This window comes from Thermobia domestica, chromosome 1 (assembly GCF_964235325.1).
Source record: "Thermobia domestica chromosome 1, izTheDome1.hap1.1, whole genome shotgun sequence".
NCBI lineage: Eukaryota > Metazoa > Arthropoda > Insecta > Zygentoma > Lepismatidae > Thermobia > Thermobia domestica.
Window position 1 is genome coordinate 232,503,295 of NC_137454.1, and position 144,179 is coordinate 232,647,473.

At 35.4% G+C, this 144,179-nt stretch overlaps 2 protein-coding genes across 3 annotated transcripts; one reads left to right on the plus strand and one right to left on the minus strand.

Annotated features, from left to right (window-relative positions):
• Positions 1-731: 731 nt before the first annotated feature.
• Pfdn1 (prefoldin subunit 1) lies at positions 732-37,040 on the minus strand. The gene is made up of 4 exons (XM_081771084.1): positions 36,503-37,040; positions 25,325-25,447; positions 16,240-16,368; positions 732-1,571 (listed from the first exon to the last, which is right to left on the minus strand). Exons 1-4 carry the CDS (start codon positions 36,536-36,538, stop codon positions 1,467-1,469), a joined length of 393 nt encoding a protein of 130 aa, XP_081627210.1. The 5' UTR covers positions 36,539-37,040; the 3' UTR covers positions 732-1,466.
• Positions 36,593-63,599, plus strand: LOC145694642 (uncharacterized). 2 transcript variants are annotated; one of them, XM_081771069.1, is made up of 4 exons: positions 36,593-36,726; positions 48,128-48,533; positions 51,082-51,571; positions 63,079-63,599. In XM_081771069.1, the coding sequence occupies exons 2-4, from the start codon at positions 48,239-48,241 to the stop codon at positions 63,503-63,505; spliced, it is 1,212 nt and encodes a 403-aa protein (XP_081627195.1). In that variant the 5' UTR covers positions 36,593-36,726; positions 48,128-48,238; the 3' UTR covers positions 63,506-63,599. The 2 variants fall into 2 exon arrangements, with proteins under 2 accessions (XP_081627195.1, XP_081627186.1); XM_081771060.1 differs by lacking the exon at positions 36,593-36,726 and adding an exon at positions 37,309-37,494.
• The last annotated feature ends 80,580 nt before the right edge of the window (positions 63,600-144,179 follow it).

Sequence of the window (144,179 nt, forward strand, 5' to 3'; positions counted from 1 at the left end):
AAGCCGATGACTATGTTACGCATGTGACAAAAAACGTTCTGGGCGACCTTTCACAGCAACAACTCCTGCCAACTCCCGTATTGTGTTCGAACAATTCACTCACTCTTTATAGAAACAATTACCTTTGAGGAGTACCTAGAGATGCTAAAGACATGCATTTTGCCTACCATCAGAGATCTGTATGGGGGCGAGAGGCTTTATCTCCAACAAGATGGTGTTCTATCGTACTTCCATAATCTTGTCATGGAGTTTCTCAATGAAAATTTACTCGAACGATTGATAGGTCGAAGAGGGTTTGTCAAGTATCCCCCAGGTTCCCCAGACCTCACTCTTCTTAAACTTTTACTTATGGGGGAACGTTATTTATAGACAAAAGTCTCACACATTGTATGATCTGCGAGCAGCCATCGAATGCCCCTGTGCATATATATCGAATTTTGACTTTGCAGTAGTTCGGCGGCATCATGAGTGTGTTGACAATTCCTTATTACGCATTGCAATGTAATAACAGAGCATTAAACAATAATGCTACTAAAAATGAGACGTTTCCGTTAATCCATTTGAGAGTTATTCACAATTAAACAATGTGTACATGTTTTTGAGCCACTCTGAATATAGATTACATACGTAAGTATGTCGTGTTACTACAACTTGAATTAATTATACAAAATCTGCAAGTAATGTTAATCTGTGTAGTATCAAAACAGGAAGAGGAAAAATGAAAAGAAGTATGAAAAGCGTTATAACTTTAATTAAGTTTTCTATATTTTTATTGAATATACAATACAATAAGATATAAATTTCAAAACGTATGCCATAACCTGACTGTGAGAAACTTGTGTGTTCAGCCTAGAGATATATTCACACACTAATAATTATCAAAGAATAATACGCAACAAAGTTACACAACATATGATCTGAATAAATCGCATTATAATAACTACTCAACTTTCTAAATTCTCTGCCTATTTCAGGATGACTTTTACACCAGGAGAGATTCATTATAATGGTTAGTCTATAAAATTTTCATTAATTTATCAGTTTGCAACTTTGCTAAGTTTAATTTATGTTAAAAGCAACATTACGGAAGCAGCAGACAATTGTACGAATCGTCCATACGTTATTAAACACGAAGTATGTAATTAAACAGAAATTGACAAAGATCAATTATAAACGACTCAGACCAAACAAAATGTATTCGTTGAAAAGTGGGTTGCAATTTATTTAATCCTGACGCCTCAAATAACTAAACATGCAAAACTATTAATAAATAAATATGTAATGTACAATACGAAACGTTGAATTTTTACATCACAAAAACAAATTTAGCAATTACTAGTATAAATTGGTAAAATAATTCATATTAAGTGGACGTTATCTCCACAGTAACGATATTTCAATCTCTCATATAACATACAAGTATGCACACAACACGAATTGTACACAAGGTCACTTCAATACATAGATCATGAAGATTCGTTACTAACTGCCATTTCTTTTCTTTGCTGGACCATTTCTCGAAGATTATTTTCACTATCTTTTAGATTTCTCTCCAAATAGTTTTTGTTCGCCTGAAAAAAAATAAATAATAAAATACAAAATAATTATTGATTGGGATAAAATGAACAAGATACATACATACATATTGTAGGTGAGATCGGAAAATATTAGAAACATTAAAAAAAGAGAATAATGTAGTCTGGCAGTGATTATGTTACAGAGGGGTAAGCGCTTCACTTCCCTCATAGCTACACCTGCTCCCAAAACATGGTATATTGTGATGAATGACTAGTAAAATACTGGCATACAAAAAATTAGCTGCTCCTCCGCTTGCCCCCTCCTGCGGAATATTAAAGCTGGCGTCATTCCTAGAAACTGGTAAGTATAGCAAGCATTTTGTCGCCAAATTACATTCAAGTTAGAGAACTATATACAAGTCCTGGATTTTTCAGAAGAGTATTGGTATAGAATTACATTTCTCGTTCTCGTGGTAACGCTTTTTATTTAAATTTTCTTTTTTAAATCGCAGACGGGCGCCTAAGACAACTAATTCACTACCGCTACTTAAATAAATAAAATTTTACAAATACCATTATTACTGAAATAAAGAAAAATCCATTTACAAATTTATCTTCTCTGATAGGATCAAAGAGTTTATCGCAGAGATGCACTAGAGTTCGTTCCTGTTAGAGTTGCCTAGTGACTTTCCAGTACGTCACACGTAATAGGTCATTACGCTACCAGTAACGTTCAAATTAAAGGAAGAAACATTAAAAAAACCTTATTACCAGTTGGTAATGCAGAAGGAATAATCTGACAACGTTTGAAGAAGTGATAGTCACTGTCTTTATGACGGTTTCATTTTATTGGAACGCTCTTGTTTATTGAACATCTGCTTGTGGTAGTCAGGATTCGGTGACTACTGAGCCTAGGTAGGTAGAACTGTGTGTAGAAACTTAGTTTACCAGCTATATGCTATTCCTGCTTTCTTTATACAGTTTATAATGGTAAATATAACCTGAAAAGCTGTCTGGTAATAGAAGCTTAATGTAGTATTGGGAAGAAGTTCCTCTGATCGGACGACGACGAAATTTATTATACACAAGATGTAGAGAAAAGATTGAATCTTCTGTGGAATGATGGTGACGTGTATGGAGAAGAATGTATTGCTTGTTTTGTATTTGAGAGAGATTGATTCAGACAGTAATATTCGATGACTGTAAAACATGAATTTCTTACAAATCTTTTTTAATGAGTTACAATTTGATACCTACTTTCGGGAAGTTCACTGCTGCTACCAATACTTATTTAGAAGAATAGGTAATTCGGTTTTCTCTCTCTCTCTCTCACACACACACCAAAAAGCTCATCCAGTATTTTTAAATATAAAGAAAACCTAGAAACGCAGTACATTACATAAAATTGTAGTTTACAGCTACTGTCAAACGGGTTAACCCATTTGAACCCGTTGTTCCAAAATTGGAACATTTTTTACTTTACTTTTATTTTTCATATTACGTGAATAAAGGTAACAATTTTTGTATGGACCTCTTCATTTGGCACCAATGGTTTAGCCAATGACGTATCTTTGTCTTGAAATGGCGCGAACGATGTGTACTGTCCATATTAGTTGTCTTGAATAAGAACAAATTATGGCGTCTCAAAGGAGGTAAGTAAATTTTATGTTCGCTTATGAATCTTCTACCTATATAATACTATTTGGGTAGGAGAAGTATCAAGTTTCCTGTGCATGTGAAATGCAACAATTAATTATGATTGTTATTAATAAAAACGTTTTATAATTTTGAATGTTCCAATATTGTAACAACGGGCTCGAACGGGTACATGAAGTTTGCATTTTGTTTGTTCCATTATTGGAACAATGGGCGTAAATGTACCCATAAAGCTATGTAATATGACAATTTTATTGCATGAATTAGTAATTGTTTCGTGCATTTTATGAGCGTATTTTTATTTGATGCTATTTGTGCCGCTTTTGAGGGCATTTTCCGCTTGCATTCGGAATTTATTGGTCTTATGGAGGGGAAATTTATACACAAAAAATTGATTTAATTGTTACACCCACGCAGTACGCTTTTCAGTTGAGCTGAGTTGATTGTGAATTTAACGTTTCTTTCAGCAGCGAGGCTATATGAGGATTGGCGTACTCATTAAAGTGGAATCCGAACCACATGAACTCCCGCCGGGATCGAATCCGGTCTCCCATGCCAAAGGCGTGTACGCCAACCGCTTAGCCACGAGGGAGCTCTTTTTCAGTTGAGAGATGACGGCCAAATAGAATTGCAGGTGTTTTGATCGCTCATTCACTGGATCGTACATTTATTTACCTATATGTAGGAGTTGTTAGGAATGCCTGATTACATTTTGTAACATTTATTATTGATTTCACTTTGCTGCAGTGAAATAAAAACAGTAAATTTTGGACATAGATAAAGGCATATTATATAGTTATATGTACTGCAGGGGAATCATTAGGAGCCTACACAATTTTACAGGCCCTGGCCGCCTTCCTTTCACTTCCTTCCCCAATGTTATCATTATGTTGATCACTCCAGTGTAAAATGGCCTTTGAGCTGTATCTGGTAGCTTGTAAATAAATAAATATTTTGTTGTTTTATATTTTAAATGTGTATTTCACAACTTCATATGGATTTTATTTATTTCTAGAAATACTGTTTTATTTCAGATAGAGTGCGAGCGGTCCCGGGTTCGATTCATGTTGCGGGCCCTCGGTCGAAAAAGTGTAAGAAGCTTTTCAGACCAGCCATCCTGAATGAGGTTCTCCTGGGTTTTCCTCGTTCACACCAAGCAAATGCCGGGGTGGTACCTAACATATATGTCCCAGGCCGCTTCCTTCCTTCCCCAACACTTGCTTCTTTTCCTTTCCCTGGAGAGTGTTCTCGCCGAGTGTCAAACGTGACGGGCTAACATGGCCACAGATGCCCAGAAATCTAAATCCTCCCTCCCTATTTCAGATTGACTGTTGACGAAATTATCAATATACTTGCTAACGGAGAAGATAGTCTTGCTGGAGATATTGTCATTACACCACCAGAAAATGAAGAGTTCTCGGAAGAAGAAAAACAGATATAGAGAAGCTATCTAGAAATTAGTTGCCCGCTAAGGGAGAAGCTTCTTTTACAGTAATGCAAAGCGGCCAGCTGAGAAATGAATTTATATTTGAGTTTGTTGGATGATGAAGCTCCGAAAACTAGTACATGTAATGAAAGTCAGCGTTCTGCAAAGTCGCATAACAAAAGTAATCCCAACAACGTGCAATTGTTGGGAGACCTATTGCGACCAGTCAACAAAGAAGCAATAAATGAAGTGGGATATGACAAAGAAGGACATTTCATTGTAAAATCAGAAAGACAATCAAGATGTGGACTGTGAAAGCAACACAACATGGAAGTGCTTCTTTTACCTCCATCAGTAGTAAGAATGTGATGTATTGGAAAATAATTATAATGAAAAAAATCTGTTATTATATGGATATGCATAATATTAACATGTTTCAATATTTGTATACTTTGTATGTAATGAATATTGCAAATTATTGTAAAATCTGTATCCTAAAATCTTAACGAAATAGTACTTTAGCCTGGCTAAATTGAAATATTTTCTTTCAGAAACCTGTACCCTTTCAGGCCCGTTGTTCCAAAAATGGAACATTACCAAATTAGGGGTCCATGACATTTTCGTGAACCATAATGTATTTAAATATATTATTTACCTTTATTTCTACCAATCTGGCAGGAACCAAGATTAAATTCGATAAAAAAAAAATAATTTGGGTTTAAATGGGTTAAAGCAATTACCTTTTCTGAATCTGTCTAATCTTACTTTCATTCAAACTTGCCTGCCCAGACAAATTCTCAATGTCCACTCTAGGCAGTAGACAGTACAAGCGCAAGTCATATGTCTTGGAATATTTCCACAACCAAAATAGCAGGCCCGTATATATGCCGTAATTGATCGTACGTACAAGCTCAAGCTGGCCCAAGAGGTAGCTTGGCAAATGTAATATTTAACATGGACGCTGCTACTTCGTCAGCATCTGCAAATAGTTTTTAGTGGCAGTTATATGGGTGCTCAACAACGTCTGATACGTTAACTGTTACTGTATTAGTTCGAACTCGAACATAACACTGCGGCAGAAACCCAAAACATTTGTCATGTGAAAGGGGACGGTGCAGTGAACTTTTAGAGTTGTCATGATTTATCATTTATGCTAGTCAAGGCAAATTGATACTCAAAGGATCCTGAGTGTATAAAACAGCCACGAAACTGCTTCAAGAAAAGGAGAGTTGTAAAAGGTTTATTCTCGTGTAGCATTACTGCACTTACGGTAACTAGCCATACACTTTTACCTTGACCCAACTCAGCGAACTCTAGTCCAAATCCGGCGGAAACTACGTTACGAGTGCAAGAGCTGTCGCCATACACAGTTTGACAAACAAATTTCTATTACGAATAAACAAGTAACCTCACTACAAAGGTTGTACATAAGTTCATCCAGTAAAGTTCGCAAACTCACCAAATGCTCCCCATTAATTCCAAATAATTACAACTATTTTGTTTGAATATCTGACAATCCCTACCATTCGTAATTTTGGATAATAAAGGACCTCACACTTTTCTTATGGAAAGTGGCTTTCGGCTAATGTTGTTGAAACTTCGCTGGTTGATAGTTCTTAACATGTGGATCAAAAGTCTCAATGGGCACAAAGACCGAAATCCACTCCTTCCCCCCAAAAAACCGCCTCCAAGTAGCTGGGGGGGGGGGGATTGAACTGATTTCAGCATGTAAAACAATTTGTTGTTTTAATCAACTCAACAAGGACCCCAAACAACCACATGTTAGACTATCAAACTACCCCACTTGACACCGCCCTTTGCCCCCCACATATCCCCCCCACCACGAATTACCTTACGGATGTTCCATATTACTGTAGTTTATAGTTGCGCGTATGTGTTGAAATACTTACAGTTTTGGTCTCACCGACGATATAATGGGTTTCACGTATAGCTGATTACGAATCTGAGGTGAGAGTTCTAGAATTCAAGATGGAGGATCAATATGGCGGACCAAAAACACGAAACTTCTGAATGTAGCCACAAATAGCTGTTTACTAGGATATTTTGGGTCGTTGGTTACGAATCTGAGGTCAAAATTCTTGAATTCAAGATTGCAGATCCAATATGGTGGATAAAAACGTCGAAGCCACAAATCGTAGTAGACTAGAGTGTTTTTAGATCGCTGTTTAAGTACGCAACATTCCTTGATACTTCAGCCACCATGTAGAATTATTCTGCACCCTTGCCCTTTACCAAAACCCACCACAGATATCTTAATGCTGAACGGTGTTAAAATAATTCATCAATTATCTGTTCATTATTTTCATCATTTTGGTTTGCAGCATCTAATGTGGTACTTAGCAATGAGTCATCGGGATATCTAATATTCTGTAAATGTCGTGCATGGCCTAAATACCACAAGACACTTGCAACGTGCGCACATGTACCTAATGTACGAGCACCGCTTTGACATGTACAGTAGTAACCTTGAATATTTTGATCATAATCCTGGTCATCTTCATCATTGGCTACATTCACAAAAGTTCGAACTTTCGGGTATTGCGACAGTCATACTCTCTTCATAAACAACGCCATCTATTAAAACCTACTCTTATAGTAGCACCAGATGGTTTTAATCTATTTTTGGGCCATATTTTGCTGACTCGCACAATAATGATGCAGAAATACTTCGCGAAGAATTTCAAAAAGATGCAGGTGCTTTAGCAAACTGGTTCCAAAATGGTGACATTGTGTCAGTAGACAGAGGATACCGCGATGCAATTCCTTTACTGGAATATTTAGGAATTGATCATAGAATGCCCGCACTCTTAGTACCACGTGAAAGACAACTATCAACAGAAGATGCGTATACTTCTCGACTAATACGAGATAACGATGAGCAATCCAGCTTGACGAAAACGTAACTGAACCGGGATTCCTGCGCATACGTCTCTACTCAAGGTTCCGCAATGCAACTAAGCATCAAGTTTCATAGCATATGTAGCCAATGATGAAGATGACCAGGATTATGATCAAAATGTTATTCAAAGTTACTACTGTACATGTCAAAGCGGTGCTCGTACATTAGGTACATGCGCACACGTTGCAAGTGTCTTGTGGTATTTAGGCCATGCACGACATTTACAGAATATTAGATATCCCGATGACTCATTGCTAAGTACCACATTAGATGCTGCAAACCAAAATGATGAAAATAATGAACAGATAATTGATGAATTATTTTAACACCGTTCAGCATTAAGATATCTGTGGTGGGTTTTGGTAAAGGGCAAGGGTGCAGAATAATTCTACATGGTGGCTGAAGTATCAAGGAATGTTGCGTACTTAAACAGCGATCTAAAAACACTCTAGTCTACTACGATTTGTGGCTTCGACGTTTTTATCCACCATATTGGATCTGCAATCTTGAATTCAAGAATTTTGACCTCAGATTCGTAACCAACGACCCAAAATATCCTAGTAAACAGCTATTTGTGGCTACATTCAGAAGTTTCGTGTTTTTGGTCCGCCATATTGATCCTCCATCTTGAATTCTAGAACTCTCACCTCAGATTCGTAATCAGCTATACGTGAAACCCATTATATCGTCGGTGAGACCAAAACTGTAGGTATTTCAACACATACGCGCAACTATAAACTACAGTAATATGGAACATCCGTAAGGTAATTCGTGGTGGGGGGGGTATGTGGGGGGCAAAGGGCGGTGTCAAGTGGGGTAGTTTGATAGTCTAACGTGTGGTTGTTTGGGGTCCTTGTTGAGTTGATTAAAACAACAAATTGTTTTACATGCTGAAATCAGTTCAATCCCTCCCCCCCAGCTACTTGGAGGCGGTTTTTTGGGGGGAAGGAGTGGATTTCGGTCTTTGTGCCCATTGAGACTTTTGATCCACATGTTAAGAACTATCAACCAGCGAAGTTTCAACAACATTAGCCGAAAGCCACTTTCCATAAGAAAAGTGCGAGGTCCTTTACCATATTAAAATATTAATGGGCACCTAGCCTTTAGAGGCAATAAACATACCTCTACCCGAGCTTTGGTGATGTAATTTTATTAGTTTTCGCACTAGAGGTCATTTAAAATTGGTACTAACCTGTTGGCTCTTCAACATTTACTTGTTTCAATAATTTGGGAGACACTATACAAATAGCCAGTTAAATTCAATTCACACCTAATTGTTTCATTATCGCTGTGTATACCAAACAAACCACAAGTCTCACATCAAAACGAATCGTATTAATGACACAAGCCACTATAATAACGAAACTTGTAAGTTTTCAGCTATCCGGTGCTGACTCCCCCTCCCCCGCTTTTTTAATCGAGGACCGCATCATAAATTTTGCCAACAGCGGTAGATGTAACTGTCACAATCCACTCCAGTATTGTGCATTACTTGGGAAAAGTAGTATTGAGTATCACAGTGTCAGTAGCATATGGTACAATAATACCAATGTGCTACTATTTGCATTTTACATTGTAGTTTAAGTTGGTTTTAGTTAAGATGTTGTCAGTCGTTTATGATTACTGGTGCAATTGCGTGCCACTATACACTGTTTGTGTCACTGTAAAATTGATTATTCTCGCTATCTTCTGTTTCTTTGATCACTTGTAATTGTTGTTGTATTTTGAATTTTATTTATTTGCTACGTTTTTGAACATTTTAAATAGCAACAGTAAATGAGTGGTTGCTTAACCTTTGGTTTACTGTAGCAAAGGCCTGCCAATTCCCTATTGTCTTTTCTGTAAGAGACTGTTCTTGATGCCAACTAATATGTCTAAGTTTGCAAATGACAAATTTTGTAACAGTGAAAAAGAAGTAAGTCTGTATTATCACTGTATTCCGTCTACTTTTCGCCTGAAAACTGTTTTGCTGACATCTGCCTTTTTCGAATCCAATTAGCCGCAAAATTAGAAGTGCAAAATCCCCTGACAGTTTCTTAATGTAAATTGCTGCTTGAATGATATTCCCGACACATGCAAAATTTCTGTGACCCAGGTTGGTCCAAAATTGTGGAAACATCCTAAATATGTGGTAAACGCTGCAAAATATAACCAAAGTAGCAATGTAGGTAGGGAATGGGAGAAAATGTTTGAGGACACATCACAATGACGTCCGCCATCTTGAATTTTACGGAATGGTCTTAAATGGAAATCCCAGTATATGTTATTTTATTAGCACGTTTTCGCAGAAATGTACAAAATGTCCATAATTCGATCCTTGAGATGCAGAACATCCCTGATTTTCACCGCATACTCAACTGACTTCATATGGCTCCATAGGTTGTAGTCTAGAGGGACCAGCCCAAGGAAACAAAGGGGGGGGGGATTCCACAATATTTCACTGACCAATCTGACTTCATATGGCTCCATAGGTTGTAGTCTAGAAGGACCAGGCCAGGGAAACAAAAGGGGGGGGGGGATTCCACAATATCTCACTGACCAATCTATGTATTAGGAAACTGCTGATCAAAGTACTCACGGACAGATATTGTGAAGAGCTGAGGCGCCATCGTACTGAAAAAAACATAGGGAATGATCCATCTTACGACAGCAGTGATGAAGAGGTCTTCTAACATGCGTCGATAACCCATCGCAGTTATGGTCCGTCGATGAAGAATGGATCCACAACGCGAGTCCCCCACACGCCACACCACACAGTCGACTTACCGGAAACACTTGCAGATATGTCAAAGCAACAGGGATTACTACTACATGATTAGTATCGCACGTTCTGTTTATTAACCTTGCCGGACACATAAAAGTTTGCTTCATCACTAAACAATAAGTCAAGAGGTGAATATAGAGTTTTGTAGCAGCTATTTTGTGCTCCATTCAGCAAATTCCAGACGACGATCTCGATCATCTTCTGTAAGATGTTGGTGAACTTGTAGCTTATAAGGGTGTTACTTATTTACTGACATAATGTGCATGACTGAGGTGTGACTATCACCACTTTCATGAGCTACACTACTCTTGGAATGATATCAATACTGCCACAGATGTTGCATCGTCTGTAGCGTGCGTGGTCTACCGGTCTTGGGTCGATCTGACAGAGAGACGATTTCTTGGAATTTCTTTAGTACTTTGAACATGGTAACATTGCTGATCAGAGCCCTTTCCGGGTGACGGCGGTTAAAATCATCTGTAAACACTTTGGTGCTTCGTTCTTCAGAGATTAGCACAATCTCAATGCGCTCCGTATGCGTCAAAGCCATGTACAGCCATTAAGTCCCCTGCAATAATATACACAAAGAAACAATCATAATTTCGTAATGATTAGAACTAGAAAAAAGATCGCAATGCCATTAGATTGCTACGAAAAATTGCTATTAAAATGAAACATCACATGCCATAGTTTTCTTTTACGGTAAGACACTTGCGTAAAATTCCAGATGACGGACGTCATTGTGATACGTCTTCAATCATTTTCCTCCATCCATACTCTCTACCTACATTGTTACTTTGGTTATATTTTGCAGTGTTTACTACTTATTATGGTGTTTTCACACTTTTGGACAATTCGTACATCAATTCTGCACTGGTAAATAAATATCTTGAAGATCTTGGCAAGTGATTATGTATGTATATGTATATTAATTCCTCTAAACTATCTACAGAAACATTACTCCATTATACTCCATTGAGATAGCCAATTAAAAACAAATGGGACACAGTGGTAAGCACAGACTTCCTTTCTTCTTTTTGCTTTAGTACTAATAGCTTCTGGAGTATACTGAGCACAGTCCCGGTCCCGGTATTTATGTATAACATATATGGTACGATCTAGGATCGAATTCACGATATTACACTTCAACGAAAACTACTTAAACAAAGAAAAATAATATTTCTTGCTTGAAATTCTGATTTCTTAAAATTAATTGTACTTTCAAGCTTTCGGCTCTCCCGTGGAGCCTTGTTCAGGGAGGATAAAAATAAGAGTAAAATATATAAACTCTAATAGACAGTAAAGGAAATCACGCACTAGAATTTTCTTATTATTTACGGTAGATGCCAACCGCTGGAGGATGTTTGCTGCCATCTGGCTGTGAGAGAAGTAACTTCTACTACCTTTGGTTCAATAGTAGAAAATGGCATATGGATAGGCACTGTTACCCGTGAAAATGTAAGCGGATTAATTCTATTAACTAACTTGGCCGAGATAATCGTTCTAGCTATCTATTGTGAAAAACAGAACTCAAATATTCATTTCCATTCAAGAATTATCGTTTGGAGTAAAGACTTATATCATTACAATGTCGTACATCCCACTTGGGTGATTATAATAAAAACATCAAGTCTATATAAAGAAATGGACTCATCGGTGAAAAGCAATGGAGATGTATTTTGTCAATTGCTGCTTTTTCATTTGTCAAGTGGTAGTGTGATCTTAATGTTACTTTATAAATATGAAAGGAGAATTTGGCTAGTATTAGTAGATTTAAACTATCTGGAATAGTATAGCTTAAGTAATTAGAGCTTCTGTGTTCACTACATACAAATCAACAAATCAAATTCAAACTTGGATTCGTACTTTCATTCTTAATACTTCTTAACATACTTCTCTTTGAAAATTGCATATTCATATAATTAATTATTGTTTCTACTCTTTGTCCTAACGAGATATGATCAGAATCTTCGTTAAATCTTGTTTATCTTGGCAACACCTAGTTTTTCTCTTGATAACCACAGACTACTAACCTTAGGCTATACGGCATGTACGGTTTCTCGTAACACTTTCTGCCAAAACTTTACCCCTTTACATTTTTTTTATATTAAAATTAAACGAGAACTCTTAATGGAACCTTTTGACTGATTCTAATCCTTTCTCCTAGATGTATCTTCTGAGTGCCACTTTCCCAAATGCTTCATAAATCTGGGCATTAATATTCTGTTCTTTAGAGTTATTTTCCCGAACTGACTTACTTAATCTAATCTTCCTCCTAGCAATCTCCGCTTCAACTTTTTCACCGTCCTGCTTAGCTTCCCGTGCTTTCTCCTCCATCTTCTCCGCTTCTTCCATTTGGTCACTTCTCAAATTTGCTGATGACAACATATCACATTAGTAGGTTTTTGTCTAGAGTGTGCTTTGACTACTGAAAGTACAACTTGATTGCTGACTGGATCTCGTTTAGTGATGTCTGCGTTTAACTTGGTTAGATTAGGTCTAAGTTTTTCCTGAGCTTCCTGAGCAACCTTTGAACTTTCGAGTACTTGCTTGTATGTTTCCACTCAAACTTGGGGTTCAACCTCTTTGCCAAACATGCTCTCGCATAATGACCTATAAACAGGCACCTAAAATATTGTTTGGATTTAGCTGGACAATCCTTATTTTTGTGAACTTTTTTTTACATCTTGTACACGACCTACACATTTCACTGGTGCTTGACGATGTACTTAGATGGTCATTATATATCTGTTCAGTCGTTGTATCTGCCAGCTTGCACTTTAGTTGTCATTTGAACATACATATTTCCTTTATTAATAAGTTATTTCCTGATCTCGCTGTTGAAGTCCCTGTGCAATTCACCTTTTAACTTTTATGTCTACCATCTTCTGTATTTACAAAATCGAGAGCATAGAATTCTTTGAAGTCCACTGCGCCACTGTTACTTTATAATAAAGAATAAATAAGGTGTTACTTTTCTAGAGGAATTTAATAGTGTTGATAGCTTGATTATTCTTTATCTTACACTAACCTGAATCGCAATGTACCAGTAATCAAAACACATATGTTCACTATTATGTAAATCTGGAATCTTTATTCTTACTTTAAATCATACTTTTGTTCTTTACTTTAATCTTTTTAACAATATTCACCTTTGGAATCTTACAAATTTATATATTATTATAATCTTTCTAATCTTTGTCTTACGACATATATTCTATCTTCATTACAACGTGTTTATCTTGACAACCTCTTGTTAAGGTTAGCAACCCACAAAGTATCTATCACTAACTTCAGGCTGCATCAGCATGTGCATTCTTTTGTAACATTTCCTGCCAACCTACCAACATTTAACGAATAAAAATCATCAGCAACTGAAAATGTGTCTTCACGGCTTTTCCCTTGAGTCTCTTCCTGACTATTTGCTTGATATATTATTGAAATCACGCTAATGGGGCTTATAAGATTGTAATGTTGGTACGTCCGTCTGTTACTCCATACGATATAACTCGTGAATGAAAGCGATTTTTTTTTTCCTATATATAACTAAAACGATTATCTCAGCTGAGTTTGTTAATGAAGTATATTTGTTAACATCTTCATGGATAAGAGTGGTCATGCATGAAAAAAAGTGCTGAGGTTAACAGATTTTTGGTTGAACTTCACAATAGGTTCAAACCTCATACTTGGGTATGAAAGGGGTGACTAGTGAAAGCAGGGGCGGATCCAGGATGGACTTCTGGGGGTGGGGGGTGGAGAGGGAGCGGTAGGTTGTAATACTGCTACTTAGAGCTACTTTAAGAGCTCCAAACTCTGGGATGAGTTTTATCTATATATAAAATAAAAGTTTCCTCTTCTGGTGTAGGGGTGGGCGATCGCTCCTCCTAGATCCGGCCTTGAGTGAAAGTAAATACTGACCACTTTAACTAAGAGCATTAGATTCATTCATATGTGTAAATTCCACGTGGTCTTCTTTACTGTCTTCACCAGATTTTATTTATTTTACTCCTATCTTTTTCAATCCTCTGTGAACAAAGTTACAGGAGAAAGCCGAAAGTATGGAAGTACAAGTAGTTTGGCTGAATTAGAATTTAAACTGAGATGTCTTAAAATTGCTGACCAAGTTAGCATATTGTAATAATAATAATAATAATTAAATCGTAATAATATAATTCATTCTCGTAGAAATTAGCTCTGCTTGAAGTAACATGAAATTACTGCAAAAGTTAATCTTATGAAAAAAACAAGAAAGAAAAATAAAGAAAAGAACGAAAGAAACAGGAGGGGAATTCTGTAAAAGAAATGTAATCACATTTAGTGTGTATTATGCTAATCTTGCTTCTGCATTATACAACTCACTATAGAAATAATTTCCTGTTTAAGAAACCAAATATATAGCAGGAAAAATTGGAGGTTCCGAAAAACAAAATAAATGATCAGAGAACTAGAGTACGTATTTCAGTCTTCCATACAAAACTTACACCTATACAAATGGGAACTAATTCTGTCCTTTTATAAAGGAGGTGTGATTAAAAAAAAGAATATAGTGAATAATTTTATTAGAAACAAAGTAATAAGCTTACATGGAATTTGATTTTATCTCCTTTAAAGTAATGCCCTTGAATAGAAATGCATTTAACCCAACACTGAATTCATGACTGGAACTATTTCTGGAAGGCTTCTTTTAGAAGGGCGTTCAGTTGCTCTGTGGTGGCCCTCTTAATGTCAGGGATAGTGTTAAAACGTTTTCCTTTAAGCACGGTTTGAATTTTTAGGAAGAACCAGAAGTCGCATGGCCAAGGTTTGAAAAATCTTGAACATGTACTTGCCCACAAAACTAGCTACAGTATTTTGCAGTAACAGTGTTTAGTAAACAAAGTAAACAAAAATCACTTTGCGACACAGTAAACATAGTCTTGCGGTGACTATTAGCCTTTTACTTACATTATTTCTAATCATTATCACTGCTCGCAATATAATGATAATAGCAATAAAATTTTTGTTTTGTTCATTGGCATGTCTTTTACAAATATATATATATATAAACAGAGTAACATCTGTTATTTACGTTTTTGACTGGTCGGACTTTACTCACCAAATGCAAAAAAGTACTTGCCACTGGAAGCAGGCGAGTGGATTTTTCAAGCCCTAAGCATGGTGCTACATCTGGAAAGCAAAGCAAATGTGGACAGACAGGAGTACTTTTCCGGCCCAAAACTCGCGGATCAAAAACAAGGTATGGCACGGCGCGTTTTTGTGGTGAAGAAGGAAGTCATTTACCCATTTAATCGGAGGTTAAAATGCTTTTCACGGATCCATACGAGATGTTCAGTTCTTCGGAAAGCTCTCAAATAGTCATTCGCCTGTTTGAACAAATCATTTGTGCCACTTTTTGCAGGTTTTTATCTGTTTTTGATGTCGAAGGACGTCTCGATTGTTGCTCGTTTTCAACCGACTCTCGCCACCGCTTCATCACCATACCTGATTTTGACATTTCTTTGGCACTTTTTTGCAGCTTAGAACAAAATTTGGCGCGCGACAGACACTCTTAACACGTCCTCACTCTTTTGCATCTGGAAGCCAACTAACATGTCACAACTAATTCAAACTTGACATTGACTATATCAAAGGTTTAGGCTACCGGGCTTACTAGTTGAAATGGATACAACATCGATAGATGGCACTGTGCAACTACATTCACCGTACTTTTTAATCACACCTTTATATATATATACATATAAAACATATAGAAAGACTGAAGAAAATTATAATACAGTATTTGAAGACGAGAATTGGATATAGAAAACTTAGGAAGAGAACTACGATTTACAGGTAGTCCAGTAATAATTACAGTATGGAATCTTGTATTTGGTTAAAATGTCATGAGTAGTACAATAGTAATACATTGACCACAATCTCCAATAAATAAAAAACTTGAATGTGCCTAAAAGCTTACCTCTAGTGTTTTAATCTTTTCTTCGCAAGTTTTTACCCTTTTACTAAGGTTTTTCCTCACTTCTTCACTATCTGTTAATAAGAACATTCGTCCAACACTTTCGTAAGTCTTCGTTTCTGGTGGTAACGCCTGGTATGAATTGAAAGAAACCAACAGTTAACAATTACAATTCTTACAAGTTTACACTACAATTAAAACTAGCATAAAATATCGAACAACATTTATTCGTTCTTCGTACATAAAATGTTCGACGTTTCACTTGATTCGAGACACTTTCAAAACCGAAAACTGATACTAACACTATTAATTGAATGTTCATTATATTACCGAACACTTTGTTTACAATTTTGTAATTCTTATAATAATAGTAATACTGTTTTCTTATGCTCCGATGACGAATCTATTGTCGGAAACAGTATTTTCAGCAGGGGTATAGCCAGAATGTTGCTCAAAGAGGCCCATGATTTGTTTCAGGGCAGCTGGGCTTGTTATATATTGAAAGCAAACCAAAAGTATTCTTTCAGAATATGAAAGTAACACACCAAACATAGTAATACATATTATTACTATAATTTATTTTGCTCTCTTATTGATGCTTGGGATTTTAACCGTATGAAGTTAGAATCACATGTTGTAGAAAATGTACCACTAAACATTTCATAATAAAATAAAATAACGTTCATTTATTGCATTTATATGGATGTAATTAAGAAACTTCGATGATTAAACTCAAACTTAGACACTTAAGCAAAAGATAGTAGCAAAATGGATGATTAATTTCAATTAATTCTTTCAACGTGTTGACATGGTTTGACTTTTTTTAAAAAATAATTTCTGTTATAAACATTCTTCATTTACTATAACCATTAAATAAATTTCATAAACACATAACAGACGAACTCTATTTGGGAACGAGGAGGAGCGACAGGAGATCGTTTAGGGAGCGCGACCCCTTTTGTTCCCTACCTCGTGACTACACTACTGACTGTTAATCAATGTGTATGTATTTTTCGAAATCAGCGACATTTGAAAAGATTTTCCTAAACAGTGTGTCGTATTATCTCAGAATCTGTTACCCTGGGACGGCCGGACCTTGACTAATCATTGACATTTTTACAACTTTTACGAAATTTTTGGAAGCAACAAGCTCCTGTGCTGTGCTTTACTCCGTCATTCCTTTTTCGCATGCCAAATGTTTTGGGTTTCTGCCGCATGTCCATCCGATTTCGAACTCATCCAGTAACAGTTCACGTATCAGCACTCAATCGTCACTGCTATTAAGCACTGACTGAAGATACTGACGGAGTGGCGGCGTCTATGTTAAGTACTCCATTTGTCATACTATCTCTTGAGCTTGTTAGGGTCGATCACGGCGTATACATGCACCTCCTCTTTGGGTTATGGAAATATTGCAGCCCTTACGACTGTTTTGTGTTAATGTACGTTATAAAACTAAATTGTGTGGCCTTCTTATGGGTAAACACCATGGTGTGTGCGTTTTCTCAGGGTTTCCCGCTTTCTCCCACTTTTTCATTCTATCAGTAACGTTATTATCATCGTCTCTCTTAGCCTCGGAGCATAATCCTGTGATGTGCTAAAAACTCTATTTTTATTTTTTCATTTGTATATTTTTAAAATTTATTATTGAAAAGTATTTTCAGTTCGTTTGAATGAAATGAAGGCAATGGTCGTTCCAGATTTTACATTTCAAGAAGAGAAAACTGACAGACCATTTAATCTTGATATGCCCTTATAACTTTCGAACCAATACATACAAAACGCTGAAAGTTTACATCATGCAAATATCGACAGACCAGGTTAACAGTGTTGCTAACTCAAGATAAAGTTGTAGTTTTTCAAATGGCACTATGTCAGATTATTGCTTTTTTCAAATCTACACGTCAAATGAAAACTTACAATTCTACAGTTATTATGCAGTGCTACAAACTAAGGACGCTGAACAACCAAATTTTTGGGTTCTACAATAGTAATTGCACAAGTGAAACGGACGGGTAAAGCACATCCGAAGTACCTTAGTGTTGAATACTATGAACATCGTATTTTGAGCAAGTACAAACAAGGTTGCAAGATTTAAAAATATGACTTTCTTCAAAAGACTTCACTATCAAAAACTGTTTAGACAAGAATCACATCCAATTATGTAGATGGGTTTCAATAAACATAAATATCTGAATGCCGTATTTGTGGAACTTTTTAAAACATTATTTGATTTATGTTCTTTCTATGACGTTACAAAACTACTTTTTCGTAGGTTTGATTACAAGAAGTTCTCGTTGCAAATTTTACCACTTTTTACCATGCCTCCAGAACGGTTTGCGGTATCAAGTTGCTGTAAGCGGCATTATAATCTTCACATCAAAGCCACCGATGAAATTGGATGCGGCACTTACCTAAGCTTTTTTTTTTTTTTTTTTTTTCTTTTTTGGAATAAATGCTTTTGAAAACAAAACAATCAAATTTTCAAACTCTTATATCTTTGTTCACTTTAATTCGAAATCCGTCATACCATTATTATAGCACAAGATACTAAAGACACATGTGAGCTTCTGACCTTTGATCTTTCCAACATTCCAACTTTCTTTACACTTCCATGAAAATATCCCAGTTTACCTGATAAAAAAGATTTTGTAAATCAATTATTACAACATAGGATTCTTTAGTCTTTCGATATGTATTTCATCAACCATTTTAAGTAAATAAATCTCTTGAATCCTCTTCCTTCCTTAAATCGTTTCTCCTAACTTCCTTAATTTTTCGTGAGGTATGTAATAGATAAGATTAGAAATTAGCTGTTGGATTCCCGTCCACTAGCTATATACAACATTCGAGCACACTACTTCAGACGCTGCTATCCGGAAAAATGTAATGTGTTCTTTGATCTTTCTTTCTTCTTGTGTTTCCATTATTTTTTCTCCTTCAAAATATAGTCAAAAGAATACTATCCCCTATCACTGAACAGGCACGTAGCCAGGGGGGGTCCAGACCTTCCCCTTCGAGACCAGAAATGAAAAAATAAAGGAAGATAAAACAAAATGAAATGAGAAAAAGAAGCATCGGCGTTAAAAATAAAAACTACAGGAAGCTTTTGGTTACTCTTTCTTATGAGGAGATTTGTATTATTTGCAATACATGGTGGCGAGGTAAGCGAGATATCCTGGAAAAGTCAGGGAATTTGAAATTTCTAGAAAAGTTGCGGAATTCTCAGAATTGCTGCTACTAGTCATTGAGATTTCAAGTTTCCAAAAGCATTGTGCCTTTGTGTAACACCGTAGACATTTTTTAGCATAATTTTCGTCATCGCATTCTTCCAGTATCAAATATGTTATTTCAAAAACAACTTTCTATTTCTCCTTTAACCTATCATTTGAAACAGACGGTAGTTGATGGAATATTAAAAACAAAAAATTTTATGGAAAGAAAGTTCTGTTAACCTTTGATTCAACAGAGAGAGGAACGCAGATATTGTAAAATATTTTTCATGATATTATTGAGTACCTGTAGTGAATATGTATTTTTTTTTTTAATAGTTGAGATCATAATGAAAGGAAAATTGTTATATTTGAATGAACAGAGGAAGGACGTAAATATTGTAAAATCTTTTTCAATATATTTTAAAATTATTTTACTCGAGATTTCTTCATAGTTTATTATTAAAATACTTACCAACATATCTTCATTTTATTGTCGTAACAAACTAATATATGTTGATAGTAAAGTAGTTTAGGTTGACAGAGCTCTTGCTCCTTCAGAATTTCATGTCACGCCCCCTTCCCTTCCCCCGTTAGGAAATCCTGGTTAAACGAACCAATATATGTTTCAGTACAGTAGATTAGAATGATAGAGCCCCTTGTGTGATGACCACAGTATTTCATGTTTCGGACCCCCCCACCTTCCCTTCACGAAATCCTGACTACGTGCCTGCACTGAACAAGGTACACTTAAGCGCTTTCGCTAAACAAATTTAACAGATAAGAAGATGGAACAAAAGACAATCGAGCTTCGTTTCACAGTGTCAAACAACGGAAGATTTCCATTCTATGTGAATTCAGTACTGAAAATGGAAGTAGTTGTTTCATAACTTCTGGGTGCAATAAAGGATCAAGATCAAAGATAGGACCTGTTATTCGGATGCTTTTTTAAAAAAAAACCTCGCTCTTTCTTGCTGTTCTCGCCCTATGGGGCTTAATATTAAGATCACAAATGGTAGTTGATGTCTTCACTTCCGGTTTTAGTACAGAGATGCAGGTAACGATAATATCTTTTCGTCAGACGATGAATTGATTGAAAAAAAAAAAAAACTGTTTGTTATTATCTATTACTGCTTTTGTTCTTTGGCAATCAACGTTGAAACCGGAAATGATTGATTTCTACTAACTCCGGTTTGACTACAGCATTAACGAAGCCGACGAATCCTGCTTTTGGAACGCTGAATAGTCCTAAAATAAGCTTTTTGATATCTCTCACCGCTTATTGCTCTGGCAACTGTCAACAAGCGAGCATAGTCGTTCTGTAAGACTTATGAATAGCATAGTTTGGAAGTCTAAAAAATGTATAAAGTAGGCTACCTATGTAATTCTGGAAAATGTCCTTTCATTTGAACGTCATACTTTACCGAATTCGTCTTTTGCATTCTAGTTCTTTTCTATTATTTTACGTGATTATACATAGATAAAATTCTCTTCATTCATTACTCCTTCCCACTCCTGTATTCTTACCAACTCATCTGTTCCTATTACAATTTTATCTTCCTCCACTATTCTCTCAAGTTTAAACCTGGAAACACTATGGTGACCACGCTTTCCAACATGGCACTCAACTAAAAGTTATTCAGTTTTTCCTTTGTTCTTTCGTTTTGTCCCTACCATTCTCTTTCCTACCTGATAACGCGATGTTGTACTTTTCAGTGTTGTGATTATATTTCAGTCACTTCTCGCTATAAATTCATTACATACACTCTAAAGCCAGTCGAGGTTGACGCATTTATTTATTTATATATATATATATTTCTGGATATTACCGGCATCTATGGCGTTAAGCCCATCCCGTATGAGGGATGATGTTCCCTCAGCGAGCACATTATACGGAAAAGAGGGAAGAAAGTAATCGATCTGGGACCTGTATGTGTTACGAGGGTCGGCTGATAAGTTTTCGGCCCGACCCCCTTCCGAATGTACTACCCTGATGTAATTGATGTCATGTGAAATGTTGATCTTTTATATGTTTAAGTACCAAATTTCACAATTCTACTACGAACGGTTTTTATTTTACAGGTAATTGAATGAACCATGGCGGAGCCAGATGTCAAATTCACCAAAGAGAAGTTGCGAGGTGTAATGAAGTTCTTCTTCCTGCAACAGAAGTCGATCAAGGAAATACATAGTTGCATGCTAGACACATTGGGTAGACAGTGCCCTTCATACTTCACTGTGAAGAAATGGTGTGCGAACTTCAAGCGTGGTGAATTTTCAACAGAAGATTGTGACAGGTGTGGCAGGCCAGTGTCAGTGTCAGTCCGGAAAAAGTGGACCAGATTCATGACCTGATTTTGAGCAACAGACGGATTTCGCTTCAGGAGATAGCTGACAAAGTGCACATATCCAAAGAATATGTCATGTTGGGTCAATAATCCATGATCGGCTGGACATGCGCAAGCTTTCTGCGAAATGGATTCCGAAATGTTTGAACGCGGATCAAAAACGCGAAAGTGTGAGATCATCGCAGGTGATTTTACGGCATTTCTAACTCCATTGACGATTTTTTGAATCGGCTTGTTACCCAGGATGAAACGTGGTTGCATTACTTTGATCCGGAAACTAAACAGCATTCATGCGAGTGGTGCCACTCAGGATCAACAAGGCCCAAAAAATTCAAAGCACAAAAGTCCGCAGGAAAGGTGCTTGCCTCAATATTCTGTGATAAGGATGGTGTTTTGCTCTCAGACTAACTTCCAAAGGGCCAAACCGTAACTGCAGTCTGCTGGCTAAGGTAAAGGACGCTATTAAAGAAAAGCACCGGGGAAAGTTGACACGAGATGTCTTGTTCTTGCAGGACTATGCTCCCGTCCACAAGGCTGGCAGAACAATGAATTCTCTGACGGACCTAGGGTTTCAGTGCATTGACCACCCACCTTACTCGCCAGATCTTGCCCCTTATGATTATTATCTGTTTCCAAAACTCAAAACAGCACTGAAAGGACAGAAATTTCACAGTGATGAAGAGGTGATAACAGCTGCGGAGCAGTTTTTTTGCAGACCTTGAGGTTTTTTTTTGAAGGGGTTGGAGAAGTTGCAGCATCGAAGTGCGAAGTGTGTTGACCTTCGAGAGGACTATATTGAATAGCCTCACACTTTCATGCCTGCAGCTCAAGTCCTTCTGGGTCGGGCCGAGAACTTATCAGCCCACCCTCGTAGGTACTATTCCAGCATCTGCCTTGTGTGGATGAGAAAACCTCATTCAGCATAGCTGGCCTGAGAAGCTGTGACAGCTTCTCGACGGAGTGTCCTAAGAGAATTGAACCCTGGAACACTTGTATCCAGGGTGGAAAAAAATCATGATTTTTAACAAAAAAAAAAAAAAAAACATTTTTGCTGATTTTTTTTTAATTTAAATCGATTTTTTTGATTTAAATCAAATCTTTCTCCTCGTATAATACAAGTCGCGAACTTAAGAAAAAGCATTAAGAATTAGTATTAAACGCTAATTATGCCATTTAAGTGAAAGTATTGGGGTTGAATTTTGAATTATCCCAAATCGTTAACTTATATCAATCCCAAACAATGTATCTTACCCCTTTTAAATTATGGCTCATTTTAAAGGTAAATTATAGACTTTCAGTCAAGCAGCTACAGCATCATCCCTATTTATCCTAGGATCATGGTACATACATCACTCTCTTTAGAATAGAACAGCTTTTGAAACGGCAACATTCACATTTCCCTATCACGTCCTTGAAGCGGGAAATTTTGAGACTAATCGGCATTTTTTTTTTTTAAATTTTGATCCCCTCTGGATTGCCCTGTGTTAACGCACAGATCTCAAAATCAACTGGGAAATACTAAGGGGAGTACCGGTACTAAATGTATGTACAAAATTTCAAGCTTCTATCTTGAGTAGTAAGGGTGAGGAAACTATTAAGCTAAGAACATCCCACAATGCCCCAGATGACCCGGATGTAATATTAAACTTTCCTCAAACATTCCTATTTATCCTAGATCATGATTTGTACATTATTTTCTTCAGAATAAAACAAATTTTCAAATGATACTCTTCAAATGTCTTCATCATGTATCTGGGGCGGGTAAATCACGAAAAAAAAAAAAAAAATCTGTTAAAAATATCTTCTTTTTTAATTTTTTTTACCTCTGTGGACCCCTCCCCCTGTTTTGAGGCAGAGATCTGAAACAAATCTGAAAAATACTGAGGGGTCCACTGAGTAAATGTGCAAAATTTCAATCTTGTAGGTGCAAAAGTAAGCTAGCGAAAAATAATATTCCTCAAATACTCCAGATTCCCGTATAAAACAGGATCTCAGGTAACAGTTTCCTGAGACATCCCTATTTATCCTAGGAGCATAGTACGTACATCATTTTCTTCAGAATAGAACAACCTTTCGAACGGTACCATTCATATGTCTCCATCTGAGACGGGAAAATTACGAAAAAAGCTATTTTTTGTTAAAAATATCCTTTTTCTAAACATTTTTACCCCTCTGGACCCCGCTGTTTCCATGCAGAGTGTGCAGATTTCAGTCTTATGAATGCAAAATGTAACCCGCCAAAAAATAATACGCATAACAAAAAATATCTTTTTTAAATTTATGACGTCATCACACACTATGCCTCAACGTAGAAAAGCGTGAAAGCATATGTAACGTGTTCTAAAATGCCTTCAGTCTTGAAGAAAATGAAGTAAAAAGCTTTATTGGTACTTTTATAATGAATAATGAAGATTCTACCCTATCACCTAAAAATAGGTGATATAACTTAAAAGGTTAAGCATTAGGATAAGTACAGCAACGTTTATCAAAATGACACTTTTTTTCACAAAAGTTACTGATATTTGGAAGGGGCCTATTTTTAAAAGCTCAGAACTAGCTTGCGGCATGAAATACATAACTAAATACGCCCTATTATCTGGGAACAAACAAACAGACACTCACAAAAAAGAATTTTCGTCTTAAATGTCGATGGTGATTTCCCCGTTGGAATAGTTAACTATTTTAAAACCCCAACCCAATGTTACGAAAAGAAGGAAGCAGAATTGCTCCGTTACCTGTTCAAAACGGGATTTTCCCTAATCATCCTCTGCATGACACTAGTTTTCATACTATACTGTACATTTGAGTCTCATTGTATTATGATTATAAACTTCCATAATCGAAATAACAGAACAGAAACGGGATTTTACTTATTTTCACTTTAAATTAATTTATTTCGGAATTTGATTTAAATCAACGATTTTTATTAAAAAACTCAAGTGATTTAAATCTTGATTTAAATCGTGATTTAAATCAGACTGATTTAAATCAATCCACCCTGCTTGTATCAAAGGCGAGAGCGTTAGCATCGGGATTTACGCATACGTAAATGAGTTTTACACAGTTACGAACAAACCTCCTAAGTACCTTATACCATATTAAATACGCAACTCAGGGCAGACAAAGACAGACTACTAATAAAGTCTCGACTGGATTTTCTAATTAGAAAGCTGTAAGCTGTAGGGGGATAATTGTATGGCAGAAATCACCAATATGAGTCGAGAGAAATACTATAGGCTTTAATTTGGTATATAAATCCTTCATCAGCAGCGAGGACTTAGTGAAGAACAAAACCTAGTTCAAACTGGATCTCACTGTAATGCGTTCGATGCTCTCCCACTACGAATCAAAGAGATATGCTAAGGGTGTACACATAACATCATTTTGCTTTTTTTTTCCAGCGGGAATTCGGTCATATGATTTGCAGAAAACTAATTAAATTGCGAAGATCAAACTTTTGGAACTCTATGCGTTATCTCCTTACTTTGACTGTTATCTAGAATGCTCTTAATATTGCAAACTACTTACAGCTATTTCCTTGTCTGTTAATTGTGCATGCTGAATATTCCTCTTCAATCCTTCTATTTGAGCATCAGATATCTTCAGCTTCTGCGTCGTTTCAAGCATTTTTATCTGAAGTTCGGCGAAGGCCTAAACAATTAAATCAATAAATGATATCAAAACGCATGGATAAAAAATATAGCACTACAAAATAAAAATGAAACTAGCTCTTCCTTTGCATTTCAAAATTCCTTATGTTTTCTTTAGACTGAGTGAGTGAATTAGATCTACATACAATCTTATGTTTTTCTGGTTATCCACCTATTTCCAAGGACATATTTTCGCCATAATTCGCAGGGAACTATCACACTACGTATGAACGATGGAAGTAAAACATTTTTATATTAATTTTCTCTTTATTATAAACAAATAAATAAATAATAATAATAAACTCAAAGAAACCTGACAGAGCTAGAAATGGAATCTACACTGCGATTTTTTTCTTTCTTTTCATTTTGGGAAAATATTTAAGCTATCTACTTTAGTATCAAAAATCGAACCTAGCACTTGTCAACAACGTGTTCCAACTTTACAAAAACGGGCTTTTCAACAAAATTTTTTTGCTCTAAATATAGCTTTCGATATTTACAAGCATTTGAAATATTTCTTATGTATAATGACTTGGCATGATATATATTGTATATTAACTAAAAGGTAATTACCAATCAAACACCCAGAATACAAAGCTTAAGCGAACGTTTTGGCTGTGGGAGGCAATAACTCTTTGCTGAAACTTTCACAGTGAAGTTTGTAATCTGATGTTTTTGGTAAGTGAATTTTAGTTAATAAATCCTGTTATTGGAAGTATATAAATTAATTCTTGAAGGGTAGAGTGAAACCGCGCTACGCTTCTACTATGTAAAGAAAGAAAGAAAGAAACTAATATGTATATTTCTTATCAGTAAGATTGTATTATAACTCTTCTTTGGTGTCGTTTATTTATTTTTCACTACAAAATTTACCTCATTCAGTAACAAATTTCTATCAAAATCAACTGGCTTTTTGATGTACTTAGCAGAACACAATCATGTATGGCAAACTGTCTTTAAAGTACAGAGGGGAAAAAGAAAAATGCTGGAAAGGTGGTACAAGTGAACTGAGGCTTCTACTACAAAGGGATGCCGACTAAAAATAGGAGGGGAGTGAATGTTGATGGATCAGATGTCGAAAGAAAAACTGTATAGAAAGTTCATTAATTCTCACTTTTCACTAATATTCTTAATTTCACCTGGCATTTTAACAATAATCAATCGAAGTTTGACGGGAAGTTTTGGAGAGAGTTTAATATCCCGCCATATTAGAAAGTAATTCATTCTCAAACATTGGATTTAGTAGAAGAGTAAATGTTCACGCTAATATTCTAATTCTGCTGAAATAAAATACCATAAAATTTGTAAAGGTATTCAAGTAAGACTCGTAGCACATGGAGAAATTGCAAGGTGCCACACTTCCTAACAGCTATGAAGGATAAACTGGACAAAATCTTACAAAAAACCTTTTTTTTAATAGATTTGCTTTTCGTCTCTATCTCTACATCTTGAAAAAGAACATATTTCGCACTTTTATTCTCTTTCCCGTCTTTGGTGTAGGCACGCCGCACCTTGAGCGCAGGGTCGCCTAAGTCGAGGAGCAGTACAAACAGAAAAATATGAACAATGCAATCAAGCCTCATGTCGTACATTCAAGGCCTAAAGAAGAACGTTTTAGGTTTTTACATTTCTATTTTTCTATACTTTACTTACTTATAAGCTTTTTGTTTATGGAGAAATATACAGGAAGTTTATAGGGCTATGTAACAACTGAATATGTAATCAATCAACCTACACATATTTACTCAAAGAGAATTACAGGTATCTACTTTTTTCTTTCTATTTTTACATCTTAAAACATGGCAATAAATCATTTAAGTCTCCGTGAATCTTCCTTACAACTCTGAATGTCACCTCTTAAGACAATATTTTGTCTTCCGAAATATGCTTAAAATGGTTGTGGTATTTCTGACAAAACTATTTTCAAAAATTTCATATTTCCCTCGCAATCAGAGGTGATCCATTTATCTGGATGTAAGCCAACACATCAGTTGTATCAAGCTATTCAAACAAAAAATCACTGGCTTCAGGGCTGTTAGTCGTAAGACTCTCAGCTTTCACAAATCGTCCTGAAGTAATAATTTTCTAAGTATCACAATCACGTTATAACCACGACGGCAGTGTTACCAAGCTGAGTCCACTCGGCTACATGTACGGTCTCCACTCGGCTGCATGTACTGTAGCACTGGCGACTGTACGTATCGACTACTCTTCCCTTTCGTGCTTCTCACGTTTATCGGTATATTACCATGACTATCGAACGCTGAATTGTTCTCAATCGCGTTTTATTTATGGAGACGAAAATCTTCCTGCAACCGTAATTTTTAACTAGAGTAGACACCTCCCTGAGGCACTAATCTGTGTCCAGAGGTTAGCCAATCTTTCTGCAGCCCACATTTTCTTTCTGCGATATCTGCTTTTTTGTCACACCGTCGCCTGTTGTTCTGCTTTGAGACGACATTCAAGCGAAAGCGTATGTAATGTAGAGATTTCTCCCCGGTCTGTTACAGTTTTCTGTGCTCTGTCCAAGCAGATTAGAAAGGGGCGCGAGGTAAAACAGTGATGAAGGTTGTTGAAACTACAGAATGCTAATTGCTGATTGAAGTAAACAACTGAGTTGGATTATGTTAACGGTAAAACTTCAGGATACAAAATAAGCATGTGAAGGCTATTCTGAAATTACAAGTAAATGATGGAAATTACCAGTCTCTCTATGTACCACACAGAGGAACAAATAAGTAAACATGTGTATTTGTTTTTCATTATTCATTATATCGTAAACAAATATATAAATAATAATGATAGGCAGATGATTTCCCCGGATTAGACCTACATCAACCTATTTTCAGCGTTGTATTACTATTAGGTAGTTATTATTTTAATATACTTTACCTAGAATTACTTCTATCTCATTTCTGTCGTCACTCTTAATTGTTAATCACAAATAATTATTTTAATGCTTCCTCTGCTTTTCACTTGACATGTATTCATTCATATTATATTATTGCACAAAATTAGTACCTTCCAATTGTTAAGTGTTGCCAAATACACACTATTCAGAAATAACACCACCTACTACAGTATTGTGTAAATAAACCTTTCGAGGGAGGATTGGTGGTGGAACCCCTTTCAAATACAGGTCCCTGCTTATCAAAAATTACGCATGCGAAAAAACTTTTTTCCTACACTTCCGTTCATGAAATATGAATTCTTCTTAACAGTAAATGCACTCTTACTGTCTTAGAAAGTATTTCTGAGGAAAAAAGTTGCAACAATGGGTGGAAACTGATCTCAGGAGGATTGATTATACCTAAATTGCGTGTACATATGGCATAAAAACTGGAGTGCATAAAATACGAATTAACTTAAAAACACAAACTTGTGCTAAGTAAAGAGAAGCACGAATGGTATCTGACCGAGTCACGACAGGAGCGCAAGTGGCAGCGAGTGGATGTGTCCGTAGGGAACAGGGGCATCAGCAACGGTGGGTTTACGCATGAACGAGGATAGTGAGAAAATACTTTATATGGCATAGAACATATAATACTTTATATACATAGAACTAGGCATGTGTGGCACAGACTTGCGGCACTTTCCTTTATGATCATTTTGTACAATGCCTTTACACAGCATATTACTTCATCATGTCTTTATTATGCAGTACTATGTGATAAAGAGCACACTTTCCATTTCGTACTTCTGAGGTAATACTCGGTATATTTTGATTACTTGTACAATCCTATTTCGAAATGAATAACATATTTTTTACGTGGAGATTACAAATTTATGTCCCTATAAAATGGAACCGTACCCAACATTTTGCCCCATTTCTCCACATTTGGTTCAGATGCAACGCCCCCCCCCCTTCTTTTGTTAGTTTGCACTCTACATTTCTGTATATCCCTTCATTACTGCAGCATACACGTCCTAGGTTAGTTAATAAAACAGCGGGTTTGAAACACAGTCATATTATGCTCTATTGCATGTTTACCTAATATCGCGTCAATACACAAATATAATCCAGAATTTAACTCCGTTTTTCTCTCTAATTTATCACCTGCAGTAATAATACATATTTTGGGACCGCCATGTGCGGCAGTAATGACTCACTTGTAAAGCTGTTTCAGTGCGTGATTCTAATCCTGCATTTCAATTACTCTAGTGGTTAATTTTCGTCAGGGGAGAGGGCTTCAATTATTTTTATATCCAGATCTTTACATAGCTATTGCAACTAACAGTGGTAAGTTGGGAAAAAAATATTATTATTACAGCGTCCTTATATGAGATATCCACAACCAGTTTACTTACGTTATTAGTTACGAGTTCTTAACCTATTAGTACATTAATACATTAAACCTTTTTTTTTTTTTTTAAAGGAGTCACTCCATGCTATCTTCTTATACTAATCTTCATTATGTTTATCAACCGATAAGTGCTTCAAATACCTAGGTGTAAAGTGGCCAGATCAAACATTATGCCAATAAAGTAATTATTACAATCCATAAATTGTGAATTTTGTGATTTCTGTACATTTACACGAATTGTAATAAAGTACTTTGATGTCCTAAAATTTGTTTTTGTTAATGTAATTAGTAATAATAGGATCCCAGTGTTTTTTAATGTTTCCCCTTACCCGTATTTAGTAATGGGTTCTTTTTCCTAAAAATAATATGCTTCAAATACGTACTTTCCAGTATTAGAGGCAGCTTCATGTAGTCCCGTGTAGCATAGTCGCTGACGCTCTCGCCTTTGGTGCGAGAGTCCCGGGTTCGATTGCCGGTTATGACACTCACTCGATAAAATGTAACAGCTTTTTCATGTCAGTTAACCTGGTTATTGCTCATTCACACAAGCTAAATGTAGGAATAATACCTAATATCATAGTCTCAGAACGCTCCTTTCCTTCCTCATTCCTCTCTTACTCCCCAATTCTAACAGTAGGGTGATCACCGAGAGACGTCATACCTCATACGTGACGGGCTAACATGGCTATAGCTGACCAGAAGCCCAGAAATCTAATTTCTAATCGTAATCCGGTATAAAACTTCCACATTTTGAATTGATTAGTGATTCGGAAATATTTTAACATCCAAATACGAGTGATTCCATTTCAAATCGTCCAGGGTGGTCGACACGACTGTCTCAAATTTAGTTTATTTTTTAAAATGAGAAACTACATACAAAACTATTAGACTGGTATTTTTTTCTTTTTCCTGAAAAAAAAAAATTCTCCTCTCAGAAAACTGAAAATTATGACAAATTAAAAAAAATATATATATATTGTAGAGAAACGAGTGTACTTAGTAACATAATCGCAAAAGTAGGAAGAATATAAAGTAGTGTGTTTCTGTGGAGGGGCAAAATTCGTGTGTTGGTCCAATACGAATCGCAACAATTCACTCGCAATGTTGTCAACTTTGGTGAAAATTTTGCTAACTTCAAACATTTTTGTTTCTGTCCTTAAGAGCCATATTTTAAACATCTGCTTCTAGCATCGAAATCTACTCGATAAGGTCTCTTGAACATGTAAAGGACTTACGTCTCTCATTATTACATATCCTACGTTATAGTATGATGAAAAGCTGAACTGCCATTTTCTCAAAAACCTCAGCATTTAAAAATCTGAATTTTTTACAACTATTGAAGAAGTACCTAAGTATCTAATATCCGTTAACCGTTCATGCGGCTGCAACCCCTAACGTTTGCAATTAATTACTGAAATTTCGATTTTTTTTACTAGGAATTTAAATATTTCCTATGGCAGCGGCGGTTTCTCTTAATGTTTGCATGTTTGTACAAACCTCCTTCCAATATTTTTAATTTTTATTTGTGCTAAATCACTTTTCGTTTTTTTTTCAAGATCATTTCTTTTTAAACAAGTGCGTTTGAAACGGGGCTTGCTAGTTCCTTTCTGCTTGAGAGTTTGCCAAACTCCCCAGCTTAACAGCTTCTGGGTTGCTGCGGGGTTGCGCAGCAAGAGGGGGGTTATCACGCCGTGCACTGCCTCATAAGGTTCCATATGCTTGCAGATCTTTTGCAAACATATCTACCAAACAAAAACAGCTTTTCCAAAACCTAATGCTTTGGAACTGGAACTTCTCCACCGTCTCTCCCCCTGTAGTATTGGTTGACACGGTTCTCGCCTGAAGGGGAATAGTCTGTTCCTTTGTGACAATGTTGCATACTGTAACCAAGTAAAGAGAGAGAGAGAGAGAAAACTTGCGCCTTGCCTAAATGCGAGATTGCCAAGTGGTCATAATTATTGGTTCTGTCAACCAAGTAACGTCAAGGCAGCTATGGAGACATTAAAGGCGACCCCGCGAAGAGTGAAGACAAATTGAAAGTGTCGATATTTAATACACTCGTATCTGAATGAGTAGAAATTTGGTAGCATTGATACAATGTTTTCCTTTTCATGTGTGTATGGGTGAATGAGAAAATTCGAGGGCAATTTTTAGAATAAGAGCGTTAATTGGGGAAGGGGTGAGATTTTAAAGCGGGTAGCGAACTTTGTGGTGTTGTATGTTTGTGTGTGTATATGTGCCGGTCTTTGTTGTTCATTGGAATATTGTTGCTGTAATTGCATAATTACGTATCTGTCCCTGACATATGTAAACTATTCTAGCAATGCAGTAGCAATGAATTCTGTAACGTCTCTGTTGAATTAGCCGTTTTCGAAAAGAACTTCAGAAGCAAACATACTTGTGAAAGACATCGGAAGACCGATTCCGACTCTCAATATAACGCAAGTAATTAGAAGTCAGAAACGAACATTTACAAGGAAGTTTAATCTCAACTTGTACGAACAGCATAAGTGGTTATGTGAATGTGAAATTAAAAATGCTTCGATTTGTTTTCCCTGTTTGTTGTTCGGGGCGGGAGAAGATACATGGAGTAAAAAAAGGTGCGGATATCCAACATCTGGACGACAAAATAAATAAACAAATGAAAAACATGAAAATTCGTCAGCTCATATAAGACACCTTCTAATCGCACTGTGTTGGGAAGTGTGAATATTGGTGCTTAACTAGATGCTGGTTATAGGCGGTTCATTGAGAATCACAATCAAAAAGTGACGCAAAACAGGTACGTGCTCAATGTAATCATCAATTGCATTTGGTTTCGTGGCACCTTCGAATTGGCTTCAAGAGGACATGATGAAAAACAGACTCTTCTTCAAATCGAGGCGTATTCCGTAGATTAATTAATTTCGGTGCAGAACTTGACAGCGCTCTCAAGAGTCATTTAGAAAGCACAACAATTTTCAAGAGTACGTCAAAAATCATACAAAATGAGCTTCTCCATTGCATGCTTGAAGCATGCCATGAAAAAATCGCTATTATTATTTATACCAGTGGCGGAGCCAGGGGGTGATTGCCCTCCACAGAAGAGGAAACTTTTCTTTTATTTTATATATTGCAAGGATCCCCACATCACAACAGACGCACGTGTTAACTCAACACGTGCTATTATTTATAAACAACATAGCAGACAGCAAATCAACACGGAAGACCGAGGAACACCGAAAGCAGACGGACCTCACGGAAGGACCCGAGGAGGACAAATAAAAGGAGGATCACTGAGGGACCCAGTATCAGTCGACCAACTGATCGCCTAACCTTTACCTTCCTATGTCGCTGTGGACTAGGAGCACCTCTTCCTTACCCTATGCCGCACTGGGCTAGGGATCCATCTTAAACTTATAATCCAAGCCTAACCAACAACCTGCCAAAGTGTTCTGGAAACTGCCTTGAGTGGAAGGGGCACCCGGCAAAACATCTTTCCTTCACTTGGTCATTTAGGAAGAGACATTGAATTAAAGACACTTGTACTTATTATATTTGTAATAAAACTTGGTGAAGGGGAAAAGACACCCGGTCTATCATTTGACTCTACCAAACATTACAATATAAATAAAACCCATCCCAGAGTTTGAAGCTTTTAAAAGTAGCTCTAAGTAGCAGTATTACAACCCACCGCCCTCCCTAGAAGTCGTAATGGATCCGCCCCTGATTTATACTAACTATTATTATTATTATTATTATTATTATTATTAATAATAATAATAATAATAAAAATAAAAATAATGAAAAAGGAGAGGTCATCCATTGTGCACAAAATTCAAAGTACGAGCCGCCACTGTCCTATGGGCATTTAGGTCCTGTACACAAGGCGATTTGAAAGACAGTATGAAAATTTTGAGAGAAGAATCCTGACACCAAATCATGTAGAAAAGTTCCGGTGAACATAGTATTCCGCGGTTCGCGACAATGGAAAATAAAATATATATTTCGCATTAAAGTTATGATGAAATTCAGAAAGTTGATTTGTATCAATATGATGATTTTCATGTAGGTAAGAGCGCTGAAGTTCAGTTGGCAGCGTTGTCAACTTGGTAGAACTTTTATTTGATATTTAGTATTCACTAATGATTGTAAACATCACATGAAACAAAATTTCCCCCACATCACCACAGTTTTGGAAAACTTACATGTGTTTCATTAAAAAGTTTTATCTCGTGTGTTATTGATAGCTTGCAACATTGAGTGTGAATTTTTATTGATGCTTACCATCATTAGTAAAACCAGATGTCGAATAAAACTACGTCTGTGTAAGTTGTAATAATAATAATAATAATAATAATAATAATAATAGTTTCTCTTTTATTATTGCAGAACCTCTCGTAACTCTACACATCAAGTTCGGACTTGTTCAAGAAGTTCTGCTGCAACCACGAAACAGTTTGTTAAATGTTTCCGTATCGTGAACATCGTCCTAGTGTTCTCTGGAAGCATCAAAAATTTTAATACTGATAACGTGAAATTGTGTAGTGCACATTGTAGTATTTGTGTGAATAACAATAGAGAAGTCCTATTACAGTAAGGACCGTATTAAATGTGTTGATTATGCCAAAAGGCATAAGAAGATTGCGTACAACGTGTCTGCCCAAACTCATTATTAGGGGAGGATTATCGTTTGTGTACTGTACAAAAGGCGACTTGAAAGGCAGCATCAAAATTTTGAGAGATGAATCCTTCACCGAGTCTAGATTTCACCGATAACGGCAGTTTTAATGGCGCGACACGTTCATGTTTAGTACGTTAACTGTCTGGTTAAGGGTTTCCAAATTTTCATTCAGAGGAACAAATTCTTCGTCTTGCTAGTGCATAATTTCATCTTTACACTTTCTTCCATAGTCATCAATATCACACAAACTTATGTTCTTCACGGTAAAATATTCAAAGCACCTTTTACACAAATAATCATCCTTCCCTAAAAACTATGATGGGCAGACACGCTGTGTGCAATCTATATATTTTACCACAAGATAAAGTTTTTGCCGCGAATTCTTTCTGTACACAATCCTCTTATGTCTTTTAGCATTTAATAGGGTCCTTACGGTAATAGGACTTCTCCATTGCTATTCATACAAACACTGTAATTAGTGCACTACAATGTCATATTACAAGTGATAACAATTTTGATGCTTCCAGAGAACACTAGGGCGATGTTCACGACACCGAATCACGTATCAAACTGTTGCGTAGTTGCAGCAGAACTTCTTGAACAAGTTCGAACTTGATGTGTAGAGTTACGAGAGATTCTGCAATAATAAAAAGAAGAAATTATTATTATAACTTACACAGATGCAGTTTTACTAATGATGGTAAGCATCAATAAAAATTCACACTCAATGTTGGAAACTATCAATAACACACGAGATAAAACTTTTTAATGAAACACATGTAAGTTTTCCAAAACTGTGGTGATGTGGGGAAAATTTTGTTTCACGTGATGTTTACAATCATTAGTAAATACTAAATATCAAATAAAAACTACGTATTGTCATTTGGAAACAAATAAAAGTTCTACCAAGTTGACAACGCTGCCAACTGAACTTCAGCGCTCTTACCTACGTAAAAATAATCATATTGATACAAATCAACTTTCTGAATTTCATCATAACTTTAACGCGAAATATATACATTTTATTTTCCATTGTCGCGAGCCGATTTTGGGTCCCGAGTTGGAAACCCTGTAACTCAAAAACGAAGCGGAATACCATTTTTACCGGAACTTTTCTGCTTGATTTGATGTCAGGATTCTTCTCTCAAAACGAGTTGAGGGAGATACTAAATGCCATCCGGTTATATATTTCTGGACCTACTCACCGCAATTAATCCGATTAAAATATGATTAATTTCGATGAAATTGAGAAAAGAAAATCTATTGTAACAATATGGGGGATAAATTCTAATTACGGGGAGCCAGGATTTTTTCTAAGAATTTATACTTTTTTTTTTTTTTTTTTTAAAGTAACTATAGCTTAATTTTGGTTACGTTAGGTTACATTACGTTGTGGTTACCTTTATAGTTTGTATTGGTCCTCCGCAACTAGAATTAATCTAATATGGATAATTCTAGTAACGATACTTATTCCGTTAAGCCGTTTTTTTTTCAAATGACAATAATTACTTATGAATAGGATAGACTAGGTTTATTTGGTTTCTTCCACTTAGTACAGATTTTGCACAACTGGATTTATCGGAACTTGTAACATGCCGTTCTTGTTTCTTGCAATAACATGATTTGGTCTTTCCGATGAAATAACCAGTTTTGCGGTCAATCTTATGGTAAATGCTATACAGCGAAATATTTGATTCAAACATTTGGTGGTGGTGTATTTTTTACCACTATGTTACTAAAAGAACATTTCTGAAAAAGGCTATATAGGCCTACACATATGCATGAATTTATATTTGTACTCCTATTGTAATTCTATACCTCTTTTCTTGTATCTTCCACTCTACGCGATATTTTTTTTTTTTTATCCTATTAAAGCCCTTACTGTGGTAAAATGACAATATTTTACAAACAACATAACTGTTATAATAAATCAAACTATACACCATGCGGGCCAAATAAATTTGTTAAAAGACATTTTACACAATACAACTTCATAAACTAAAGCAAATATACTTGTTGTTCATTTCATTAGGTTTACACAGACAGTATTAATAACATATATTTTACGACAATATAACATTAAATATACCTTTTTCAGCTCCATATCCACCGGAGGTTTAGCCATTTTCTTATGTTTACGCTTTTCGCTTCGACACTTGTTTCCTTCGTCCACTTCAGTATTGCCAGAAGAAAGTGGATCAGTAAATAAAAATATGTAAAGTAATTGAAATTCAATAATTGGAATAATTGAATGAATTAAGATTTATGCCATAAAATTTTTAGATATTAATTTGCGACAAAGACGTGATGAACGTTAGTGCTTCTGTATTCGAAAATTTATTTTGAGTTTTGACAAATGAAGGCCGTAATCTACTTGATGGTTGGTTGTAACGAATCTTGGTTGTAACTTCCTGTGTTCATGTATATGGAAAATAAGGCATTTATTCCAAAGTTGGGCGTCCGCTTTCGCCACGTTTTTTCGCTGTTATCTCCTCTGCACACTTTGTGTAATTTGTTATTAGGTTCATTAATCCATGCTCTTCACAAACTTTTAAAAGATTTTGCTCGTTATCAAGTATTGCTTCACAAATGTTAAAACTGTTAGTTCATTGCCCTTGTACATTCGCCATGTTGATAACATAAATGCTCGTTTCTTTCCCACAATGCAACTGTTTGGTTACCTTGCGCCAAGTAGTTCCCTCCGCTCACCGTATAGTCCCATGTTTATAGCCGCATATATATAACAAATAAACAGATTTTTCGAGAGACTTATATATTATTAAGCACACAAAAGATCAAATTATCCATATCTTTCCTGTAAATTTTAAAAATTTTGCTGGAAACGGACGCCCAACTTTGGAATTTAACCCGAAAATAATGAATGGAATTGTAAGTGAATTGAAGTTTCACCGATGTGAGTTAGTGATTTGTCTGTCCTATGATACAAATGCAAAAAAAAGATGGGTATCGAATGCAGTATCGTATGAATTATGATTCTGTTAACTAGGAAAAGTATATTTAACAGCGCGGATTAAGTTTAAAGCACCATATTTACAAATCAACAGCTGTTTTAAAGCAGAGGTAAGTAGGTATAAAAACAGTACAGAAGAGATTATCTGTTTCCCAATTCAGGTACTTACCTGTATTTTACTTAAAACAGTTATGGTAGGTTTTCACACCCTGAGAAACTCAAACGCAGTGAGGTATGTACCTAACAACATGAGTGCCAAGATTTGTTAATTTACAGTCAAATCAAAGGCCACCTTATTTCCAGAACATAAAATAGGGTCTGTTTTTATTTATTTGAAACTTTACAATTCATGAAATATATACTTCTTTCTTTCTGCATTACTTTTTGTACCTTCAGCAATCATTTTTGAAGTGTGATTTGTATTCCCTGGTGCACATTTACTTTCAAAAATCGTGTAAAACCAACCAACCTGTGCTAGGTGGCCACTAGAAAGCAGGAATGCTATCAAACAGGGCAGGGCAGGAGTGCGGCAGGGAACCCAAGGGGATGCGTTCGTAGGGAGCAGGTGCGTAACGATGGTTATATATGTAACGAGGATTGTGGAAAACCAATGCCTTCACTATACGAAGATATGTGATTGGTCCCTTCATTCGCATTTTCACATACAAATTGGAAAAAAAAAAGTGTTGGGTTACTAATGTGAAATAATTTTAAGAGCTATAGGAAGTTACAGAAGGTGTCTGGTTGTATATAATGTTATTTTTTTTTATATGTACATTTTATCAACAAATTAAAAGCTAGCAGTGGCGTGTTAAGGTAGGGCAAGGAAAAATACAGTATGTAAGGTTAGTTAAGCTTAGCTTAGTTTGGTTGATTTTTTTTCCTTTCTGGACCCCCTGGCAGGAGCTCATGTTCGGATTCCACGTTAAGCTGTATTAGGTCAACATCTCATATAGCCTCGCTGCGGCGTAAGTTTAGAGATGCCCCTCCAGTTTCAAATCTACAGAAAAAGCAATGAAAGCATTAAAGAATTTTAGGTTAGGCTACCCGGTAAGACTTTAGTTAGACCATTAAGGTAAGTTAGGTTCCAGTGAATGTTCTACTCAAAGTAAAGACTTGCCCGATTCGCAATGCTATACGCTTGTTGATTTTCACTACTTTCCGATATTTTCTATACTGTGTTCTCAAATTCAGTAATCCATGGGTGTCGTAAATATTTAATAGCTAGATTTTCTTCAATATAGTTATATATAATTATGTAGTAAGATTCTGCACCTTCTCGTACGTCTGCTTCTGTATTCCTAACTGGGAACATTTAGTAAAACATTTGTTACGAAAATATTAGGCCAGTGATCTATTTGATGTTTATTTGCTCTTTTTATGATTTTTTTTTTTTTAAAAAAGCTGAAATAATTTTCTTTGGAAGGAGATTACCTAGTAACCTTCTAACTCTTACCTGCCCTTCCATTCATAGGAAAGTTTTCATGTCCCTGCCTCTGACCTAATATTTGCTGTTGTATTAAATCGGGCGTGGTCAGCCTGTTTAGATTTGAGAGAGAAATTTAAATTCAAAAATCATTGTTAGTCTACTTGCCTCAGTATAAACCCTTGTATTAAGTTGTCTATATTAGTCTAGTAACATGCTTTCCTGGTGCCCTTAGTGAAGTGAGAGCTATTGCTTGTGGTACAATTAATTGACACGTAATTTTCCGCCTGCATTTATACAAGGGATGGATAAAAAGCAGTGGTGACATTGTTATAATTCATACCTGGCTTTATGCACAGAACATCAGTTACACTCCTTCAATGTCATGAGTTCCCATTTCGGCTAATGCTTAGCAGAAGGAGTCCAGCAATTGTTTCTAAAAAATGTTACAATTTAGGTAATTTCTGTTCACATTAGGTTAGTTTAGATTAGTTTCGGTTAGGTTAGGTTAGTTTAGGTTAGATTATTTAGTGTAGGCATCCAGCATAATTTTCTAAAAGAATGATATAATTTCACTAATTTCTGCTTATATTAGGTTAGTTCAGGTTAGCTTTGGTTAGGTTAGGTTACGTTATGTTAGGTCTAAGTACTTGCATGATCGGGGTGTCTATCGGTCACGAAATTAGAAAACGGGCATGAAAGTCACGAAATTTACCGTTTGGGTCACGATTTTTTTCAGTACATGTAAGTACAGATTGAAAAGTTTTCTATAAAACGTCAAGGTTCACCACCAAAAATGTCTATGGTCGGCTTGAGACGTTACCAAATCGCAACCAGACTACGTTTCTATCGCATGGATGAAAATTCGGCCTAATTCACACCCAAATTTGCTCTTGAAAATGTTAGGAAATTTTATGATTTGGTAAATAAAAAGTTACGAAAAAGTCACGAAATTTCATTTTGGAATTTTAGTAGACACCCTGATCATCTATTTCTCCTGTAAAATTTGTGTTTTTAACGTGCTTCTGGACCCCTTCTGCTAAACATAACCCCCCATTTCTATCACCTTCTGCTGGAAGGCGTCGTACACCATTAGCGCAGCAGTCTTTGTCGATGGCTCACAATGTTATTCTATGGCACTGATGATGGCTTCTCTTGTGTTGTAGTGTTTCCCGTAAGGTGATTCTTTCATTTTGGCTAAGAGGTCGTCACGAATATTGATTAACATTGTTGTGCACTGCGCCCACGTACCACTACAATCTTGGTCCACGTACGTTGTTAATCTTTTCGGAGACATATTATTATGACGCTTCCGCTTTCCTTTATTACTTTACGGCGCTACTGCTTTCTTTTGACTGAATAACATACAGTCGTTACTGCTCGCCACACTTCATCGTCTCACATTCCTTTATTGTGTGCGGAACTACTATAGTGTTGATACACAGCCTTCTGACGCGAGAACAATGTTACTACTATTTTTATTCAATCTATATAGTCTCAGCAACTCGTATCAGACTTACGATCACGAATTTTTGAGGTGTGTCAATGTTGTCATACGAAAGATATTCTAGAGCGCTCCAGAGAATTTGCGTGTACGCTAGATCCTGACTCTTTGGTGGGTGATTGTCAACTAGTCCGCTAGAAGTCAGTTGCTGAAAATTTTCTGTTCTTTAGCCCGCTAAAAGGAATCATAAAACAATACAGTAATTAATACGTGCAATATGACACAGATCACAGTGGGCTACCTCTCACGCTCGGCTAATAGATCGTAGTCGACGCGTTGACCACCCCTGTTATAAATTAACAGCTGTAACAGAACCGAGTGTCATCATCATAAGTGTTTTGCTTTCACTTGTATCAAAATTAGAAGGTTCCACACATGACAATCTGCAGCTAATCTTCACTTTCACACAAGAAAAGCACTCTCCAGTATTGTCTATATAAATTCCAAGTCCCTTCTTCATCTGTTTTTATTTCACCATAACGTTTGTCACATCTCGTAGAGTACTGTGTACTGGTCAGTTTACTTTACCCTTTTTAGTATTTCTGGCACTACTGTTTCCCCCCCTCAAGCTTGATTAACGTTTCCTGATTGATTTTTCGTTCCATCTAACCCATTTTCTCAACACTCACATTTCGAATGTTTTCGGTAGTTTTTATTCCTTTTCTGTAATGTCCACACTCCTCCGTGCAAAAAACATTTGATAAGTAGAATACTTTCCTTAACTCTTTATTGTACAACCTCTAAAATATCTTTTACTTCTTCCTCAAAGGCATTGTTTTGTGTTATTTTATTTCACACTCACAGTACGTTCTAAATATTATCTCCATTCTAGGCCACAGTGGCTCAGTGGTAGAGCGCTTACCTTTGGTGCAAGAAGTCTGGTGTTCGATCTAGGTCATCTTAGTTCCACTAGTTTTTTGTTTTCATGGTTGCGAAATAAGAATAGCGTACCCTACTTCACATAACAGTATAGTTAGATACCTACTATTGTAAAAATTAAAATACATTTTGTTTCATGAAAATCTATTTAGTGTAGGAGAAAGAGAGGAAGATGAATATGGATACACAACAATCCAAAATGAATGTTAATCTCATATTCAGAGATCGGAGGCCACAAGGTGGTGTAAAGGATCATGTGGGTTTAATGTTGTGCTTTTTTTTTTTTTTTTTTTTGCTACTTCAATTATTTTTTCATTTAATTTAATTTCATCATAATTTTATAGCGTCATAAATCAGCTTGAACAAAATAATGAAAAGAAGTACTGTCATACATACTTATGAAGCATTTAGATAATAGGCGAGCAGTGAGAGCATATCTACCACCATAAGAAGGCAATATAATTTAATTCAAATAAACACGTATAAAATTTACATGGATTTGTATCCACTACTTTAAGTAATATCTTTGTAGATCTTCAACTTGAGCAATCTCATATCCTTGTGTGTTTAGAAGACGTTAAGGCTGGGAGTTACTTATCTCAGCATGAGTTTAATAGAGCTTTCAGATGTTGTGTTTATATGAGTTTCTTGTTTGACCTCGAGCCGTGTGAGTGTTTGTGATGAATTTGAATTAATGACGCATTCCCTTTAGCATTAAGGGCATACCGTAAGTTATTAAAGAGTAGATTGTTTCCCGTGCTTGACTAAAACGAATTGTAAAGATAGATTAAAAATTCAACTGACTTTCTTGTTTTAAAGCACTTACCAAGGTGCTTTTGTTTCGCGCATTGTATGTTTGTGTTACTGCACATGCACATTTTCTTAACTAGATTTTATTGTCTAGATTTAACAGTTCTTAAGTTAGAAAGTGTTATTCCAATAATTTTACCGTTACATTTGACGTTCTGTACCTTACATCTCAGGTTGGGTGATTTGTTCAGGCTGCTTCAATGTGCCTTGCCACTTTCTTCAGTAACTTTTTATACTTGCTATACTGGGTGTATTGTTAGAATTCTCCTCGCTGAGGATTACTGTTTCACTGGTTGTTCTAGAATAGTTCCAAAGGGAGAGGGATTGTAACAATATGTTCAGATTAGCAATTTTAAGAAGTATCTAAAGAAAGTGGCATAGTACATTGAAACAGTCTAAATAAATTACCTAACTTAAAATAAAAGATAAGAATGTCATATTTAAAATATGCACCCTATAACATGCATCAGCACATATTTATGATTACAGTTTGTCACATTTGTTACGATCTTTTTATTGCTATAGGTCAAGTATAATTGAGGTAGTGTTTAGGGTTGAGATTGGATTATCAGATTAGCATGCCTACTTGCGTGGAAAAGTATATAAAATTAAGTTTTGTATCCGGAAAACCTATTTAAAAAATGATTTATTCAGATTCCCTGAGTCTTTTTTTTTTATTATTTAAAATTTGTTTACTTCTAATGATTTTTGTGAACATTTGGAAAAAGAATAAACATTTATTTAAAGATCATTTTGGTAAACTTTTTTATTTGTTTGGAAGAAATTAAAAGATATGTTGTGAAGCATTTTCACTGCATTTTTTTTTTAAGAAAAAGAAAAAAGGTAAACAGTAGTTACCTATACATTTGAAGGTATTATTATTGTGCTTCCTGGTGGTAAAATTCCAAAGCAGATCGGAGAATTTCCAGTGACTCGTGAGGACAAGAAAAGGTAAAGACGCCATTCTTAACAGTGTAACTACCCAAATAAGTAAATAAATAAAAATGTAATTATTCATCTGACTTGTGTATTGTATGACGTTCACCTTCCCTGAATTGAGGTGTGCCCAAATGCATTGCAAGTTTAATCAGTCACAAGTCTGTTTGGCCCTCCACAGAAGTGCGCCTGGCAACCCACAAAACATTCATACACTCCACTATCATGTGGGAACGCTGAACTCAAAAGGGGTAATGTGTGAAAATTTTGAATATTTCTGCGCAACGACCGAAAAGAAAGAAAGAAAGAATTTGGAAAGGTTGTTATGTCTACTTTTGGTTTTCCTGAAACGTTATCTATAGCATTTCACTTTCTGTCAACCTTTTCTCTGTAATCATTACAAATCCTTGTTTACTGAATCGACCCTTGTACCACTTCTGTTCAAACGTATCTAGAATTCCCTAAATTACTGGGTTTTCTCTGTATTTGTTTGAAATAAAGAAAGAAGGGGTTTTGATTGTTAATAATTTAATTGGTATTTTAAGAATATATCTATATCTATCTATCTATCTATCTATATATATATATATATCTATATATCTATATCTATATATATATATGTGTACATGTCTTTGGTTATTATATACTGCATGTTCACCTTCTCTCTTGGCATTACATTTAATGTATTAAATGTGACAAACGTATTTCTTTACCGTAAAAATCAAAGTATTCATTACCACAAATGTTTACTTAAAATTTTACAATTCAACTTTGCCACTACATCGTCACCGCTACTTATTTTCATTACGAATTATTAGGCATTAACAACAAGCTTTCAGCATATATTTGCAATGCAGGGAATTGCTCCTTAAATTTAGTGTGCTGCACATACCTTTTAAACAAATTATATTTTACTCATTACGAATTAATTAGTCATGAAGCAGGAATATTCAACTGCTCCACAAGTAATTACTACATGTCAACACACATCAACATTATACTCTTGCCCTAACTTAATCTACACACAAGTACATACATAAACAGAAGAAAAAAATCACATTATATATATATATATGTATATCAACACATATTAGCTAGTGAGGACGTCTTGGAAAAAGTGAACGGGCATATTTACTCTGGCTAGGTCCTATTACTTTCACTAATTTAGCTTTTAAAATTCTTTTTAAGGTGAACAGCAAAACTTTGATTAAAAGAAAAAAAGAAAAAAAAAATCGAATGAATATCAGAGACGGGATGCGAGCCCCGTACCATCAGTGAACTGGTGCAACTGTACACACATCTACATATCTTTCCATTTCTTTTGATAATGTATAAAAATAATAATAATGAAAGAAAATGAACTATAGCATTTCAGAACACGTTACTACCAAATTCTCATTTTTATTTATAGTATGTATGATTACGGTACTACATGGTTAATTTGGTACGTATTTCTTTTCTTTCTTTTTTTTTTTTTTAATTAATTAATGTTATGCAAGCCTGAAGTGTGGTATAGGAATTTTCTATATGGATTTATTTACCCTCTACATCGCATATTGAGACAAAAGATACTACTAAAATCGTACATGATACGTAATTTTGGATACGTCCTTTTCCAAAGAGAAGCTTTTTGTTTACATGTGCGTGCCCGGAAAAGCAGCTCTATAGGGAACAAAGAAATTACTCAGACATATTGTAATTAGATACCATCGCTAACATTTTCACTACTTAATCGTAAACTGTATTATAGAAGAGAATGACTTTGTTCACTAACCTAGTTTTTACACTTTCAAAACAATCACCATACTCACGACATAGAGTGAAGGATTATGGAACTAATCACACACTAAAAGAAAGGTCTGGGTTCAATTCTCCCGCTTGACATCGAACCTTGACAGTAGGGCCTCACTTCCACTCGCAGGCATTAACATATTTCCCTTCCGCTATATTTCTTATATGCCACTGTTCTTCTTTCTAATTCTTCGATAGATATATATTCCGAAACTTTTTAATTTTCTACCATTCGCTTTGACACGAACGAATTAGTAGTCTCAAAAAAGAAAAAAAAAATGAAATCTTTGAGTTTTACGTCCCACGGTTATGCCGGTTAGGCTAAAGGAGACGGTGATGATGAGTAATGAATGAAATGGTGGAATGAAGAAAGTGGGAGGAAACGGGAGAACCCACGCACACAGTGTTTGTCCACCACAAAGTTCACTTGGCGGGGGCTGGGATAGAACCCGGGACCCCAAGTACCAGAGGTGAACGCTCTACCACTGAGCCACCGCGGCCCCCTCTCAAAAAAGAATTCTATATCAAAGGATCACACAGTCACCACAAAAATGTTATTTCATCATAATGTCTATAGCGTCGAAGCACCACCTTTCCTATTTTATCCTTATTTCGTTCCTTCACTCGTCCTTTTTATGTTTTTTATAACCAATTTCAACGTTCACAACTTTGACCCTTTTTCTAAACTAATTTTTCATTCAGATAATCCAAAATTTTCACATTTCGCCGAAAAATGTTCACAACGATAAAAACTGTCATCCACTATGGATGCTGCTGTACAAGACATCTTGCTTACAAAGAAGATTACGGGGATTGGCTGATAAATCTCGACAACAATAAGATGAGCAAAATTAATATACTATACAATTCACGACGTAACCTAACCTAACCAAGATACACCATTTTTTTTTCTTGGCACTAAATACGACCCAATTAAAAATTACACCAGAAAATACACTTCTACTTACAGTCCTAATTTTTATATTATATAGGGTAATCCAAATTTTACAACATGATACCTGACATGTCGGGAGGTATCAACTGGTTGCGTATATGCACCATTTCTATATTTCGTAGCCATTGATTTGTATGGGAAATTATGTATCTTTTTTTTTTTTTCTGAAATGAACTGGAATTTTATTTTAATTGTTTTGATTTATTGCCTTCTTCAGGTCTATTAAGCTTCATGAAAATAATTTTTAAGGAAATCGGTTGACCAAAAAATCCTTTATATATTTATTCTATCTGTCCTTACGTCGGTCCGTCCGTCCATAAGAAGGAAAATTTAAAAAAAAAAGTTTAGCCAGGATGTGTTGGGTCAGAAGTTCAGAATCGAGTTCACTGATGGAGTGATATCCAAACTGGAAGTGGTAGAAATTTACATTGATCCATAAACAGATATTATATACCAAAAACGATAATAGATAGCGAGAAGTGGTATCCTGCAATCGATTAAGCGTTCCAAAAGTAAATTTGATTTGCATCCTTAACTCTCAGCTAAAACGGGAAGTGACAGAAAGCACTACAACTTCCGGTTTCAAAACCTGATCTGTATAGAGCAAAAAGGATGAGAAATCGTAAGAAGCTATTTTTTTTTTTTTTGAATCGATCTACCATTCTAAGAATAGGTACCGTCTTCTCTTTTAATACACTGTTCAAACTAGAAGTGGCAGAAATCAACCACTTCCGGTTTTAACTTTGATCGCTATACAGCTTAAATGATTCATCAGGTTTGAAAGCACTGTTTGTTTACAAGTATACGACGTACAAAGACGGGCGATACATGGAAAGATAGATACACGCATCAAGTGTCTGATGTATTCTGCAAATGTTCAATGTATGGGGCTTTGGTCCCGGCACACATCTAAACGGTAATCCAGTTCCGTCCGCACATTCACTAGCATGTTTCCATCAATGCCCGTCACAGCAGCAGTGATACATTACTATAGTTTTTGCAATGTTGTTTGCATTGGGAGTACATAAACTTTGTCCTTAACAGAACCTCATAGGAAGAAATCACATGGCGTGGGATCTGGTGACCTGGGGGAAGGAGGCATATAGCTCTGTCTCACGTGCTCTACGATTTCCTCTGAGATACGCGGCCGCCCCGTGCTTTTGCCTTTACACAGACAATCAGCATCACGAAACCAACGCAAAATGCTCTGGGGACCAGATGCGTACGAGTGCACGCTGAACGCTCCTAATCGACGAACACTTCGCCTATTCTAAAATACAAAAACTCTTCTGCTGCATTGCCGCCATCTTGTAGATTGCCATCATAGGTGTGCTATCTAGCCTGCAAATGAGCCACGAGACGGGCTTTTTAAATTTGGTGAATGTATCTATCTTTCCATGCATATATATATATATATATATATATATATATATATATATATATAATTATCTCCCGTCTTTGTATGTTGTATACTTGTAAATAAACAGCACTTTGAAACCCGATGAGTCATTTAGGATAATCCTGTGGAATAAAAATCGTAATAGATAGGGAGAAGTGATTTTTTTTACAGTCACTAGGCATTCCAAGAATATATTCCATCTCTACTCTGATATCTCTTCTAAAGTTGGAAGTGCTAGAAATCTAATACAACTTCTGGTTTCAAAATTCATTGAGAACATACCATGTCATACAAACCAAACCCCTTCACGTGATGTGCATGTGGCACTGCTACTTGTTTTAATATTTAATAAACACATCTAATTTCAGTAATATTAAATTATGTATTAAGCAAATTCATTTTGAAAGAGTAAAGACATTTAACTAGAGTGTTAAAGTCCTCATTGTATACACTGTAATCGATGTCTGAGTAAATAATTAATTGAAGTACTTTGCGTATATTTTTTAAAATCATGTCCAATAATTTCTACGCTCCCATAATACCTGGCATCATCTTCATTAGAACGTTGCGCGTGAGCGTCTAATTATAGTAAGGTACATAACTAAAATTTATTTATTCAGACGTTGCACTATACTTGAAGAAGAAATCAGTCAAAAGACATCACAAGAAATTCCAGCTCATTTCAGAGAAAACAATAAAATAAGTTTCCTTATAAATCAAAGGTGATTCAGGTACTGAACTTAGTTAAAATACTGGGTCCTGTTGTTAGCGGCAGTCGAATTGATGTATGACTTGGACGCTGCTTTCACGTCGACGCATTTGCTTACAGCGATCTTGCCAATGCGGTGATGTGGAAATCTGATTCGGTGCACTGTCAACATTTAAAACCTCCAGCAGAACAAATTTCTCACAAGAGGTTTGGCAACAGTGCATTGCAGGTTCATTCATTTACGTCAATTCGGCTGTTACGTAGTATAATTTTTGCTAGTGTCGGGCTTCATGACTCAGATTTAGTTCAAGTTATGTTTTTATTTTGTTAACAGGTTTGTTATCTGGATGCGACGACTGTGAAAACTGTTACTGTAACCAATAGATCAAATTACATGATGATGAGTTGACACTAAACCAAATGATATACAAAGACTACAAGAAAAATGTCCTTTCAGGGTACAGACTCAACCAAGTGTAAAAAAACTGTAAAGACGCCACTGTTGTTATGTGAAGTCAGTAACCCAACAAAGCCAGGCAAAAGTTATTTTGTATCAGTGGATAAATCTTGTTTCAAGAGGCCTCGGCCATCCAATTCCCTCTACAATAATACAGGAACTGCTGATTTACCGAGTACGCACGCAGGTTCTTCGTACCTCCAAGTTAAAAGGACTGCAAATGTTAAAACGTATTCTAGAAAAAAGATTGAGCACAAAAGCGACTCAACTTTTGAGAATTCAGGTAAGACATATTTTCTTTCCTGTTCGTTTACTTAAGGATTTTTTTTTTTTTTTTTGTGGTCACATTCTGTGTTCAATTCTTTTGTCTATTCTTTCGCATCGCTTGAATCTTTCTTTCTTTTTCTTTTCTTTTCTTTTCTTTTTTTTTTGTTTCTAATGATACCTACATGATATATACACAAATGTCGTATTAGATAACCTAATTACTCGGAGTAGCTGGCGACTCTGTCCTTTCACCATTGCCGTAGCTAGGATATTTTGCAAGAGTGATGAGAAGAGAGGCTTGGTCCCTTTGTTTCTGAGAATACAAGAACCTTTTCGACTGAGTATCCCTCCTCTCACCCATCACGTGGCGACTTACTAGCAGTCGCATCAATTCAAATTCTTTTCTCTCCTTTAGTTGTATGGTCTCTTACTTGTAGGGGAAGACGGAAATTCTTTAGAATGAATAGTAAATATGGTTTTCGTAAGTAATAAGTAAGTTTTCGTTTAATACGTAGAACTGAAATACGTATAAATAATCTCACGTAGTGTCGTTTGAAAGATATAGCTTTTATGTTGGGTTGCAACACTGTTAATCGGGCGATGCTGCAGAATATGTGAAACAATGTTCTTGTATTGATATTTGCATCGTACTAAGTTTCAGTCTCTTTCTATCTATTGCTTTCAAAGTTGCAAGGGCATTTGAAGATAAGTAGTTCACTCATTTTCTTCATGGGTAAAGTTGGAGAAGTGATAGAGTCAAACTGATGTTATCAGGAGGGTAAAATAAATGAATAAAAAGATAATAGTAATAATGACTATTAATTTAAATATATTACCTTAGAATACATGAGATAGATGTGATTGATTAACATTTTCACTATCGCAAACTAGATGTCCTGGATTCGAATTCTTCGGCCGGCCATTTCTAAAAGGCGAATACGTATTATATACTAAAAGGCGTATAATATTTGTTTCCAAAGTACAATATCTTCATATCTGAATCTGGATTAATAAGTGAAGAATAGCGTCGTTTGCATAATTAATAGTTCCATGATTTTCGATTCTAAATGGTTGACCAATCTGACTATATTTCCAGGATTTTCCTCGGTCTCTTCACGCGAATGTTGGTATAGAACATTTAAATATACAAATTTTGGCCGACTTCTTTTGATGTTTCATTGTTTATATTTCGAGTGCAAAATGGTTCTAGTAGGAATATCTGTAATTTGATTAATAAATACAGTGAAACCTCTGAATAATGAACACCGATGAAACATGACTATTTGTCCTTAAATAAGAGGTGGCCGTTACGAAGGGATTACATAAATTTAGATTGCTCATAGGTCATATGGTAAATGTATGAAGTGTATATTAAACACATTAGTTATATGAAAAATGTGCTGCATGTGTCTTAATTTTCTTCTCAAGTGCGTCATATCTCCGTATTAAAAATATATATATATATTAAAAGTAAAAGTAAGGCAATAAAGACTTCCTGGTGAAAATATATTGTAGAAAGAGAAAGAAAAAATTTCAACCTTAGTTTGTAACTTCCGTGTGGTGATTCACCAGGCTATTGGTTTATGTAAAAGACATTTTATGTATAGGGATTTCCCGGTCGCAGTACTGTGTCATAATATTTATTTTCAAATTATGATCTGAATAATACCTGTCCTTTATGAAAGTCAGGAGGGGGGTTGAAGGAGGAAAAGAAGACTGTATGTGTCCGTAAAAGGCAGGATGCGTTACATTATAATACGTATATATTTATAAAACGATAACGTACTCATTTTCATTTACGTACTTTAATATTAATGTATAATAATAAGTAAAATAAAACATTTTTCCGAGTACGTCTTGCTTTACTTGCTTGCCTAATTTTCGGTAACTCTTCGCTGTTACTTTTTGCAAGCAAGAGTCGAAAATTCGATGAAACGGAATTCCACCTAGTTACATGTATTATTATTATTATTATTATTATTATTAACAAGATGAGATTATGATGATCTTAAGCTTAAATCTCCCACTATTTTTCGCATCTTAAATGTAAGTAGGTGGAATCTGGTTTTTCATCGAAAAATTTTGATCCCTTGCAAGAGGCAACAGCTAAGAGTTACCGAAAATTCGGATAAAAAAATAAAACAAGACGTACTCAGGTAAATATTCTATTTTACTTATTACTTACATTTTAACCCTTTTCCGACGGAATAATTTTTCTTACTATAATTTGATATTGAAGTAAATTATAGTAAATTGAGGGTACATTAGACTATATAAAAATATATTTTTCTTGTGTTGTTGCTCAATAATGCTGAGGGGATGGGCTTTGACATTATAACACAGACAGGAGAGATAATTGGACTTAAAAAGTTCCGATAGTCGGAAAAGGGTTAAATCTGTCCGACCAAAAAATCTGCTCATATTATAGAGGTGTCCGTTAAGGGAGGTTTCACTGTAAATACAAGATAAAACTAAAATACTTTTTGAATATTGAAATATTTTGAGGATAATTTCTGATTTGTCAAACAAATCATGTAATAAATTTATAAATTTTTCTTTGACAGATAATTCTATCGACATGACGGTGATCAAGACTGAACCTGTAGAGTTTGTAAATGTTAAGAGAGAAATGAATGAAAATGAATTACTTCCTGAGGACGCTGCAAATTTAGGTTCAAATAATCCTTTGGGACAGCCATCAGAAGCCAGTGTCAATGAATGTGATAGGATTCCAGTCAAAGAATCGGGTGAAATTGGTGTAAAGAAAGAACGTAAGTTTGATGTCGCTTGCGGCATTGTAGACTCAGATATAGTTAAATGTGAAATTAAGCAAGAATCGTTTGAAGAGGACGTTATCACTGAGGAGGATTCCATCTTGACAAGTTTAGACAGCCCAACTTACGATCCCAGTTTAAAACATACTTCTAGTTTATCTGAAGAAAAAGTGAATTCGGAAGTGGAACAAGATCCTTTGCTGAATGTCGATGGCGATTCAGCGTTTGAAAATTGTACAGAAACTAAAGAAATATTTCCGGAAAGTTCTGCAGATAAACAGTAAGTATTGTAGTGAACCATGAATATAAATTTTATATGCATTCTATCAGGGGCGGGTCAAGGCAAAATTTTCACCTGGGAAAAGAGACTTTTCGGCACCTCCCTAGTCCTAGCCTATATTTTACATTTTATTACAGCGATTTTAATATTTTAAAGGCATTCAGAAAGAAAAAATAATACTCAAATACATAATATATTTAGTGCTTAAAAATATACACATGGTATCAATTACATTGTGTTTATTATTATATTATTATTATTTATGTACCGATATGTATGGGAAAAAATAATATCGAGCAGCATTTGTTGAATACTACTAATTTGGTGACATGATTACTGCTATATTGTGAATTGTTTTGTTATATCAATAACATCAGGAGTCATTCTACATATATTCAACTATGTAACAATCTATTCTAATAACGTGAAACACCAATAAATACATTTCACATATATTGAACGTGTTTTACGCGGCGAGAGGAAGGATTCAAAGGGGGTCGCTTTTCTTCTTCTTCTTTTTTTTTTTTGTGGTGCCACTTCTCTTTCCTGTGTTGTTGTAGATTGGTATAGTTATATTCGATTTCACAAATACTGTCGAAATGAATGATTTATCAAGAACTGTACATAGCGAACAATAACATCTCCTAGACACTGCTTTCAACAAAGGCCGACAGTTTGGCGCGGCGGTGTCGTTTCTAAGAAATGAAAAGTAAGTGCTGTATATACTGTTCCCCTTCCACTACTACTTTATAAGAGTAACATATAAAATCGAACAGTATTCATTGCCTGGGACAAATTCTCAAAGAACATGGCCTGCTAAAAACAATACCAACTCGCCCTCCACGCTTTCTTCTACATACTATGTCTCCATTTGTCGATACAGCCCCCTCCCCCTAGTAGTATGAAACTTTTTGCTTTCATGGTAAAATGGAAAATGATGATGTAATTGACGCTACTTTACAAGAATATAAACCAAAAAGTCAATGGAAAACACGCTATAAAACTTACTTTTTGAGGCTCGTTTAGGCGCCTTGGCAGTCGTCCAGGTTACCTTGCCCTTGGTCCGTCTCTGCTTTCAATTTCGGAACGGGGGAATGTAGTAACTCAGAAATATAGTTTGAAAATTTATTAGTTACATTCGTGTCATGTTGCAAATATGTCCTCTCGTGAATGCTTGAATAAATATCTTCGTAAATAGTGTGTTGTCGAAAGCAGTGTATTCTGTATGCAATGGATGATCTGCATTCAACTCTTCGGCTTAATATAGTTTTGAATTCGGGAAGCGAAACTTTTTCACAAGCTGCCGTATTTTACGTGTGATGTATAGTGACATTGTCACTAATTATTTAGCACCTTTAAGATTGTTACTTTAGGCGTTCCTGGGAGTACATTGTTTCTATCTTTTCTTCCAGGTAATTATATTTGTAGTTTTGAGTATTGCCTCAATGTAAGTTTTAACTTTACGAACAACTGATGCGCTGACAATAAAACACTCACTCAAAATTAAGCTCTATTTAAATAAAAATTCTATCTAAACCAAACCAATTGTATTATATAGTTTGCCTTTTATATTATATGAATAAATGCGGACGGAACACATTTCTCATACAGAATGGCAATGAAGAACTGGAATCCTAATATATTTTGCTTAAATTCAAGCTTTTTCTTTGGCATTGAATCTTTTAAATGAGTAAGCAGACGCAGAACGGGAAATGATGTTCAACCTGGAAAAAAAAAACTGTGGGAATGAGACACCCCAAGAGGTGGGAGTTGGAAGGAGTGACATGTAAAAATAACGTAAAACGACTGATAGTGTGTAATCCTTAGTATTTAGGGTCGCTGAAATGAACAGTGACGTTTCCAATGTCGTTTAGTCCAAGTTTATCGGCAGAGGGGGAGGTGAAAAATAACATATCAAAAATGACAAAATTTATGTCGAATTCATAGTTTTCGGGCGGGAAAACTTCTGACTCGTTTGAAATGACTTTTAAAAGACAGAAGTACTCACCTCAAGCTGTTTTATTTATTTATTTATTTATTTATTTATTTATTTATATCAATTTGATTAAAGAGGTTCTGTGGGGATTGGTTTTTAAATATTTATGTGAAAAACAGAGTATCTTCTGTACTTCTAGCATTACACAATTTTTTGAAATAAATATTCTAAAGGGAAAGGGATTCAGATATTTCCCATAAACCTTTCTCCCCGTGCGAAGAACAGGCATTTGGACTAGTATATATTCACTGGTAGTAAAGTAATGTGTATGTGCGCACATTAGTAAAATCTGTTGAATACGTAAAATTATATGTCCGTCTTTGTAAAGAAAATTATCAGAACAATTGAAGTAGAATTCAGATAAACGACAAGCATAAATGAAACTTTTCATTTGAAAAATAACTATCGATAATGTAGAAGTAAGACAAAGTTTAATTGCCATTTTTTTTTTTATTACAAAAGGAAATTCTTAGTCAGCACAGGTGGTAGATTTCTTTATCTTCTGATATCTTAGCTATAGATATCCCTTCTACATTTAAGTTCTTTGGTGCAGTCAATGTTAACTCCATATTACACTCTCGTAGAGTTTATATGTGAATTGTACGAGTATACATAAACATCTGGTATTACCACCAAGCTCCTCACACCTTAATTAATTAATTACATTATTGACTGTTTAACGAATATGTGAGTTTCTGAGAACAACAACTGCAGATTCTGGTAAACTTAGCTGAGAACCACTCCGTTAAATTAAGGCCCCTGCGAGGTTTGAATGCGATCCCACGTTTAGTGTAAAAGAGCGCAAGAACTATATAATTTGGGTAACCTAGAGCCTCTCTTCGCTACTTCAACGTTATTTCTTTATATATACCATCATTAAAGTCATAAGAATTGAAACTTCCGAATAAATGGAATCACTGAAAAAAAATCTGAAATAGTTTTTCTCTAACTGCTTTCATTGCAGAGTTGACCATGTGATCGTTAGTCCTTAATGAATAAACTGAACTCTTAATGAAAGAACTGAATAAACTGTACCAGATTTTAATCGATAATCAAGGTCACTGAACCCAGATCTCAAGTCAGTCTCTGTCTTTCAATTAGGTGCTAGGATTCTTAAAATGAAGAAAGCTAAGCAAACAGAAAAGTCCTACCAGTTTCAAAGTGATGATATTAAAAGTGGAATTATAAATTAAGGTAGTGAGACAGTCATGTCTTACATTAAACCAAAACACAGAAGATATCAGCTGTATTGTTCCAAAATATTAATTGTCCAAAAGGTGTTGGGTTCGGTATCTGGTAGGGACACAAGTGTTTCCACGTTAAACTGATGATCCCAAACTTAGAAACTCAAAACTCCCCCTGGCCAGAACATCTATCATCATCCCATTATTCGCCAAGCATTGATTTGTTTCGCTGTCTAATTCAAATTGAAAGTATCCGTACTGGATAATCAGCCGTTTTTCCCTATATGCAGAAGTACGTTTATTTCACTAATTATCAACTTGAGTGCCGTGGCGAATTAGAGTGTGTTGTTGATCGATCAGAGCCACGAATCTAAAGAAATTATCAGTATGCTGGTCTGACATAAGCATACCGTTGAGAATTCTTGTGGTGTAGTTTTTCTACCATGGAAGAAGTTCTGAAGGCTATTGACACAAACTAGCAGAAATCTCTTGAGGATTGTACTCTTTCTAGACTTTCTCTCTAAGAAGTTGTGATAATTCCTCAGGATTACTTGTGAGCCTGGAAACAAGTAAGAGCGTTAGGGGTGCCGCAAAACAAAATAGAGTTCGCTCGGTTTTACATCAAATCTCGGATATCAACGCCGGATCTAAACGGGATATTCCTGGAGCATTTTGTGCTGTGTGTGTAGTTAAGGTATCATCTTGGAAAACGTCATTCTAGATGATGAGCAGCAGATAATGTCAATTCCGAGACGTTAGCCACTAGACCACAGGGTGAGAATAGTACATTTTGACTTTTTAATGTATATGCGATTTATTGAAGGTAACTTTAAGGATTTTCGAGTGGATAGTTATAAGTTCGTTCCATATTTGTTTCAGTGACACAGAACCATGCAATTTTAAGTAGAGATGCAAAAAAGCCGGCTTTTTTGAATCTATGGGTTTTTGCACATAAAAAGCCTGCTTTTTGGGGGGGAAAAAACGAGAATTTTGGAAATTTTGGCTTTTTTCATTTTCATGATTTTTGTGTTTAAATAGCTTTCTTATAGTATACTCTAAAGTTAAATAAGATTCCATAACCTAAATGCCATATTTCGCTCTGGAATTCACCATCATGATGGATGGAGCACGTGGTTTATGAATTAAAGTAAACATGAAGTACGTAGTATTTGAGGGTAATTTTAGAAGCTATTTAACTTTATTTTAACTTCTGAATTATCGAATTTTTTTTTTCTAGATCATTTCTTTTTAGTCATCCGTGTTTCACTTCTTAGAGCTTAGTACGCTAACTTCTATCACATAATTAAACTAATGTTTTTCAATATATCCATCAGAGCGTACGTTTTTCAATATATCTTGTTAACATGTTGAAAATTTCATGAGTAACTGTTTCTTCTAAATATTACTTAATGCAGTTGCATCTATTTATATCGGTAGCTTATATTTTAAGCCTAACGACATCTAAACTTTATTCTATATAAATAATGAGCACCAGTAATTTAACACCAATTAGCTAATACCAGTGCACTTTAATATCACTTAGTATTCTCATATATACTGATATAAATTATAACATATGTATAAAATTTAAATATAAGAGCCAATACATTTTATAATTGTAAAAGCTTCAAAAACTACAATATAAACAAGCACATTATATATCCTTCTCTTTCTTCTTTTAACAACAATTTTACGTTGCAATGATCTGGTAAGTATTATTTCAATTAACACGTCTTTCCAATCTCCCAACATCTTCCCCCGGTCTCTGCAAGACAATGTTTCGTACCATTTCCTCAATCTATTAGGGACATTAAAAAACTCTTTACTACTAATTCTTGTTATCTGGACAGTTAACCTCTTATACTAGACCTGTCCCTTTTATTTAAAGAGTCTTTACAATTCCACAAACTTCAATAATCAATATATTTTCCACCTATATACACTTCCACAAAAACTATTACCAATATTACAACCACTGTATACTCAATTCATCAACATAACATATCCATCACAACCGATAATTCTACATAAACATAATTACGCTCTTCAATTGTTTCTTTTAAAAACGAACACTTTGTCCGATAAAATTACTAACTGCTTTACAAACCCTAACATCCTCCCGGGGTTTGCCAATTTGTTAACATGTTGAAAATTTCATGAGTAACTGTTTCTTCTAAATATTACTTATGCAGTTGCATCTACTTATATAAGTAGCTTATATTTTAAGCCTAACGACATCTAAACTTTATCCTATATAAATAATGAGCACCAGTAATTTAACACCAATTAGCTAATACCAGTGCACTTTAATATCACTTAGTATTCTCATATATACTGATATAAATTATAACATATGTATAAAATTTAAATATAAGAGCCAATACATTTTATAACTGTAAAAGCTTCAAAAACTACAATATAAACAAGCACATTATATATCCTTCTCTTTCTCCTTTTAACAACAATTTTACATTGCAATGATCTGGTAAGTATTATTTCAATTAACACGTCTTTCCAATCTCCCAACATATCTGTCAGAGCGTACTTCCGCATTTCCGTTATACTGTAACTGTGCAATGATTTATCAATCTTCCGGACACAACCTTAAATACCATTTGATAGAAATAATCAGTATCGGAGTTAGAAAAAAATTTGGGAGGGGTTTTTCTGAATAATGTTTGGTTTTTCTAAAAATTCCCAACTTTTATTTAAGAGGAGCTTAAGTTTATGAGTACAGGCATTACAAATATTTCGTTTCGTTTGTATATTCAGCTATAATCTTCCAGATATAACCTTGAAGACCATTTTATACTGATAACCAGTGGCGGATTTAGAAAAGTATTTTGGGAGGGGCTTTTCTTATTAATGCTTAGTTTTTCTAAAAATTCCTTTTTTTTTATTTGAGGACAGCTTGAAGTTTACGAGTAAAGGCAAAACTAATATTTAGTTTGTTTTAGAAATTTCGGAGTAGAGGCTTCAATCCGAAAGACATCCCCACCCTAACCCTCTTCGCAAATCCATCACTGCTGGTAATTATTAATAACAAAGATTTAAAAACGATTAGAAAGGAAGTCGGCCAGGAATCTCAGTACATGCACTATCTCTACATTCACAGATGGAATTAAGAGAAACTTTTGTCAGAATGGTCGAATGCGGGGTTGAATTCCAGACTTCACGAAAGAATCGCGAAAGCTAACCACTCACTCATGTTTGTTGTGCAGCTGTGCTTAACTTAAATGTATTCTCTCTCTTTCTCTATGGCCACACAAGCTCTCCATTGACTTCTGTCCTTATCCGATTCAATCCAGTTTCTACTCTGTATTCATATTTCTGCTAGATCCATCTTAATATTGTCCTCCCATCTGGGCCTAGGTTTTCCTAATGGACGTTTCCCGATTGGATTTCCAGTTAAAACTTTGAAAACGTTCCTACTTTCTTTCATTCTGGCTACATGACCTGCCCACCTGAGCCTCCTAGACTTGACTCTAACGATGTTTGCTAAACCGTATAAATTATGTAGTTCCTCCTTATGAAGTTTCCGCCATTCCCCATTTTCGTTCCTTTTGGGTCCAAATATTCGTCTCAGAATTTTATTCTCAAATAATTTCAGTCTGCGTTCTTCCCTAAGCGTAAACGACCATGTTTCACAACCATACAGTTTAACAGGCATGATTATCATTTTATATATTTTAAGCTTTAAATTCCTCGACAGAATTCGCGACGACAAAATATTTTGAACTGAATAATAACAAGAATTTCCTGATTTCAGTTGACATTTAATTTCTTTGTAGGTATGATTTTGGTCTGGTAATACTGATCCAATATATTTGAAAGTATCCACTGTGTCGAAAGTATTAATTGATATTTTAACGCATTCATAATTTGCCTATTACGATCCTTGTAAACTTCCTTGTATTTAGATTTCTCTGCATTTACTCATGTTCCTGCAAGCACATGGCCTCTGAATTTCTTTCGATTGTTCTCATATCAGATTTACATCATCAGCATACACCATAACCTGGTGAATACCATTCAACTCTAGGCCCTGGTTCCTGTCTTTGATTTTTCTTATAGCGTACTCCGGAACAAAGCTGAATAATAACGGCGATAACACATATCCTTGTCTCAGGCCAATCTCGACGTGGAAGCTCGCATTTTTCTACTCGAACTTTACTCTGGGATTCATTTCAACACTTAATAAATCTAGCTTTTTCGATATTCCAAATTCTGAAAGAATGTTGTACAATGTTTCCCTCCTAACCGAGTTGTAAGCCTTTCTAAAATCAATAAACAGTTGATGTACTGGGTCATATATTCCCATTTCTTTTCGAGTATTTGCCAAATGGTAAATATCTGGTCGATTTCGACTAAATCCACACTGATAATCTCCAATAATTTCATCTGCGTATGGGGTCAATCTTACTAATAAAATGTTAAGAGTAATACCTCAATAATAATTACAATCAATTTTGTCGTCTTTCTTGTGAATTGGAACAGTGATTGATTCTTCCACTCTTTTTAAATGTATTCCATAGTTTTTCTTTTTTGAAAAAGAAAAAAGAAAGAAAAAAGTCAACGATATGTTGAATTTTCTTGTTAAAAGTTCAGAAACCTTCAGGACTGGGTAAACCGTAATGGTGGTTATATATTCTACAGCCTAGGAAACCATACGCTCAGATGAACCGTCTATTACGTATATGATCCATGAACAGAAAATTCGATAGTTTCCCGATTCTGAACAAGCTTAAGGAACAGTCAGTGCATTACAGAATTTGGAGCTTTACCGATTTTGCAGATCTGAAGCACCTTATAAGTGGTAACAGATTATTAGTATGTGATCAATGAATGAAAAATTTGTTCGAAATATTCATACAATGTATATGAAAGTTAAAAGTTCACTGAAAAATTTCAAGAATATACAGAACCACCCGGAACGAAGCTCTTGATGTGCAGATTTATCTCATGTTTTTCTTTATTTTGCTTCAAAAAGAGGATGTGTGATATTTTGAAGTAAAAATGCTACATACAATTTTGCTAGTTATTTGTGTATCATTTTTTAAAAGTACTTATTGTATATAAGAGGTTAAAATATTGTTACATATATTGGTTAATCCTTTGGAATTCATAATGTAAATATGTTAAGAATTTTAAAAAAATCTTTTTGAAATTTATGGTTTATTTTCGAGGTTTCATATTATTATCTGCATCAACCACTAATTAAATGAGTTTTCTTGTTGTAGAGAAGCGAAACAAAGTGTGCTTTATCAGTTTAAAGCAAAATTTTCAAAAAAGCCCAAAATTTCCCAAACAAAAAAGCGAAGCAGAAAAAACCGAGTTTTTTTTTCAAAAAAGCCGGTTTTTTTCCAAGCTCTTGCATCTCTAATTTTAAGACTACCGAACCATTTACACGTGATCAGAATCATTAAATTTGAATTTAATTTGTAAGCCTTAAGGCAACTTTGGCTCAGGTCGGACAGATGATAAAAGAATGAATTGGTGAAATGAAGAGAGTGGTAGGAAACGAGAGAACCTTGAGGAAATCCACGCTCACAGTGTTTATCTACCACAAAGTCCACATGGCATGAACAGGGATTAAACCGACGATCCATAACACAAGAGGTGTGCTTTGCTATTGATCTACTACAGTGCAGTTGATACTACTTGTCCCTTGTGACAGCTCTCTGCGCGCACGTTGTGCTCAGGGCTGCGTTGCCAGCTTTTGCGTCGGGTATTGAAACACGAAAAAGTCTCCTTTTTAAGAATTAAATGACAAAAGAGAACAAAAAGAATGCTCTCAATAACCAGTAGGTCCACTACTCAAGTCGATACTCGACTAAAACAATGTGCGTTTGTTTATATTCAAACTGGCAACGTGCGGAGAGGGTGGAATGTTTATCACTGCAGAGCGAGAGAAATGATCCACTATAATTGGCTGAACGTGCTGTTGCTATAGAAACAGTCATTCTTGGCTGATTGTTGTGACCACGTGCAGGAAGGAAAAAACAGGAAAGCAACTGTCACAAGAGTCAAGTTCTATCAATTGAATTATACGGCCCTACACAGGAATCGTAGGTGAAGCGTACTCTGAGGGACAGTTGGCCTGAAGCAGAGCCACCAGGAACTCAGGATGACATGTGGTGCCTTGTTTCCAAGGATGGCTGGAAGTAGAGGAAGGAGATAGATTTTTCGGCCATCTAATAGATTCTATGCCCAAAAGAATGGCACGAGTAATAAATGGAGAAGGGTCTTGGACGCAGTATCGGTGTCCCCATCCCAACTCCCACAACAACCATTTTTAGGGCTACCTAAACTTTTCTGAAAATCTTTGTTAGCAACCACTCCTTGCATCATATTTTTGTACAATTCTACTAATAAAGGGGAAGCCTCCGTTGGATTTGAACTCAAGACATGACGATTGGGAATCCCGCGCTCTACTAGTGATGTAACATGTAGACACAGACCCATTCTGAAGAAACATGACTTTGAATTTCCGGTGTTCGATGACAATGATACTCATATCCTTGAAAATATATTGAAGTTGAAATATTCTGAAATTCCGGAGTTTCGATGTAGCAAATGTTTGAATACAGTTAAACAACAAATGGCAATGAAAATATTGAGATTTACTTCTATTACTTGATTAGTGAAAGTGTGGATTTTACTTGATTAGTGAAAGTGTGGATTTTACTTGATTAGTGAAAGTGTGGATTTATACTATATATTTCCCAAATCCTTGTCAAGCTTGTATATCATGTTTCATATTTTTGATTATGAGATTTTCACTTTCTACAATTGGGAAATTCCCAAATTCCGAAATTTTGACATTCTGGAATTCTGAAATCGAATTAATGACTTCCTGATGCTACCTATTTATTCACCGCTGGTTGTTATACAAGATACGTCACAAAACCTCTGGTTGGAAATGTTTAACGGGATATAGTAACGTATGTTCCAGTCTCTCGGCATGAAGTATGAGGAGAAATGCTAAAATTTCAAAAGAGTAGAACAAACCGCTTTACTCAAATTTACAATAAATATTGCATTTTATTCTGCGTAAGTGTGATCGTGCATTAGACGAATATAGTGCATAGAAAGTACACAACTTTAGCAGTGAATTAAATAAACACCTAATGGAAATGTCTCATATTTAGCTATTATAATACTATCTTTAAGAACGTAAATCTCATGCTGTAATGAGAATATTGAGAAGTAACTTCCCTATGACAAATAGCTGCCGTCAAATAAACAACATACACACTTATGTATGCCATTACACGGCTTATTTAATTTATATTTAACATTCTTATATAATATAGAAAGCGGTCGTTCACCTGACACGCACCATAAAGGTTTCCACCTCACCCTAACGTGTCCCTACAATTACCAATTCCGGCTGTCTACATTCGCTTTGATTTCATAAGGGATGGTAAGGAACTTTTGACTCACCTTGTACTTCTAATTGTTTTGTAATATTTTCCTGTTGCGATACTAATCTGTATATTTTCGGAAATAAATTTATCCAAACGTTAGCCTTTACTCTTAATGGGTGAACCGATTTTTCATTAATATAAAAAAACTACGTGCATTAGACTTCATTTGAACTTGTTCATTGTTATTTTTTTCATAATTCATTACAATGGTAACTTATAATGAATATAGGTATGAAGCCCTATGATCGGAAACGCGAAATATGGTCCAGTGAATCTTGTTTCATCATATTTTGAACAATGCTATTTTCAGACGTAGTATTTTTTTTTTTCTGTTACTGTCTTGACATCTTGCATATTGTACAGGCTTAGATTGTGTATCACCCACTATGTCAATTTTTAACTTTAATCATCTCTGTGTCAATTATTATGATGGCTGTTCTTTATTCTAATTATGTATTTCTATGCTAGAAGTATTCAGATGTTTACTCCTCTTACATAATATGCATGGTGTTCTCTGTGACGCGGAAGGCACGGTGGTACAGTATGTAGGGTCCGGTTCTTGATTCGATCCCCGGCTAAGTAAGTTTGTAGTGGAATACTCCCGTTTCTATTTACAATTTCATTTCATCAATTCTTCCACCACATAAACTAATTATCCGTCTCCCTTACGTGATAGGCATAATAGTTGGACATTTAAATTGAAAGATTTAATTTTTTGCTCTCTGTGACAGGATGTAGAGAGAATGCACTTTTTTCTGTGGAGGCAGATCTATGAGAACTGGAAAGGATCTACATCCAATCTTTAATATTTAAACTGTAAAATGTAGGTTTTTGTGACTAGGAGTGTACAATATAAGTAAACAAATTTAACACTTGGATTTTATCTTATTTTTCTAGAACAAAAGTATCTGCTCAACGTGTGGAAGATAATATGACCACGTTTAATTTTCCCGAACAGCAAGAAAGATCGAAGATGCAAAAATCACGACGTAATTTAAGGATTTTTACGAAAAAGAATTGTGATGAGGCAGCTACCATAATATTGGAGAATAATGTACAGTATGAATCTGGGACAACAAATAGAAAAAAGTATTGGTGCACCAAGTGTAATAAATACTTGTATGACTATAATTTAGATATTCATTTGCGCATTCATATGGGACAGTTGCGGTACGCGTGCGATAGCTGTAGGCCTAGTAAAACTTTCATGTCTAGTGCCGATTTGGATAAACATTTGAAGGAGGACCATCTTATACAGTTCCCGTGTTCTTGTAAAACTTGTAAGAATGTAAATTATCGCTGGACTAGCTTCAGTGACAATTAGGAAACTCACAGAAATTGACAGTGTTTTGTAACAGTGTATGTGATATCTAATGTGAATGTGTGTGTGTTAAAAATAAAACTAAATATTTTCAGTAGAGATAATTTAATATAGATCCATTGGAGTGAATATCTAAGGTATATATGTCACATTGTTTTCAAAGAAAGAGCTTTTGTTATTTAAGACAATTTTTCCATAAAGTGTATATTACCATGCTGATAAAGTATTTAACACATTCGAGTCTCAACACGTCACGTAGCTGTGATGTTTTTTCTTTCCTCAGTGGACGGATTACGTCTCGACGACGTGCTGAAATTTCCGTTAATTGAACATTGGATGGCTATCCGTAGACGACTTCAGACTTATTATGTATACTTTGTAATCCTTTTAGTACTTGTAAAAAAATCCAGGTGTCAATGCATCCGGTGCAGAGCGAGTTAGACCGATAACAAGTAGCATACTTTACCCGCGTTCTGCGTGTTTAGTAGCATTCTGGCTTCTCCAGTAGTGGGCTATGAGTCATTGCTTTCGCGGTTTATATGCATTTTTGACTCAAAATGGGGGATTTATCCGAAGAAGAAATACGGCACATGTCTGATGAGTTTGCTGTTGATTCTGAATCTGTAATTGATGATTCAGACATTGACCCAGATTATGTTGGCGGCGCTTCTATAGCAGCGAAGTTCAGTTTTTTTCCTTTTAGTTTGTAATGACTGATTATGTAACAATAAGCACTTATGTGATTGGGTGGGGGTCTCTCTTTGTAATATTTTCTTACGTGCAACAATCGTATTTATTTATTTATTTATATTCTTATACATTTTCTCGCAATGGTAGCGCGACAGAAGAGCGAATGCAGAAAGGACAAACGTCAAAAGGGCGACTCCAGGCGAAAAATAGAAATAATCAGCCATGCACTATATTTTTGCTTTACACTTATACCTTTCTGCCATTTCAAAGTATCTAATGTTTGTATTGATGGTTTGTAACATTTGAAGGGCTGTAGTGCGCCAAAAAGATCATATGTGCATACTTATAATTAATCATATTGCTTTTTTTTTTTAGAGTTGAAAAAGGTACATTTATTAAAAAATATAAAAAGGAACATAAAAATGAGAAAACAGGTTGATAATGTTTTATTCTGTAGTACTAAGTTCATATTTAAATAAATAAATAAATAAATATTTCATTACTCTAGCGTTTTTACACTATTTTTTATGAAAATCGAAAATATCGCAAAACTCGCCGACTTGAGGGAAAAACATCGCAGGAACGGGCTTCGACTCGAATGTGTTAACATTATATTTAACCATGGTCAACAGTTTTTCAAAAGTTGGATGTTTCGGTGAAATGAATGTAATTTCTTTGTGTTTTGGGTTACTGAACACAAAATGACACTTAAAGCAATTGATTAATTCTTATGGCCTTAGATGCCGAAAGCCCAGATATCTAAAATTCTAAATCCTAAAGTAATGGCTTTACTATGCTGAGCAAGCAGAGTCCTTTGTACTATACTATACGCATATTTAGAGATTGCGTTTCCCGTTGAGTAATATTCACTAAACTTCTCATGGTGATATAGGGGAAGTTCTTACATTTGGATTTTAATAAAAACGTATTCACGAATGTTCATAACCGAAGAAGCAGATTCTCACATTTGACCCTGTATCTTATGCCGGAAACTTTACACATTCATAGGGATCATTAATGTAGTGTTTGTATGGTAAGATGTACACTCATGTCCAAAATGATCGTCACATATCTATAACTGTCTTCTTGTAAGAATATAATTTGATTTTGATTTAGCAGGGTACTTTTAATACTGATACTATGTGTATAATCGGGAAATGTATATTTGTGGTAAATTTCATAGGAAAAGAATTATAAATACGAAAATTAGAATGAGTAAAACAAAATGTTGTTAAATGGGCAAGAAAGTTTTATTCTCGTTTTAATGTTCTTATTTACTGATCTTTTGACATGAAATTTGACACATACATGTTCTTGCCGATTATACACATACTAACATTATAAGAAATGCCGGGCGAATTCGTTATCAAATTATATTCCTAGAACAACATATTTATAGACATGCGACAATAATTTTGGACATGAGTGTACATACTAACAATTTTAATATTGCACGCTTTGCCGAGAAGCTTGCTCTGCTCAGTTGCATTTCAAATTTCATTTCCTAGCTATTTTTATAATACAATACAATAAAATAATAGAATATAAAATACTTCCTTAAGAGGGAGAAGGAGTGAGCCACAGCGGCCGGAATATTGGTGTTCAATTTAACATGTGATTTCAAACATTTTTTAGGCAAATCATGGTTTCATATCGTTCTTTCGCAAAAATGCCTCAATAGCTCACTCAATATGATGCATCTCAGTTTAAAGGTACAATTTGAACACTGTTACGTTGTATTGTTTTCTTATAAATACAGATAATTATAATCCAAATTTCCATAAGAAAATTAGCAAAATTAGAGGAAAACTTTTTCTATTTTATTACAGTAAGGAAAAGAGCTAAAATCTTCGGACTTTTTTGAGAATGGAACACTATCTTTGTATTTGCGCGCTGCTGTGCTATTTTTTCGCTATTTTCAAAGACATCCATTACACAATCGATGAGAAATTATATCCTTCATCACTGAATTTACAGAAATTAGAAATCAGATTTTTTCGCATTCTCGTACTTGGACGGGGCCGCGGTGGCTCAGTGGTAGAGCGTTCACCTCTGGTGCTTGGGGTCTCGGGTTCAATCCCAGCCCCCGCCATGTGAACTTTGTGGTGGACAAACACCGTGTGTGTGGGTTTTCTCGGGGTTCTCCCGTTTCCTCCCACTTTCTTCATTCCACCATTTCATTCATTATTCATCATCACCGTCTCCTTTAGCCTAACCGGCATAACCGTGGGACGTAAAACTCAAAGATTTTTTCTCGTACTTGGCCGTTTAACTGGTAGATGGCACTATAGTCATTCCTTATCCCACTTTCCTTCTCAGCGGGAGCCAGTCCTTTTAAAAACACACTTTGGACTTCTTAACAGGGGTGGGGAGGAAGGAAATCATTGTCAAGAACCGGAACTTCGAACACGGGGAATGGCAAAATTTATGATCTCTTTAGTTGATGGTTTCTGTTTTAGCAGTTCAGTGTATATTTGGATGGTTTCTGTGAGAAGGAGTGATTTGTGCTTGAAGCGACAATGCCGAACTTTCGACAAAGATTTGTGAAGGACAAACCAAACCAGAAATGATTTCGTTTATCTACTCCAAGAAAGAAAGGAAACTCCATCCCGGTTTGAGAAAATACATGCAAGAGAAAAGGTAAGACATATTATTAATTATTATTATAAATTTTATAATATACGGTAGTAATATAGAAATGCACCATATGTACCTTACCAAAATAAACACACCACATGCAAAGGATGCAAACATTAACAATAATAAAAAAGATAGAAATGAATCTTTTAAAAGCATTATTTTTTTAATCAAATCACACTAAAAAGTAAAAAAAAAAAAAAAAAAAATTGTTTATGCATGGATAAAAAGAAAAGAATGAGACGCGCTCTCATATAATGTTACTTTATAAATTCTTAAAATGACGCGTACCATTCTTTTATTAGTCGTGCATAAACTTTTTTTACTTACTTTTTAGTGCTAATTGATTAAAAAAGAATGGCTATAAAATGTGTTTTTATCATTTTTTCTATGGATACATTTTCCAAATCCTATAGTGGTATGCAACCAGGAAAACCAGGGCTGATTGCAGGCTAGTATTTATTTTAGAATAAAGAAGTTGAAAATAAAAACATATTAAAGTCTAATTTTAAAATAAATAAATATATTGCAATATATGAAAGTAACAACGGAATATTGTATTTTCACCGGACTTACGTCGCTCTGCAAAAGCTTCTTAATTCTATGAGTCAGGAAATAAGTTCAATTAACGTTCCATTGATAACACCACGAAGCATTGTGAACTAAAGAAAAGCATGTAAAAATAATTTGTTTAGATTAAAAATGATTTTTAATCCATTACTGGATGAAGGTTTTCCCCATTTTGCTCCTTCCAATATCGCTCAGCATCTGCCCTTATCCACATAGCTCCTGAAAACACTTGATTTTATCTATCCATCTTGGCCATCTTGTAGGTCGTTTATTTTCTCAGGGCATCCAATACAGAACAATCGTCATACAACTTTCATCTGTTTGTCTACCTATGTGATCCATCTTCACAGTCCTGAACATATCTTTTACCTTTGTCTGAGATAACATTTATTGACTTTTCTTCCTGTTCCTCATAGTTATTTCTAGCATGTGTCTGCCCACTGCTCTTTGCTTAACTCTAAATTTCTGATTTGTTTGACATTCGACGTTCACATTTCACAGTCATACTTCACAGGCAAGACACACCAATCACACATTTATAAACTTGAGTTCCATAAGCTAGGCAGTTAGTTATAAGTCATCCAAAAAGGACGGTAGCAACTGAAGCTTAGCAATAGCACATGTTCATACTACGGCTCACTTATGTATAAATCGATTCATAGTTTCATGGACATAACAGCACATATTTGGCTTTTTGGTCATTTTTTGCATCATGGCGTTTAGAAAACCAGAATGATCTGTCGTAGACGGATAATTCCCTGTGTCATTAAAAAGTCTTTTCAATTATACTTTGAAAGTAAGTTTAAATATCGCATAAGTATAAAGTAATTAATTATTTAGCAACACAAAATAAAGTGATTTATTTTAGGTCGGTGCCTGCAACGAAAGAAGTAGGAAATGAAGCGTGCAACAATGAAGTGAAAAGTAAAACTGACTGTATTTTATCTGGTCGAAGGATCATAGATATTCAGCATTTCCTAGAAGCTATGAAAAGATTAGACAATCACAGTCAAATTGGTTGCACTTTCCAAAATATGAAACTAGTACGAGAGAAGTGAATAGGATTGGAAAGCACTCTTATTTTCAAGAGTTCTATGTGCAATTTAGAAATTCCAATTTCAACTGAAAGGAATGATGAAAGTAGTATGGATGTGAACACTACGGCTGTTGCGAGAACTATATCAACAGGTGGTGGACATGCACAATTGGAGGAAGTACTATCAGCAATGAATGTACCGTGTATGTTTTCAAAAACTTTTAAAAAGTATCATGATGTTGTGTGTGAAGCCTGGGAGAAGACAGCAGAGAATGAAATGAAACTTGCTGCAGAAGAGGAAGCGAAAATAGCACGAGAGAAGAATAATGTGGATACCGATGGCACAACTCTTATAACTGTTGTTGCCGATGGAAGTTGGGGAAAACGATCGTATAGAAAGAATTATAATTCACTATCTGGAGTGGTAAGTTTCAAAATTCAGTGTATTATTATTGAACTCTCCAAATCAGTACAATAACCCCTTCGGGTTAAAGGAAAGGGTAACGCAAGAATTATACTCACAAAAAAGTGATATTCATTTTGCAAGTGACTTTCTTTGTGTCACAATCTCGGAAGTGTTTCCTTTGTAATAAAATTAAAAACTTAGTATCCTCTCTTGCTCCATAGTTAAAAACTCGCAAAATTGATGTAACTTCTTTTTTGAGTATAATTCTTACGCCACTCTTCCCTTTACCCTGAAGGATTTTTGTACTGATATCATTTATTTCGTAAGGCTACCAGGCGGCAGCCCATCCTGATAAGTTTTTTCTAGAGATTTACACTCATCATGTTTATATGGATGGACATTGTAGGTACACGGCAGAGATGGAGTGGGTCAGTGGATTAAATGGGTCAAGATTTGTGAGTGGGTCGTGGGTCAACAGGCATGACGCACTGCGACCCACCAACCACTGTGACCTACTCTGACCAACTGATTCACTCTTGAGTCACCGATCCATTCTACTTAGTGCACTATAGATAGCATCTTCTGAACACTTGTGAATTTGTCTACGTTTTACTTTCAAGGCTTTTTTTTTTTTTTTTTTTTTTTTACATTTGCTTTTATTTACTTACCTGAGAGGAGTATATCTAAGTGAAAAAAGAACTTCAACTACTTTTGGATATTGATATTTATAATTGCAATAATACCAATAGGACTTACTACTTGGCTTTCGAGAGGCAGTTGAAATATATATATATATATATATATATATATATATATATATATATATATATATATATATATATATATATATATATATATATATATATATAATGTTGTTTAGGTTATTTTGATTTGAGTCTTTCAAATTTCATGGTATTTTTCACTGAAACGTATCTGTAAGTCAACAAGGAAACAGTTATATATGGTAAATAAATTTAAATTCATCGCAATTTGGCCCATAACAAACACTTTACCATTGTATATCGTAAAGGTCTGATCCACCTGTTTGTAACAGAGCGGTGCTTGAGAGATTGACCGTAGAAATTCAAACTCCGATTTATGATTATTTCACAGCCTTGTTTTATTACAAGTGTAAACTTTTTAGTCAATGGAGAGGAAGGCGCGGATCATGGGTCAGAGTTGATGGGTTTTGGTGGGTCGAAGTTGGTCAGAGTGGTTCATCGTGGATGGGTCAAAGTGGGTCACGGTGGATCGTGGATCACGATGGGGTGGGTCAGTGGGTCAAGTTTTTATTGACCCACGCCATCTCTGGTGCAGGGATGCACATTTTACGTCTTTCCGACAGCCACTGGTCTACATGTAGACGTCCACTGGATATCCGTGTGCTGTCTGGGATGCTTGAAACATTCTAAATCAAAGTGGTTGAATGTTCGTTGTTAATGAAATACCGGTAACTATTTTGTGAATGTATAGTTGAACAATAAATGTGGTGTGCTCTGTAGTTGGCGACACTAAATACGAATAGAAGAGGTATTATTTATTAAGACTCATATTAAAGTTTAATTTCCTTTATGCGTGCTAGACTCGTCAACTGTATTTTAGTAATAAACATTATCGATGTTCACTGGATTCGAAACTTCCACTTTCTGTACGTCTATTAGACGTTCATTTCATATGCAATATGCATATATGGATATAAAATAGACGTACTAGGAGATGATATAGACTTCCTGTGCTTTAAGCGACAAAAATGGTTAAGTAGATAGGTGAGTTTCTTTTTTTTCTTTCTTGTTTTAATAAAACTATTTTGAAAATATTGGTCAACAGATTTACTTTCTGAATTCAAACTTTAAAAAACAAAAATATATTTGCTTCAGCACATAAAGGCTGTTTATTCATAAATTCATTACTTCATTTATTTATTTTTTCTGGGAGCTGTTGTCGGTTATGAAACTGGAAAGGTTGTCTATATCGGCATAAAAATAGTTACACTTGCACTCGAGGAGCAGCCCAAGATTTTACCGAAGAAACATACGTGTTTCAAGAACTGGAGTAGCAATCAAAGTTCAAGTGGCATGGAAGCAGTCGTAATAGTTGACAGATTTTGTAGAAGTGAAGAAATGTATGGAGTACGCTACAATAAACTTATTGCGGATGGTGACAGCAGTGTATATAAAAAAAAATTTAGATGCTCGCCCGTACAAACATTTGACAGTTGAAAAAATTGAGTGCCGCAGTCACTTGCTTCGTAACTTTTGCAACAAACTTAGAGACATAGCCACTACAAGCGACAAGAAAAAGGAAAATGTTGTGCTGAGAAAAATGTTAGGAGACAGGATTTTACGATTTAGAAAAGCAGTAGTTAGTGCCGTCAAACATCATAAAAGTACAAACTTTGAGTTCCATGAAAAGGTAGAAAATTTAAGAAAAGGCATCTTAAATTTAACTGAACATATATTCGGTAATCACAGGAACTGCGCAACATATTTTTGCAAACAAGACGGCGTCAAAGATGACATAAATATTATTCCTGATTTGGCAAGCCATGGACTACTAGAAAAGATCAGAGAAGTTGTGCGGAACCTATGTTTGAACTGTAAAAGTTTTATACATTATGTTGACAGCAACCGTGTGGAACACTATAATGCTGCAGTGGCAAAATTTATTGGAGGCAAGAGGATTAGTTTTTCTGCAGGTCGTTCATATGCAGGGAGATGCGCTGGAGATGATGTTAGGCACAATACAAGTATGGCCTTTTATAAACTACATAAACAAATGTACAAATAAAGTGCAGGGAATGCGGCTAAAAGCACTGAAATGCGAAGGAAAAGAAAGTCGGAGTTACAACGACTGCATCGTGCTCCAAAGAAAAGATGATGTAAATCACTCTTTCGTGGAAAGGACAAGCCTGATCCAGACTACGGTCCTAACGTGCAAAGACCTGATCTCTCTCCAGATCAATTTGAATCTGAAAAAGAAGCTTTCATGCAGGAACTCCGAAAATCGGATGCAGAAAGAAGACTAATTGAAACATCAACGGGAAAGTGGTGAATCGATTGAATATCGAAGGAAACTCTTGACAACGTCAAATTTTGGAAGAGTATGTAAGGTACAACCAACAACAAGTTGCGGAAGAATTGTTAGGGTCATGTTATATTCTAAATTCGACAACGACCATATGGCATATGGGCGAGATAATGAAGCGAAGGCAAAAGTAGTGGTTGAACAGATGTGCAAAGTAGCTATCGAAGATTGTGGGTTGTTCATTTTGATCCTGAGATCCCTTATCTTGGAGCAACTCCGGATGGACTTATAGCAGACAATGGATGAGTAGAAATAAAGTGTCCATCATCAGCCAGAGAAATTACACCAGATGAAATTATAAAACAAGGAAAAACTACAATATGGAAAGCGAAGAATGGTAATATCTTGGGCATAAACAAAAACCGTGATCACTTCTTCCAAGTGCAAGGCGAGTTACACGTTACCAGAAAAGACTACTGCAATTATGCTATTTGGACACCAAGAGGAACAAGAACGGAAAAGATTGTGCTTGATGACAAGTTTTGGGAACAAAACGTGCTTCCAAAACTTGAGAAATTTATATGAACTGTCTCCTCCCCGAGTTAGTAGATCCAAGGAAACTAAGAAATATGACCATTCGTAATCCACCATATATCACTGCAGCAATAGAAATGAAATCTCAGAGGAAGAACAAAAAAAGCCAAGTGCAATGATTTGCAGATCTGTCAATCACTTTACAAGATTGACTGCAGCCGCTGTTCCAAAATACATTGGGTTATACAATGCGAATTCTTCAATTTTTACGTTACGTTTAAAACTCCCAATCTATGCACCTATTCATTCTTTTAATTTGTAGGCCTATATATATTACTACATTCAATTTCAGTTTGACTATTGTATAGTAACAGCAATCAATAGAGCTTTGAGTAATTCTTTGAAAATGTAGTCCCAAATGCGCATGCCCAAAAGGTTGGGTGGATGGGAGGGCATGGGTGGAACACGTCATGCAGCCACCTCCTCGTGGTGTGTTCTGGGTTGCGAAACTACTGACGGTGGTAACGCAAGCTAAGAGCTGCATAGCCTATTACATAATTTGTATCAATGCTATAATTCATTAACTCAGAAGCCAACAGACTGTTCATTTTCAATATATTTTTTCAAGAAACCTTTCCAGAGGAAGTGGACATGGACATGGGAGGTAAAAAGATGGAACGAAAACTTACCAGATGTACCTGCGGAAGAGAGAAGTACCGTCAAGTTGGAATAATGCTCTTATCATTTTATTGTACAAAAAGGGGACAAAGAACGCGTCGAAAACTACAGACCAATTAGTTTATTGTCAGTTCTACAGAAAATGTTCACCAAAGTTTATTTTAATCGCATTCAACGAGACGGATTTTAACGAAAGAAATGAACAAGCGGTACTTCGTCGTAGATTTAGCGTATTGTACCACATACAAACGTTAGTAGTAGTCCCCGACGTTGGCCCGAATGACTCATCCTCACTCTCTTTCATGACCGGGGTGAAAGGTCAATGACCTTGGCCCGGGGTCAATGACCTAGGGGTACATAGGACCACCCCCTCTAAATTTTGGCAGGGGTACCATGGCCCACCCCCTAAATTTTGGCAGGGGTACATAGGACCACCCCCCTTAAATTTTGGAAATTGCCAAATCTAAAAATTTGGTATGGTAGCTTAGGACCATAGTATGTACCTCTATCAGTATTGGGTGTCTATGTCGTTCCCTTTCATGGGTAAAAAATTGCCAAAAATTCAAATTTCGGGGTTTTTTGACCTAATTTATCCCCTTTGATGAGGTGTTATTACCCTATATGGTTATATGGGCGTATACAGGGGTCCATTACCTTTCATAAGACATGGGTATATTAATGCACCCCTTTAAAAATTTGGGAGGGGTACCTTGGCCCACCCCTTAAATTTTGGAAATTGACCAATTTAAACATTGGGTATTATAGTACAGGACCCTAATATGTATTATGATAAATTTGGGTGGTCCACCTCGTTCCCTTCTAGGGGTACACAATTGCCAAAATATAAACGTAAGTAATACGTTGTACCACGTGTTTGGTTTCGACCTAAGTTATCCCTTTGATGAAGTGTTATTACCCTATATGGTTATATGGGCGTATACAGGGGTCCATTACCTTTCATAAGACATGGGTATATTAATGCACCCCTTGAAAAATTTGGGAGGGGTACCTTGGCCCACCCCTTCATTTTTAGAAATTGTCCAATTTAAACATTTGGTATAATAGTATAGAACCCTAGTATGTATCACTATAAATTTGGGTGGTCCACCTTGTTCCCTTTCATGGGTACAAAATTACCAAATTTTAGTACAACCACGTGTTTGGTCTTTTCACCTAATTTATCGCGTTTGATGAGGTGTTATTATCCTATATGGTTATATGGGCGTATACAGGGGTTCATTACCTTTCATAAAACATGTGTATATTGGTGCACCCCTTGAAAAATTTGGGAGGGGTACCTTGGCCCACCCCTTAAATTTTGGAAATTGCCCAATTTAAACATTTGGTATAATAGTATAGAACCCTATTATGTATCACTATAAATTTGGGTGGTCCACCTCGTTCCCTTTCACGGGTACACAATTGCCAAATTTTAGTACAACCACGTGTTTGGTCTTTTGACCTAATTTATCACCTTTGATGAGGTGTTATTATCTTATATCGTTATATGGGCGTATACAGGGGTTCATTACCTTTCATAAGACATGGATATATTAATGCACCCCTTGAAAAATTTGGGAGGGGTACCTTGGCCCACCCTTTAATTTTGGAAATTGCCCAATTTAAACATTTGGTATAATAGTATAGGACCCTAATATATATTACTATAACCTCGTTCCCTTTTAGGGGTACAAAATTGCCAAAATATAAACGTAAGCAATACGTTGTACCACGTGTTTCGTTTTTTACCTAGTTTATTCCATTGGATGAGGTCCTATTACCTTATATGTTATATGGTCACGTATGGGGATTCATTTCCTATCATAAGACATAGGTACATTTGTGCACCCGGGAGGGGTACTTTGGCCCACCCCTTTCATTTTGGAAATTGTCCCTTTTATATGTTTGGTATTATAGTATAGGACCCTAATATAAATTACTATAAATTTTGGTGGTTCACCTCGTTTCCTTTCATGGGTACGAAATTGCCAAATTTTAGTACAACCACGTGTTTGGTTTTGGCTCAATTTATCCCCTTGGATGCGGTCCTATTACCTTATATGGTTATATGGTCATGTATATATTGGTCCATTTCCTATTATAAGACATGGGTACATTGATGCACCCCGGGAGGGGGATTCGCTATCATAGTGCATGCCTCAACATGTATCATGATAAATTTGGATGGTCCATCTTGTTCCCTTTCATGGGTAAAAATTGCTAAAATATAAACATAAGCAATATGTTGTACCATGTGTTTGGTTTTTCGCCCAATTTCTCCCCTTTGATGAGGTTCTATTACCTTATATGGTTATATGGTCATGTATATGGGTTCATTTCCTATCATAAGACATGGGTACATTGACGCACCCTTTAAAAATTTGGGAGGGGTATCTTGGCTCATCCACTCGGTTTTAGAAATTGTTTAATATAAGCATTTGGTATCATAGTACAGGACTTCAATATGTACCACTATAAATTTGGATGGTCCACATCGTTCCCTTTCATGGGTAAAGAACTACCAAAAATCAAATTTCGGAAGTTATAGACCCCTATTTAGCACGTTATATGGTTTATTACCTTCATATATTTATGTTCCCTTTTAAATTTGGGAATTATCAAATAACAAAATTCGGTAAACGTTTTCTAGGACCCATTGGTATTCCTCTTATGACCAAATATTCAAAATTTAAAGGTTATTGACCGGCTTTATTATTGAATAAGTACAGGATTTATTACTTTTTCATAAGACACAGGTGTATTTGTGTACCAATCTTAAATTTTGGGAGGGGGTACATTTCTTATTGTCATATCAATAATTGGTAATTGGATAGTATCTCATTCATTGGGTAAATCATTGTCAAATATGAGTATGATCACGTGATCAGTTATTAACCTATGATGGGATTAGGAGTCCAGAACATTGGTACATTGAAACTTTGTAGGATAATTTGAGAATGCGTCATTGGTTTTGATTATTCCCGCCAAATATAAACGTAAGCAAGACGTTGTACCACGTGATTGTCCTTGATGAGGTAGTGTACAGGGATTCATTTCCTTTGCTGTGGTACTTCTTAAGTTTGAGTACACACACTTTTAGAAAACAGTTGGTTCTACTCAGGTAAACAATTGACGGACATTATTGACCTTATTGAACATATAATGATATGATTAATTCTAAGACTTAGGTATATCAAGAGAAGTATTCTTTAAATTTGGGAATGGTGATAAACAGAATTTTAACATAAGGCGCGAAATTTGAAACAATACATTGAACTTTAGTCACAGCTCATAGTCTAAGATCATTGGTGGTGATTGATTTGAAATCTGATAGCTAACCTTATTGAATCTTATGACTCATAGACGAAAGGCAATACATACTACAACAGTTTAAAATTTAATCATAAGGTGATGTAATCTGACACTAGCAAAGTTATTGTTAATGCAATTTGGTTGGATGATCACTATCTTTCCTGCAATCTGATTGGTTGATCACTATCTTTCGTGCAATCTGATTGGTTGATGATTTTCAAATCTTTGCTGTATTCAGTTTTAAGTTTTGTTTAACATTTAAAAATCTTGGTTTCGTTCAACATTTTGCACTCACTGATAAATATGATCAAAACCGTTTATTTGTTAATCGAATAGTTAAAAACCGGATAAAGTTTGACGGTTAACCGTGAAACGTAAAATTTTTTGAAACTTTTTGTTTGAAAATTCTTGCTTTCAAATTTTTGTTTGAATTTTTTGTTTCAAAATTTTGTTTAAAATTTTTGTTTAAAAATTTTTTTTGTTTAAAAATTTTTCTTTTGAAATTTTTTAAAATTTTTTCGTTTCAAAATTTTGTTTAAAATTTTTTTGTTCGAAATTTTTCGTTTCCAAATTTTTTGTTTGAAATTTTTTGTTTCAAAATTTTGTTTAAAATTTTTTTCGCTTCAAAATTTTGTTTGAATTTTTTTCGTTTGAAATTTTTTGTTTGAATTTTTTTTCGTTTCAAAATTTTGTTTCAAAGATTTTTTGTTCTAAATTTTTGTTTCAAAGTTTGGTTTGACATTTTTAAAAGTTTGTGCACTTATTAGTAAAGAACTGGAACTGTTTAGAACAAAAACCTCTGGCAACATTGTGGTGCAATAGTACACGTCAGAACATGATAATGCAACGTCATCAGTTTTTCATCGTATATAAGTATCGTTCGAGTTAGTATTCATGATAACATCATCATGGCTACTTGTCTGCAGTTTCTAAACACGCGTGATGTGATGAAATCATTTACCAAGATTACTGATTTACAACAGAATGTACCTTATAGAATCTTAGCTAGCCAAATGATCCCTACAAAGTTTGGATTAAGAATCGTAGTGAAGCTTGAAAATGATAAGAATATAATTTTACCAGCAAGATATTTACCCATGGAAGCATCAAAACAAGAAGAACTGTTACGTTTCTTAAATACTGGATCTGTATCTTTATGTTACAAAGGATTCTTGGGTCGAAGCCATCAACTTGAATTTAGTACACAGCCAGATTCGTCAGCCATTGTGATGAAATCATGAATCAGCACATTAGACATAGTTGTATGAATTTGGTTGGTCGGCATGACGTCAGCAACTGTGATGAAATCATGAATTCAAACGTCAGCACATTCGTTACCAATGACGTCAGCAATAACTATAAACCAGCAAATACAGTGTCATCCCACGAAATCATTTGAGCAAGTGCTTTTCAGGAGGAAAGATGTGTACTTCTAACGATAAAGAGTTCATCTTCGCAAGCTATTATCCAATAAATATATTTCAAACAAAACATGTGATGATTGGTATCAGTGCTAGAACATTTGAACCTGTGATTCGATTGGGTAAAGCAGAACAATTTGGTGTACAACTGAGCTGTGAAGAATGGCACGAATCGACCAAATGAACGATGAGCTAAATGTGACCATAGTCAAATCATTAGGCTCAAATCATGAAGTGGTGCTGCAAACAGTCCTCGAAAAGATGGTGCTGTTACGTAAAAAGAGTACATTCCATGTCCCTCGCAACATGGTGTATCTAACGCAAACGGAATGGAACAAATTTATCAGCGTATTTCCGTGTGTGAAACATGCAGTGGAAGTGTGCAACAAAACAAGTATATTCCTGAAAAAGTACTATTTTGAAAAATGTGTTATGCATATTGTACAACATGTATCTAGATATTGTGATGGTTGTCAACATCGTTCGTGGGTGCATACCTGTATTGATAAACAGTTTATTTGTGATCAAATGGACATTGAGTTTCCACCAATTGATATTGCATTAGACCTTAAAAGACTTCAACTGGAATTAAAATTATACGCTAAAGACAAACTAGTGCACGAAGTTCAAAATACATTGTATCGACAATATCCAGAACCACTATCTGGTATGGATGTATGTGGAGTGTAATAAAATGATCCATTTCAATGAATTGTGTTTTTTCATTTCAAGTACAAACCCATATTCTGACGTGTACTATTGCACCACAATGTTGCCAGAGGTTTTTGCTCTAAACAGTTCCGGTTCTTTACTAATGAGTGCACAAACTTTTAAAAATGTCAAACCAAACTTTGAAACAAAAATTTAGAACAAAAAATCTTTGAAACAAAATTTTGAAACGAAAAAAAAATTCAAACAAAAAATTTCAAACGAAAAAAATTCAAACAAAATTTTGAAGCGAAAAAAATTTTAAAAATTTTGAAACAAAAAATTTCAAACAAAAAATTTGGAAACGAAAAATTTCAAACAAAAAATTTTAAACAAAATTATGAAACGAAAAAATTTTAAAAAATTTCAAACGAAAAATTTTTAAACAAAAAAATTTTTAAACAAAAATTTTAAACAAAATTTTGAAACAAAAAATTCAAACAAAAATTTGAAAGCAAGAATTTTCAAACAAAAAGTTTCAAAAAATTTTACGTTTCACGGTTAACCGTCAAACTTTATCCGGTTTTTAACTATTCGATTAACAAATAAACGGTTTTGATCATATTTATAAGTGAGTGCAAAATGTTGAACGAAACCAAGATTTTTAAATGTTAAACAAAACTTAAAACTGAATACAGCAAAGATTTGAAAATCATCAACCAATCAGATTGCACGAAAGATAGTGATCAACCAATCAGATTGCAGGAAAGATAGTGATCATCCAACCAAATTGCATTAACAATAACTTTGCTAGTGTCAGATTACATCACCTTATGATTAAATTTTAAACTGTTGTAGTATGTATTGCCTTTCGTCTATGAGTCATAAGATTCAATAAGGTTAGCTATCAGATTTCAAATCAATCACCACCAATGATCTTAGACTATGAGCTGTGACTAAAGTTCAATGTATTGTTTCAAATTTCGCGCCTTATGTTAAAATTCTGTTTATCACCATTCCCAAATTTAAAGAATACTTCTCTTGATATACCTAAGTCTTAGAATTAATCATATCATTATATGTTCAATAAGGTCAATAATGTCCGTCAATTGTTTACCTGAGTAGAACCAACTGTTTTCTAAAAGTGTGTGTACTCAAACTTAAGAAGTACCACAGCAAAGGAAATGAATCCCTGTACACTACCTCATCAAGGACAATCACGTGGTACAACGTCTTGCTTACGTTTATATTTGGCGGGAATAATCAAAACCAATGACGCATTCTCAAATTATCCTACAAAGTTTCAATGTACCAATGTTCTGGACTCCTAATCCCATCATAGGTTAATAACTGATCACGTGATCATACTCATATTTGACAATGATTTACCCAATGAATGAGATACTATCCAATTACCAATTATTGATATGACAATAAGAAATGTACCCCCTCCCAAAATTTAAGATTGGTACACAAATACACCTGTGTCTTATGAAAAAGTAATAAATCCTGTACTTATTCAATAATAAAGCCGGTCAATAACCTTTAAATTTTGAATATTTGGTCATAAGAGGAATACCAATGGGTCCTAGAAAACGTTTACCGAATTTTGTTATTTGATAATTCCCAAATTTAAAAGGGAACATAAATATATGAAGGTAATAAACCATATAACGTGCTAAATAGGGGTCTATAACTTCCGAAATTTGATTTTTGGTAGTTCTTTACCCATGAAAGGGAACGATGTGGACCATCCAAATTTATAGTGGTACATATTGAAGTCCTGTACTATGATACCAAATGCTTATATTAAACAATTTCTAAAACCGAGTGGATGAGCCAAGATACCCCTCCCAAATTTTTAAAGGGTGCGTCAATGTACCCATGTCTTATGATAGGAAATGAACCCATATACATGACCATATAACCATATAAGGTAATAGAACCTCATCAAAGGGGAGAAATTGGGCGAAAAACCAAACACATGGTACAACATATTGCTTATGTTTATATTTTAGCAATTTTTACCCATGAAAGGGAACAAGATGGACCATCCAAATTTATCATGATACATGTTGAGGCATGCACTATGATAGCGAATCCCCCTCCCGGGGTGCATCAATGTACCCATGTCTTATAATAGGAAATGGACCAATATATACATGACCATATAACCATATAAGGTAATAGGACCGCATCCAAGGGGATAAATTGAGCCAAAACCAAACACGTGGTTGTACTAAAATTTGGCAATTTCGTACCCATGAAAGGAAACGAGGTGAACCACCAAAATTTATAGTAATTTATATTAGGGTCCTATACTATAATACCAAACATATAAAAGGGACAATTTCCAAAATGAAAGGGGTGGGCCAAAGTACCCCTCCCGGGTGCACAAATGTACCTATGTCTTATGATAGGAAATGAATCCCCATACGTGACCATATAACATATAAGGTAATAGGACCTCATCCAATGGAATAAACTAGGTAAAAAACGAAACACGTGGTACAACGTATTGCTTACGTTTATATTTTGGCAATTTTGTACCCCTAAAAGGGAACGAGGTTATAGTAATATATATTAGGGTCCTATACTATTATACCAAATGTTTAAATTGGGCAATTTCCAAAATTAAAGGGTGGGCCAAGGTACCCCTCCCAAATTTTTCAAGGGGTGCATTAATATATCCATGTCTTATGAAAGGTAATGAACCCCTGTATACGCCCATATAACGATATAAGATAATAACACCTCATCAAAGGTGATAAATTAGGTCAAAAGACCAAACACGTGGTTGTACTAAAATTTGGCAATTGTGTACCCGTGAAAGGGAACGAGGTGGACCACCCAAATTTATAGTGATACATAATAGGGTTCTATACTATTATACCAAATGTTTAAATTGGGCAATTTCCAAAATTTAAGGGGTGGGCCAAGGTACCCCTCCCAAATTTTTCAAGGGGTGCACCAATATACACATGTTTTATGAAAGGTAATGAACCCCTGTATACGCCCATATAACCATATAGGATAATAACACCTCATCAAACGCGATAAATTAGGTGAAAAGACCAAACACGTGGTTGTACTAAAATTGGTAATTTTGTACCCATGAAAGGGAACAAGGTGGACCACCCAAATTTATAGTGATACATACTAGGGTTCTATACTATTATACCAAATGTTTAAATTGGACAATTTCTAAAAATGAAGGGGTGGGCCAAGGTACCCCTCCCAAATTTTTCAAGGGGTGCATTAATATACCCATGTCTTATGAAAGGTAATGGACCCCTGTATACGCCCATATAACCATATAGGGTAATAACACTTCATCAAAGGGATAACTTAGGTCGAAACCAAACACGTGGTACAACGTATTACTTACGTTTATATTTTGGCAATTGTGTACCCCTAGAAGGGAACGAGGTGGACCACCCAAATTTATCATAATACATATTAGGGTCCTGTACTATAATACCCAATGTTTAAATTGGTCAATTTCCAAAATTTAAGGGGTGGGCCAAGGTACCCCTCCCAAATTTTTAAAGGGGTGCATTAATATACCCATGTCTTATGAAAGGTAATGGACCCCTGTATACGCCCATATAACCATATAGGGTAATAACACCTCATCAAAGGGGATAAATTAGGTCAAAAAACCCCGAAATTTGAATTTTTGGCAATTTTTTACCCATGAAAGGGAACGACATAGACACCCAATACTGATAGAGGTACATACTATGGTCCTAAGCTACCATACCAAATTTTTAGATTTGGCAATTTCCAAAATTTAAGGGGGGTGGTCCTATGTACCCCTGCCAAAATTTAGGGGGTGGGCCATGGTACCCCTGCCAAAATTTAGAGGGGGTGGTCCTATGTACCCCTAGGTCATTGACCCCGGGCCAAGGTCATTGACCTTTCACCCCGGTCATGAAAGAGAGTGAGGATGAGTCATTCGGGCCAACGTCGGGGACTACTACTACGTTGAATGAAGTTATGGAAAGAACTAATAAACTTCCACACTTCTGGGATTCATAGATTTTGATCTCCTTGACAGCAGTGCATAAAAATATTTGAACATCAAGGCATCGAAAGTGTATACATCTAGTTACTGCGAAACATTTACTCCACTGCTAGATTTGCCATTAGACTAAGAAAGTGAAAAATTTGAAGTTGGAAAAGGAATAAGGTAAGGAGATCCAGTTTCTCCAAAACTGTTTTCAGCTGTCTTGGAGAGAGTTTTCCACAATTTAAAGTGGGATGAAACTGGAATAATGATCAATGGTGAATATCTTCATCACTTACGATTCCTTTATCGTATAGTCCTGTCCTGTTAGCTTTAAATGCAGAAGAATAAAGACAAGAATGGAAGAGCTGTGTAATGAGAGTTCGAAAATTGATCTTAAAATAAATTTAAGTAAAACGGAAGTAATGTACAATCAACATGCTGCAAAAAAGGAAATAAAGATTAGCGGAGAGACAATAGGCATAGTTGATGAGTATATTTACTTATACCAATGTGTCTCAAACGTGATGTTTATAATCGATGTATCTTACCTGTACAGCTGTGAAACTTGGACATTGAATGCGCAAACGGCTCAAAGATTGAGTTACACAAGGAACAATTGAGAGATGCAAGAGGAACAGAAAGATAAATGAATGGATTCACCTCCAAACAAATGTAGAAGAGATGAACAAGGCTGTGAAGTGAAGATGATCCATTTACATAACTAGAGGAAAGATGGATGACAAATTAACTATATTGGATTACTAGAGAATAGAAACGACCGAGACGACGTCCAAATGTAAGATGGGCGTATGAAATCAAGCTCTTTCCTGGAGCTACATGGATGAGGATAGGAGCAGACCGACATAAGACATTTATACAATCAAAAATTCCACACAATGGGGCCGTATTCTTACAATAAAATATGAGCCACTAACTGACATGCCCGCCTGTTCGTGCAGAATGAGTACAATATGTTGGCAACACTAGAAGTCGTAAACTACTACAACCACTACTACTATTACTACAAATGCTATAACAACTACTACTGATACTACAACTACTAATAGTACTGCAGCTACTAATTTTACACTAAATTATTAATGACATCACATAAGCTATTTTAAAATACTAAATCTGTACATTCATCTGGGAACTCTTCAAGTTTTGTATAAATGCGTTCCGCGGAGGAGAGAAGCTGTGCTGAGTGGAAATGGTGACCCGGTACATTAATAATGGAAGAGTATGAATTTCATATGTGTTTCTATTTTCTGTTCAATACTTGTGTATAAAGAAAAAAATAATGTATAGTAAAACACCTAAAAGGAAGAACACAATGAAATACCATTTTCTATTATCTAATTTAAACTACTTCATCGAAATTAGGTTAAAAATTCCTTCAAAAAATCGTTTTATTGTCCATATAATCAGTCAAGGCGGGGGGTATGACACAAAATTCTTTAAAGCATCTGATCTTTTGCCCCACGACTACGTCTTTATTTGATGTGCACCCACTATATATGCTAAGACTTATTTAATGTTTGAAACAAACATTTGTTACGTCCTTGCACTTTCCTGAAGAAGGTGACGTTTCTTTTAATTCTATTGTTAGTGAAGTGGTCTATTTCCAGGGCCGTAACTTGTGGGGGGCAAGGGGGAAATTTCCAGGGAAGCTCCCGCCGTTCGAGGGGGGCACATTTTAAGACAAAATTTTCTTACTCTATATACGATACGAACATGAAATTATAAATAAAGCATCAAACAGGTTCACTACATTACATAAACAAAACAGCACACAAAAGGTAAATAAACAAAAATGAGTCGTGGGCCCATTTCAGTAACAAAAATATCAGGGGCCCTAGAAAAAAAATATTCGTATGGCTTTGAGAGTTGTCAATACTATCACCTTAATTAATTTGTCATGTATGGAACTGGTCCAGAGGTGTAACTAACGGCCCTGCAGACCTAGCCGCTAGGGAGGGGCCTGCAGGCTCCAGGGGACCCATAAGATTAAGAGAAATATTGTAAGAGGGGGCCCAAGAATTAGAAAGAAAACCTTTTCTAGTGGGCTCAAATACGCGTATTAATGTTTGTCCCCCTCCCAGAAAAAATCTAAGTTAACGGTGCTGTCTATTTCCTTAAATAAAAGCAAAACCAAGCAGGGCATATACTCCCTTCTGTCCCTCTAAGCCGGCCCGTGGCCCTTTCCTGTTGCAACAGGAAAAACGTCAGGATGGTCGGTTACTGGTATCGAACCCAGGACCATTTGAATGTGAAGGCAAGAGAGAGTAAATTTGGTGATCATATTTTAAACAGAAAATAAGGAGATGGATTCCACTAACAGGAGATGGATTGCCAATATATTTCAGATCTTTGCCTGGGTTTTCAAGATGGCGGCCAGGGTTGGTAACGTGTCAGAGAAGTAGTACTTGATCCGATGTGTTTTGAATATGCCCACATTCACTTTCAATTATATCTAAAGAAACTAAAAACAATTTTGTGTCCGAGCATTATAGTAGTGTATCATTGAATTTCGAGTATATGAAGGCCCATAATATACAAATTACCGATATAGGCTGCTAAAATTAATACAATGCACTTTGAATTTGAATCAATTTTACACGAATCCCGAGGAGACACTTAGCGTTTGTATCTTGTAAGAAATTCCTTGCCTATAAAGCAATGCAGGCTATCTGCAAGCGAAATCCAAAAGCTCCAGTGGTAATACAAGTTCTCTTAACAGGTTATCATTATCACATATGATATCGAGCAGTTTTCATAGCAGTGTTGCAGTTCTAGCGTTCGAATCTTATGAACCAGAAGTCATAATAACAATCGGCAGATAAATCATACCATTCACGAATTTCGCTTTTCGTTTTAACGTACCAATTTTCCGACAATCCTTCATAAATTTTAGTCCAATGGCCCTTTGATTTGCTGAATCCGCTCCTTCCCGGGGTTTTAATTGAGAATTAAGTTCACTAATGCGTAGGTTCTAAAATCGACAATATCACCACGACAAGGGCGGATCCAGGACGGACTTCAGGAGGGGGGGCGATGTGTTGTAATACTGCTACTTAGAGCTACTTTTAAGAGCTCCAAACTCAGTGATGTGTTTTATTTATATATAAAATATGAAAGTTTTTCTGTTCTGGGGGGCGATCGCCCCTGCACCACGATAAATACTAATTTTTCATTAATTTCTGCTTTACTATCAAATTTCGGTTTTCGATTAGGAACACTTTCTTCCGGTTTTTTCCTATAACGGTAATTGTTCTTCAACGAACAGCAAAAGAGGTAATTTCTTCTTTATCCACCAGCTTCCATTCAATATCGTTCTTCGCTTGTTTATTAGCAACCTCTCTGAAGAGGTAATGTCATCCAACAAATCATACTTTTCCTCGTCTCTGTCTCGATTCGTTGAATCAGATAATTCTTTTCTTCTCCATAGTACTTTAAACATGTGGACAGCATTATTCTCTATCTTATACTGTCTTCTAGCTGCTTTACTTTTTACGTAACAGGAATCAGGGTTATCTACACGTTAAATAACTGCGGGACAATGAACGTTCCTGAAAATGTCTTGGAATTCCCTTTCTTTGCATTGGACATATAAATCTATGTTCTCTCTGAAATTGGGAAAAGTATGGCGTTTGTTATAAAACTTTGTAGCTGTCTTATATTTTTGATCAATTATTCTTCTGCAATATCTCGAATCATCTCCAGTTGTTGTAGAATAGTGCTTCTTGATTGACTGCATGTTGGCAGCGGTTATCCAACATTGTTGCAATAGCCTCGGCCTGAAGCCTTTGAGTAGTTCGAATGCTGAGTAATTACAGAATAAATTAACACTGGCGTTTTGAGCAACAGAATAAATTCATACTAGTGTTCTGGGCAAGATACCATACTTTGGAATTATTTGCTCATAAAGACATAGCAACAGAATTTAACGTTATACCCGGTAATGAGCCCGTGACCACGCACCTGGACCTATCCTGGTGACTATGAACGACCACTACAAGATATTTGTGTCTTAAAATGTCACTAGCTGAATATGGCCCAGACAAATAAATAATCTATAGAAGGTTCGCAGCTTGATGTTCAAAACACTAGAGGTGCTTCCAAGTCTGGATTTGACACACCACTCATTCTCTGCATTGTTGATGCACGTATTTCTTCATATTTGGAAAATATACTGTTTTCACTAATAAATCATACGTTTTTGAGTAAGCTCCGTGTGAAGTACCGAGAAACGATGTATGAGCAGCTTTAAGAACTTTAAATCGCATAGAAACAGCAACAGCTGGCAATAATTTCATTCACCAGGAAGTTTTTTTTGTTTTTTTCCCTACAAAGTTACTAGAAAGCTCGGACTACAAGCCTAGACGCTTCACTCGTCGCGTTGCGTGACGTCACTATCGAGAAGCAAGTGAGGTTGAAGCCTATGAAGCATACTGAACGGATGTAGTTTTTCATATTTTTGCTGTCCTAACCGTCTCCTATGTACAAACTATGAATAAATAAATAAAAAAATCAGTAACTAATAAAATACTTTCTCAAGGCGGTTTGCATTATGGGAGATTAACAATATATAATGCACGATCACGTTCCTTTTGTAAGGAAACAGATAATCCCTGAAGTAAAATTCCATTTTAAATTGATTTATACCTGAAATGTTATTGTGAATCCTTACATGCAGTTACAGGCAAATATGTACTAACGAGGACCATCATGGCGATCTGTGGAATCTGGAGCTAAAGTAAATTACGAGACTGATGGTGTAACGAGTTTTACATCCAGCGTGAATAAATTATATCGTACCAGTTTCGACTTTCTTTTCGTATCATTGGTAGTGATACCCCAGTAAATATTTAAATCAAGGGATTAATGATTTTATTAATAATAATATGTTAACATAATTGAACAGGGTGCACCCACGGGTTTCATGAGGTCCAGATCCTCAAAAACTTTAAAAAAATATTTATAAATATTTTACTTGTGCTTTACCTACACCAGAGGCCAGGCCCGTGCTGGGATACTAATGATGGCGGTGGACAAGTCTACTGAAAGGGCGCCCATACAAACGAGAATATATATATATATATATATATATATATATATATATATATATATATATATATATATATATATATATAGAGAGAGAGAGAGAGAGAGAGAGGGACTGAAAGAAAGTATGGGTGCCATTTTATATCAAAATCATCACCAAATTAGTTTTAGTATTAACGTAAATAGCTAATTTGTGGAAACCTCGAATCGAAATCCTGTTTACTAGGGAAAAACTTTTTAGTTCCTGTTATAACATTTCTGTCAAATAAAAAGAAGCTAAATATACCAACAACTTAATATAGCTTATGGCCTATGGACACAGGAGGTTCAGTGCCGCGTTTACAAAAGCTCTCCATGGATTTCTGTCCTTAGCTAATTGTACCCAGTTTCTACTTTATATTTCAGTCTCTGCGAGAATCATTTTAATATTGTCATCCCATCTGTCCCTCGGTCTTCCTAATTGTCGTTTTCCTATTTAGATTTCCAGTTAGAACTTCGAAAGCGTTTCTATTTTCTTCCATTCTGGCTACATGACCTGCCCATTTGAGCCTCCTAGACTTGATGAACATAACAATGTTTGGTAAACGTATAAATTATGCACTTCCTCGTTATGAAGTTTCCGCCATTCCCCATTCCCGTCCTTCTAGGAGTCCGAATATTTGTCTAAGAATCTTGTTATTAAATGCTTTCAGTCTGCGATTTTCCCTGAGAATCAGTGACCATGTTTCGCAACCATACAGCACAACAGGCATGATTATCGTTTTATATTTTAAGCTACACATTCCTCAACAGAATTCACAACAAAAGATTTTTAACTGAATAATAACACGAAATCCCTGCTTTCAGTTGACATCCAAATTTCTTAGTGATTATAGTTTTGGTCTGTTAATAATGATCCTAGATATTTAAAGGTATCCACTTTGTCGAAAGTAAATATTATTTGGTATTTTAACGCATCCATAAAATACAGTATTACGATCCCGACGAACTTCCATGTATTTAGTTTTCTCTGCATTTGCTTCTAACCCCATATCCCTGCAAGCGTTAATTAAGATTTCTGCATTCTTTTCTATTTTTCTATCACCCCCTCATACGCCATAACCTGGTAAATAGAATTCAGCTCTAGGACGTAATTGCTGTTTTTGATTTTCCTTATAGCGTATTCCACAGCACAGCTGAATAATAATGGCGACAACGCATCTCCTTGTTTCAGGCCATTCTCGACGTGAAAGTTCGTATACAAAAATTTTCCTACCCGGACTTTACTTTGGGATTCATTTAAACATTTCTTAATTAATCTACCTTTATCGGTATTCCAAATTCTGTAAGCATATACAATGTTTTCCTCCTACCATAGTCTATGCCAGGATATTGTATTCCCGTTTATTTATAGTATTAGTCGAATGGTAAATATCTGGTCGATAGCTGATCGATTTTACCTAAATCCGCTCTGATAATCTCCAATAATTTCATCTGTGTATGGAGTCAATCTTGCTAATAGAATGTTTAAGAGCATTTATTGGATGTCGACAGAAGAGAAATGTCTCAATAATTATATAATCAGTTTTGTTGCTTTCCTTCATGATTGATTCTTTTCACTCTTGTGGTAATTCCTCCTTGTTCCAGATAAGGAGAAAGAGTTTGTGTATCTTGCTCTATAATTTTTCCCCTCCAGCTAAAATTAACTCAGCCAGAATTTCGTGTACACCCAGAGATGTGTGTTTCTTTAGTTTTTAAATAGCGATTTCTGTTCGTAGATCGTTCTAAATAGCGATCTGGTTATGTTCTGGAATATAAGGTTATACAGTATGCATTTCACTTTCTCCACGAACATTAGTTTTTGGCTATGTGTTAATTAAATCGTCAAAAAGATCTTTCCATCTATTTAAGATGCTATTCTGATCTGCGAGAACTGCTCCGTTGGCTTTCTTTATTGTATAAGCACGACACTGATAGCCTTTCTTAAGTTCGTTGATGTATTTATACATATCCCGAATGTTTTGGTTTTTATTATTATCTTCAAGTTAATTAATTTTAGCTTTCAAAACTCGCGTTTCTTTGTTCTAAAAGTTTTGCAAGTTTTCCGCCAGATAATGCAATTTTATGTGGTTATTTCGTTCGGATTTTGTAGCCAATGCTGTTTCTTCTTTTTTCTCTTCTCTGCTACTTTAGTGCATTCCTGGTTGAACCATGGTTTGTTCCTACGTATTTCTGCGTGCCCCAATATTTCTTTTGTTGAAATTTTAATGATATCTGTAATTTCAACCAAGTATCCTGAACACTAGTGCACTCCGAACCTTCTAAAACCGAGAATCTATTCGACAATTCAATCTGGCTCCTCCCTCATCTGATTCTCCTTTAATTTATTTAAATTAGACCGCTCCGTTTTCAGATATTGAATATTTCCTTTATTCAACAAGTCTCTCTCTTATTATCGCTGTTACCAGGTGCTAATCATTATCACAATCAGCTCCTCTGAACGACCGAACATCAGTTGTGCTAGACTGTTTTCTTTTGTCTACTAAAACGTGATCAGTTTGATTATGTGTTTTTCCATCTGATGAAGTCCAAGTATATTTATGAATGTCGCGATGTGGAACTTTTGTAATCTTCATGTCGCGATGTGGAACTTTTGTAATCTTCACGATGGGGTTTCTGGATGCTGGAAAGTTCACGAGTCTAACATCGTTGTCACAACCTTCCTTATGCAGACATTTATTCTCTGTAATTGATTTGAAAATACCCTCTCGTCCTGCCTTCGCATCAAACCGTCTAACAGAATTTTCATATGGTATTACGGGGATGATCAAATACCCGTTCTATTATTTCGTGAAAACTGTCTTTTATATCGTCATCCTTATTTTCTGTTGGGGCATGTTCATTTAAAACAATAATATTACATCACCGACCCTTAAGAGAAATAAAAGAAAATCTATCATTAACAAATTCAACCCATGTAATTGCTATTATTCGTTTGTGAACGAAAAGCCCTGTTCCTAGTTGGTAATTTTTAATTCGTTCCCCGTAAAAGAACGTAAAATTTCCTGACTTGATTTCTCCATTTCCTTCTCATCTAACTTCCTGATATCCCACTAGGTGCATCCTTTATTTCTAAATACATTCGTTACAATTTTAACGCGCCTTTCCTATAGAGACTTCTAATATTCCATGTTCCAAATCTCATGTCGATTTTACTTTGCTGAGTTCGTGCCAAGTTATCAGTTCTGATCCGAGGATTCTGCGAATATATCTGAACAAGCTTCTTTTTACAGGATGAGATTGTTAGCCCGACACGAAATCCCCAAGCTGGAGGATCACCCCTTGTAGTCTGTCCGCGACTGCTTATTCAAGTATGTTCGCAGCTAACCTCTATACTTAGAGGCCTTCTCCTCGCCTCGCCTCGTGAGAGAGGTTAAAAATATGCTAATTTGTAAATCTTATTATTCTGTAGATGAGTATATAGGTGAATAATCCTTTATTATTTCTGAAGGCAATAAAACTTAGTACGTAGATATATTTTAACCATTAGATTATATAACAAATCTTTATTTTTTCCTTCTTTTATTGTAATTTTTTTTAAAGTTTTTATATTCGTATGCTTATAGTTTGTTTGTATGTATTTATTAACTCTGTATTTAACCAATGTATTATTGTGAAATGACATGTTCTATACCATATGTACAAATTTGTGTACTCTGTATGGTCAAATGAACGCAAATAAATCAAATCAAATCAAATGCACAACCTAAGGGCGCGCCATGCCGTGGTGACAGGAAGACCACATTTTACGGAAATTAATACAGCTATATTTTAGAAATACAATAAGTACTGATTGTCCGAACATTGCTTTAAAACACATAGGAACAATCAATATGCTGGATATATGGATGCATATTAAGACTGTGAAAGCTTCGATGCCGTGGAAATCGTAAATTAGAGACTAGTGTCAATGTAGTATTTCGTGAATGCATCGTACGTTTGACTATCCGAACTATCTTGATGTATCACATTGTTTCGTTTCATAGCTACATAACTTCATAATATTTTTGTGATTTTACTCTTTACCTGTTTTCTGCCAATAGCAACTGTATGAATTTATAATATAAAACTGAAATACAGAAGAATAAAATTAAAAAAAATAATGTGATATTTCGCAGGGCATCTTATGTAAAGGGCTCCTGATATCCTTCACAGGTTCTTTATTAACAGTCACTATTTGAATTTATTAAACAAAGCTGGTACACAGGATAACTAAAACCATTTATCTATAATGTAATGTTTCGTAGGGCGCCTTATGTAAAGGACGCACTGTACCTTTCACGGGTTCTTTACCAACAGTAACTGAATGTATTTATCGTACAGGACTGTGGTATACAGAAGAGAGAATAAAATCATTCATCTTTGATGTGGTTTCGCAAGGACGCCTAATGTAAAGGGTGCACTGTACCTTTCACGGATTCTTTACCAATAAAAGTGTAAGAATCTAAACACTTACATTATTAAAAACTTCTACTTTATTTATACTGTGATGTTTCCGAGGGCGCACCGGGACACGTCCCGGTGTCCCGGTGGGCCAGCACAGGCCTGCCAGAGGCACGCTCACGAGGGATACATTAGGTCCACACTTTCGGATTTGGACTTTGCTAACAAAAATCTTTGCGTGCGTGCCTGTATAATAAATTATCAGCACATTCAGTTGCGAAAACCCTTTGATGACTGGCGTTTTATTTTGTTAAACACAAGACATCGAGGCTTACAGTTATAAAAGTGTCTGGGTTATATTCATGTCAACAATGAATTAAAAATAGTAAAATTGTGACTTCAAAAAGGCTTAACATTTCCTTCCTATGAAAAAGACCTGGGACAATCGCCCCACATGTCACACTTATTGGACGCTTTAAGTGTGTTATTATTTTTAACTCAAATAAGATAAATACATAAGACGAATAAGCACTAAATATAAAAATAACATTTTAAATTAAGTACTTTGTGCATACATAGAAATTCATGAAAATAAATAAAAACATACTGAAATCGAAGATACTATCCACGACTATCCACATCCTCTTGTTTTTTGTGGTGATACTGCATTCCTCTCTGCGCTTTGGCTTTTATATTTTGTTTGCGTTATGCAAATGAATGTTCTTGTGCGAACATATATTTTTATTATCGGATGAAAATGTATTTATCTTATATTTTACATAAAGTTTTAATCACCCCCTTTTTCAAGAACGTTAAACTCCCGAACGGTAAATGGTCAATTCTCTGTTGGAACAACTAATCCATTACTTGTTCATTTTTGCATTGGTCTGTAACCATTTTTTGATATTTTTTTTGATATTTTGGGCTACACAGCTAAGCCCAAATAAAGAATACATAATTCTTCGAGATATTAACTTTCTCATCACTCAACGATATTTCTCTACGTTGTGATAAACGTACAATAGAAAGATATTCCTACAAAAATTTGCCAGTAGAAAGAAAAGTAACACAATTCGAACACAAGAATAAAATGTAAATAAAAGATTGTTTACAGGGTTGCACGCTAAGTTGAGTTCTGACCTTTACTCCGAAGATACGACAAGAAGGGATGGGAAGGTTTTATTTTTAACGCTAAACAATATTGCCATCTTCATTTCATTCTAAAATAAGTTGTATCAAATATATGTAACATGAAGTGTTTCTGTTGTGTCATTTTTACAAAAATGACAACGAAAGACTTTTTCTGAAATCTTAAAAAGTTGTGCGATGCCTATAGCAAATCTCACCGCGTGAAGCAGACAACAAGATCAACTTGCTTGATGGCATCAATGTGCAAAGTGCGAAAAATGTTTCTGCATATGGGTTAAGAGTCCTATCTTTTTTCTGTTCAAAATTCCATCTCTAATAGTAAAATACACCACAATACATTCTATCTTCTGACAACAATTGGTATTTCCTTCGAAATATAAAATATCTTTATACATTTGTGTAGAATGAGCCCTTTCGTTGTTTTTGTGCGAAAGTTGTATCTTTTTGTAAGGAATGCATATAGGGTATTGTTTCAGCAGGTGTTTCCGCAAATGTTCCGCCTGATATTCCCGCGGATATTCTCACAGGTGTTACAACTGTATTTTTATGAAATTTAGAGTATATACAATAGTAGAATTATCAACAGATGTCCCAGCTGAATTTCAAGCGGAAGCAGCAGCAGACGTAGGTGTTCCAGCGGAATTACGAGAGGCAGCTGAATCTCAGGCGGTGATTCCTGTAAAATCTTTTGCAGCTATTCTAGCAGATGATCAAACAACGTTGGTAGCGGAAGGTCGAAAGCACGTCAAGCAGGCGGTGGAGCAGAAGATGCGGCGGACGATGGGGCAGCAGTTCTGGCAATAAATACTCGTGATCATCATTCCTCCGTTCATCCTTCAAATCTCTTGAAGGAGACCGCAAAGCGTGAAATGAGTCTGCATCTGCATTAGAGGCGCCAGCTATATTTGACAGTGAATTACGTCAGCGATTCGGCAACCCAACTTGAAAATTTCCTAGCGTTGGAGTTTGCTTTGAGTACATTAATCTCTTACAATTTGTCTTCAAATAGGAATGACATCCCAGAAGAAAATAACGAAATGTATGCAATGTGTAAATAATAGCTGCTAATTCAAATTCGTAAGGATGGCAACGACACTCTGTAGAACTCATTACATGGCTGTAGTACGCCACTGCTACAAAACAGGTCGTTAGGAGAGGAAACAGGTTGTTTAACCACTCCGCTCAGGGCAGTGGAGTAAGGATGACAGAAGACATACAGGATAATCAAGTCTATTACGCATTAACGTTTTTGCAATCAGTATAGCTAATTGATACTTATAATTACATATATAATCTCTAATGCGCTTAGAAATAGATACGCCATGCTAACTCACTTCACACCCACGAATTGTCGTAGATGAATACCCTTATTTTGTCTGGAGAAAGTCTTAAGCTTTTGTTGTGCAAACATTGGAAAACTTGTCTCGTGAGCTCTATAACAACCTGAAAATCGTCCGGAATCCAATAAATATTGTCTAAATATGTGATTATCCCTGGATACATCTTCTAAACTAAGCTTAACAAGGTTGTTCAAAGCTGGTAGCGACGTTACGAAAGCATGAAAACTGAAATTGAATTCTTACTTACCAACACCAGGGATTAAAAAAGTTGTAATATGCTTCGAATTTTCCGACAATGCGAAGTGAAAGAATTTGCTGAGCACTAGCTATTGCTACGGTACTTGTAATAATATCTTCATTATTTGGTATTGGATATCTATCGGGCACTACTTTGAAGTTCACTCATCTGAAATCTTATATCGGAAATTTCCACTATCTTCACTAAGATGACAGAGGAGTTCCAACACGGACGAGGGGGTCGTATTATTTATTGCTTCAATAACAGATCAATCTGTTTCTTCACTTCCTCCTCAAATGGTACAGAATGGGAAAAGGGCTTTACTACGGGGAGTAGAACCACTCAACCTAATTTCATTGTTGTAAGACCCTTTGCATGTCCAAAATCATCCTGCCAAGTGAAGACATTTTTGAATTCATCTATTACGTCATACATTTATTGTTTCTTTTCAGTTGTAAGAGCAGAGTTAATGCACATTCACATCCTATAATAAACAGCGAGCACAGAATTAGATTGAACATTATTTACTAAACACATATGAAATTCTTGTTTGTCGCCAAAAGACAGAAAATGTGCGTCTGGCTGAAGATTTCCTGTAACCATTCTTAATGCAGTGCCTTGCTCTAAAAGCAATTAATGTCAGTAGGGATAGATATCCAAATAGTGAGATTAACAGGTTCTACAAGTTTGATTCAGCTTTCAGCTTTAGAAATAATTTCCTTAAAAGGGAGAAGAACATTTTTATCGCCAGTCAAATCATTAAACTTTTCTAAAGAAATCATAATGCTTGAACGAAGGGGAAAAGAAACACTAGACGCAACTTTAAAAGTGTATGAAATAAAACTTGCAAACTAAATCAGATATCTTATCATCTGTATCATCAAGAATATCTATGACAAGGGGCCTTCCATATCAAAATAATCTCAAAACTTTACCATTCTGGTCCAGTGCTGTGCGTTGTAAAATCATCAGCGTTGCCAATGTGTGTGTAATTGCACAAAATGTGTGCAATTTTGGCCTGTTTGTGCATTTTGTGTGTAATGCCAATTTGTGTGCATTTTGTGTGTAATTTGGCACAATTAAAAATTTTGATCATTGATGATTTTGTACGAAGTTCCTTTCATTCAAATATCCATTATTTCCACCATTTTTTCCCCTGAAAATTGCCTTCTAAAAACTACGAGCTACAACGCCTAACTCCAGACCAGCGCAATAAAACCAGAGAAAATAACAAGTTCTTTGTTATTATTGTTAATCTCTTGTTATTTTCTCTACTGTATGATAAAACCTATCTTGCTTCCTTGCTACCTCACTTCTTGTTTTTCAGAAGCGGGTGTCATGACATCCCCAAGCAAAGACGCTTTGTTCAAGCAAGCAATGTGAATGAATGTTGACCCTCGATGTTGGCCAAAACATGAGGGGGAGGTGGTAAGAAGTCTTCTCACCAATTGTGAAGAAAATGCCATTTTGCAAACAGATGAACGACAGAGTGGCCGATGTCCAATTAAAAACATTAAGTACGTTGAAAGGAATGGCGCAGACTTTCCAAGATTTATGTGGGTGCATATCAATGGCGGGTCATATTAGCCTATATGTTTTCAGGGAAGTCTCGATGTTTGATTGATTTACTTTTAGTTAAAATATTTTATGAACATTGTCATAAAGGCCTGTGCTGTAAGAAAGTAAAATATATCGGTACTATGAGAATAAAGTGGGGCTGCCCTAACTCAGTCAGTAACACGGCTGATTTAAACGCAAGAGAAACTGGTTCAAACCCGGGTTCAAGCTAAAAATCTTGTGGATGCGCCGCAACCACAACATTATTTATGTGGGTGCCGGAGCCCTGGAGCAACCACGTAGTCGGCGCGCATGGTTGAAAGTAAAATGAATGTGACAATGGGAGGGAACGTTACGGTTTTACAATAATAATAATAATAATAATAATAATCATAATAATAATAATAATAATAATAATAATAATAATAATAATAATAATAATAATAATAAATCAAGCACTGAATCCCTGAACAATGGCTGGTCAATGTACACTCATGTCCAAAATGATTGTCGCATATCTATAACGGTCGTGTTGTGCGAATATAATTGGATAATAAACTCGCAAGGTACTTCTAGTACTGTTACTATGTGTATAATCGGGAAATGTATATTTGTGCTAAATTTCATAGAAAAAAATATAAACACGAAAATTATAATGAGTACATCAAAATGTTGCTAAATGGACAAGAAAAGTTTTTTTCGTTGTATTGTTCTTATTTACAGATCTTTTGACATGAAATTTACCACATACATGTCTCTGCCGATTATACACATAGTAAGAGTGTTAAATGTACCCTGCGATATCATTATCCAAATATATTCGCACAAGCCTGTTATAGATATGCGACAATCATTTTGGACATGAGTGTACGTATAGGTATGTACGTCATTAGACATAATATACATATAGATAGGTAGTTATGTATTGTGTAATGTTGTGTGCACTGTCTTCCAGCTTGTGTGTAAAATTGTGCAATTTGGACGGAAGGTGTGTGTAATTTTGCTTGCCGTGTCTGGCAACACTGAAAATCATAGTCATTTCCAAGTAATACGCCCAATTTATAATTAGCAAACAGTCTAAACGTGTGTAAAATCAACAGCATGCAAATGAAAGCTCAAAAACAATCCCTGTTATAAGAATTTTCGTTTTTGTCTGAAATAATAGAAATCTAACTGCCAGAATCAACCGGAGAGAACAATACTCACTGTATGCTTCTACGAATGGCAAATCTCCCATCATACATAGAGGAACCGTGAAATTTGGTTTAGAATTAGAATTCCGAGAGATCCTGTAGGAAATATGAATACATATATTGAAACTTCTGTTTTTATTATTTGAAACATTGTGTAAAGTGCCAGCAAACAACCACATCTCTTTAACAGTAGAAAATAAACAGAGCTATAATTATTATTATTAAAACTTGTATGACATGTAATATCCTGTTTTTGTGACAACGTAACGTCATTTTTGATGGACTTAGTCCATTAACAAATCGTTCGTTGCTGCCTTGGAAGCAAGAAAAGCCAACAATTTGTTAAGCTGTAATTGAATACCTTTTAAGGAGGAAGAGAAATATCGTCCTTCGCTGAACAGATTCCTTATTGCCTTGGCAAGAGAGGGCGAGAACTACACCACAATCGCAATCGTCCTTCTGTAGTGACTTGAAGGCAGGATATTGGAAAAGTTAACATTCTCATTGCAATGTAATCCTTTTGCTTCCGTATAATTGAAATAATAATTGTGCCTTTTTCTCCGATAGCAATAACCTCGATCGCGCTTCCACTAATGCAAAAGTCTTATATGTACAGCGCGAAAAACTTAGATAGTAGCCGTTCATTGATGAATTCTATTTGATATGACTGTGGCATTTGTTTATTATAACGTAAATTTCGCTTGGTATAAAACATGGCACAATACTGATTTTGGCTGATCCTGCTCAAATGCACGCATCTCGGAAATAAAATCTTCATCGGATGACACTAACGAGGAAAACGACTCAAATGTGACACGAAATTGTGGACGAGTTTATGCGCAAACGAAGTGTTTTTGTGTACAATTTAACCCATTAGAGGGAAAAATCCTCGATCTCAACCGTTCTGGAGATATAGATGTATAAGATAAAGACTGGTGCTCCGATATTTTGCGAATTTTTGAATATATAGCGATAGTACAAGCGAAAGAAACTTTTAAAAATTAAGAATTCCTTCATCCACGAAACTAGTAACACGTCGTTTTAAATATGAGGATTACGAAACCGAAGAGTTCATAAAAATTCTAGGGAAGAAGATTTTGGAGGATAAAGGCGAAATTAACGGAGTTCCATTGTTTCCTGATATAGGCGTGTAAGGTGTCTATGTATAGGTTTTTTTGGTATGATGAATCCAATAAGATCGTCAGGTCAAATAGGATGAAAAATGTAAAAAATGGTCGTCCGAACTTTCCATTGACCTAGCGTTTAGAATTTTGTATCGCTTCACAAGGTATGTTCTTACGTACGACGGTATGAGAACTACTTTACATTGTGACGTCAGTGTTGTTTACATGCAACAACTTTATGTGATATACAGTACATCAGGCATACATGTTTTCATTTTTTAAGTGGAAGATACTACTTTTGTTTATTGTTTATTGATACTACTTCTGCGTTTTAATATGTCACACAACTACACACTGTCGTACTTACGTTTGCAACAATATGTGTTTATATGTTTCATATTATTTGATTTGTTTTCTAAAGCGCATTTGCACAGAATATAACCTTGTATTTTTGTTCACATAATAACGTCTCTGATGCTTTGACAATATAATTAATACATTTTCATGTCACTTCTCTCGTTTTCTGCGAACTGAAGACATGATATATTAGCAAGCAATATCATACAATTTTGTTCTATGTGTCAATGGCGTTTATTATTTCTCATAGCCCCTTCTTTTTCCGCCCCTGGGTAAAAGCTACACCACTCACCTCAACATTCAACATCACTTTTATTTGCTTTGGTGCATTTTTCTTAACGTTTAAATGCAATTTTCAAACATATTCACTCACAACACAGCCGAAAATCCACAAAATATCAGAGCACCAACTTTCTCCTTACCCCTCTATATCTCCGGAACGGTTGAGATCGAGGGTTTTTCCCTCTAATGGAATTCATTGTTCACAAAAACACTTCGATTGCGCAGAAATTCGTCCACAATTTCGTGTCACACTTGAATCGCTTTCCTTGTAAGCTATAATCTTCTGATGCTGCTAGAACCTTTTCTTCATCAAGTACAGGGTCAATTAGTGGCCTTGGGACAGGTATACTGTCATGAGACACAGGGCTCATGGCAGATGAGCAGATTGGATAAGATATTTTACGTTTATTTTTCCTGGAATATTCAGACACATCTGTCATACAAAAATAACAGTGATTATAATGATTGGTTTGTTTTCCCCAATTTGCAAGGACAGCAAATGCAATTTTACGATTTTTGCTGTGAAATCACATTATAAATTGACCTCTCACGGCTTACAGCAAACGCGAGGCACCTAGTTTTTATCTTGATCACCAACTTGATAGCCAAGTATAGTCTGTAAGCTGTAGGTACTATTAGGTGAATATTTGGAACGTCTTTCTCTCTTGTAAGGAAAATTACTTATGAAAAAGACGATTGCTTCGCAATAGTAATTGTCACTATTATGGTTACAAATAATGCAGGGGTAACTTCACTTAGATCTTGGGAAAGCAGTGCACATGTTCTACTTTTGTTTTCGAGGCCATTGTTTTCAAACGAGTCCTGTTGTATTAAAGAAAGTAAAATAACCGCAACATATACAGAAGTGTTATGTATTAGCACACGGTATGCACAATTTTTGATACATAAGTTATAGGGGTAATTTTTCCGATCTCGCAGTCAAAATGATTCACAATAATATCTAACATCAATAATAGAGATGGAATATTCTAACAGGTAATATGCTTGCTGTTCCTACATTTGTTGTATGAGAGAAAATTGCGTTTTTGGCTATGTACGTTTTTACGCTGTATATGATGGATTTTCACTTTTTAAAAATTTGTCTTCGTTTTTTACAGCTAGGGTACAATGGACACACGTTACACCAATGAAATCTGTATTCCCAAATTTTTCGAACGGTGTATAGCTGATGGTTTTGTAACAATTAGAATGAGAAAAGGGTGGAGCAAACCAATGTCACATTGTGGTGTAAAATTTCAAAATTTTAAAATCCATTAAAGCTTTTTGAATATTGCACTTTTTACATTGTATAATGACGATCTTTCTAATTTCTAAATATGAGGTGAGTTGAGTTGAGTTTGAGTTTAACGTCCCGTTTGCTATATGAGACAATTTCTAAATATGATAGGGATGAATGTGTAGCGTATATGTGGATGAAGTTTTGTTGCTGGACTGTTATCTGCAATGTTGACACCTTCTGACAAATTCTAAATTTATCAATTTTTAAATTTTCTTTTTGGTTTCTTCTTTCTTGTCTTCTAATAGAGGACAATTGACACAAATATTGCACTATTGAAATCTTTTTCTTCTTTCCTACAATGTATCAATCACGGCTTTCTGACAATTAGGAGGGAAGTAGTGACGAACGAAAAATATCAGTCCGCAAAACGTAAAGTGAATTCCCGGTTTCTAAAAGTTACATGTAATAGAAGAAAAATAGTGGTTGTCAGAAAATTTCTACATGGTTCTCAGATATCAGGGAAGGGAATACAATCAGAATCAGCCATTCCCTAAACTTCTACCAAATCTGTGTTTGCTAGTGTTATCGTTTAATTTTCTTCGTAACAGTTTGCAATAAGCAATGGTGTTCCGTGCCTCTTGTATATAAGTGAATAGTTGATCTTCTTTAAAAACAAAATTCCTATAGTAACAAAAGACATACCTTGAGGGAGAGGTGTAATCTTATTCTGATTTGGATATTATATTTTCTTTATTCAGGGAACTTTATTTTTCGAATTATTCAACCTCCAGCTTGGTCGGCTTCGTCGTTAGTTTTTCGACTCAGCAGAATTGGGACCCATCTTTTTTCCTCTCGTATTGAGGTTTTCAGGATTGTTGGTGTATGAGGTATTCTATGAACTTCCAGCTTGTTCTTCATCATTGCTCGAGGTGACAGAGCTTGAGGGGTTTACCCCTTGTCTTCTTTTCATACCCCATGGTGGTGGCATTGAATTGTAATTCAAAAACGAAGTAGGTGATTGAGGAAAGATATTCTGCCATTCCCAATTTCTTTTTTCCAGATTGATAATTTGAAGATCCAGATTGAAAATAATTTTGATAAGAATTATTTTCCACCATCGATTCAGTCTGACTGACTTTCAACTGTTGAGGCATAGTTATACTTTGTGAATTATTAGTGGATTCAGTTTGCGATGATGAATCTATTTTATGTGTTTCGCAAAATTGACTAGCAAGTTTTGAAAATACTCTTCAGTCATCTCGATTGTAGGAAGGACTTTGTTGGAGTAAATTATTATTATAGTTCTGCATTTCTGTTATCCTCAAAAACAGGTAATCAACATTTCGACTTGGAGTATCGCGCTGAATTTTTGCATCTTCGGCCGGAATACAATTTAAGATCTATCACCTCATTCTCATTAACTTTAGTACTGACGTTATGGTATCTCTAAATTAGCAATTCTATAAAATCTGGTAACGTCTAACATCTAGTCTTATCATATTTCATAGTTTAGTTGTTTTTTTTGGGGGGGGGTCTCTCAAGTCGGACGAAAAGATACCGCCTTTGGAAGTGTTTCTCAGTGTCTTCATAATTTTTAATTCGCCCCAGATGCTGCGAAACCATGCTTCGGCTCTTTTCATAGAATATACATAACCAAACAATATAAAGATAAAAAAACACAATAAAACCTTTTATTTTAGTCGTATTTACTTTACATTTGACTAGATAAAATTTCCCCCGTCTACTGAACACCTTAAGATATGCTTAATAAAAGCCTCTTCTGTCTCGGTAAGTGTATCTAGAGACTTAATCTTTTCAATCTATGCTCGGGAAAGTTCTGCTATCACCACATAAAGGAGCCTGTGGAGTAACTATTGAAAATAAAACCCCTATTAACGGCTTAATGGTAATGGATGATGCTTTCGTAACATAAAATGAGTCCACTATTGCCAGAAACTGATTGACACAATGTGGCACCACCGTAATTAATTTGTTCACTCGTGATATATATATTTTATACCACGATTGGACACAGAAAATTTCTACCGTATGAAAAGCACTTCTGAACATAGTTATCAATTGGGTCAAAGTCAGTTTTCGTTTAAATTTCGTTCTTGTTCAGATAAATATTGTAAGGTGAAAGTGTTTCTAAATATTGTTTTCAAATATTTACCCTGCTATAAACGGGTATTTTAGCTCATACCTATAATAGTCTGATTCTAACTCTAATTATGAATGACTTACAGTTTCTTTTCTAAAGTTATGTACAACTATGCGATACCTATAAGTATACGAAGCCAATTGTGTGGGTTTCTTAGATATTTTTATATTTACGTCTTACAGTTATGACTTTTAGACTAAAAGAGACGACTGATTAATGAAGATATGTGACAATAAAATAACTGTTGGAATGAGAATGTGGGAGAAAACCAATGGCTATGAAAGACAAACTAACATTTAGCTTTATATGTAAGATAACATAAAATAAACTATTAATTTGATATGAACATTTGGGCTATAACCCGTACTAATAGGCGGTTCTCAACCGTAGGAAAACTGAACTGTCAACAGACAGCCGTTTATATATGAGCAAATAGTTGAAATCTGTCAAGCCAACATTACACTTTCCAAGAATAATAATTTTTGAATTATCACAAAGCAGTTGTTGGGTTTAGCTGAGCGATATAGTATTGCGTAGGTAATCAGGAGGTCGTAGGATCAAATTCTGTCAGGAAATACAGTATTTTTTGGTTTATAGACTTTGAAGGGAGGCGTTTCTATGTTCCGTTTATCTCGTAATGTTGGAAAGAGATGTCAGTATGCTGAAATAAGTATAGTAAAAGGTAAGAAATGAGAGAGAAGTTACATTATTATATTGGCAATTTAAATAAAAGCTATACGACATTGATTATTTTAATCATATTTACACGCTCTAAGTCGTTTTTAGAAGTTAAGATTTTTAAATCTCATTTCCTCTATCTTGCTTGACCTTAAATTGAGTAGTTGTTTATAGTTGTTTGGTGAATCAAATAGATGTTATAAACATTAGATCTCTTTCTTTCTCTTCTCTCTACTTCATCTCTGGAGTTAAATTTCTGACAAGTAGGTTGCAGAATTGATTTACAAAAATAAAAATATGTACACTGTCACTGATACATATTGTGGTGCCTACCTTACCTCAGATGCTTATCTTACCTGAGAGAAGAAAGAGAGAAACCGAGAATTCGAATCTTTTCAGAGATGCTATTTCACTGATTCTGCAAACCTGAGCCTTGATTATATTAACTTACTCCTTACTTTTCTAGTGAAATTAACAACTCTCTTACAGATTCTCATGCAATTTCATGGTCACATATTCTGTAAGGCACTTTCGAAGACACTGTAAAGTCACTTTTGATGTTCAGGATGCACAATTAGAGAGCTCATAGCTTCTAGTTGACAGGAATACATTTGGTTCCACTATATTTGTATTTTACTGTATCCTAGAAATATATTGTATCATGACTGTGGTCATGCCGCCGCGGTCTAAAGGTTAAAGAGGATCGAACTACTAATCCACTTTATCTACGAGGATAGTATACACACAAGAATAAAGTCTAAATGAATTTTGCTTAAAAATCTGTTATTTTAGTCACCACAGTCCGCAAATCAGTAACAACAGTGAAGAAATAAAGAAGTTTAAGAGAAAAAAAGAAAAAGTAGACACCAAGAAAGAAACTAATCAGTTTTATACAATTTTGTATAGTGTATGAGAGTGTACAGGTAATTGAATGTACCACAAAATATTAATTTTATTCCTTAAAGTTTTAAGATTGTCATGATACTTTGTGGCAACGTCGGTAATAGTAATGAAAGGTACAAACTGGTTCAATGAATTTATATTGTAGATCTGAGGAAAAAATTGAATTTCCTTGACAAAAGATATAGCCATTGATCAGAAAGATAGAAGAAATAAACCCATATAGATAGAAAGAACGTATATATATAAAAGATTTGAGGTTGAAGAGAAAGAAATTGGAAAATGAAATAAAGATACTGTACCGGAGACAAAGAGCGGAATAAGATTTTGATGATTGGAATCAATGTTGTTTCTTGGAGAACCGAAAAAAAGAAGGAATTGAATTTTATCTTCTCAACGAAAAGTCAATTCATGAATAGAATTCTTTCTGTACTTTCTCGGATGGAAATTGACTTTGTTTTAAAAAGATTTTTTTTCCTACTGCATTGGAAGAATAACCATTCAATATTTAAAAATATAGATGTCATAGGAAATGATAATCAAGTCATTCTTTTCAATGACATCTATTAAGATATTAATTCAATTATTCCGAAAAAATTAGATATCAGACTGAAATACAAGTCTGTACATATGTATGAAAAGTGTTGATAAATTGTATGTGACTGTTATGAATGTTATATGAATAGCGTTATATGAATGTACACATTGGAAATGGAGATTGGAAATACTGATCTAGAATAGTAAATACCTTAATACAGGGTGCAGCACGTAAAACCGGCCCGCCCCTTTATAAGACATCAGATGATGAACATAATCAATGATTAAACAAATTCAACACACAAAATGAAATGAAATGTTTTCAGGTGCTGAAATTGTCCTCCGCCCACTTCAACACACTTCTGAGTATATGTGAAGAAATTCATACACTTGTCAGTTGATTACATCCTGGATGGAAGTCTTGAGTTCTTCAATTGTTTGTGGATTTGTATCATATAGGCTCTACTCTTTCCTTTAACAGTCCCCACAAGTAAAAGTCACGAGTGAATAAGTCTGGTGACCGAGGAGGCAATGGTAACACGCTCGGTTATAGGATACGGCATTACCACACACTCACCTGACTTCACACAACGAGACCTACTTCTCAACTGGTTTGGACACGTTTTACTGGCTGCGACTACAGCTGCTTTACACGTGCACCTACAGGATACGTGTCTCGACCCCGGCTTGACACGCTATCTCTTGGTAGGAACCTGAAAATAATTTAATTGTTGCCAGAAATGCAATATACCATGACACTACGACGGGCCGGTTTTACGTGCCGCACCCTGTATCTTCAATATAGGATATTTACAAGCCACTATACTTAGAGTACATTTCGTCTTCATATAACCTTTAATACTCGCGTGGGATGTTATGAACAACCCACATCGTGAAATATAGCTCTCTATGCTGATCAAGTATAATTATACATATGATATTTTTCGTGCAATTCCTTTTACCTTTTATCCAAACATCTAACCTGGGGCACAACTGTCATTTTTGAATTGCTACTTAATGAATTCTAATTAATAGTAATGCTGGTCATTGGCAATAGGCAAAGATGATGTGTTGGGGGAGAGAGCTACAAACGTCAATTTTGCACAGAATACTTCCTTCGTAATGAAAGTAAGTGATAATTGATAAGAAATACTCTTTTGAAACACATATCTTAAGGGAATAAAAAGGAAGCTCAAATTCCTCTAGAGTATCTCACGAATCTCTGAAAGTAGGTAGGTGAAATTCGACATATACACTCCTTATTTTAAAAAGTGAACGTATGTTTTAGCCGGAGCAGAACATTTGGGCGCAAACGTTTAGGCGCGAGACATATGGGCGCAAAGCCATATATTTGAATAGGTTAATTTACTTAAATGGGTTATAATGTATTTCATATCTAGAACCCGGATATCTACGCACTAAAAGCCTTGAAAATAAGCACTACCACAAAGATGAAAAAATAACTACACAACTTAAAATATTCAGGAAGGTGAAATTTCATCCCAATTTTCTTAAGAAGTTATCTTCAAAACCTCTAAATTTTCGTTACGTTACAGTATGTCCTATGGTAAACAGTCACTGAAAGTCTCAGTTGCATTGAATGCTTGGCTTAGTTCTAGTAAATTGTTGTATAACGTAGAAAGAAAAATATATGGGTCTAATTATTTTGTTTCTATAATAATATATCCTAATTTCAGGAAAATCGGAGATCCGCAGATTTTTTTTCAACACGAATCTGTATTGGGCTGAAATAAACTTTGCTGTAGTCATCTGATGACACCCCAAAATGAAATTCTGTGAAGTTACCTTTATATCATCTCTAACGTAAAGGAATAGGCATTTTGGATCTTCATAACTTCATAGCTATTCATAACATTGTATTACTGTTTATTACTGTATTTGCAACAGAGATAATTGGAAAGGAAACAACAGTGAATATATATTATAGATATTGAATAATTTACTTTGTCTTACATTACACTTATCATGACATTATCATTCCATGACGGAATCATGAACCAAACCCCACAAGTATTCTACAATGTCAACGGTTTCAAAATCCTGTACAATACGGCGAATTCCTTCATCTGCCTGATTTTCTTGGACGACTTGGCTCGTACACTAAGTCCCGTTCTATTTTATTTTGTGTGTCCTCCTGAGTGCATCAAAAAACGATAAATCGACGGATGGCCCATTTGAAGCTCCGATTGCAGTCTATGATGAGCTGCTTAAATATTAAATATATTTTACATATCATAAAATTGAAGTGATAAATTACAATTTTGAAATATAAAATATGTAATTTATTAGAATGCAAGACTATTACATATGGAGATATTCGGAAAAATACGATCATACTAGTTATGCCTAATATTATAAATTCAACACTCATCTACGGTAATATGATGAGTCATGCTAATTTTCCAGATGTCAACTTCCGTATGTCTCGATCAAAATTGAATAATTTCAGACGTAGTTCTGGCTTCACGTTAAGTATATTCTTAAATGTGTATTTCATATACACGAGATAACAAAATGTTGTAACACAGATATGCAGTTGAAAATGATACATATATCTTACAACTCTTTTGGAAATTTCATGATAAACAGTCTTAGAATGGAACCACAATATATATATATATATATATATATATATATATATATATATATATATATATATATATATATATATATATATATATATATATATATATATATATATATATATTGAAGGTCGAATGAGAAGTCAGCTCGATAAGTTGTTATTCTTCGACAGAAGGAAATCCATATTCCGAGTCGAGAAATGAAGCTTTTATTCAATCATTTTTTAAAATTACAGAACAATTTGGAAATTACAGACTATTGAGACGCCAATGCCCTCAAGTATTCAATTATACTTCCAGTAATATCAGTATTAATGGGTTGTTTAATGTAATTAATGAAATAGCACAGTATGAAAAAGGAATAGTATTTTCCTTTCCTCAAATGCCTACTAGAATAATATTTTCCTTTCCTTTCCACTACAAATTTATCTTCTTGACATAAAGTTCGTACACTAGAACAATGTGATGATAGGTGATAATGAACTCAATATAGGACATCCCATGTATGTTATGCAAGGTATTCGAAAAGTACATACAGTACTCACCTTGATGGTGGTTATAACCACCTCGAATGTTCACATAAAAAGGTATTCGGGATGTGGCAGGACATACAGATGCAAATGTCTATCTAGGATGTTGCATTATCCGCCACTCGCTGCAAATCATGAAGTGTATTAAATGGTTGTCATTGTCAAATGGTAGCTAGATGACGTCAAATCTTGATCTGGGCGTATTCGATACGGCTTAGGTCCAGAAGACATATACCGAATAGAGCACGCTGGGTTGCTGTGGGGATCGGCGTTACGAGTATGCGACACTGGTCAATGTCTTTTCAACGAAGACAATTGGTGATATGTAACTTATTTTCCCGTTACTAGTATGCCAGGTGCGGGCACTGTGTAGCTAGTGCAAATACACTAGCATTCACTTTCTCTTCAAATGCCAGACGTGGGCACATAAGAATCTGATGTTTCCCGATTATGTTACATCTATCTTCCTATGTTTATGACGACGTCCTAGTCCGTCGTTACGAGTTTCAACTAGACGATATACCTTCCCTCAGTACCCAACAATGATTGTTGTCGGGAATCCTCGTAGAACCAAAAAGTAGAAAACAAGGTGGAAAACACGAGGACACTCAAGAGCCGCACGTCACCAGTCAAAGCCAGTTGACAAAAACGTGTAGTAAACAACACTGCCCAGGATCATTGAGATGTTAAACAAATAGTCCTAGAAGCCGTCATGGTTCCTCCACACGCAATCTAGATTTTACTCTTTACTCTTACCTGTACGTATATATATGTATACGACCAAAGAAACGATACATTGATGAATACCCTCGTCTTCTTTCAGCCTCATCACTGTACAGAAGGTGTTCTCGGCAATGAGTAGGTATCAGGGATAATCGTGGAGGAACGTAGATGTACCTCCGACGGTCAGTTGTTTAGTATTCATGATTTCACACGAAGGCTATGGTTGATCTAATTGGGATTCTGGTTCTATGAGTCAAAGCGGCCTCAACAATCCTTCAGACCAGTGCTGTTAAAATTCGAGTAATTCATTATTCGAATATTCGGATAATGCATCTAGGACATTTGGTATTCGAATATTCAAACAATATTCGTTATTGGAATAATATTCAAATAATTGTTCCAATAATGGAATATTTATTCCAATAATTGTTCGAATGTTGAAAACGAACATTCGAATAAAAGATAAGCATTATTTGAATAATGGACTTCAATAATTATTCAAATAATTTAATAGGACTACTTCAGGTCAGGCATTCCCTAGTTCGTTACGTAGACAATTGGATGAACATCTCATCTGGGAAAATATACCTCTCATCGTTTCCATATGGAGCGCTCACACTGTAGAATCTCATATGTTTAGGATTCCACGTTAAGATGTAGGTCTATGTCTCATATAGCATTGATGCTGAAAGGGACACTAAACCCCAAATTAGCCAATCGTTGACTCGTTACCATCCATGCGAGCGGTAATTCTGCGAAATTACCACCCGATGTTATGTTGTTAATAATTCTCTAGCTTTATCCTCGAATTGCAACATAGACTGTGATTTACACAAATAGATTCGCACACACAAGTACACTCGTTGAACTGTTCAACGTTATTCAAACTATTGGGTCAGTGACATGAAATGTCCGACTGACGTTGTCACTTTCAGTGTGGACGTTGATTACGATCAAAGAAATGTCCTGTATGTTTACGTTTGTCGGAGTTGATTCATCTTTAATCAGAAGTGAATCCAGTGCAAGAGACCTTCCCAGTGATTTAATACACCCACGGAACTGAATATCTCCAGACAATGATCCTTATTGCCAGGGTGTCAACTAATTTAGCACTCATAAATACAACCGTACGTCGATTGCACGGAGTAACCAAACGAATACCGATTTGCTGATGTGTGCCTAAGTCATCCGGAATTATGCACATACTTTCCCCAGAGTCCGTTATCACGATATTGTTGAGGAATTAATCAGAATATGCTGTTGATCCTTGGCCTCAGGACACATTTTTCAATGTTGTCACCGGCTCAAAATTTCATAAACACTGTATGGTGCTTCCAATCCTAGCCAAATACGCTATTGATTTTTCCACCGCTAGATATGCAGAATGTTACAGCTTGAAATTGTACGAGAAAATCACTCGCATGGTACCTGTCAAGAACACACTGCTTCCTGACTTAGTACCTCACCCTATTTTCTGAACATGTACTGAATTTATGACATCGTACATGTGATCTCAGCTCATCCATTGGTTACGTTATCGAGGGTGGTTTCTTACCAAATGTAAAACGAACATTTGATTCGCACCAACTTAGTACTAGTAATATGACCTCTACGTATCCTATTGTCAGTGTTCCTCTATGGTTTCGATGTGATGAGATCTTCAATCTAACTGTAAGATCAACCAGGAATCTATAGATATGTATTCTGCATTTCGAATTTAATTTGAATTGACGAAGTATAAAGGATGTTGTTAAATATACGAGTGTATTTTCTCCAATATATATATATTGTTACTCAAATATCCGGTCGGGGCCGCGGTGGCTCAGTGGTAGAGCGTTCATCTCTGGTGCTTGGGGTCCCGGGTTCGATCCCAGCCCCCGCCAAGTGAACTTTGTGGTGGAAAAACACCGTGTGCGTGGGTTTTCTCGGGGTTCTCCCGTTTCCTACCACTTTCTTCATTCCACCATTTCATTCATCACTCATCATCACCGTCTCCTTTAGCCTAACCGGCATAACCGTGGGACGTAAAACTTAAAGATTTCATTTCATTTCAAATATCCGATCAATCCGATTCATTCAGATTTTCTGCATGGATTTCGAAGCACTTTTCAAATTTACTGTATTACCGAGTCATTGTTTTCTGGAGGCGCCATTTAGGTTTTGATGGTCAGTAGTCGATAATCAGTTGTTGGATGTTGCTTGCAACTGTTAACATGCACTTCTGCTCTAGTGCCTTTTCAATTTGTCATTTACTTGCTGAATTTTCTTTTTGTTTTTTAAAGGACTGCTCATGTAGCCATTCTGTTAAATTTATGAAGCACATTCATTACCATCAAACTTCGACATTTTTGGAAAATCCGGAACTCCTTATGTCCAGAGGTTAGCGGATTTTTGAATGTCAATTTGTATTCTGAATTAAATAGGCGAAAAATTAATTTACGAATGTGATAAATTGTTAAATATTTCGACTTAGTTTTTAACTTATTGATGGATATTGGATAATGGAGAATGGCACAAAGTGCTTACAAAGATGATACTAGACCGTTATGTAATTAAGAGAGTATATTATGATGTAAGTAAAGATAGTGGGTTTACGAAACACGATTGATTTAATGAATTGAGATTAAAGTGTAGGCATAAATATAGAATAAAGAGGTTAAATAAGATATTGTGCGTAGGTGAGATTTTTAACATTGGCGCAGTCGAATCGGAAGAAATCTACGTTTTAACAGTGTAAACAAGTTTTTGTGAATCAGACAGTAGGAAGATGAGTTGTAACGGCCAAAAGAAATCAAGAGTTGAGAGTAATGCAAGCACTGAAAAGCCACAAGGCATCGGAGAATCTTGGTTTATGACTGAACTTGCTAAAAGAGATGTGATAATTCGCAAATTGGTCCAAGAAGTTTGTTATTTGAAAACAAAAACAGCTCTTCAGCAGAAACCACGAACCTACGAGTGTTATCGCTGTTGTAAAAAGTCTTACATCAGTTCGAATCGCTGTTCTTCTTGTTTATTGAACCATGGGAACGAAATGTGCCCAGCCAGAAACAAAGCTTGCTTCAAGTGCAAGGAACAAGGGCATTTTACATACGTTTGTTCTTCCCTTAAGAATCTAAAGCATAAGTCAGGTGAAGTGGAACAGAAAGAAAAGAAAGAGAGTAGGTGCAAGGAGGAAACATATGAGTCAAACCAATTATTTGCGTTCGATTCCATAGAAGAAAAACAAGCAAGATATTCTTCAATGGGAACTATTGAAACTTCGGAAGTACGATCACCAAAGAGAGTGAAACAGGTAATCGCAAAATGGCTTGGCAACAGAAGAAGAGGAAATGAACGGCGAGGGAATACCACGGATGATTCAAGTCCGAAACAGTTCGAGGAAAACAGATATTCTGAGCCAAAGACCAAAGTAATGTCAGTTCAACTGGAGGAGCGAGATAAAATTATTGCTCGAATCATTGAAAAACAAAACACCATGCAGGCGCAGATCAATTTTCTGAGGGTCATAGGGTATGAGCGAAAGAAAAGGAAAAAGTCAGCAGAATTACAAGAGAACAAATAAGATTTGGAATCCTTGAGTTTGATGTCATATTCGTTAAAATATTTTGTCTCTTTTGGTAGGTTCTGATTTTGTAAAAGGGGGAGAATTGATGGATATTGGATAATGGAGAATGGCACAAAGTGCTTACAAAGATGATACTAGACCGTTATGTAATTAAGAGAGTAATATGTGCAAACAAAAAATGGATAGATTGGAGTTACGTTAAGACAAGATTAGAGAAAGATTATGAATGTTAAATAAGATTTATATTATGATGTAAGTCAAGATAGTGGGTTTACGAAACACGATTGATTTAATGAATTGAGATTAAAGTGTAGGCATAAATATAGAATAAATAGGTTAAATAAGATATTGTGCGTAGTTGAGATTTTTAACACTTATTACGGAATTTTGTTTATCAGCAAAAACTTTTTAGTACAAAGTGTTTCAAAACTACACCTACAATGTTTGGGAGGTGATTCCTATCACCAAGATAAGACAAAAAGTAAAGACCAACCTGGGTGCACAAATGCTTCCTTTGGGAGTTATATGCTGGCAATAACATGAAAAAATGAAGTTTAAAGATCCATAGCTCCAAAACTATGGGACCTACCGTAGGCGGGTCAAGACTTCACTTAGAAACTAGCATGTTCCCTATATAAATATCCATGGTTCCGAATCCTGCGGTACTTTCGGAACAACTTTTATAAAGATAGTTGGTGAGTACTTCAAATAATATACCCGTAGTAAAACTCCACCCATAAAAATTGTTGCGGAAGTACCGCAGGATTCTGAAACATGTATTTTTTTTTTTTTTTTTTTTTTTGGATATCGCACATATTAGTTCCTTACTGAAGTCTTGACCTGCTACAGTAAGTCCCATAGTTTTGGAGCTATGAACCTTTAAAGTTGATTTTTTCATGGTTTTGGCAGCCTGTAACTCATAAAGGAAGCATTTGTGCATCCAAGTTGGTCTATACTTTTGTCTTATCTTGATGTCAGGAGTCACCTCCAAAACGTTGTTGGTGTTGTTTTGAAACACCCTGTATATTTACCGTGTCTGTCTGTTCAGGAGACAAAAATATGTCTGTCCGTGTGTCTATCTGTTCGGGAGATTAAATCATTTCACACGTGTGTTCGCCATTTCCGGAAACAAAAATCTCAAGAACTACTTGATGGATCTCTATTAATTTTATCCAAAATGTAAATGGTCAAAAATTAAGAATCAAATATTCAACCGGAAATGGCAGAAATCAGTAATTTCCGGTTTTCATCTTGATAACTATAGAGCAAAAACGGTTACAGATACCAAGATGCAATTTCGTAAACCGATTAATCGTTTTAAGAATGCATTTCATCATTATAGTCAACTTTCTATTATGACCGGAAGTTATAGAAATCTGCTACAACTTTCGGTTTTAATATTGATCTGCGTAGAAGAAAAGCGACACACAGTGGGGCGAAAACGCAAAAGCTGGCCAAAAGTGAAAAAAACGAAAGTTAGTAATATAGGATTTTTAAAATGTAGTTGGCTAGAGTGATGTTAGAAGGGCTTAAATCCATAAATAGAATAGGGTTTTTACTTTATTCCGACTACCTGAGCCACTCTTAAGTAGACCCTTCAGCAGGTCAAATGAGTAGAGAACAATATAAGAATTGTGACGCGTCCGTTGAAACGGTTGTAACTTTCGAATGCGTTCATAGTTTTTAAATCTGTAAAGTTTTCCTATATCGTACTGGTAAGTAGAATAAGTGTATGAAGCGAAAAATTAATAATAATGATGTAATAATTTATAATTTGAATCGCAAGTCAGGCAAAATTTTCACATTGTTTATAGCGTTGAAAACATTATGTGCACCCTCGTGCACCACGTTCATATTTTGTAGAATGGTAGTCTGAATATAAATTAATGCTGTCGACAAAAACGTAGCTGCTAAAACGTGCCAATTACGAAGCCTGTTGATGTTAATTATTGTTCATTTAATGTTCCAGTGACAAGCCGTTGCAGTTATCATAACCGAATCAAATACCAATAATTTGTGTCATTTAAGTATTAATACATTTCTAATAAATAAGAACGTAAGTAACAAGTAATTGTTGATCAAAATATGTGAAAAATGTGAATGTTGTTAAAGATACATTGTGAAAATTACGAAGTATGTTGACATTCTTTTTATTCCGCCATTTTGGATCCGCCATTTTGTTTTTTTCAACTTTAGTTGCAGAATCGTAATCAGCAACCCCAATAACCCCTTTATCGCCACTTTTGAGAACATTTCTACGACTTCTTCGACTTTTGCAAATTTTATTCAGCCATTTTGGATCCGCCATTTTGTTTTTTCAACTTTAGTTGCAGAATCGTAATCAGCAACCTCAATAGCCCCTTAATACTAAATTTAATTCAATTTGAATATGTTATCATATTTTGGCCAGCTTTTTGCGTTTTCGCCCCACTGTGCAACAGGAGCATCTTTGTAAGAATGGGTACCATCTTCCCTCTTAACCACAAATAGCATGAATCAACCACCTCTGGCTTCAATCTTGATTAGTATATAGTGAAAACGGGAACAAATAGATAGTGAGAAGTGGTTTCCTGTAATCAATTAAGATATCAAGAATATATTCCATTTCCACTTTAACCCCCACTAAAACTGGAACTGATAGAAACTTACTATAACTTCCATTAATCATTGAGTAAATATCAGGCAATAGAAACCAAACTTCTACACGTGGTGTACAAGTGACACTATTATTTGCTTATAACGGACGCACTATATGGAAACGTCCATGAGAATTTTTACCTGTTGCATCCACAAATTGTGTGGGTATTCTCTAATTGTATTGTTCAATCCTTGAAATAACGTAAAGTACCGAAAATAAAGCTGAATCCTTTTGAATATTAAATGCTTCATACCTATTTTGCGAAAATATTTCACTCGTGATATATTCTTTTGTAGCATAATAAACCACAAAATGTTAGCCCAGATCCTGAAAGAGATTAAAATAAATGATGTAGCTTATTGTAGAGGTAGAAAATCTTCCAGCGAGATCTTTAATTATTGTGGATCGCCGGAAGGGAAGGTGCTTTTGTTAAATCAGTTTGCAGCTTGAGATTAGATTATGGGAAATATGTATTGATCGCTAAGATTTTTTATGGTTATTCGAGTATTTGCTGCAAGGGGTAATAAGAGTTATAACTGGAACAGTTAATGCCAAGAATAACACTGAATTATTGGAATTCGTACAGTATATGAAGGTGAGTTGGAATTCAGATGAGTTGGTTTCTAAAGTTTTAATTAGCCTACGTGGGGAATCGAAACGGAGGGCAGAAAAATTGTAGGGCATTTAGTATTTTTTATACCACTTACAATACAACGTTTTGTTTATACCGAAAAGGATACGTTTACGAGTATATTACTTGACTTACATTAACAACATGTCTAGGGGGAAGGAGCAGATATACACACGAGGGAGTGGCCTGCCTTTGCTCCTTCTGACTTCGTCACTGATGTCCAATGCTTACAAAACCAACATGGTTGGAGATAAAAAAGGTTAAACAAAAGTGAGATAGGGAAATATCAAATAGCGCATCGAATGCAGTGCTCTACTTGCCACACAGGAACTCTTATAATTTGGCCCAGAGGGGTCAACTGAAAATTTTTAATGACAAGAGAAGTAATTGCTTTTACATCTTTGAGAAAATTAGAAAATAAACTTTTGTAGGAAACTTTTTCATGTGGGGCATCGTTAAGGATTTGGTATCCATTTAATTCTGAGTTCTTGCACATTCAGACAAAACGTCCAATGGTAATAAATCAGAAACGATTGGAGATGAAAGGATGAAATATAAAATAACACAGGAATCGATATATAGAGCATCGATTGGAATATTTTGTTTGTTCTACAGCTTACAGCAAATCAAACAAGAAATTGTAGGAAGTAGAGATATTTCTAAACTAAAAACCATCAAAAATTTTCAAAGTGATAAACAAAAAACAGAAATTAAGACAATTTTTTTTTAAAAAAATTAGTGAGTAAAGAAATTTTAAAAAAATTCAAAATAAACTTTTAAAACAAACATTTTAAATTTTTCAGTGTGTAATTAAAGAAAAAAAGCTTTTCAAACATTTTCAAACTAAAATAACAAAAATTAGTGAGCGAGAAAAATCACTGGATGAAAAAATATTAAAAAATTTCAAATAAAAGATCCTTAGTAAAAAGTTATTAAAATATTTTTAAAATTTTCTTTGTTCCAATTTTTTTTGTTGGAAAATAGTTGATTTTTATTTTTAATTTTCTTTGTTCCAATTTTTTTTGCTTGAAGATGATAATCGATTTTTTCTTTTATTTTTAAAATTTTCTTTGTTCCAATTTTTTTTTGTTTGAAGATAGTTGATTTTTATTTTTAATTTTCTTTGTTCCAATTTTTTTTTTTTGCTTGAAGATGATAATCGATTTTTTCTTTTAACAGAAAGATCTTAAAGGAGTTTTTGAAGGAAATTTAAGGAAAAAGCGAAAGAACCTAAATTTCTTTAATCCTTTGTTTCCGTTTTTAGCTTTTATAAAAATCTATTTCTGAACATTTTGGCGCACATTCAAAATTTTACCATTAAATTGTATTTCAGAAAGTAAATCGAATTCGAATTTTAAGGTTAAATTTTCAGGCTATTATATAAGATACACAATTTTATCAACCTCGAAGAACACAACGTAAAATGAGAAAGCATTTATTTTTTCTGAGCAAAATTTATGATTTTCTGTTTCGGGAGAAATGATATGAATTTGTTTTTCTGGGGAACAAATTTTCGGTACATGAAATAAAATACAGAATAATTTTTCAAACAAGTATATTTTAACAAAAAATTCTTAGTACTCTAATTTGAAGTTTTGCAGTTGATGCGAACGCTAATGCCAATAATCTGCAGTTGATGCGACAGATATGATTGCTGTTGTATTCCGTCTTTTTTGTAAATGTAATCTTATAGCCATGTATAACATTATTTCATTGACTCGAAATACTTCTCCAAATGTATTATTAATTAATTTATTGTGACATTCATAACATTTTACAGACATCAATTTTTGACCATGACATCATGTAGTGACTCAATATATTTTCCAAAAATATGCTTAATTTATTTAATGTGACATTCAATAATCAATTTGAATCACTTTAATATTTTTTTAAAAATTAGAATTTTCATTTTTCGAAAACATATAGTCAAACTTTCTTGTAACATTTCTGTACTGATGACATTGAGAAAATTAAGATTCATGGTATGAACTATGAAATGCCTTGTCTGTTACATTTCTTACCGATGACATAACATTTTAAGGAAGAATGTAGTTTTAAAATATATGTTGAACAATATTTAGATTCAAATTATAAATCAGCTGAGAAAAAAAAATGCTGAGTTAGTATGTTTCAATGAATGGACTGACGTATCTCGGACATCTTGCTCTTTAACAATTGGTGTAAATCTATCATTAAAGGATCGAAATTAATTTGTTTAAAAGAATGATTTTTGCCATATATCTGTTAAGTATTTTGACGAGAGACGTTTACTGCACCAAAGAGATCAAGTTAAGAATTGCCAGAGCTAAAGAAGCATTCAACAAGAAAATATCACTGTTAACTAACAAGTTCAATATTGGACTTAAGAAGAAGTTGGTCAATTGTATTTTTGAAGCATTGGACTGTATGGTTCAGAGACTTGGACATTATGGAAGTTAGAGAAGAAATATTAGAGAGCTTCGAAATTTGGTGTTGGAGGAAACTGGAGAAGATAAAATGGACAGAGAGAGCAACGAACGAAGCTGTTTTAAAACGGATAGGAGAGAGGAGGACACTTCTAGCCAGCATCCTTTGTAGGAAGGCCAACTGGATTGAACACATCTTGCGAAGAAATTGTCTTCTTCACACTGCCATAGAAGGAAAGATGGAAGGGAAAGAAGGAATAGGAAGATGAAGAACACAGCTGATCAATGATTTGAAAGATAGAAGAAACTATTGGGAGTCAAAAGAGATCTAAAATTTAAAAAAAAATCCTCATTAGTTCCAGCACCTGCCGAAAGGCAGGATAATAATAATGATAATGTTTCTTTTTAACTCCGAGGCTATATATGACATGAAGCTATAGCTTAACATGAGAGCCAAACTAACAGCCTAATTTTGCATCTTTCACATCCATGTACTCTTGACAGAAAAACTTGTTTTTTGTTCTCTTTCGCCCTGGATCACAGATGAAATTCTAAGTTTAATGGTGAGTCGTGACAGGATGTGTAGTAAGTATAGGAAAGCATATAAATTAAATATGTAGACAGATGTAATCCAACTGTAGATAATGCGAGATCAAACTTTTCTTACACCATGATTGCGAATGAGAAAAAAATGAAATCTTTGAGCTTTACGTCCCACGGTTATGCCGGTTAGGCTAAAGGAGACGGTGATTCTGAGAGATGAGTGAAATGGTGGAATGAAGAAAGTGGGAGGAAACGGGAGAACCCCGAGAAAACCCATGAGCACGGTGTTTGTCCACCACAAAGTTCACTTGGCGGGGACTGGGATCGAACCCGGGACCCCAAGCACCAGAGGTGAACGCTCTACCACTGAGCCACTGCGCCCCCCGGTTGCGAATGAGAATCAATTCCATCTTTGGAGAAATTCCAAGTCACTTGGCATTCACACCAATAAAGGAAGTAAGTTTGATGTAGCTACACCTTTCTTTGCTGATTATTTCAGTAATTATTTTTTGTAAATAGATACTTCTAGCGCACAGATAAGAGAAATTCTTGATAACACTGCAGATTAAGATGAAATCTACTGTTGTAGGTCAATAGCGATGTTAGAGGGGATAGAAGGGACGGGAGCCCTCCGATGTTATTGTCTGCAGCCCGACTGCCCTTCAGATCAGGGCCTGTGCCAGTATATATAAAATGAAATTATCTATGTATTTTATTGTTTTACGTGAACATGAAAAATCAAATATAAAACAGTATATATTGTCATTTTACGGATTGATGAGCTCATTCGTGGCTAAGCGGTTAGCGGACGCACCTTTAGCGTGGGAGATCTCGGTTTGTTTGCCGGCGGGAGCTCATGCGGTTCGGATTCCACGTTAATCGATAGGTTCCGTCCTCATATAGCTTCGCTGCTGCAAAGGATGTTAAACTCGAAATCAACTCAGTTTGACAGATTGCCTAAAATGGTAGCTGGTTTAAAATGTGCTCATTCTTTTCTTTTTTTTTTGCTGAATCTAAAATATCTTCAGAAACTGAGAGATGGCATTACGTAGCCCACAAAGTGAACCTTCATTTTTATAACAAATACACAATAACTTAATTCGCACAAGTCTTAACTTTCTAACTCATAGCCAATTGTAGCCTGATGCTTGAGAGATCAAGCTAATTCTTCCATTTTTTAAAAGTTGGAAATTAAATACTACTTTTCTTACACCACAAACCTTTTACAGTTGTAATCGCCGAAAGCGTCTTCGAAATTTGTTGATGTGAATAGGTTCACATCTAAAGTCCCTGAGCATTGTTTTTCGAATGCCAACAGAACAAGATTGAATTTACTATTGTGAAGCACTGGTTCTCTTTGATCTAAGGCAAGAAAATGTGTTCTCACATATTACTGTTGACGTAGCAATTGTTACAGCTCTTGTATATAATTTATACAGTAGCAAAGTGCTTAACTCTGGTGTAGAGATCTGTAGTCTGATTTCCGACCAAGTAAGTTTGTAGTGGTAAACATTGTGTAGGTGGGTTTTCTTGGGGTTCTCTCGTTTCCTCCAACATTTTCATTCCACCGATTCTTCGATCATCATTCACTTGCCTTAACAATCCATCTTCCTGGCATTAATATTGGGACATTAAACTGGAAGTTCTCTTTTCATTTTCATTTTTGTACATTATTTATACACATTGGGAAAACACTTTTATACGGATGCTCTTTAAAATATTACTGTCACTCTTTTTATTGAATAACATACAGAATTTACTTAACAATTTCAGCTTCTAATTTGAAAGCTTGTTTATTGCAGCCTAGAAGATTCAATAGTGGCAATAGTTCGGAACTTTTTTTTAAAAAATGTTTTTGACTCTGGCAATAAACAATCGAGGGATTTCAAATACTGTTTATTATTCTTTGCAAATCTTTCTTTAATTTTTAATATTGTACGATCGATTGCTTCATTTAAATTTTGTTGTAGATGAATTGCTTTATCTTGAGTCATATTTACAGATTCTTCAACAACAAAATCTTTTATGGACATGTGGATTTTCCGAATTCGCTTCAATAGAAAGAACCCAGGATCTGATATTTTAGTGCAAATCTTCTATAATTTGTCTTTGGCTGTATTAGACATATTGTCAAATTCAAACTGTCTTTTCTGATCCAAAACTGACAGACAACCTCATGTTTTAATCTGCTTTACTGAGAGTATTTCTCTGTCTTGATGCTTTGTTAGTTGATTTAAATGTTGAGAGGACTTACATTATAGCGTAATGAAACAGAATACTAATAGGCCACTATGCAACACTTTCTTAATAGTCCCGTAGCTTCAATAGGCAACTCAGTATCTACATGACATAACTGCCCTTGAAAAAAACCCAGAACAGATATTTTCATCAAAATTTTCTTGAACAGTTTTCATAGTTTCTAAGTATTCAGTTCATTGCTGGTCCAACGACCTCTTAAACTTCTGGCCTTTGTACATCTGTGACAATCAATGTTTTCTGAAAAAAAAATCTGTGAACCAACTTGGCTAATTCAAAAATAATCCTTCACATTAAGGATCGCTGACCAAGTATGATTTATTACAATATGAAATTGATGATTATAGCAATGAATGTAAGGGTCTGGTTTTTGCAGTTGTTCTTGTAATAGTTTTCGAATACTTTCCTTACATTTCGCCATCACACTAGCACTATCATAACACTGACAAATTACTTCTTTTCGAAATCCTGCTTTGGATAGAGCTTTTTTTTTTAAATATGCCTTTAGATAATAAACCCGATATGCCTTTAGATGATAAATGATCATGCACCTCTACTTCTTTCACAAATCTCACAACGAGTGAAAGCTTTTCCATATCAAAGTAATCTCGTGTTTCATATGTTTCCAAGCAAAGAAAATGTGATTCACTTTTATCATATTCTTTTCTTATTTTGTCCAATATCATCTTTACCAACACATCTACTATTTCGTTCTGAACTTCAGATGACGTATAGTAAGCATTCTGAGGAATATGTGTAAATATGAACTTCAGTTTCGAATCCTTTTCCATTTTGTACTTGAACAGTGTGGAGTAAGAGGTCCAGTAGAAACAAATTCATAATTCTTGCAGATATCTTTGAGTCCACATCTTCAATCCCAATGATATCATAGATAATTTATTTCGAGAAACTGCACTATCTCAGCTACACGTTAACACGGTTCGTGTTTCTTGCTATCTGTTCCGTAACTAGAATTATAGTATTAACCCCCTGCATAGTATTAATTTAAGTTCTTTCCAAATTTGAATTGTTTCTATATGGATTTTAAAGGAAGCATGCTTATCAATTACTTTCCCCCTTCTCGAATGTTGACTTCCAATTACAAGATCCTGTCACAGTGAAAGTCTGATCCCGTAGATTGAGTCTTTCTACAAGAATAGCAGAATGCCTAATCCTTTATAATGGAATATTCTAATCAAGACCTTGTGTGATAACACTGACTTTGGAAACTGCATTCTTTTCCACCAACCTTTGTTTTAAGGCACTTACTTAGATTTGGGCTGAACAGGTCTTTCGTCCCCAATATCCTGTCTACATTGAATCACTACCATATTGTATTATTTCTTGATTCAAAAACATGGTTTTTTAATATTTTATAATACATGTACATTTGAATCTGAAGTTTTGATTGTTTGCGCCATCTAAGATCCTCCAGTATAACTATTTATAATATAATGTTAATCATATTATCTTTATGCAGGAACAAACATGGATTGCGAAGTTCAAAATAAAAGAATGACAGTTGTCACTGGTCTAAGCATGAATCTAAGTATGGTTTTAAGTGTAATTGTGAAACGCTGCATTTTGTTTATTAGTATGATCGCTCTCAACAAAAATATGTATTACGTGTTGAGTGTAGCCTAATAAGATTCGAAAGGACAGTTAAACAAAATATACCGTACAATATTCTGATGTAATACATTCTATAATTTATTACGAACTACGCCTGGTGTGAACATAAATGAAGAATGTTGAGATTAGGTTAAAAATATTTCTTGTTTAGGTTTTGGTCCTTTTGTGTGCGCCTGCTCCAGTCTCGTCGTTATTTCAACCTTTGCCTTATTTGAGCCCAGAAATGAAGAAAACTTATCACCGATCGATGAGCAATATTTCTAAATTAATAAACCTGATATAAAACATATCAAGCAATTTGTGTTGAAATTTATTTGTGGGAAGCACGACTAAATTGTGGAGAGGCCGGCCTCCGTGTGTCTTCTCGTAGATATGAGTTTGCTTTAGACATTTGCACTGTAATGAATGTTAAGTACGTAATATAAAACTATCATTTCCAGTATACATAAAAGCTGTGTTCCAAAAATGTCTCTGCTCCTCCCAAGAAATTAAAGCGCGTGTCTTTACTGCTGTAAGAGCAGATGAGTTAAGCATAACTTTAACCAGAAAAAAAAATATTACTTTCGTTCTCTCCCAATTATTAATTTATTTTATCTTTCCCTTACTACTTGCATCTTCCCAGCTTTGTGGAAAACCGCACGAGTTCTGTCCCTCCTAAGATTAAGGATATCTTATTCGAGAAAGACTTAAGGCCTATTGTAATATTACCTGCCCCATCTAAAGCTCTTAAATGTATTACTAGTGACCATATACATGAGAAGTTTTGAAGTTATACCTTTTAAACACTTTTCAATCTGGATTTCGTATAATGAGCTGCATTTCTACAGCTCATGAAGTATTACTGATGATATACTCTCTACTTTGGACAAGAGAAAGATAACCATACTTCTCTTACTGGATTACAGCAAAGCATTGTAATCAGTAGACCACAACATCTTGTTGCGTAAACTTATACAAAAAACAGCTACTCCTCTTGAGCTCCTAAATGGGTCCGACATTATTTATGTGACCGAAATCAATATGAGGTAGTTACCGACTCAGCTTCTGGTCAGCGAATCCTATCTTGCAGGATCACTGAAGTAGTGTTTTAAGACTTCTATTCTGTCTTTATGTTAACGATTTATTATATCTCTAATAGCACTGGCGTCTCTGGCATGTAAAATTTGGGGGAGACATCAAAGAAAGTGATTTAAATGACACTACCTAGCCCAACCTGTTTATTATCTTCCATTCTATTTGTTACTTTTCTGCTTATCTTCACGGACCCCAAGGATATATCAAGCACTCTGTTATAATAGTTTCACAGCCTGAATATTATATTCCAAATAAATATAATTATTATTATTTATATGTTATTCTGTCATTAGTAAATAAATTAAATTAAAATAAAATATTGAATAGTTTGTACTTCAAAATGTTGGGGGGGGGGAGGGACGCGTCCCCCTCGTCCCCACGTCACAGACGCCCATGTCTAACACATTGTAAACAAGACATGTATGGATGAGGTTGAACTATTCATCTCCTTCACCAAGGCAAATAAGTATATGTATAATAAAGATGAACAAAGATTTGAGTAAGTGAGCTAAGTGGACAGCAGATAATTATTTAAATATCAATCCAGCCAAATCAAAGTTGATTTTAACTGCGTCCAAATGTACTAGTGTGATATTAGATGCTTCATTTTTCTCAATATAACTTTAGACATACAAGATATTCCCTTGTCTTTCTCTGTGAAAAATTTTGGCATTGTATTTAACAAACATTTAACTTGGTCTTATCAAATAAACACATCGTTCAAAAAGACTTTTAAAGTTCTCTCTGTCCATATCTGAAATAATGTGATACCACCTTGTACCTGACACTGGTGTACATCATGTCCAAAATGATTGTCGGATATCTATAACTTTACTTTACTCTGCAGGGTACTTTTAATACTGTTTCTATTTGTATAATCGGTAAATGTATATTTGTGGTAAATTCCATGGGAAGAGAACTATAAATACGAAAATTAGAATGAGTAAAACAAAATATTGTTAAATGGACAAGGAAAGTTTTTTTTTGTTATATTGTTCTTATTTACTGCTCTTTTGACATGAAATTTACCACATACAGATCTTTGATCTTTGTCGATTATACACATACGAACACTATAATAAATATCGGGCGAAATCGTTATCAAATTATATTCCTACAACAACACATTTATGGACATGCGACAATCATTTTGGACATGACTGTACATCTATAAAACCTTCTGCAGTAAGAGGAAATACATGTACACATTTCATATTTAACTTAAAACTCTGATCATGTAACCCATTCTTTGAAAAGCTACAATGGATGAACATGCAACAGCAGCATAAATGGTACTGCTCTCTACAGTAATTACTTTCTTTTACGGAACCGTCCTTCTTTTAAAATACCTTGCTTTTTTATAATTGAGTTCCATAACAGGATACAAGATCACATATTAACGATCAGATTTCTAATCGACTAACGACCAATTTCTCTCAGATGTATTTGTTCCTGGAAGTCACTTAATTTCAACGAGTTGCAATCGGATGCTTTACCAATCTCAATACGGTACTCGAGTTCAGTAGCATCTTTCAAAACAGTAGTTTTCAATTTATCGTTATCGAAGCAGGATGGAATGTAACAGAAATGGAAACAGCTCGTCAATTAAGTTGCACCGAGAAAAATCCGTTATCCGGACACCGATATATTGTACAAATATACGGAATCCTTATATTTACTACGCAAATCAGTACGGACCATACGTTATCCATATACTACATACGTACTGCCATTTTTCCCGCTTAGATGTTGCACCATGCCGTTGCAGGATGTCTGACATCTAACAGTCTTCCGTACATTACAAATGTATACGTATGTTAGATGAATCTGTTACATGTTAGATATGTCCATCTGTACGTGAGATCCTGACTGCCTATATACAGTTTTTTTCGTTCGTACGGAAAGTACGCTTATTCGGAACACTTTACGCGAAGTACTATAAAATATACTTCTTCAGTTATACGTTTGTCGTACGTTAAGTCCAAAAACAACAGGATTTACAAATGTAACCTACGGTTTTTACGTACGCCACATACGATTTTTTCCTCAGTGTGTAAGAGCACATAGATATACTGCGAAAATACATAAATTTATATTGTAATAGATATTGTATATGTTATAGTACAATAATATTTGTGTGTGTGTGAGAGAGAGAGAGAGAGAGAGAAAGAGAGAGAGAAAGAGAGAGAGAGAGAGAAAGAAAGGAAGAGAGTGAGTGATAGTTATAGATAATCCTTCTCTATAACAGCCATAATAGCCATAATCGCCACATGTACAATAAGTCGAAATAAATAATGAAATAATATTTAAAAGTGTGAAAATTAAATAATTTCGAAAACAATGTGAGATTAATGTTCAACTTACCAACAACAAAAAGGAGCCAAAATCAAGGAGTGTCATCCTATCGAGTTGATGGGCTCCTATAATATACAACAAATTGACAAAATCAATGTTTAACTTATTTATTTATTCTCTTTCTTCCTATCTTTTTCAAAATAAAATCCCCCTTTCAACTGATTCACATGTGTTTACCGGAAGTTGCAAACTTGCCAAACTTATTTCTTTTGTTTCTATGTATCTCCTCTCCTTTTTAGAACATTTCTTTGTTCTTGGGAGTCCTTTTCCTGCCTTCTGTTTGTTAGAAAAAAAATAGAGAAAGCTAATCGGAAGAGTGGCATTAGTCTGAACGTTGATTCCAGCTTCCAAAACGGAAACAATGCTTTTCCTCTTCGTTTAATTCTCCAAAACAAAAAACGGGTCTCATCAAAGTTTCATGCGATAGAAGGGAAATTCTTTCTTCTTTCATTCCCGAAGAAAACACTTAAAGTGAAAGAGATCCCAAAACGTGGAAAACTCGTTGTAGTCATGTTGAAGATCAGAAGCTTAGATCACAGAATGAGACTGTTTTGCTAGTTTTCTTCTTCTTCTTCTGGTCAAAGGAGACCTTTGTCTATAAAACGAGGTAATTCTAATAGCAAGGGATTTGTTGGGTTTATTCATCTATAAGAAGGGGTTATAGGCTGTAAGTTGTTGTAGGACAAATTTCTTTTGTTTTCATAGCTATATACTTGGAGATAAAGACTTATGGATTTATTGTTCTTGGTCATGGAGAGCAAGTGGCATTACCAGTACTATCCATAAAAGAGTCATTACTACTAGAGTGGCATGATGACACGCGTTATCATAGAAACGCCAGAAACTAGAATGGACACATCAGTTCGAATCTGATGGATGTGGAGTGGCAATAGTAAGTTACTATTGAGGACATAACTTTTATTCGTTATACAGGGTGGGTTTAGGACAGTCATATAACAGTGAAACGAGATGACAGACAGGAAACCAACGTCGATGTCTGTGTCATAGGGAAGGGGGGAAATTGTCGCATCGATTATAGTAACAGTCAGACAGACAACATCTTCGACTTCTCCATTTTAAATCCAACTTAAAAATTTCCAACAGAAAACAGAGGTTATGATACGAGAAACACAGCCAGGATGTTTACAGGAGTTCGTTGTTCTGCTTGTTTAGTCCGTAGCTCTTATGTTAGGTTAACTCTTATAGCTCAAGAGTTACATGTGATTTACGTTTTTAGGTTGACTAACAAAATATAGTCGTAAGCAAAGATAAACGCATAGGTATTAGTCTGATACCAGAGAAACAAAATGTGAAAGTTATCACAAATGATTTCAACCAGTGCCATCCTGAAAGGGACTCTACTTCATCCAAAGTAGGTGTTATCATCATCTACAAATTCAGAAATCGGGATCCGCTAGAGACATTCGTGGACGGATAGACAAACATTGCTACAGCAATAGCGATGCTAGCATAATTTAGTAAAATTTCGAAAGAAAGCGGGTCGTTTGTCCCAGCAAAGTGGCAGGAGTCGTATTTCACAAGAAAATCCTAAAAACTCAAAAAATGACACCCATATAAGTTTCAATTACAGCAACATCTAGTAGAAAGCATCTAATCGTCGTTGAGATTCGCGGAATGAACCACCCAACAAGTGCAGCAGATTCTTTTCTCGGATGAAGCTAACTTTTAAGTTAACGGGAGGTTAAAAAGCAAAACCACTGATACATGTCAGATGATAATCTATATTGGACTACTCGAATCAAGCTGGTAGCACAAGAAAAGATGAAATGAAATTTAGGGAACTCAAATTGTTGGCCGCTACTGAAATTCTCACAGTACCTGGTAATCTCCATTTACAGGTTGAAAATGTATTTTCATCGCTGTTGTCAGAGAACGGTACCTTTCCCATCATGTTCTAATATATAGGGTTAACCAATATGAATGCTTCACATGGCTCTTCTTTCAATCATTCATTAATAGAAATTTCTTTTAAAAGTAATTTTCTTGAAATCAGATTTTTTTTAACTTTTTATAGCACGGCCAACAAGAGATGGTCTCTGACGTTTCTTACCACATGCGGTGGGACATTGCAGCACCTACTTTGATACCAGTGTTACCAACCACGATCACTCTGTCTTATACCATTAATTAAATTGCCACTACAGTTGCACCGAAAAAACCTTGACACGCGAGTAGTGGCAATGTCACTGCGAGCTGTCAGAGACGTTCTCTTACTGGACGCACTATAGTACGATTTATTTGATTTTGTTGATTAGTTCGTTTTTGAAAGAAAGTATTTAATTTTTTAAAGATTTAATTCGTTTGGCGGATATGGTGGTTAGGTGGTGCAAATCAAAACCTAGTTAGGATAGTATCGTGTACAGATGGACCTAGTAGGAATTTAGGAAGTTAGATGGGAAGGAAAGGGAGCAATGCAGACCCGAAATTTTACGTTCTTTTACGAAAGAAATAAAAATTACCAATTAGGAACAAAGTTTTTCGTTAGAAACAAATAATATCAACATTTAAACGGGTTGAGTTTATTAATGATAGTCCTTCGTTCTTTTAAGGATCTCGTAAGGGTCGGTGGTGTGATAGTGCCCCAACTGAAGATAAAGAGACGATATAAAACACAGTTTTTACTAAGAAGTAGAAAGGGCATTTGACCAACTCCTGCGATACCATATGAAAATTCTACTAGGAGATTTCAATGCGAAGGTAGAGCGAGAAGATATTTTCAAACGATTATACGAAAGAAAAGTCTGCGAAGGAAAGTAATAACAACTTCGTTAGAGTCGTGAACTTTTCAACATCCAACACTTTATCGTGAAGAATATCAAATTCTCATATCGCGACGCTCATATATATCTATATCTATATCTATATATCTATATCTATATCTATATCTATATCTATATCTATATCTATCTATCTATCTATCTATCTATCTATCTATCTATCTATCTATCTATCTATCTATATACTATGTGATCAAAAGTATCCGGACAACCCCAAAAACATACGTTTTTCATATTAGGTGCATTGTGCTTCCACCTACTGCCAGGTACTCATTACACTGTGCAACAAATTTTGATCGAAAGTATGTAAATTCTTTAAAATTGCGATTTTTACATTCATTTAAGCATAATATGAAAGGAAATGATAATAGAAGAATTTTCTTAGCTCAGGTTGTGAAAAAAACGCCCTTGTACAACAGTAGCTATATATATACAAATGTATTAATATTTATAGAACATTTAAGCAAAATCCTTGTAAAAACCTACATTTCACTTTTTTTTATCTATTTCACTGTGATGTGATAAGCTGGGGAGTTAAGAAGTACCCTAACCTATAGCTTTCTATACCCTTGTACTTCCTTTTTCAAAATTGCGCAAATACCAGTTTCACAGCGATACAGAAAATAAAGTAACCGTGGTCAAGTTAAACATTAACAATTCCGCAATAAAAATCAGTATTAACATTAAAACATGAAAAATATGTATTATACAAATACCTTTTTGTGCAAGCACTACACTGCAATGTAGACAAAAGTTTCAAGTGATCTCTTGTACAGGATTATGTTTATTTTATTTTGAGCGTCTTCGCTTGGCTTGCCTTTTGTAGGTTACATTTGGAGCATCCCTTGCAATAGTCCAACAGTAGTCGGCCAATATGTTAGAACTCCACTTTCCCTCATATCTCTTCTCCATGGCTGCAATATCTTGATGGAAACGCTCACCATGTTCGTCACTTACTGCTCCACAATCTTCGGGAAAGAAGTCTAGATGTGAATGAAGAAAGTGGACTTTCAGAGACATATTGCAACCAAGATTTTCGTAGCACAATAACAACTTTGCTACCAGTTGTTTGTAATTTGTTGCTCGGTGTCTTCCCAAGAACTGTGAACAAACACTCTTCAAGCTTTCTCACGCAGCTTTCTCCTCACCTTGGAGAATTTCGTCGAACTTGTGATCTTTGAATAGTTGCCTAATCTGTGGCCCTATGAAAACACCCTCTTTAACTTTGGCATCACTTAATCGAGGGAATTGTCCTCTTAGGTACTTATAGGCCTCATCCTCTTGGTTCATGCTCTTAACAAAACTTTTCATAAGACCTAATTTAATATGTAGAGGGGGAAGCAAAATTCGGTTACGATCTACCAGTGGTTCATGCTGCACATTTTTCACTCCCGGCTGAAGAGTTTCTCTGGTACTCCAATCACATTTGCGGTAATGAGATCCACGATCTCTACTGTCCCATTCACATATAAAGCAACAATACTTTGTATACCCTAACTGCATACCTAGCAACAGTGCTATTACTTTAAGGTCACCACAAATGAAAATCGTAATATTTAATGGCTTGAAGTAAACGTTTCAAGTTTTCATAAGATTCCTTCATATGAACTGCGTAACCTACAGGAATATAAGGAAGTTCATTTCCAATATGTAAAAGCACTGCCTTTAAACTCACCTTGGACGAATCTATAAAGAGCCTCCACTCCGTAGGTTCGTAATTAATTTTAAGTGTCCTCATGAGACCATTTACATCTGTACATGCCACAAGTGTGTCTTCCATAGTAAAAAATGAAGTGATTCTCTCTATTCCGATACACTGAAATATTTACTTTTTCCTGCAGTAAATTTCATTGCTTTAAGCGTGACGCTAAAATTTCGGCTTTGCTTTTCGAGAGGTCCAAGTCTCTGATTAGATCACTTAGTTCATCTTGAGTAAGTCTATGTGGTTCACATGGAGGTTCTTCTACAACAAACGTAGGGTCCTTCGAAGTACCTGATTCAGGAACTTCAACTTCTTGATCATCATCAGAAAAAAGATCGTATTCTTTAGGTGGGTCAGGAACAGGTAGTCCTTCTCCATGTGGAAAAGGGCGCATTTCAGAAGGAATGTTAGGATAGATCAAGGCCCGCTTCTTCTTCGTGGAAATTCCCTTCTTGATGGAAGGAACCATACAAAAATAACAGTCTCTGATGTGGTCGCTTGGCTCCCTCCAAATCATGGGCACTGGAAAAGGCATTGAGCGCCCCTTCCCAATAATCCAATTTCTTAGATTGCTGGCACAAGTGTTACACACAATGTGGGGTGCCCAAGATTTATCTTGGTCTCCAATTTTACAACCAAAGTAATATTGATAGGCTTTTCTTATTAGTGGTGTTAATAGTCTGCTTTTGTGAGGAAAATGTCACTTCCCCACACACGTAGCAGAAGCTATCCGCACTGTTTACACAATTTCGCGGCATTTTTGTTTATTGAAATCCTTAAAATGTAACTTGAAATAGTTCCGACAACTATTTAAAAATATACATTCGAAATACCAGTATTTTTGTGTACTTGTAGTTGTATTTTTAAGTCCTGCACTACACAAACGTCACATCCAAACCGCTGATAACTGCACTAAACCTGTCTTTTCTAACAATAGCAGAACACTACTGAGATAAGGAACACAATGAAACCAAGCGTTCATATAGTTTCTGCAGTGTAGCCGGATCAGTGTAACATTTTACCCCAAACGAAGCGAATATATTTATTTTTAAAGCGTTATTATTAGACATGCCTGTAAAACGAAAAGTAGAGCTAATATTCAAAAATAACTTTCAAATTCGTGATCAGCACCACAAAATCAATAAGAATTAGTTGATTTTGTTCAATTTACATTTTCGTTGTTGAACCGTGTTATCAGTGTCCTCAGTAATCATTAGACATCGTGAGAAAGCAAAATGGAGCGCTTCGCGGAACTCACGGACTTTGAACGTGGTCAGGTGATTGCGTGCCACTTGTGTCAGAAGTCTGTACGCGAGATTTCTACACTCCTAAACATCCCTAGGTCCACTGTGTCTGATGTGATAGTGAAGTGGAAACGTGAAGAGACACGTACAGCACAAGAGCGTGCAGGCCGACCTCGTCTGTTGACTAATAGAGACCGCCGACAGTTGAAGAGGGTCGTAAAGTGTGATAGGCAGATCATCGCACAAGAATTCCAAACTGCATAAGGACCCACTCCAAGTACTATGACAGTTAGGCGTGAGGTGAGAAAACTTGGATTTCATGGTCGAGCGGCTGCTCATAAGCCACACATCACGCAGGTAAATGCCAAACGACACCTCGCTTGGTGTAAGGAGCGTAAACATTGGATGATTGAACAGTGGAAAAACGTTGTGTGGAGTGACGAATCACGGAACACAATGTAGCGATCCGATGGCAGAGTGTGGGTATGACGAATGCCCGGTGAACGTCATCTGTCAGCGTGTGTAGTGCCAACAGTAAAATTCGGAGGTGGTGGTGTTATGGTCGTTGTGTTTTTTTTGGAGGGGGCTTGCACCCCTTGTTGTTTTGCGTGGCACTCTCACAGCGCAGGGCTGTATTGATGTTTTAAGCACCTTCTTGCTTCCTACTGTTGAAGAGCAATTCGGGGATGACGATTGCATCTTTCAACAAGATCGAGCACCTGTTCATATGCACGGCTTGTGGCGGAGTGGTTACACTACCATAGCATCCCTGTAATTGGCTGGCCTGCACAGAGTCCTGACTTGATTCCTATAGAACACCTTTGAGATGTTTTGGAACGCCGACTTCGTGCCAGGCCTCACCAACCTACATCGATACCTCTCCTCAGTTCAGCACTCCGTGAAGAATGGGCTAGCATTCCCCAAGAAACCTTCCAGGACCTGTTTGAAAGTATGCCTGGGAGAGTGGAAGTTGTCATCAAGGCTAAGGGTGGTCAGGGTTGTCCTTAATTTTTGATTTCCGAATTTCTTTGGACGAACCCCCTAAAATGGTTCCATATGGGACTAAATTAAGCCAGGAGAAAAATTAGCTCCATTGAATAATATTAAATGGGCCTGAAGCGACGTGAAGTTTTGAATCCGATTACCATACATAGTAGATATATGGGAGCAATCTGGAATAAACTCTTGTAATTTAGAAACAATTTAAGGGAATGAGAAGATACCCTGGATAATGGAACTAAAGGAAAAGACACATTTAATTTTATATAATATTGTCATGGCGGCCACCTTGAAGTCCGCCATCTTGGATTCAGGTCAAAATTTTTAAATAGGAAGAGGGTTACGTGACATATCGCTTTGAGGTAACGTTTCACCAGAAGCACAAATCTGGCACTATTTTAAAGATGGCTTTAGTTGTGTAAGAATTATTACATTTGAGAAGATTTCTCCTTTTCACAGGTAATAATTCCTACACGACTAAAAATATCTTTAAAATAATGCCAGATTTGTGCTTCTGGCACTACTATTCAATCATATATTAATCTTAGTAAATACTGTAACAATGATAATTGTATTAATGCATTTAATTATTGGACTAGCATATTTATTTCTGCCATATTCAATACAATGTAATTACTTTCTAGTTAATTTGGTTTCTGAGTTGGTCAATAGATGACAGCAAGAAATGCTGTGTTTATACTTTGTAAATTCTTGGTTAGTTGTTTGCGTGAATACAGAAATTTTTTTAATTATAATTTTGTAGGCAAAGAGTTTTGTTTGCTTGTAGTATTTTTGCTGCGTGACATTCAACTTTTAATATTAAATTGAAGTTCTCCGAAACACTTGATATCTGAGTATTTGCATGCTACAGAGGAAAGGGTTACTTTAGTTCAAATTTCAGGGTTTACAACTGAATATTTCAATTTTCTAGCGAGTTTTAAACGACACGCTCGGGAGAGTAATACTCCCGGAAGTACTTTATTCGCGCTTTATCCTAGCCACCTGTTTTACGCACTATCCTAGCCAGCTGTTTTAAGTTGGTAAAATTTATATCATGGGGCTCAAGGTGGAACAAAACGAGCCTTGCGGGGCTTCAAACCCGTTCCTACTACTACTACTACTACTACTACTACTACTACTACTACTACTACTACTACTACTACGTATTTGCACAAAAGTAAGTAAATCACTTTTTTAGTATTATTTTCATCTTATTTTAATGAAGAAAGTATTATGAAAATGTCAAAAAATAAAAAAAACTTTCTTGGGCCGGGTTTTAACACACGTCATAAGCGATTACTGTTTCTAGCACGTAGCGCTCGCACACGAGGGACGACAGCAGCTAGTTTTTGATTTCTGCTATATGAATGCTACGTGGCAAGAAACGGATAACGCCAACCAATGAGAACGGTAACTCTGACAGTGAGAAAAAGTGCATTATTTTGGCAAAAGGCAAGGATCCCAGTAAAGGATACCCAACGCAGTGTTGACAAGCTGATTGCATTGTGTGAGAAATGGCGAGCATTACAGAAGAACAATAAAAGGTTGAATGAAGTGCAAAGGCAAAAAGAAGAAGCCTTCTCAAATATTTTGCCTGATTTATTTGATATAGTCCAACCTAATGCTCTAGGAAATATTAAAATCAAGGAAGATAGTTTCTTTTGTCTCAAAGACAGAAAGGACGACTCGGTAACATGCTTGGTACAGACATGAGGTTGGCGCGAAAAGAACAAAAAGGGTATGCACGGCTTCAAAAGAAAGAGAAACGCAAAAGAAAATGCACTTCTAAAAAAAAGGTTTGAACTTTATACATCAAAGACATGGAGGTAAGCAGTTCAAGTAATGATGAGATAAATCCAGTTGAATATGATAGAGAAATGTAAAAAAAAATGTGTGTGCTCGGACCCTCCTAGAGATGTAAAAGGGGAAAAAGTAATTTTATTACTCCAAGTCTGGTTGCTGCTCTTGATCGATACAAGTTCACTGATAGAGCAGTAATACATATTCTGACAGTGACGGCATAAGCACTAGGCTATAATTTAGAGGAACCAGTAATAAATAGGTCTTCCATTCACCGATCCGAGAGAAAATCCGTAGCGACGTTGCACAGGACTACAAAAAACAATTTCGGAGTGCATCAAGTGAGTTAGAAGTAGTTGTGCAGTGGGACGGAAAACTACTGCCGAATTTGACTGATAGAGAGACTATAGGCAGGTTGTCAGTAACTATTACAGGAGATGAGAGACTAACTGGTGTTCCTATTTTGTCATCATCAAGAAAACATATTGCTTCTCCTATTGTTCATTCGCTTGAAGAATGGAACTTGGTAAAGTTCGTGCGGGCAGTTTGTTGTAACACTACTCCCTGCAATATGGGTCATGTTAACGGTGCTTGGATTCTGCTAGAGTAGATCAAAAAAATCTTCTCTACCTTCCTTGTAGACACCACATTTATGAATTGGCTTTAAAATGTGTATTTGATAAGTGTTGTGTTTCGTTTGCATCTGGACCGGACATTCCCATTTTTAAGCGTTTTCAGAACAGTGGTTTAAAATAGATTGCACTAACTTTATTCCAGGAATTGATGATGATGTGAGGAACAATATTTCAGATGTAAGAAATGAAATATTAATTATGCTATCAAACTTGTAGAAGCAGGACACTGCAGAGAAGATTACAAGGAATTTTTACAACTGACCATCATATTCTTGGGTGGCATACCTCGTCGAGGCGTTTTCTTTCGTTTGCCTGGAGCAATTCGCCATGCAAGGTGGATGGGAAAAGAAATCCACCGTTTACAAATATTTATCTTTCGCCAACAATTTCGTTTAACGAAGCAAATAGAAATGGGTCTTCGGAGAGTATGCATATTTCTGATATGACTATATGTGCAAGGTTGGTATAAATGTGATCAAACACTCTACCATTACAAGAGTGCAGTTTTCTTAAAGGTTTGTACACTTGTAGATAAATAGATGCTGAATTATCTGAAGTGGCTATTTCTAAATTTTCTCGCCATCTCTGGTACTTGACGGACGAACACGTAGCATTGGTTTTTTTGATGTTGAAGTTAGCATAATGGAAAAACAAACAAAAAAAAAATGGTTGAAAGAATTAAAACTGTAAGGGAAAACCGTGAAACAGCAGAGAGGCTTGACGCAAGGAGTGATACGATAAAAATTCGTGTGAAAAGAGGAATCAGTGATTTTGTAACAACAAACACACAAATTTTCCTCTAAAGATTTACAATATCCAAAGGGTTTTTTGAGTGTGATTCCATTTCATGGTCAAAGAATAATGACTATCTTCAAAGAAAGACAATAGTTAAATTCATCTACATAACAAACGATGTAGCAGGAAAAGAAATGAAACTAATAGAAGAGTACAACAACGTTTTTACGAAAAATTAGGAGCAGAAACAGTTTCTTTTGCAGATAGTGAAGACACACAATCTTTTCCTACATGTGACAAAAGTGAACTATGTAGCAAATGAGATTGAAAACTTACTATAAAGCTACTACATAAATCAGGTATATTACAATTTCTTCCAAGTTATAACCTTTCTTTTTCATCATAATGGTCTACGAATCATCGTGAAGGAAACTTATTTGTACTTCATAGCGAAACAGTCTTAACTGGAAGTACAATCGGAAAACGACCTTTAGAAAGACCTAGGCGCAGATGGGAGGACAATATTAAGATGTATCTCGCAGAAACTGGAATGCAAAATAGAAACTGGATCCAGTTGGTAAGGATAGAACTCAATGGAGAGCTTTTGTGAATGCAGCATTGAACCGGGTTCCATAGACCATAGAGTTAATTAGTTAGCCTCTCCAAGAAAAACACGACCACACCATAACACCACCACCTCTGAATTTTACTGTTGGCACTACACACGCTGACAGATGACGTACACCGGGCATTAGCCATACCCACACCCTGCCATCGGATGGCTACATTGTGTACCGTGATTCGTCACTCCACACAACGTTTTTCCACTGTTCAATCGTCCAATGTTTACGCTCCTTATACCAAGCGAGGCGTCGTTTGGCATTTACCTGCGTGATGTGTGACTTATGAGCAGCCGCTCGACCATGAAATCCAAGTTTTCTCACCTCACGCATTACTGTCATAGTACTTGGAGTCAGGCCCGTGCTGGGATACTAACGAGGGCGGTGGACAAGTCTACCAAAAGGGCGCCCATATAAGCGTACAGGGTGGTAGGTAACTCCACCGACAAACTTTGGGCGGCGATCCCTTATATGAAATGAAAGAAAAAAAGTACTTATAAACATAGGTTGACAAACGTCTCATTTCAGAGTTATGAACCGCCGAAAATTCGAAAAATCTCGTTTCGAAACGCCCTGCCTTAGAAACTATAGGTCCTATAACAAGCGGTTTAAGGAATTACACAGGAACTAGTATGCGAACTATCTAAATATCGATGTTTTACCATCCTCCGTTATCGGCGAAACGAAAGCGTTATTAGTACTTAAAGGAGTATCCTTATACCTCAATTTCCTTTTTACAGTTCGTTTCGCCGATAACGGAGGATGGTAAAACATGGATATTTAGATAGTTCGCATATTAGTTCCTTTGTAATTCCTTAAACCGCTTGGAATCGGTCCTGTAGTTTCTAAGGCAGTGTGTTTCGAAACGTCAATTTTCGAATTTTCGGCGGTTCATAACTCTGAAAGGAGACGTTTTTCGTCCCATCTTTATTAGAACTTTTTTCTTTCATTTCATATAAGGAATCACCTCCCAAAGTTTGTCGGTGGAGTTACCTACCACTCTGTATATATATATATATATAGTGTAACTTTAACAGTGTAGTAAACGTCGGGAGGTGATTCATTATTTTTAGTCGTAGATTCCATTAGTGTACAATCGGCTGTAGTGCAGTGGCGGCGAAAGAGTGACTCCTAAAGAAACTGGAGTATTTCTTCGAATATTTTATCAAACGTTAAATGAGGAAAATGAACAACAATCAAGTACAAGATTTCAACAATCAAAAGTAATAGTACATCGTTCAAATTAGAACACTTACAATTCGAAAGGAAGTTAGATACGCATGTGTGATTGATCTAGTTTGTCTCAGCACAGAATAAACTCTCGGAAGAATTTAAATGAAAAGAAGTCTTTAATGTATCACAGTTATATCTTCTAGACTAATGGTGACGGACGATAATTGAACAGCTTCTTGTCCAAGTTAAGAGGATGTGAAAATGGAAAAAATAATTTTGATCCAGATCAAGTTTATAATGACTGTGCATAAGACAGTCAGGCCGCAAATATCATGTATGATGAACGAGAGTACAAGGGATTCTTCGCATGACAACAGTGATTTCTACAAATTATGTGAATACAATTTGGGCGAAAGTAAGCTGCATTAAAAGAATTTCTCCTTGTAATACGTAATTCTGTGAAATATAATAACTCCGAGCACAGAAGCAATGATACTCGACGAAACACAAGCTGTTGCGCGTGTTGGACGATGATACAAAGAAATGCAGTTTCAAACTACCAATTTATCCTGTTGCGTACAAAGTAGGATAACTGTGACATACTCAGAAGTACCTTGTAAAGTATTTATACAATGCAGTATATGTACACGAGACAGCTATGAAGAATAACAGTTCACAGTCTCATATTGTCGACCGTTGACCGCATTGCAAATCTTTCAGCGTGCGGTCAAACACACCTGAAATTTCTGAGATGACTGCTGCAGTTACATTAACACGAGCAACAAGTTCTTCGGCTGTCGTAGCTAATGTTGCATACAAAAGGCCTTTCAAAATTCCCCCCCCAAAAAATCAAGGGACGTGAGGGAGGGTGAACGAGGTGGTAAATAATTTATTTATTTGCCTGTTCTACATACAAATGAGAGTATTCTCGAATACGCATACAGTTGTCAAAAATTACAAAATAATCACATATATGCTATAAAAAAACTTACAAATAGAGTAATACATACATAACTATGGCTTTTATAAGCTTACACATTCATAACATAATTAACAAAAAACATTTATACATTGTCTTCAAAAAACTCATTTACCGAGTAGTAACGTTTATCTACTAAGAACTTGTGAAGATCAGATTTAAACATAGAATATGATTTATTTTGCTTTAGAAAGTCAGGTAACTTATTGAAATTTTTTATACAGTTAATATATACGCTTTTTTTGAAAAAACGAAAAATATTGGTGGATAACATGCAAATTATTAACGAATCGAGTATTGTATTTATGGACGTTAGTGTTTTCAATAAATAAGTGTTTGTTATTTACGGTAAACAAGATAATTTTATATAGATACACACAAGGTAATTGTAATATTTTTTGTCCTCGAAAGATGGTCTTGCAAGAAGACTTTGGTGACAATCCAAACACAACCCTTAGTGCTTTCATTTGTAAGCGAAACTTGCTAATACATTCAGTAGAATAACCCCAAAAAATAATACCGTAAGTTATTAAAGAATGGAATTTTGCATAGTACACTGAAACTAAAGCCCGTGTTGTGACATAATCTCTTAGTCTACGGAGGCCGAAACAAATACTACTTAATTTTTTGTTGAGTTGAGAAATATGCTCATTCCAAGTTAGTTTCAACTAATGGTGACACCAAGAAATTTAGTTGAAATAGAGAAGTCGACTTTTTTGTTATTTACCATTATGTAAGGAATAAATTTCTTTTGAAGAGGATAATAACAATTTAGCAAGGAAGTTTTATCATTACTTAAAACTAATTTATTGCTACTTAACCAGTTACTTAATTGTGAAAATGCAGTGTTTAGATTATTTTCAATATCATGTCGTGAGTTACCTGTAATAATAACATTGGTGTCAGCAGCAAATAAAACACATTTATTAGGCAGCATTTCATGTGTCAAATCATTAATGTATATAAGAAAGAGCAATGGATCAAGCACTGATCCTTGAGGTACACAAGTTAGTATTGTACTTTTATAACTACTAAACTTATGCATTTTTCCATTATTTTCGTTCGTAATTTAAACTATCTGATACCTATCCTTCAAGTAAGACTAGATCCATTTATTGGCAGTTCGTTTTATACCATAAAAACATATTTTTTCAGTAAGAGATCATGATTTACAGTGTCAAATGCTTTAATAAGATCAACAAAGAGACCAATTACCCATTTTTATTATTATTTATCACATGCATAACAGTACTAAGAAAGCGAAAATTGCAGAATCAGTAGATTTGCCAGTTAAAAAACCATGTTGTGATAATAATATTAGATTATTGGAATGTAAGTAATTTCTTATCCTATTTCACATTACCGTCTCAAAAATGTTTTGAAAATACAGACAAAACTGAGATAGGGCAATAATTCTTAATATTGTAATGACTACCTTTTTTGAATAAGGGAATCACTTTAGCCACTTTTAACCGCTGTGGCAAAATGCCTGACTCAAGGGAAAAATTTATTACATGAGTCAGGTGGGGAGCTATTATCGAAGCAGATTGTTTTATAATAGTGGACGGTACTTCATCAAGACCTGCAGAACTGCTATTTCTCATCTTTCTTATAATAGCTAATATTTCATTAATAGTTACTGGGGTAACAAAAATACATTTTGGACAAGAAGGTATCTTTGAAGAACCACTTGTACCAGCTTGGTGAAATAGAGTACCAAGAGCTACCTGAGGAGAAGTTATAAAATAATTATTAATTTTATTTGCAATTTCAGTAGGGTTTGTAATTCTTTTATTGTCAAAAATGACGTGATTCAAATTAGCAATATCACCTTTAGTTGTATGTACCGACTGGTGAATAATATTCCACATAGTTTTAATTTTATTTCTAGAATTATTAATCATTTTCGAATTATGCATTAGCTTTGTTGTCTTAATAGCTTTTTTATATGTTTGCTTATACTTTTTAACGTAATTTCTGAATACATCAGAAACATTTGTATCATTAAGCAATTTAGCATACTTAATGCAATTAAATTTCGTTTGGACTTACGAATACCAGTTGTAATCAAACTTTTCTTATTATTTTTACATTTACTAATTGGCATGAGAGGAAAAGCTACATTAAAACAATGCAAGTATGCATGTAAGAAGGAGTTAATTTTCTCGTCCATAGTGGAAGCTGAATAGATTTCATCCCATGTCTCAAGAGCCAACAAATAACAAAAGTAAGTAATGTTACTCGGTGAAAATAACCTTTTCACAATTCTGGTAGTATTTTTCAACACCGGTAAGTTAGTTGACGGTAGTGATAAGCTAACTAATTGCGCATCATGATCAGAAAAACCTGGGTTGAATATTTCAAGTTTATGGTTACGACATTCTCTGGTTACTATTACTTGATCAAGTGCTGATTCGAAATCGGGTAGGCGTATTAACAATAGCTTTGAGATTAAATGAAGTCAATAGGTTTTGTAAATCAGTCCTAACTTTAGTGTTAACCATCCAATTTATATTTATGTCACCACACAAAATGATAATACTGTATCTTTTGCACAGATGGTCAAGAAGAAGTTCAAGATTTCTTAAAAAAATACCCGTAGTTACCCGAATTTGACCTATAAATACTACATATACACACTTTATCAGTAAGACTTATTGTAACTACTTCAAAGTGAAGTTTCAGATTAAACACCGATACATCAATTTCATCAGCTTTTAACTTGTTATGAACAAGTATACAAACTCCTCCATGAATCAAGTTAACTCTTGAATAATGACTTACCAAATTAAAACCTTTTAATTTTACAGATTTAATATCAGTACAGCTTAACCAATGCTCTGTGATGCAATACAGGTCCTTCTCTTCCAATCCAACGATTTGGGAACGTTTCATTTAGGTAGGTCTGTATATTCCTGTCGAAATGTGCAGGTGCACTGTCATGCTCGTATCACATCTGCTGTCTTGTGTTCAAGGGTATATGTTCTAACAATTTTGAGAGAACATTACGTAAAAATAAAAGATACGTACTCCCATACAGGTGGGCCGGAAATAAATAAGGCCCTACCACAAAATTATCCACTATAACGCACCGCACGCTACACTAAATGTCTGCTGCTGATCCTTCACTAGAGTTGTATTCGGATTTTTATGCCCTACACACGAATACTTCTAGTTTTAGGACGTTCTCTGATATTTCCCAGTATGCTGTCTTTAAATTTAACTGTTCACATGGCGCGATTTCCTTCGATTTCACGTAGGGGAAATTGTAGAGACCCTACCTCTCGAAGGTGAATATGGAGGAGTGGAAAAGCACAGGGAAAGTTCCTCTCGTTTGAGGGCGACGATCACGATATAAAAGCCTCGCCTCTGGGCTATTTCTACTTGCCTCTCCATAAATGAGGTGCATATCTGCCAGCTCGTGGACAGGGTAATCTGCCATTGTGCAGGCACGTACAGATTAACACACACAATTTTACTCATAGGCTTGCACAAATGTCAAAGTTTTTACACGACCTTTAATACCTCCCTCTACAGTTGAAGACAACACTTAATATCCTGTTTTACAGCAATTCCACCCGTAACACCAGAGCATCGGACTACCGTATGTATATCACAAGTTGCGTAGATGCCTACTACAACACAGCCACACTAATTGACGCCACTCCGCAACAAAACTGCAAGACAGCCTTATGCGAGCCACCCGCAATTGGCAGACAAGGAACGCTAGTTCCTTAGTGCACGACCAAAACATCATACCCTTAGTGAAAGTACTATGATTTATGTACGTGCCTGCTACGTGTAGGCAAAACTACCACATTCCCTTTCCTCCGTGTAGATATTCCATCCAGCTCCAAGGTACATTAGAACATCAAAAAAGATTTTCTTTCATTTTTGGATGTAATTCCTACAAGCTCTCTTCTAGAAATTTTTTCCAGTAGTGACAAAGTCAAAATGTAAGTGGGCAACACTAGGACGCTATTTTGGTATATTCCCAATAGCAATGCAGTTTTTCGCAGCCTAGGGGTAAGGGGCAGTTTGCTAACTCCAAGGAAGGGGAAACACCCTCAAAAGTATCTCTGGAAGAAAATTCACCTAACGGATAAATCAAGTATATTGTCCCAGCGCATTTCTTTGTATCGTTATGTAACTTGTACAACATCTCGTGTTTCGTCAATTTTTGTTGATTCTGTGCACAGAAGTATCATGTTCCAGAGAATTACATATTACAAGGAGGAAACTCTTTAAGCGGCTTACTTTTGCCTTTTATGTTTTCACGCAATATTTGGGAATACCTGTGCCATGTGGAGAATCCTTGTAAACTACTTGTAAACCCGTTTGTTCATCGCATATGATCGTTTCAATTTTGGATACTACATGTTATGTTTCTTTACATACCGTTTGTCTGTCCTATGCACAGTCGTTTTACACCTAATCTGGATCAAAGTTATTTTTTCCGTTTTCACACGTACTTGTAATTTGGACAGGAGGCCGTTCATTTATCATCCGTCACCATTAGCCTAGAAGATATAACTGCGATACGTTAAATACTTCTTTTATTTAAATTCTTCTTCCGAGAGTGTATTCTGTACTGAGGCAAATTGATCGATCATACATGCGTATCTCTCTTTATTTAGAATTTTAAGTGTTCTAACTTGAACGATGTACTATTACTGTTGATTGTTGAAATCTCGTACTTGATTGTTGTTCATTTCCCTCATTCATTTTGTAAACGTATATATTCAAGAAATACTCCCGTTCCTTTAACACTCACCCTTGCACCGCCACTGCATTATATCCCAATGTACACTAATGGAATCTACGATTAAAAATTTTGGACATTCGATTTACCCGACTTCGATCCCACGTCTTGATCTTGAATTATAGCTGTTTTCACATTTTTTTCGACAAATTTTCGGGTGATCAATGTGTCGAAAGGAGGCATTTTTACACTCATGTTGGTCTATACTATTCGTTTTATCTCGGTGTCAGGAATCATCTCCCAACGTTTGTTATATTAATTAAGTTACACCCTGTATATATATGGGCGCCATTTTATGTATTAAACCACCAAATTTGTTTAGTAACGTAAATAGCTAAACTGGGAAAACGTCTTTACCAGAGAAACAATTTTTAGTTCTTTAAAAACATTTTTGTCGAACAAAATGGAGCTAAATATATACCAACAAATCATTATAACTGTATTTTAGAAATACAACAGGCACTGATTATTCGAACACTGCTCTAACACATACAGGAGCAATCAAATTTGTAAATAAAGAGCTTTAAAAAATTTTAATTATTTAAACTGTCTCTATCTATTCTGCTTAGCTTCTGAAAGATTTTTAACAATAAATGAATATCAGCACGAAAAACTACTAGATTATCTTACCAAATAGACCTACATGTTATTGCTTTATTGGCTTTATACATATTTTTTGAAAAGTGATTGCACTTTTTACCTGTTCTCTGCCAATAGCAACTGTATAGGTATACAATACAAAACTGGTATACAGAAGAATTTTAAAGAAATATATTTATAATATGATATTTTGCAGGCTGCCTTTTTTATAAGGCGCACTGTACTCTTCACAGGTTCTTTACCAACAGCCACTTCATGAATTTACTATACAAAGCTGGTATACAAAGGAATTAAAACCACTTATCTATAATGTGATGTTTCGCAGGGCGCTCTATGCACAGGGCGCACTGTACCCTTCAGGGATCCTTTATCAACATTAACAGTACAGAACTGTGCTATACAGAAGAATAAATGAAACTGTTTATTGTTGATATAGTTTCGCATAAGGGCGCCTTACGTAAA

Bases quoted from the DNA above. Each gene is read 5' to 3' on its own strand.
- Pfdn1 (XM_081771084.1), bottom strand. From the start codon at position 36,538: ATGGCTAAACCTCCGGTGGATATGGAGCTGAAAAAG. The intron at 25,448-36,502 runs GTATATTTAATG...TTAATTGTTTAG, and splicing joins TGGATATGGAGCTGAAAAAG to GCCTTCGCCGAACTTCAGAT. The intron at 1,572-16,239 runs GTAAGCTTTTAG...ATTTTTTTTCAG, and splicing joins AAAAGATTAAAACACTAGAG to GCGAACAAAAACTATTTGGA.
- LOC145694642 (XM_081771069.1), top strand. From the start codon at position 48,239: ATGTCCTTTCAGGGTACAGACTCAACCAAGTGTAAAAAAACTGTAAAG. The intron at 48,534-51,081 runs GTAAGACATATT...TTTCTTTGACAG, and splicing joins CTCAACTTTTGAGAATTCAG to ATAATTCTATCGACATGACG. The intron at 51,572-63,078 runs GTAAGTATTGTA...TTATTTTTCTAG, and splicing joins GAAAGTTCTGCAGATAAACA to AACAAAAGTATCTGCTCAAC.